Source organism: Oncorhynchus keta, chromosome 25 (assembly GCF_023373465.1).
Source record: "Oncorhynchus keta strain PuntledgeMale-10-30-2019 chromosome 25, Oket_V2, whole genome shotgun sequence".
Taxonomy (NCBI): Eukaryota; Metazoa; Chordata; class Actinopteri; order Salmoniformes; family Salmonidae; genus Oncorhynchus; species Oncorhynchus keta.
Genome location: NC_068445.1, coordinates 33,722,813 through 33,865,691, shown reverse-complemented (window position 1 = coordinate 33,865,691; position 142,879 = coordinate 33,722,813). Strand labels below are relative to the sequence as shown.

The window sequence follows — 142,879 nt, the reverse complement described above, 5'->3', positions numbered from 1 at the left end:
TGAGAAAAGAAATCCAGAAAATCACATTGTAGATTATTATTATTTGCTAATTTTGGTGTAAAGTAAGTATTTGGTTACCTACAAACAAGCAAGATTTCTGGCTCTCACATACCTGTAACTTATTCTTTAAGAGGCTCCTCTGTCCTCCACTCGTTACCTGTATTAATGGCACCTGTTTGAACTTGTTAACAGTATAAAAAAACACCTGTCTACAACCTCAAACAGTCACACTCCAAACTTCACCTTGGCCAAGACCAAAGAGCTGTCAAAGGACACCAGAAACAAAATTGTAGACCTGCACCAGGCTGGGAAGACTGAATCTGCAATAGGTAAGCAGCTTGGGTTGAAGAAATCAACTGTGGGAGCAATTATTAGGAAATGGAAGACATACAAGACCACTGATAATCTCCCTCGATCTGGGGCTCCATGCAAGATCTCACCCAGTGGGGTCAAAATGATCACAAGAATGGTGAGCAAAAATCCCAGAACCACACGGGGAGACCTAGTGAATGACCTGCAGAGAGCTGGGACCCAAGTAACAAAGCCTACCATCAGTAACACACTACGCTGACAGGTACTCAAGTCCTGCAGTGCCAGACGTATCCCCTGCTTAAGTCAGTACATGTCCAGGCCTGTCTGAAGTTTGCTAGAGAGCATTTGGATGATCCAGAAGAAGATTGGGAGAATGTCATATGGTCAGATGAAACCAAAATATAACTTTTTGGGAAAAACTCAACTCGTCGTATTTGGAGGACAAAGAATGCTGAGTTGCATCCAAAGAACACCATACCTACTGTGAAGCATGGGGGTGGAAACATCATGCTTTGGGGCTGTTTTTCTGCAAAGGGACCAGGACGACTGATCCGTGTAAAGGAAAGAATGAATTGGGCCATGTATCGTGAGATTTTGAGTGAAAACCTCCTTCCATCAGCAAGGGCATTGAAGATGAAACGTGGCTGGGTCTTTCAGCATGACAATGATCCCAAACACACCACCCAGGCAACGAAGGAGTGGCTTCGTAAGAAGCATTTCAAGGTCCTGGAGTGGCCTAGCCAGTCTCCAGATCTCAACCCCATAGAAAATCTTTGCAGGGAGTTGAAAGTCCGTGTTGCCCAGCAACAGCCTCAAAACATCACTGCTCTAGAGGAGATCTGCATGGAGGAATGGGCCAAAATACCAGCAACAGTGTGTGAAAACCTTGTGAAGACTTACAGAAAACGTTTGACCTCTGTCATTGCCAACAAAGGGTATTTAAATAACAAAGTATTGAGATAAACTTTTGTTATTGACCAAATATTATTTTCCACCATAATTTGCAAATAACTTCATTAAAAATCCTACAATGTGATTTTCTGGATTCTTTTGTCTCATTTGGTCTGTCATAGTTGAAGTGTACCTATGATGAAAATTACAGGCCTCTCTCATCTTATTAAGTGGGAGAACTTGCACAATTGGTGGCTGACTAAATACTTTTTTGCCCCACTGTATATTGGTTCCTGACTTCCCTGAAAAGTTGCATATCATGGGGACTATTCGATGCTAATGCAATACGCCACAGGATGTTTTTGTGCTGGTCAAGGGAAGTCAAGTCTGGAGTCAACCAAGGGCTATATCTGTTCTTAGTTCTACATTTTTTTGAATGTGGCGTGCTAATTTAAGATGGTGAGGAAAGCACTTTTTTAATGAACAACCAGGCATCCTCTACTGACGGGATGAGGTCAATATCCTTCCAGGATAACCGGGCCAGATCGATTAGAAAGGCCTGCTCGCAGAAGTGTTTTAGGGTGCATTTGACAGTGATGAGGGGTGGTCGTTTGACCATGGACCTATAGCGGATGCAGGCAATGATGAACAGTAGAGGTGTATTTAGAGGGCAAGTTGGTCAAGATGATATCTATGAGGGTGCCCATGTTTACAGATTTGGGGTTGTACTTTTTAGGTTCCTTGATAATTTGTGTGAGATTGATGGCATCTATTTTAGATTGTAGGACGGCTCGGGTGTTAAGCATATCCCCTTTAGGTCATCTAACAGTACGAACTCTGACAATAGATGGGGGGCAATCAATTCACATATGGTATCCAGGGCACAGCTGGGAGCCGAGAGGGCTCTATAACAAGCAGCAACAGTGAGGGACTTATTTCTGGAGAGATGGATTTTTTAAAGTAGAAGCTTGAACTGTTTGGGCACAGACCTGGATAGTATGACAGGCTATCTCTACAGTAGATTGCAACTCTGCCCACTTTAGCAGTTCTATCTTGACAGAAAATGTTGTAATTGGGGATGGACATTTCTGAATTTTTGGTGGCCATCCTAAGCCAGGATTCAGACACGGATAGGATATCAGGGTTGGCAGAGTGTGCTAAAGCAGTGAATAAAGCAAACTTAGGGAGGAGGCTTCTGATGCTAACGTCACATATTCACGTCACATATGTGCAGACAGTAAACTGAGGGCCTCGTATCCCATTTTCTATCCATGTCCATTGTGAAAATAAGCAACTGATCTGTGCTTTACTCAAAGTTGGTCCCTCCCTCACTCATACACTATATAAAATAGGATAACTGTAATAGGATAATGTGCTTTAATGCCTGTCTTTTCTTCTAGTCTCCTAGGCAACAAAATTGAGAATCTTCTCCCTAACCACCTATTTTCTGAAACCCCCACCTCAAAAGTTTCCTGAATGGAAATAATCATCGTCACGGAAATATATATTTAGAACGCAGTCATGATTGTTGCCATTTGGGTGCATTAAGTCCTGTGTGAAAAGTGGAGAGAGATGGAAGCAGTGTTCTCTTGTCTACATGGTGTTATCAGACTGGGCTGAATGGAGGAAGAGTGAGGGCTTTGCTGTGGCACAGCCGCCCCTTTCATCCAACAGGCTGCTCTAAACAGGATGTACCTCCCTGCTTCTCCCTCTACTCAGCCACACACCCACCCAGTCAGCTGGCTGTTTTTGGGATGTGGATGTTTCTGATTATTTGTTGATTAAGTTAAACCAAACGAACACAAAATACTACCATATTTGCATTCAAAATAATCTAGAACATTTTACTAATCGCCCACTCAGTCTTTTCAATCGTTTCAGGTCATCTCCAATTATATATTTACAACCTCTGTAGGAGGTTGATTTCACACTTGCAAACTCATTAGTGATCCCTGATGTGAAAGTGCGTGTGTGCCAACTCCTCCTGCGTGTGTGTTCCTTCTGGCGTGGGAACCTACCATCAGAGCAGGTATGCAGGGAATAACAATGACAAATCCCTTCCATGTATTACTGTCTGCCACGGCCCAGTAGGAGAGGGACGCCTGCTCTGCCTCTACCCACAGAGAGGGAACTGTAGATGGGGTGGGGCTGCATGGGGGATTTTTGCTGAAACTAGGGCTGGGCCTGTAGCAGCGTGAGACTGTACACTTGGGGGGTAGGGCTGGTTCAAGTGTCATGTTCTGGAGGGGGGATGGGTTCCAGATCATCTTATTCTGGTGTCCTTCCCAGTGGAAAAGTGCCTCAAGGATGTGTGACGTCTTGTGGAAGAGGTGTAGAGAGAATAGATTAGTGTCTGTGTGTGTGTGAGAGTGTATACATGAGTGTGCTGATATGCTGATTCATTGATTTATTATGTTTCTCTCCAGGGTTTGGTTTGTGTGGCATCCCAGAGAACCTTGTCAACTGTTTATTAAAGACTGGTGTGATGAGCCTCACAACCGTCAGCAACAATACATGAATTGTCCCTTCAAACAGACAACATGCTGAAGAAGGAGCAACAGCGCCTCTTCAACCTCAGGAGGATAAAGACATTTGTCTTGGCCCCTAAGACCCTCACAAACCTCTACAGATGCACCATTGAGAGCATCCTGTCGGGCTGTATCACAGCCTGGCACGGCAATTGTACCGTCCACAACCGCAGGTCTCTCCATTGTGTGGTGCAGTCAGCCCAACGCATCACCGGGGGCACACTGCCTGCCCTCCAGGATATCTACAGCACCCGGTGTCACAGGAATGTCAAGAAGCTCATCAAGGACCTCAGCCACCCGAGACATGGCCTGTTCACCCTGCTACATCTGAAGGTGTAGACAGTACAAGTGCATCACATCTGGGACCAAGAGACTATGAAACAGCTTCTATCTCCAGGCCATTAGACTGTTAAACTGTTACCACTAGCTGGCCTCCACCCAGTACCCTGTTACAAGGCAGCTACCACCTGGTACTCTACCCTGCACCAGAGAGACTGATGCCCCTATGTATCAGAGTCATTGAACACTGGTCACTTTAATCATGTTTACGTACTGTTTTACCTACTTTGTATGTATATACTGTGTTCTAGTCATGGCTGATCCTATATAACCGCGTTTTTAATTTTTCTGGATCGTGTGTGTATTTGTCTTATTTTTATTGCTGGGTGTTACTGCACTGTTGTAGCTATAAACACAAGCATTTTGATGCACCGGCAATAACATCTGAAAATCTGTGTACTTGACCAATAAACTTTGATTTGATTTTACTTGAGTTGAAGTTCCGTGCTAGGCCGGAATCACCGGGTGGGACATTTGGGCTGTATTTGGAGGTGACACAATCTGGGCAGTGTTGCACAGCTTAAACAAACACAGCCAGGGATCCCTCAGTCAGTTCCAGGAGAGTGGGATGAGTAAAATACAGAAACAAGTGTGAATGAAAGGGAGGGAACAGGGACCGTGAAAGAGCAAAGGACAATGAAGGAAAGGATGGAGAGACAGAAAGATGCCATTGAGACAGAAGGATGCCATTGAGACAGAAGGATGCCATTGAGACAGAAAAATGACATTGAGACAGAAAGATGCCGTTGAGACAAAGATGCCATTGAGACAGAAAGATGACATGGAGACAGAAAGATGCCATTGAGACAGAAAGATGCCATTGAGACAGAAAGATGCCATTGAGACAGAAAGGTGCCATTGAGACAGAAAGATGCCATTGAGACAGAAAAATGACATTGAGACAGAAAGATGCCATTGAGACAGAAAGGTGCCATTGAGACAGAAAGATGACATGGAGACAGAAAGATGCCATTGAGACAGAAAGATGCCATTGAGACAGAAAGATGCCAATTGAGACAGAAAGATGACATGGAGACAGAAAGATGCAATTGAGACAGAAAGATGCCAATTGAGACAGAAAGATGCCATGGAGACAGAAAGATGCCATTGAGACAGAAAGATGCCATTGGGACAGAAAGGTGCCATTGAGACAGAAAGATGCCATTTAAAGATGCCATTGAGACAGAAAGATGCTATTGAGACAGAAAGATGACATTGAGACAGAAAGATGACATTGAAAGGTGCCATTGAAACAGAAAGATGACATTGAGACAGAAAGATGAGATTGAGACAGAAAGATGACATTGAAACAGAAAGATGCTATTGAGACAGAAAGATGACATTGAGACAGAAAGATGACATTGAGACAGAAAGATGACATTGAGACAGAAGGAGGCCATTTAAAGATGCCATTGAGACAGAAAGATGCTATTGAGACAGAAAGATGACATTGAAAGGTGCCATTGAAACAGAAAGATGACATTGAGACAGAAAGATGACATTGAGACAGAAAGATGAGATTGAGACAGAAAGATGCCATTGAGACAGAAAGATGCCATTGAGACAGAAAGATGCCATTGAAAGATGCCACTGAAAGATGATATTTAGACAGAAAGATGCCATTGAAAGATGATATTGAGAGACTATACAGTATAAGACGTTAACCACTCTTGCCTCGTCTCTCTGTCTCTTTTCCCTGAGTCAATGGGACCAGACGAGGTGTGTTATGTCAAGTAGGAAGTGTATTGGACAGTGAAGTATTTCCTGTACATTCTCAATAGTCATATTGGACCCCTTGTCTATTTTAGCTGGCTTCCTCTGAGTATGTTTTCTCAATGTTGAATGAAGATACTGTAGTACATAATGAAATGTTAACAATGGTTTGATGATAGTTTGTTTAAAATAAAATGGAATAAATATAAATATAAGTACAAGTCAAACATTAGTGGTTTAAAATACAAAATTGGCAAAACACAGCATTTGAAGCTCAAGGTTGCGTTTGGCATGAGCTGCTTTTTAAATAAAAGTGTCTTTCACCTTGGCTAACACTCATACATACACAACTCATACATGCACATTCAGACACACACTCACGCACGCATGCGCACACACACATTTCCCAAAGGCACTTGTCTAAGCCTCTAGAGTAAGGCTCACTTTTCAACAGCTGACAAACAGAATAAATCATTCTAACCGTGGAAAATGTTTGAATATGTTGTTTGTTGTTGCGTCACTATTTATCCCACACAGACGGCAGACATAGTTTCATTGATTTTATTGAATCCAAAGGTAAAACATATTTACCTTACAAATAAGCACATTGAAAGTAGGAAATGCACTCCACAATTTAACATGATTATTATAATTGTTATTAAAATGTGATATGCACGTTGTCCAGTTTTGATTTAAAAGCACCAAAGTTTTCTTTTATACTATACATCTATTTTCTGATTTGACAGATCTAAAAACCACAATATGTGAAAAACATAAACAAATGCCCAATCTTCCCTCCCTCTTTCTCCCTTCCACATGCATTCAGTTCCCTCCAAATCCCATCTCTGCATCGATGACATGAAAACAGGCAGATTATGTCAAACTCTATTCAAGATTATAAACTGGATGGTTCAAGCCCTGAATGCTGATTGGCTGAAAGCCGAGGTATATCAGACCGTATACCACGGGTATGACAAAACATTTATTTTGACTCCTCTAATTACATTGGTAACCAGTTTATAATAGCAATAAGGCACCTCAGTGTGTGTAGTATATTGTCAATATCCAGGCACTTCACATTGTGTCGTGCAAACGAACAGCCCTTAGCCATGGTATATTGCCCCTACACCACACCCCCTCGAGCCTTATTGCTTAATAATAACAACGATGATGGTTATTCATGTAGTGATAGAATAGTATGAGTAACAAGAAAGTAAATGCAATTAGATTTTGTTTTCAGAATGTTTCACTCTTGAACCTGTTGACGTAGATTGTGGAGTTGCTCCTTCTTTGTTCTGTCTTTTTCTTTCTCTCTTTCTATCTGAGTGGGTTCCTTCCTACACTAACTTTCCACCCCATCCCCCCTCCCTCTTTTCATCAGTGTTAAGTCCCTGATTTGTATTCTGAGTATTAAGACACAAGCAGCCTCTTATAAAACAACATTTGCATGATGCATTCAGTGATTAGGGTGGGCGTCATTTTTAATTGTCTTGTTTTGCCCCTGACTGGGGCTCTCACGCTGCTTCTCTGTGGACCTTTCTCATCCAATCACAAGTAGCACCCATTCACTCCAATTTCCCCCTCCATCCCTCCAACGTCTGTTTTTTATGTGTTTGACTAGGTAAGGAGTCATGATGCTTTGAATGGTGCTTTGCGTAAATGAAGGGTGAGAGCCAGCGTCAGAACGGTGTGAGGCTATTAGTGGTTATCAGATATAGACATGTGTTCTCAGATCTTCTCTGTCCCAGTTGAGTAAATTAGATCACATTGACTTGTGTATAGGGGTCACTTCTTTATGATTTACTTCATTTCTAAAACCTATACAGTCAGTGCCCATTTTATTAGGTACACCACCCCGTTCACGAAAATGGTTCGCTCCTACAGATAGTGAGCCAACTTGTTTGCTATATAAAGCAGACAGAAAGGCAACTAAGCATTCAGTTACTGTTCGATTGAATGTTAGAATGGGCTAAATGAGTGACCTAAACAACTTTGAGCGTGGTATGATCCCTGGCGCCGGTTTCAGTATCTCGGAAACAGACTGCCTCCTGGGTTTTTCATTGCACAACAGTGTCTAGGGTTTACAGAGAATGATGTGACAAACAAAAAACATCCAGTCCACCTGTGGGCAAAAATAGCTAGTTGATGAGTGATCGAAGGAGAATGGCAAGAATCGTGCAAGCTACCAGGGGGGCCACAAACAGACAGGCAACGGCACAGTAGAACAGTGGTGTGCAGAACGGCATCTTGGAGCGCTCAACTCGTCGGTCCTTGTCACGGATGGGCTATTGCAGCAGATGACCACACCAGGTTCCACTCCTATCAGCTAAAAACTAGAAGAAGTGGCTCAAGGGGGCACACAATCACCAACACTGGACAATTGAGGAGTGGAAAAACACTACCACGTTTCTTATTGCATCATGCTGATGGCAGAGACAGGATTTGGTGTAAGCAGCATGAGTGTATCTGCTTGGTGCCAACGGTACAATGCAAATAGTCTGAGTAGCCATTTGATTATATGTTCAGGAGTCTTATGGCTTTAGGGTAGAAGCTGTTTAGAAGCCTATTGGATCTAGACTTGGCGCTCCAGTACCGCTTGCCATATGGTAGCAGAGAGAACAGTCTATGACTAGGTCTGCTGGAGTCTTTGACAATTTTTAGGGCCTTCCTCTGACACCGCCGTTCATAGAGGTCCAAGATGGCAGGAAGCTTGGCCCTAGTGATGTGCTGGGCCGATCGCACAATCCTCTTTAGTGCCTTGCGGTTGGAGGCCAAGCAGTTGTCATACCAGGAAGTGATGCAACCAGTCAGGATGCTCTCGAAGGTGCAGCTATAGAACCTTTTGAGGATCTGAGGACCCATGCCAAATCTTTTCAGTGTGCTATCACGACTGTCACTATCAGGTGTGCTTGGACCATGTTAGTTTGTTGGTGATGTGGACACCAAGGAGCTTGAAGTTCTCAACCTGCTCCACTACAGCCCAGTCAATGAGAATGGGGGCGTGCTCGGTCCTCTTTTTCCTGTAGTTCTTGATCTTGATCACGTAGAGGGAGAGGTTGTTTTCCTGGCACCATTTGACCAGTTCTCTGACCTCATCCCTATAGGCTGTCTCGTCATTGATCAGGCCTGTTGATCAGGCCTGTCATCGGAAAACTTAATGATGATGTTGGAGTCATACCTGGCCGTGCAGTCATGAGTGAACAGGGAATACAGGAGGGGACTGAGCACTCACCCCTGAGGGCCCCCTGTGTTGAGGATCAGCATGGTGGATGTGTTGTTACCTACCTTTACCACCTGGGGCAGCCCGTCAGGAAGTCCAGGATTCAGTTGCAGAGGGAGGTGTTTAGTCCCAGGGTCCTATGGTGTTGAATGCTGAGCTGTAGTCAATGAATAGCATTCTCACATAGCATTCTCACATTTCTCCAGGTGGGAAAAGGCAGTGTGGAGTGCAATAGAGATTGCATCATCTGTGGATCTGTTAGGGAAGTATGTAAATTAGAGTGGATCTAGGGTTTCTGGGATAATGTTGTTGATGTGAGCCATGACCAGCCTTTCAAAGCACTTCATGGCTACAGACGTGAGTGCTACTGGTCAGTAGTCATTGAGGCAGGTCACCTTAGTGTTATTGGGCACAGGGACTATGGGGGTCTGCTTAAAACATGTTGGTATTACAGACTCGGGCAGGGAGAGGTTGAAAATGTCAGTGAAGACACTTGCTAGTTGGTCAGCGCATGCTGGCAGTACACGTCCTCGTAATCTATCTGACCCTGCGTCCTTGTGAATGTTGACCTGTTTAAAGGTCTTTCTCACATCGGCTGCAGAGAGCGTGATCACACAGTCTTCTGGAACAGCTGGTGCTCTCATGGATGTTTCAGTGTTATTTGCCTCGGAGCGAGCCTAGAAGTAGTTTAGCTCGTCTAGTATGCTAGTGTCACAGAGCAGCTCTCGGCTGTGCATCCCTTTGTAGTCTGTAATGGTTTGCAAGCCCTGCCACATCCGTCAAGCGTCAGAGCTGGTGTAGTACGATTTGATCTTAGTCCTGTTTTGAAGCTTTGCCTGTTTGGCTGTTCGATTTTTTTATAAGCTTCTGGGTTAGAGTCCCGTTCCATGAAAGCGGCAGCTCTAGCCTTTAGCTCAATGTAGATGTTGCCTGTAATCCATGGCTTCTGGTTGGCGTATGTACATATGGTCACTGTGGGGATGACGTCATCGATGTATTTATTGCATTTATTGATGTGGTGTACTCCTCAATGCCATCGGAGGAACATATTCCAGTCTGTGCTAGCAAAACAGTCCTGTAGCTTAGCATCTGCTTCATCTGACCACTTTTTTATTGATTAAGTCACAGGTGCGTACTGCTTTCATTTTTGCTTGTAAGCAGGAATCAGGAGGATAGTATTATGGTCAGATTTGCCAAATGGAGGGCATGGGAGAACTTTGTATGTGTGTCTGTGTGTGGCATAAAGGTGGTCTAGAGTTCTTTTTCCCTCTGGTTGCACATTTAACATGCTGATAGAAATCTGGTAAAACGGATTTAAGTATCCCTAGATTAAAGTCCCTGGCCACCAGGCGGAATACAGCTCATTGAGTGCGGTCTTAGTGCCAGCATTAGTCTGTGGTGGTATGTAGACAGCTACAAAATATACAGATGAAAACTCTCTAGGTAGATAGTGGGGTCTACAGTTTATCATGAGATACTCTAACTCAGGTGATCAAAACCTTGAGACTTCCTTAGATATCGTGCACCAGCTGTTATTTACTAAAATGCATAGTCTGCGACCCATTGTCTTACCAGACGCCGCTGTTCTATCCTGCCGATACAGCATATAACCAGCCAGCTGTATGTTGATAATGTCATCGTTCAGCCACAACTCTGTGAAGCATAAGATATTACAGTTTTGAATGTCCCGTTGGTAGTTTAATCTACTGCGTAGGTCATCGATTTTATTTTCCAAAGATTGCTCGTTTGCTAGCAGAATGGAAGGAAGTGGGGGTTTATTCGGTCACCTACGAATTCTCAGAAGGCAGCCCGCCCTCCGGACCCTTTTTTCCCGCCTTCTCTTCACGCAAATGACGGGGATCTGGGCCTGTTCCCGGGAAAGCAGTATGTCATTCATGTCAGGCTCGTCGGACTTGTTAAAAGGGAAAAAAGGACTAGGCCAGTTCGTGGTGAGTAATCGCATTTCTGATGTCCAGAAGTTTTTTTTCGGTCATAAGAGACGGTAGCAGCAACATTACTTATAAAATAAGTTACAAACAACACAATTGGTGAGGAATACGTAAAACGTCAACCTTCTTCTCTGGCGCCATCTTGTACTTACGAACCAGTACGAGATGAACTGGCCACTGAGTGTATATGATTTGTTATGCTTTGATTATTGTCATTCTCAATCACACACACACACGCACACGCACACACACACACACACACACACACACACACACACACACACACACACACACACACACACACACACACACACACACACACACACACACACACACACACACACACACACACACACACACACACACACACACACCAATGAAGCCATTAATGCCACTATCTTCTGGCAGTAGTGTGAGTTTGTGCCCACCTGCATACGTGTGTGAAGCCTGCGGTGCTCTCAGCTCCTGCCATCCTAATTCAATAGAGTGCAATCTGTTGACAGCGTTGGTGAATGGCCACACTCTCCATGTGAACCTTTACTAAATGCATTATGGGTGACAAGGCAGGGGACATTGCAAAGGCCCCTGCCTTGAGGAACAACATCCTTTGAACTAAATTAACTAAATTAAACATGGCCTTTGAGGTACATCCATTTCAGTAGGAGGAGATAGTGGCAGAAAATATCCCATTTGACATGAGTATCGCCACAAAGCCTTCAGTTACAAATGTATCTTATTCTATATCATTCTTAGACATCATGCAATGTTGTGGGAAGTCAATCAAACAGAATTATTAGCACAGATACATCACTGAGAGAAGACAAGGAATAGATTGACCGCATCAAAGAATCCTAGGCATTCTAAACCACCAGGCTGTGATCCAGTTGATCTTCTGATGGTAAAGAAGTGCCGCTTGGTTCAACCTCCCCACATAAATAGATATTGTATATGGCTCTGGTGATGATTAGTAAACGCTCTTCTGTGTCTCCGCTGTCCAAGCCTTCATTAGATATGTGTACCCAGAGGCTTCACAATCAATAGTCCCTGGCTGCTCTGGGAGGACAGCAACAGCACCTCAACACTCAGCCTTTTGGACATTCATCTTCTGGACAGCTTTTTGCCATAGCAATACAGACAGGCATTTTTTATTTGTCTTATTTTTGCTTAATTGACCATGATATCAGTGATTGATTAATTACAATTGGATAAGATTTTATGATTATTGTAGAAAAATGTTTTGAATTTACAGTAATCCGTAGACTTGATCAACTTCAGGTTATGTAGTGATAGATGGCACCAGAGACAGGTAGGTTCAAGTATTTGTATTTGTATTTGTATTTATTAAGGATCCCCAAGGCAGCAGCTACTCTTCCTGGAGACCAGCAACATTAAGGCAGTTGTATACAATTTTAAATATTACCTGACATTATATTTCACAACAATTTTCACAGCACATGAAGTGTTTGCCCTCAGGCCACTACTCTACTACCAAATATCTACAATATAAAATCTGTGTGTACTTGTGTGTAGAGTGCATGTCTTATTATGTGTAAGTGTGTGTCTGTGCCAGTGTGTGCGTCTCTTCACAGTCCCCGCTGTTCCATAAGGTGTATTTTTTATCCGTTTTTTAAATCTGATTCCACTGCTTGCATCAGTTACCTGATGTGGAATAGAGTTCCATGTAGTCATGGCTCTATGTAGCACTGTGCGCCTCCCATAGTCTGTTCTGGACTTTGGGATTGTGAAGAGACCTCTGGTGGAATGTCTTGTGGGGTATATTGTGGTTCATCATCACATGAAGTAGGTCTATGCACTAGTTAGTTGATGGTTGTACTATGATAAAAACTGATTGAAACGTTCGTCGTCCTCGTCTGAGGAGGTGTAGGAGAGATCGGACCAATATGCAGCGTGGTACGTGTCCATGTTAATTTATTCCCCAGAACACTAAACAACGGAGAATGAAACTAAACCGTTCTGAAAGTTGACATACACTAAACAGAAAACATTCACCCACAAAACACAGGTGGGAAAAGGCAACCTAAGTATGATTCTCAATCAGAGACAACGAACGACACCTGCCTCTGATTAAGAACCATACCAGGCCAAACACATAAACACAACCTAGAATGTGCTTGGCCTGGTATGGTTCTTAATCAGAGGCAGGTGTCGTTCGTTGTCTCTGATTAAGAACCATACCAGGCCAAACACATAAACACAACCTAGAAAAACGAACATAGACTGCCCACCCCAACTCACGCCCTGACCATACTAACACAAAGACAAAATAAAGGAACCAAGGTCAGAACGTGACACTGATTAAAAATATTTTTTGTTGTTGTATGTATCTCTGTGCTATATTTGGTTGCCCACTGTAGCATATGAGATATCCAACAAGGCCAACAACAGTTGTTGTGTTGTTGCGTAATATTATTACGTTTTTCACAGTCATGTTAATTACCAACACCAAAAAAGTTGGCCAAACATCCCATAAATGATTGTAGCAGGGTTCAGAGGACAGCCTGGCTCCAGACTGGCTCTTCAGAAGGAGAGCAATATGGTTGTATTGTTCTCATGTCATATCCAATTTACATGATCATTTAGAGAGGAACCAGAAGGGAACAAAATAACAAACGAATGTGTCCTTTCTTCTTTTTTACTCCCTTATTAAGTGGAGAAAATGGAGAGGGTCTCCACCCAGACAAAGCTCTGTTTTACTGTGTGTTTGCCAAATAACCAATCAGTGGTGTAGTGGGTGGAGGCCCTCTTTTTCCCCTTGGTGGAAAAAATCTATTGAACGATTAGGAAGTGTAAGGTTCATTGAAACTGGGACCAGGCTACCAATCTCTGATCTCAAAGAACAATTGAGAGTGAATACTCCATATACAGCTCATTTTGAATCACAAACAGAAATATGCATCTCTCTAAAACACATTTATAGTTGAGCTGGGGAGTCCTTCCCCTTTAAATCTCATCCCTCCAGACCTGAGTTATAGTTTGTTTACAACAGGATCCATCCCGCTTGTCTGCACAGCGTTTTTTTCACGGTGCAGAGAGAGGAGCAGGGAAAGCCGTAACTTCTGAGTCCTATAAATGGACAAGGTAAGGGGGTATAAATACAGGAGTCGGTAACTCAACACAGACAGGGCAATTCCATCTATCCTTCTGCAGCACGATTTATATCAGCAGAGCATTCTGGAGGCGAGCATAGAAGTGGCACATGGCCAGAAACACTGAGCTGCTGCCCTCGGCTGCTGAGCCCCTTGGATAGTACAGAAACACTGAGCTGCTGCCCTCGGCTGCTGAGCACCTTGGATAGTACAGAAACACTGACCTGCTGCCCTCGGCTGCTGAGCACCTTGGATAGTACAGAAACACTGAGCTGCTGCCCTCGGCTGCTGAGCACCTTGGATAGTACAGAAACACTGAGCTGCTGCCCTCGGCTGCTGAGCACCTTGGATAGTACAGAAACACTGACCTGCTGCCCTCGGCTGCTGAGCACCTTGGATAGTACAGAAACACTGAGCTGCTGCCCTCGGCTGCTGAGCACCTTGGATTGTACAGAAACACTGAGCTGCTGCCCTCGGCTGCTGAGCACCTTGGATAGTACAGAAACACTGACCTGCTGCCCTCGGCTGCTGAGCACCTTGGATTGTACAGAAACACTGAGCTGCTGCCCTCGGCTGCTGAGCACCTTGGATAGTACAGAAACACTGACCTGCTGCCCTCGGCTGCTGAGCACCTTGGATAGTACAGAAACACTGAGCTGCTGCCCTCGGCTGCTGAGCACCTTGGATAGTACAGAAACACTGAGCTGCTGCCCTCGGCTGCTGAGCACCTTGGATAGTACAGAAACACTGACCTGCTGCCCTCGGCTGCTGAGCACCTTGGATAGTACAGAAACACTGAGCTGCTGCCCTCGGCTGCTGAGCACCTTGGATAGTACAGAAACACTGAGCTGCTGCCCTCAGCTGCTGAGCACCTTGGATTGTACAGAAACACTGAGCTGCTGCCCTCAGCTGCTGAGCACCTTGGATAGTACAGAAACACTGAGCTGCTGCCCTCGGCTGCTGAGCACCTTGGATAGTACAGAAACACTGAGCTGCTGCCCTCGGCTGCTGAGCACCTTGGACAGTACAGAAACACTGAGCTGCTGCCCTCGGCTGCTGAGCCCCTTGGATAGTACAGAAACACTGACCTGCTGCCCTCGGCTGCTGAGCACCTTGGATTGTACAGAAACACTGAGCTGCTGCCCTCGGCTGCTGAGCACCTTGGATAGTACAGAAACACTGACCTGCTGCCCTCGGCTGCTGAGCACCTTGGATAGTACAGAAACACTGAGCTGCTGCCCTCGGCTGCTGAGCACCTTGGATAGTACAGAAACACTGACCTGCTGCCCTCGGCTGCTGAGCACCTTGGATAGAACAGAAACACTGAGCTGCTGCCCTCGGCTGCTGAGCACCTTGGACAGTACAGAAACACTGAGCTGCTGCCCTCGGCTGCTGAGCACCTTGGACAGTACAGAAACACTGAGCTGCTGCCCTCGGCTGCTGAGCACCTTGGACAGTACAGAAACACTGAGCTGCTGCCCTCGGCTGCTGAGCACCTTGGACAGTACAGAAACACTGAGCTGCTGCCCTCGGCTGCTGAGCCCCTTGGATAGTACAGAAACACTGACCTGCTGCCCTCGGCTGCTGAGCACCTTGGATAGTACAGAAACACTGAGCTGCTGCCCTCGGCTGCTGAGCACCTTGGATAGTACAGAAACACTGACCTGCTGCCCTCGGCTGCTGAGCACATTGGATAGTACAGAAACACTGAGCTGCTGCCCTCGGCTGCTGAGCCCCTTGGATAGTACAGAAACACTGACCTGCTGCCCTCGGCTGCTGAGCCCCTTGGATAGTACAGAAACACTGACCTGCTGTCCTCGGCTGCTGAGCACCTTGGATAGTAGAGAAACACTGAGCTGCTGCCCTCGGCTGCTGAGCACCTTGGACAGTACAGAAACACTGAGCTGCTGCCCTCGGCTGCTGAGCCCCTTGGATAGTACAGAAACACTGAGCTGCTGCCCTCGGCTGCTGAGCACATTGGACAGTACAGAAACACTGAGCTGCTGCCCTCGGCTGCTGAGCCCCTTGGATAGTACAGAAACACTGACCTGCTGCCCTCGGCTGCTGAGCACCTTGGATAGTACAGAAACACTGAGCTGCTTCCCTCGGCTGCTGAGCACCTTGGATAGTACAGAAACACTGACCTGCTGCCCTCGGCTGCTGAGCACCTTGGATTGTACAGAAACACTGAGCTGCTGCCCTCAGCTGCTGAGCACCTTGGATAGTACAGAAACACTGAGCTGCTGCCCTCGGCTGCTGAGCACCTTGGATAGTACAGAAACACTGAGCTGCTGCCCTCTGCTGCTGAGCACCTTGGACAGTACAGAAACACTGAGCTGCTGCCCTCGGCTGCTGAGCACCTTGGATTGAACAGAAACACTGAGCTGCTGCCTTCGGCTGCTGAGCACCTTGGACAGTACAGAAACACTGAGCTGCTGCCCTCGGCTGCTGAGCACCTTGGACAGTACAGAAACACTGAGCTGCTGCCCTCGGCTGCTGAGCACCTTGGACAGTACAGAAACACTGAGCTGCTGCCCTCGGCTGCTGAGCACCTTGGATAGTACAGAAACACTGACCTGCTGCCCTCGGCTGCTGAGCACCTTGGATAGTACAGAAACACTGAGCTGCTGCCCTCGGCTGCTGAGCACCTTGGATAGTACAGAAACACTGACCTGCTGCCCTCGGCTGCTGAGCACCTTGGATAGTACAGAAACACTGAGCTGCTGCCCTCGGCTGCTGAGCACCTTGGACAGTACAGAAACACTGAGCTGCTACCCTCGGCTGCTGAGCACATTGGACAGTACAGAAACACTGAGCTGCTACCCTCGGCTGCTGAGCCCCTTGGATAGTACAGAAACACTGACCTGCTGCCCTCGGCTGCTGAGCACCTTGGATAGTACAGAAACACTGAGCTGCTGCCCTCGGCTGCTGAGCACCTTGGATAGTACAGAAACACTGACCTGCTGCCCTCGGCTGCTGAGCCCCTTGGATAGTACAGAAACACTGACCTGCTGTCCTCGGCTGCTGAGCACCTTGGATAGTACAGAAACACTGAGCTGCTGCCCTCGGCTGCTGAGCACCTTGGACAGTACAGAAACACTGAGCTGCTGCCCTCGGCTGCTGAGCCCCTTGGATAGTACAGAAACACTGACCTGCTGCCCTCGGCTGCTGAGCACCTTGGATAGTACAGAAACACTGAGCTGCTGCCCTCGGCTGCTGAGCACCTTGGATAGTACAGAAACACTGACCTGCTGCCCTCGGCTGCTGAGCACCTTGGATAGTACAGAAACACTGACCTGCTTCCCTCGGCTGCTGAGCCCCTTGGATAGTACAGAAACACTGACCTGCTGCCCTCGGCTGCTGAGCCCCTTGGATAGTACAGAAACACTGACCTGCTGCCCTCGGCAGCTGAGCCCCTTGGATAGTACAGAAACACTGAGCTGCTGCCCTCGGCTGCTGAGCACCTTGGATAGTACAGAAACACTGAGCTTCTGCCCTCGGCTGCTGAGCACCTTGGATAGTACAGAAACACTGAGCTGCTGCCCTCGGCTGCTGAGCACCTTGGATAGTACAGAAACACTGAGCTGCTGCCCTCGGCTGCTGAGCACCTTGGACAGTACAGAAACACTGAGCTGCTGCCCTCGGCTGCTGAGCCCCTTGGATAGTACAGAAACACTGACCTGCTGCCCTCGGCTGCTGAGCCCCTTGGATAGTACAGAAACACTGACCTGCTGTCCTCGGCTGCTGAGCACCTTGGATAGTACAGAAACACTGAGCTGCTGCCCTCGGCTGCTGAGCACCTTGGACAGTACAGAAACACTGAGCTGCTGCCCTCGGCTGCTGAGCCCCTTGGATAGTACAGAAACACTGACCTGCTGCCCTCGGCTGCTGAGCACCTTGGATAGTACAGAAACACTGACCTGCTGCCCTCGGCTGCTGAGCCCCTTGGATAGTACAGAAACACTGACCTGCTGCCCTCGGCTGCTGAGCACCTTGGATAGTACAGAAACACTGACCTGCTGCCCTCGGCTGCTGAGCACCTTGGACAGTACAGAAACACTGAGCTGCTGCCCTCGGCTGCTGAGCCCCTTGGATAGTACAGAAACACTGACCTGCTGCGCTCGGCTGCTGAGCACCTTGGATTGTACAGAAACACTGAGCTGCTGCCCTCGGCTGCTGAGCACCTTGGATAGTACAGAAACACTGACCTGCTGCCCTCGGCTGCTGAGCACCTTGGATTGTACAGAAACACTGAGCTGCTGCCCTCGGCTGCTGAGCACCTTGGATAGTACAGAAACACTGAGCTGCTGCCCTCGGCTGCTGAGCACCTTGGATAGTACAGAAACACTGAGCTGCTGCCCTCGGCTGCTGAGCACCTTGGACAGTACAGAAACACTGAGCTGCTACCCTCGGCTGCTGAGCCCCTTGGATAGTACAGAAACACTGACCTGCTGCCCTCGGCTGCTGAGCACCTTGGATAGTACAGAAACACTGAGCTGCTGCCCTCGGCTGCTGAGCACCTTGGATAGTACAGAAACACTGACCTGCTGCCCTCGGCTGCTGAGCACCTTGGATAGTACAGAAACACTGAGCTGCTGCCCTCGGCTGCTGAGCCCCTTGGATAGTACAGAAACACTGAGCTGCTGCCCTCGGCTGCTGAGCCCCTTGGATAGTACAGAAACACTGACATGCTGCCCTCGGCTGCTGAGCACCTTGGATAGTACAGAAATACTGAGCTGCTGCCCTCGGCTGCTGAGCACCTTGGATAGTACAGAAACACTGACCTGCTGCCCTCGGCTGCTGAGCACCTTGGATAGTACAGAAACACTGAGCTGCTGCCCTCGGCTGCTGAGCACCTTGGATAGTACAGAAACACTGACCTGCTGCCCTCGGCTGCTGAGCACCTTGGATAGTACAGAAACACTGAGCTGCTGCCCTCGGCTGCTGAGCACCTTGGACAGTACAGAAACACTGAGCTGCTACCCTCGGCTGCTGAGCACATTGGACAGTACAGAAACACTGAGCTGCTACCCTCGGCTGCTGAGCCCCTTGGATAGTACAGAAACACTGACCTGCTGCCCTCGGCTGCTGAGCACCTGAGCTGCCTTGGCTGCTGAGCACCTAGTACAGAAACACTGAGCTGCTGCCCTCGGCTGCTGAGCCCCTTGGATAGTACAGAAACACTGAGCTGCTGCCCTCGGCTGCTGAGCACCTTGGATAGTACAGAAACACTGAGCTGCTGCCCTCGGCTGCTGAGCACCTTGGATTGTACAGAAACTGGTGACCAGACAGATGAATGCATGCAAAATACAACAAGGCAGAATCAACCAGACAACCAAATGCCTAGATTGTTAAATTAATAGGGAAAATGTATTTGAAATCATTGCTACATGAGAATCAAATGGGGGCGTTCCAATAAAGAATGCAGTATAATTTGTAGTTTCCATAAGGTTTAACTATATGACTGAATTGGCACATTTCACTGTTTTTGCCTGGTATAGATACAGTACATACCATTCCACCTATTCCCCTCCAGTCATTACCACATCCCATTAAGGTGACACCAATCTACTGTGATGTGCAGGGTTAAAAAACAATCAGTTCTTCAATGGGGTCTATGTGCAAAGAAGTGAAGAGGTGTGGCGTATGCACATGGGACCCCGCGTCACCTTCACCTTCACTGACAGCTGAAATTCAGGGACCACAAACAGCTCCACATCCCTCCTGTGGGACCTCCACATGAGCCTGAACAACCGTTTTGACAACTTTTAAATCAATTCTGCAATCGTACAGATCAGGTTACAAATCAGACAACATTTTTTATTTCAACCACACCTGAAACAAAAATACAAATCATCATAGGCGATCTATGTCATCATTCATCTGCAATTTCGAGATGATCTATGATTTTTACCTCATCATTTAGTTCAGCAGATATCTTTCTGAAGGATAATTTCTACCAAGAGAACATGCAAAGATGACATACACCAAAGCATTACATTCCTGCAGTATTTGGTGGTAAGATTTAGGCAAATTGGAGATTGATTCATGGTTTAGACTCAGAAGTAAGAAATTAAAACTGCCTAGTTACTAAACATGTCCCACACACTATTGCAAATAACAATCACCTAAAAGAGGCAATCTGTTGTTCAACCAACAACAAAGCGGGCCACCCCTCCGCTGTTTTGGTAAACAGCTGAGGGATGGAGCTGGAGAAATGTAACCAATCTCAAACTCATAGACAGAGATTGAAAATGACCGTTTTAACCGTATTTTGAGGCGGTACAGTGTTTGTTGTTTGCTTTTACATTGTTTACAAACAATGGAGTAAAACAAGCTTATTGCCCATTTTATTAGGCCTATCATGACAGACAGCCTCCATCATACCCTCCTGAGTGGCGCAGCGTCTAAGGCACTGCATCTCAGTACTAGAGGGGTCACTACAGACTCTGATTCGATTCCAGGCTGCATCACAACTGGCTGTGATTGGGAGTGATTGGGAGTCCCATAGGGTGGCACACAATCGGGCCTGCGTCATCTGGGTTAGGGTTTGGCCGGGGTAGGCCGTCATTGTAATTTGTTCTTAATAAATCTTCTACAGGATCGGTGGGTCCCCTACGGGACGGTTGAGCTAACGAAGGCTAATGTGATTAGCATGAGGTAGTAAGTAACAAGAACATTTCCCAGGACATAGACATACTGGTAGAAAGCTTAAATTATTGTTAATCTAACTGCACTGTCCAATTTACAATAGCATTACAGTGAGAGAATACCATGCTATTGTTTGTGGAGACTGCACAGTTATGAACTTGAAAATGTATCAATAAACCAATTAGGCACATTTGGGCAGTCTGATACAACATTTTGAACAGAAATGCAACGGTTAATTGGATCAGTCTAAAACTTTGCACACACACTGCTGCCATCTAGTGGCCAAAATCTAAATTGTGCCTGGGCTGGCATAATATATTATGGCCTTTCTCTTGCATGTTTTTTCTTTGTATTATCTTTTACCATATCTAATGTGTTATATTCTCCTACATTAATTTAACATTTTCACAAACTTCAAAGTGTTTCCTTCAAATAGTATCAAGAATATGCATATCCTTGCTTCAGGTCCTGAGCTCCAGGTAGTTAGATTTGGGTATGTCATTTTAGGCGAAAATTGAAAGAAAGGGTTGGATCCTTAAGTTTACTGACTTGCCTAGTGAAATAAAGGTTCAATAAAAAAATCAGTTAATTGCGAATAACCTAATCAGATCGAGGCAAATAGAAGCTTGCACTAAAAATGTAAAAGAAATGTTCTCTCGACTCTTCCACAGCAGCTTGAATTGAGTTCTGATGACAGGAATTTAGGATGCAATTGAAAGGCTAACATTCAATTCATAGGCATTAACATAACATTTCACATTTACAAAACAACCTGCTTGTTAATCACTTCCATATGAATTTATTTTATTGAACCTTTATTTAACTGGGCAAGTCAGTTAAGAACAATTTATTATTCACAATGACGGCCTACCCCGGCCAAACCCGGACGACGATGGGCCAATTGTGCGCCACCCTATGGGACTCCCAATCACGACCGTTTCCACTTCATTTCAATTAAATAACAATTAAGCTACTAAAATTGAAGCTACTAAAAGACGTTGAATTGACGTCTGTGCCCAGTGGGAAATGTATTTCACCCTCTTGATTTCAGTAAGGAGTTTGGTAAATATTTTCCGGACGGGGGCGCGTATTTATGTGCTTGACTGACGCAAGAGCCCGGAGCAGTGAAAGGGACACTGTCCCTTTCCGAATCCCTCTGTCGCACTTGATCCCAGTCGAAATAATCTAACGATAGGGACGGGTCAACTTGGTCAAATAGAGGAATCAATCAAAAATAATCGCTGTTAGTAGTGCTTACTCATAGCTTGAAGTATGGTAAAGTGAACATTGGGATATTCTTGGATTTTTTTTTCTTTACATCGACCGTTGAGGGGGTAGGCTACTCGTGGAGTTAAAAGGCGGACCACTTGTGTTTTCCCTGGTTCTGTCAGATGAACAAGTCGTAAGAAGTCGATACCACTCGCGCATTTTTCCAGCTGACATCTTTGTGTTAGGTGAGTGTGTTTTATAGAATAAAATGATTCATTCAATTCTCTGCCTATTATAAACATGTATTTGATTTCATTTGAGATGTCCTCTCAATGCTTTTGGGGGATGCAACTCGCACACTGAAACTGGCAAAAAGTTTTGACAAATCGCTATTCAACATAATTACCATCGTGTTGCTACATTTGTCGGTGTTCAATTCTATTATATTATGTTTCAATATTAGCCTATTGATAAAAGCTGTTTTTTTTATTTTTGAGGAAACCCTCAAGGGAACTAGTTATTTTATTATTTTTGAATGATCTGCTATCTGAAGTGATTTATTACGTGCAGTGCACATTTCTGCGATGTTAATATTTGGTCGTTTTTGGCGTGGCAGATGTCTTCTGATGGAGGTGGTTAAGGTGTTTCGGTTTCCAAAGGAGTTCAGAAGTTGTAAGAAGTTCACACCTCTGGAATTCCCTTTTCAAACACTATTTAGTGCATCATTATATCGGTATACTATGCATGCTTGAATAGTTAAAGATTCTCAGGACAGACGTCAATGCTTCATAGCTCCATTCGTTCCCTATTGATTTCGCAGGGCTGCTACTCCTGTTGACAGTGTGTGAATGAATGATAGCCTAGCCCTAGTGTAAACCTGCAATGACTCAAAACTCCAATCTGAAGTATGGCACTAAGCTAGAACTGCATTACCATTCGAAATGCATGGAGTGACCTATTGCATGCAATACATACTGAAATCCATGTCATAATTGTAATTTTGAACCCTAATTTGCCTATGTATTGGTCACTCAAAGGATTTTTTAAATGAGAAATTGGATGACGGTACAATAGGCCACTAAATCCATTTCAGTCAAAAATTGTTAGGATTTTACATTAAACAGGCTACAGGCTGTTCAATGGTTGTTATGAATGAATACAATATTCCCTGGCCTTTATTTATACACCTTTTGGGTGCAAAAACCCACTGTTGTGGGCGCATCTACAACAGGAAAGTGATCAATGGTCTATTGTCTGATCTAGGGGTGACCACATTTAGTCGACTGGTCAATTGTTTGGTTGATAGGCTATTGGTCATCAATATTGTTTTTAGTCGAGCAGCGGAAAGCACAGTTGAAGCTGTAAGTTTACATACACCTTAGCCAAATACATTTAAACTCAGTTTTTCACAATTCTTGACATTTAATCAGAGTAAAAATTCCCTGTCTTAGGTCAGTTAGGATCACCACTTTATTTGAAGAATGTGAAATGTCAGAATAATAGTAGAGAATGATTTGTTTCAGCTTTTATTTCTTTCATCACATTCCCAGTGGGTCAGAAGTTTACATACACCAATTAGTATTTGGTAGCATTGCCTTTAAATTGTTTAACTTGGGTGAAACGTTCTGGGTAGCCTTCCACACTCTTCCCACCATAAGTTGGGTGAATTTTGGCCCATTCCTCCTGACAGAGCTGGTGAAACTGAGTCAGGTTTGTTGGTCTCCTTGCTCGCACACGCTTTTTCAGTTCTGCCCACACATTGTATATAGGATTGAGGTCAGGGCTTTGTGATGGATACTCCAGTACCTTGACTTTGTTGTCCTTAAGCCATTTTGCCACAACTTTGGAAGTATGCTTGGGGTCATTGTCCATTTGGAAGACCCATTTGCGACCAAGCTTTAACTGATGTCTTGAGATGTTGCTTCAATATATCCACATCATTTTCCTTCCTCATGAGACCATCTATTTTGTGACGTGCACCAGTCCCTCCTGCAGCAATGCACCCTCACAACATGATGCTGCCACCCCATTGCTTCACGGTTGGGATGATGTTCTTCGGCTTGCAAGCCTCCACCTTTTTCTTCCAAACATATCAATGGTCATTATGGTCAACCAGTTCTATTTTTGTTTCATCAGACCAGAGGATTTTCATCAGAATCTTTGTCCACACGTGCAGTTGCAAACCGCAGTCTGGCTTTTTTATGGCGGTTTTGGAGCAGTGGCTTCTTCCTTGCTGAGCGGCCTTTCAGGTTATGTCTATAACAGTTTCAACTGTTCTGCCTGCGGCTATGGAATCCTGACCTGTTCACCGGAGGTGCTACCTGTCCCAGACCTGCTGTTTTCAACTCTCGAGGGACAGCAGGAGTGGTAGAGATACTCTTAATGATCGGTTATGAAAAGCCAACTGACATTTACTCCTGAGGTGCTGACTTGCTGCACCCTCGACAACTACTGTGATTATTATTATTTGACCATGCTGGTCATTTATGAACATTTGAACATCTTGGCCATGTTCTGTTATAATCTCCACCCGTCAAAGCCAGAAGAGGACTGGCCACCCCCCATAGCCTGGTTCCTCTCTAGGTTTCTTCCTAGGTTTTGGCCTTTCCTAGGGAGTTTTCCCTAGCCACCGTGCTTCTACACCTGCATTGCTTGCTGTTTGGGGTTTTAGGCTTGATTTCTGTACAGCACTTTGAAATATCAGCTGATGTACGAAGAATAACATAAATCAATTTGATTTGAGTTATATAGAACTCGTTTTACTGTGGATATAGATACTTTTGTACCTGTTTCCTCCAGCATCTTCACAAGGTCCTTTGCTGTTGTTCTGGGATTGATTTGCACTTTTCACACCAAAGTACGTTCATCTCTAGGAGACAGAACACGTCGCCTTCCTGAGCGGTATGACGGCTGTGTGGTCCCATGGTGTTTATGCTTGCGTACTATTGTTTGTACAGATGAGCGTGGTACCTTCAGGCGTTTGGAAATTGCTCCCAAGGATGAACCAGACTTGTGGAGGTCTAAAATTTTTGTCTGATTTCTTTAGATTTTCCCATGATGTCAAGCAAAGAGGCACTGTTTGAAAGTAGGCCTTAAAATACATCCACATGTACACCTCCATCTGTCTCAAATTATGTCAATTAGCCTATCAGAAGCTTCTAAAGCCATGTCATCATTTTCTGGAATTTTCCAAGCTGTTTAAAGGCACAGTCAACTTAGTGTACGTGAACGTCTGACCCACTAGAATTGTGATGCAGTGAATTATAAGTGAAATAATCTGTCTGGAAACAGTTGTCGGAAAAATTACTTGCGTCATGCACAAAGTAGATGTCCTAACCGACTTGCCAAAACTATAGTTTGTTAACCTGTCAGGTTAATCAGTTGGGAGGCTGCAGGGATGGCACACCATTTACCGTTAATTCCCATAATTGCTAATCTACAATGTTTGTGTGGTTATGCTCATTTCTGTTAATGCATTCCAAATGTTATTATTACAGTTTCACCGTTGTCATAGTAGGAGAGGACAAGTGGTTTGCAAAGCACACAGCCTTGTGAGAAACAAGTTTTGCTTTATTTTATTCCATTTACGAGTTCTCAATTGAGTCATCGTCTTTTGTTTGGAGCGCTCCAGTCAATGTTGAGTAAGGACACGCACTTGATTACGCATATTGAAGTTGGACTGGTCTACCTGACCTGCGTGCAAATGTAGGCCTCTGAATGTCCCCATTTGGGGATCTGATACTATTTCTGATTGTCTTCATTCACCATCACTGTGGCGCTTCTCAAAGTCATTAGTTCTTTGCCTTTAAACACCCAGGCTAATACAATAGTTGATACAAAGTTTCAAGTCCCTTGCAGACAGGCCATGAGTAGCCAATGTGATTTATAGGATTTTTTTTTTTAAAGCATCAGACAAGCTCAACATATAGTTGATTTTATTCAAACAGGTTGTGTCTATATATGGAAAAATACACGTTTTAATTGTCAACCAATCGATTGGTTGAAAGAACACACGACTCTTGGTTGACTCAGATTATTTTTAGTCGGTGACATCCCTAGTCTGATCTATTCCTAATGGTTGGGAATGGAATGGTGATGTAACATCATCTCAATCCTCCTCATTCCTGTCTTGTTGCCCTATTATGGGCTGGGCGATATGGACAAAATATCATGTCACAGTATTTTTCAATGTTTTTGACAGTAGGTTGCTATAGAGGTATTTGACGGTATTTCATGTATCTGAATGATAAAAGTCTAAATATGCTTTATGAGTAGTGCATGACCCTAGGATGGCAGTAAATTAATTATAAGTTGTTTTCATGTCTTTCTCTATTCTGATTGTTTCATACTCAACCAAATTGGGACAAAACTGACAGTGTATTTCAACATAACACTTTGGGGAGCCATAAAACAAATGGAGACCCATTCATTTTCAATGGAAGGAAGTGAAGTAGGCAGTTGGGCAATAGCATGGGCGAGGGTCATGGCAAGAAGGGATCCAGCTTTTGTCAAAAATAACATTAAAGTGTTGTTTTTTGCATTTTAGCAAACCCTAACCCTTTTCCTAACCTTAACCTAATTATCCTAACCTGCTACATTAATTATCCAAACCTGCTGTGTAAGGTCTCCTAACCTGCTACAAAAAGTCAAATCTTGACAAAAGCTGGATGACTTCTAGCCATGACCATGGGTGAGGGAGCATGAAGAGGGCGGGACCAAAGGTGGGGAAAGCTGAACTTTGTGCAAATACTCCCACGATATCACAATGCTATTGATCAATCAAAGCTCACTTTAGCGTCAAGCCCCTACTGGATTGGCAGTTGATACCTAAGCGCTACTTAGCCTGCTTGCAAGTTTGCTAGCACCCACATAGCCAATTTATTTATATTTTATTTAGCGCTGTTTCAAAATGTTATAGACTGTGTGTGTACACCGTTATATTATTCCCCATGCTGATTCAAGGTACGAAAAATTGACATGACTAAAAAAAGTGTGACCAGACCACTGGCTGAGAGATACTGTGCATCAGATGTTTTAAATGGGTTGTTGGGAGAGCCCAGAATCGAGCAACTTCCGTTATCTCTGTTATTCTATGGAGTGTAGGTCTAGTACATGGTGATACACTATTCTAAATCAGGTACAGAGTGAGCAGAGATGAGCTGAAGAGAATGTCGTTTTACAGACATCATACTTTGTTTCCCCCTGTATATTATACTTCATCAACATGTCTGTGCTTAGTGCAGCGGGCAGTGATAGGGACCCTTTATAAATAAGTATGGTGAACAGCATTGGACTTTAGAAGCTGCCTCTGTAATGCAGGCTGGTTGGCATACGGTATGTGATGTACCTTATGTTGCTGAAAACAAGAGTATTATAGACGAGGACAGAAGTGGGCCGTTAAATCTACCTTCAACAAGTCAAGCTCTATATAACCCTTTAATACACACACGCGCAGACACACGCGCTCAGACACGCACGCTCAAATCTCAGGCTGCAGTGATGGGCCAATCACTCCCAGTGTGGTGTGGGAACAGCAGTAAGAATTGAGAGGAGAGTGGTCCTCAGGATACAGAGTGGGTTGAAAAGGGCTATTCATTTATTATAATCTAGTGGTATCCAACATGCGAGGGGATCCAATCCGGAACGTGTGGTTTGGGTGACTAATAAAAAATAGATATTACATTTTTAGGTGGGGAGTGGGGATGAATTCAATATACTTAAATGACTAAAACCAAATTGAAACAGTGTATAAATTGGAATGGACCTACAGTCACAGTTTCTTGACCGTGTCCAGCTTGCTAATAATCACAAAATGAAAGATTCAGTCAGGAAGCCACAAAACAAAATAATACTTTTTTTTTTTTTTTAATTCAAATTTTTACTGTGAGGAAATATATATGTGTGTATGTGTGTATGTGTGTATGTGTGTGTGTATATATATATATATTTTTTGTATTTATTTTAATTTTAATTCACCTTTATTTAACCAGGTTGGCCAGTTAAGAACAAGTTCTCATTTGCAACTGCGACCTGGCCAAGATAAAGCATAGCAATTCGACACATACAACCACACAGAGTTACACATGGAATAAACTAAATATATCGTCAATAACAGTAGAACAAAAGAAAACAAAAAGTCTATGTACAGTGAGTGCAAATGAGGTAAGATAAGGGAGTTAAGGCAAGGTGGTCCTTCTGTGGCTCAGTTGGTAGAGCATGGCGCTTGTAACGCCAGGGTAGTGGGTTCGATTCCCGGGACCACCCATACGTAGAATGTATGCACACATGACTGTAAGTCGCTTTGGATAAAAGCGTCAGCTAAATGGCATATATTATTATTATATTATTATTATATTATTATTATTATATTATAAATAGGCCACGGTGGTGAAGTAATTACAATATAGCAATTAAACACTGGAATGGTAGATGTGCAGAAGATGAATGTGCAAGTAGAGATACTGGGGTGCAAAGGAGCAAGATAAATAAATAAATAAATACAGTATGGGGATGAGGTAGGTAGGTAGATAGATCGGCTGTTTACAGATGGGCTATGTACAGGTGCAGTGATCTGTGAGCTGCTCTGACAGCTGGTGCTTAAAGCTAGTGAGGGAGATATGAGTCTCCAGCTTCAGATTTTTTCAGTTCGTTCCAGTCATTGGCAGCAGAGAACTGGAAGGAAAGACGACCAAAGGAGGAATTGGCTTTGGGGGTGACCAGTGAGATATACCTGCTGGAGCGCGTGCTACGAGTGGATGCTGGTATGGTGACCAGTGAGCTGAGATAAGGAGTGGCTTTACCTAGCAGAGACTTGTAGATAACCTGTAGCCAGTGGGTTTGGCGACGAGTATGAAGCGAGGGCCAACCAACGAGAGCGTACAGGTCGCAATGGTGACTAGTGTATGGGGCTTTGGTGACAAAACGGATGGCACTGTGATAGACTGCGTCCAGTTTGTTGAGTAGAGTGTTGGATGTTATTTTATAGATGACATCACCGAAGTCGCCGATCGGTAGGATGGTCAGTTTTACGAGGGTATATTTGGCAGCATGAGTGAAGGATGCTTTGTTGCATTATAGGAAGCCAATTCTAAATTGAATGTTGGATTGGGGATGCTTAATGTGAGTCTGGAAGGAGAGTTTACAGTCTAACCAGACACCTAGGTATTTGTAGTTGTAAGGAATATTCAGTGCAGGCCTCCGGACCTCATTGAAGATCGAATGCGGCCCCTGGGGAATATTTGTTTGACACTGTTATAAACACTTTAAATGTGGCTTGGTTGGATCTCTAACCTAACAATGCCATTTAGAGAGGTTTGAAGAGGTGAAAAAAAACAAGTTTAAAGTCACATTTTATGTAGGTGGTGGGTGTTGTATTTTATTTAATTTAATCTTTATGTTGCTAGGTAAGTAACTTAAGAACAAATTCTTATTTTACATTGACTGCCTACCCCAGCCAAACCCTCCCCTAACCTGGACCACGCTGGGCCAATTGTGCGCCGCTCTAAGGGACTCCCAATCACAGCCAGTTGTGATACAGCCCGGGATCGAACCAGGGTCTGTAGTGACACATCTCACACTGAAATGCAGTGCCTTACACCGCTGTGCCACTCGCACTCATGTCTGATTTGATTGTATTGTAATACACACAGCACACATGACAGAAATATTAAGCACAGGGCCCTCATACTGGAACCGGGCCTGTCTTACTTTCACCAAAATGAGTTAGACCCAGCCTACTATGTGATGTAACATCCACACATTTTTTTCAGTAATCTGCTGCCTTGGCTAGGGTTTCTAGAACACAATGCGAAGATCGGTGAGACATTATAAAGATGTGTTTCAGGTAGAATAATGAACATAGCAGCTATTCACACACAAAACTAAGGACGGAATTCTACGCAGCAGACATTTTCCATGCCGCGGCTCATTTCAAAGATGTGCAGAGATTCGGTATCAAATTGATTACGCTCTATTCTCACTCTCACACAAATGAAAACTGAAAACATACACAAGCGCCATATTCTACCAGTTGCTGTCTGTCACACTCACACATACACACATACATCCACTTGCCTTCCCATAGAAAGGCTTGGAGATGTTTGTACTGATCCCCTTCCAGACTCACTGTGCTGACTGGGAGATTTCCAATCCTCTGAAATAAGAGCAGGAGACATGAGCACCATCCAAAGAGCAGGCCTGCATGCCTTTACGCGCACACATGCACACACATGCACACCCTCAGGCCTTGCCTACTGGCACAAAAGAGAGACTAGTATATAATCCAAGCACCACCATCTGATTTGAAAGTGAATATATTTGTATACACCACTGGAAAGCAGGAGGACACCATATAGTCAAACTATCCCTGCCCTGGTCTGAAGTAGGGATGTGACAAATGGACAATTTTGCTTAACGTTTAAACGGTTTGTTTTTTAAAATCAATCTGTTAAAACAGTAAGAAAAAACCCATACAATTCCACCTCAATTCAGAATGCAGAATAATGGTCCTATTAGATATCTATGACCTCTAGGGCTGGGCAATGAAGCTCTATCTACCACAACCTTTTACAGACAGAACACAGCTACAGTAACACGTCGACCGCAACAATTGATAACTTTTCAGACAATTAGAAGCGTCTGTACCTTATCAGACAGTAGAATTCCCCTCCGGTATAGACTGTTCTTTATAGAGGGCTTGCAGTTACGTCACAAATCACCTAGCAACCGCACCAGGCGCCATGTTGGATGACCAAACTCAGTCTGTTGGAAGTCCTCTAATCGTCCACATGGCTGGCTGCCTTTTGCAACCAATGGAAACTTCATTTTTCTCAGAACCTAGAAAATGGAGGCAGTGGGAGAACCTTCTCAAGTAAGTAAGAAACCTAGTGTGCAGGCTTACTCAAATAAGCTGCTAATGTAATGTTCACCAGTTAGCCAACTTTAAATCAAATCAAATCAAATTTTATTTGTCACATACACATGGTTAGCAGATGTTAATGCGAGTGTAGCGAAATGCTTGTGCTTCTAGTTCCGACAATGCAGTGATAACCAACAAGTAATCTAACTAACAATTCCAAAACTACTGTCTTATATACAGTGTAAGGGGATAAGGAATATGTACATAAGGATATATGAATGAGTGATGGTACAGAGCAGCATACAGTAGATGGTATCGAGTACAGTATATACATATGAGATGAGTATGTAGACAAAGTAAACAAAGTGGCATAGTTAAAGTGGCTAGTGATACATGTATTACATAAGGATGCAGTCGATGATGTAGAGTACAGTATATACATATGCATATGAGATGAATAATGTAGGGTAAGTAACATTATATAAAGTAGCATTGTTTAAAGTGGCTAGTGATATATTTACATAATTTCCCATCAATTCCCATTATTAAAGTGGCTGGAGTTGGGTCAGTGTCAATGACAGTGTGTTGGCAGCAGCCACTCAATGTTAGTGGTGGCTGTTTAACAGTCTGATGGCCTTGAGATAGAAGCTGTTTTTCAGTCTCTCGGTCCCAGCTTTGATGCACCTGTACTGACCTCGCCTTCTGGATGATAGCGGGGTGAACAGGCAGTGGTTCGGGTGGTTGATGTCCTTGATGATCTTTATGGCCTTCCTGTAACATCGGGTGGTGTAGGTGTCCTGGAGGGCAGGTAGTTTGCCCCCGGTGATGCGTTGTGCAGACCTCACTACCCTCTGGAGAGCCTTACGGTTGAGGGCGGAGCAGTTGCCGTACCAGGCGGTGATACAGCCCGCCAGGATGCTCTCGATTGTGCATCTGTAGAAGTTTGTGTGCTTTTGGTGACAAGCCGAATTTCTTCAGCCTCCTGAGGTTGAAGAGGCGCTGCTGCGCCTTCTTCACGACGCTGTCAGTGTGAGTGGACCAATTCAGTTGTCTGTGATGTGTATGCCGAGGAACTTAAAACTTGCTACCCTCTCCACTACTGTTCCATCGATGTGGATAGGGGGGTGTTCCCTCTGCTGTTTCCTGAAGTCCACAATCATCTCCTTAGTTTTGTTGACGTTGAGTGTGAGGTTATTTTCCTGACACCACACTCCGAGGGCCCTCACCTCCTCCCTGTAGGCCGTCTCGCGGTAAGCAAATTGGAGTGGGTCTAGGGTGTCAGGTAGGGTGGAGGTGATATGGTCCTTGACTAGTCTCTCAAAGCACTTCATGATGACGGAAGTGAGTGCTACGGGGCGGTAGTCGTTTAGCTCAGTTACCTTAGCTTTCTTGGGAACAGGAACAATGGTGGCCCTCTTGAAGCATGTGGGAACAGCAGACTGGTATAGGGATTGATTGAATATGTCCGTAAACACACCGGCCAGCTGGTCTGCGCATGCTCTGAGGGCGCGGCTGGGGATGCCGTCTGGGCCTGCAGCCTTGCGAGGGTTAACACGTTTAAATGTCTTACTTTACATACTGTAGCTAGCTAAGTGAATTAAATATAACCAGCTTGCTAACTTCCTACTGTAATTAGCTAGTTAGGTACCTATCTTGATGTATTTATCGTTGTACTGTAGCACTAAATGAACTTGTAGCTTGGTAGCTAGTTAACAGCCATGGAAGAGGATGAAAGGATTAGCCAGATGTTCCAGCTGTCCGAGAAGGCAGAGTCGACTACTCTGGATAGGGCACGTGCATTACCTTTGTGGGAGGACATTATGAACCTATTCTCCTGTTCCAGCTGTCCGAGAAGGCAGAGTAGGCTACTCTGGATAGGGCACGTGCATTACCTTTGTGGGAGGACATTATGAACCTATTCTCCTGTTCCAGCTGTCCGAGAAGGCAGAGTAGGCTACTCTGGATAGGGCACGTGCATTACCTTTGTGGGAGGACATTATGAGCCTATTCTCCTGTTCCAGCTGTCCGAGAAGGCAGAGTAGACTACTCTGGATAGGGCACGTGCATTACCTTTGTGGGAGGACATTTATGAACCTATTCTCCTGTTCCAGCTGTCCGAGAAGGCAGAGTAGACTACTCTGGATAGGGCATGTGCATTACCTTTGTGGGAGGACATTTATGAACCTATTCTCCTGTTCCAGCTGTCCGAGAAGGCAGAGTAGACTACTCTGGATAGGGCACGTGCATTACCTTTGTGGGAGGACATTATGAACCTATTCTCCTGTTCCAGCTGTCCGAGAAGGCAGAGTAGGCTACTCTGGATAGGGCACGTGCATTACCTTTGTGGGAGGACATTTATGAACCTATTCTCCTGTTCCAGCTGTCCGAGAAGGCAGAGTAGGCTACTCTGGATAGGGCACGTGCATTACCTTTGTGGGAGGACATTATGAACCTATTCTCCTGTTCCAGCTGTCCGAGAAGGCAGAGTAGGCTACTCTGGATAGGGCACGTGCATTACCTTTGTGGGAGGACATTATGAACCTATTCTCCTGTTCCAGCTGTCCGAGAAGGCAGAGTAGACTACTCTGGATAGGGCACGTGCATTACCTTTGTGGGAGGACATTATGAACCTATTCTCCTGTTCCAGCTGTCCGAGAAGGCAGAGTAGACTACTCTGGATAGGGCACGTGCATTACCTTTGTGGGAGGACATTTATGAACCTATTCTCCTGTTCCAGCTGTCCGAGAAGGCAGAGTAGGCTACTCTGGATAGGGCACGTGCATTACCTTTGTGGGAGGACATTATGAACCTATTCTCCTGTTCCAGCTGTCCGAGAAGGCAGAGTAGACTACTCTGGATAGGGCACGTGCATTACCTTTGTGGGAGGACATTTATGAACCTATTCTCCTGTTCCAGCTGTCCGAGAAGGCAGAGTAGACTACTCTGGATAGGGCACGTGCATTACCTTTGTGGGAGGACATTATGAGCCTATTCTCCTGTTCCAGCTGTCCGAGAAGGCAGAGTAGACTACTCTGGATAGGGCACGTGCATTACCTTTGTGGGAGGACATTTATGAGCCTATTCTCCTGTTCCAGCTGTCCGAGAAGGCAGAGTAGGCTACTCTGGATAGGGCACGTGCATTACCTTTGTGGGAGGACATTTATGAACCTATTCTCCTGTTCCAGCTGTCCGAGAAGGCAGAGTAGACTACTCTGGATAGGGCACGTGCATTACCTTTGTGGGAGGACATTTATGAACCTATTCTCCTGTTCCAGCTGTCCGAGAAGGCAGAGTAGGCTACTCTGGATAGGGCACGTGCATTACCTTTGTGGGAGGACATTATGAACCTATTCTCCTGTTCCAGCTGTCCGAGAAGGCAGAGTAGACTACTCTGGATAGGGCACGTGCATTACCTTTGTGGGAGGACATTTATGAACCTATTCTCCTGTTCCAGCTGTCCGAGAAGGCAGAGTAGACTACTCTGGATAGGGCACGTGCATTACCTTTGTGGGAGGACATTTATGAACCTATTCTCCTGTTCCAGCTGTCCGAGAAGGCAGAGTAGGCTACTCTGGATAGGGCACGTGCATTACCTTTGTGGGAGGACATTATGAACCTATTCTCCTGTTCCAGCTGTCCGAGAAGGCAGAGTAGACTACTCTGGATAGGGCACGTGCATTACCTTTGTGGGAGGACATTTATGAACCTATTCTCCTGTTCCAGCTGTCCGAGAAGGCAGAGTAGACTACTCTGGATAGGGCACGTGCATTACCTTTGTGGGAGGACATTATGAGCCTATTCTCCTGTTCCAGCTGTCCGAGAAGGCAGAGTAGACTACTCTGGATAGGGCACGTGCATTACCTTTGTGGGAGGACATTTATGAGCCTATTCTCCTGTTCCAGCTGTCCGAGAAGGCAGAGTAGGCTACTCTGGATAGGGCACGTGCATTACCTTTGTGGGAGGACATTTATGAACCTATTCTCCTGTTCCAGCTGTCCGAGAAGGCAGAGTAGACTACTCTGGATAGGGCACGTGCATTACCTTTGTGGGGAGGACATTTATGAACCTATTCTCCTGTTCCAGCTGTCCGAGAAGGCAGAGTAGGCTACTCTGGATAGGGCACGTGCATTACCTTTGTGGGAGGACATTATGAACCTATTCTCCTGTTCCAGCTGTCCGAGAAGGCAGAGTAGACTACTCTGGATAGGGCACGTGCATTACCTTTGTGGGAGGACATTATGAACCTATTCTCCTGTTCCAGCTGTCCGAGAAGGCAGAGTAGACTACTCTGGATAGGGCACGTGCATTACCTTTGTGGGAGGACATTTATGAACCTATTCTCCTGTTCCAGCTGTCCGAGAAGGCAGAGTAGGCTACTCTGGATAGGGCACGTGCATTACCTTTGTGGGAGGACATTATGAACCTATTCTCCTGTTCCAGCTGTCCGAGAAGGCAGAGTAGACTACTCTGGATAGGGCACGTGCATTACCTTTGTGGGAGGACATTTATGAACCTATTCTCCTGTTCCAGCTGTCCGAGAAGGCAGAGTAGACTACTCTGGATAGGGCACGTGCATTACCTTTGTGGGAGGACATTATGAGCCTATTCTCCTGTTCCAGCTGTCCGAGAAGGCAGAGTAGACTACTCTGGATAGGGCACGTGCATTACCTTTGTGGGAGGACATTTATGAGCCTATTCTCCTGTTCCAGCTGTCCGAGAAGGCAGAGTAGGCTACTCTGGATAGGGCACGTGCATTACCTTTGTGGGAGGACATTTATGAACCTATTCTCCTGTTACAGCTGTCCGAGAAGGCAGAGTAGACTACTCTGGATAGGGCACGTGCATTACCTTTGTGGGAGGACATTATGAACCTATTCTCCTGTTCCAGCTGTCCGAGAAGGCAGAGTAGGCTACTCTGGATAGGGCACGTGCATTACCTTTGTGGGAGGACATTATGAACCTATTCTCCTGTTCCAGCTGTCCGAGAAGGCAGAGTAGGCTACTCTGGATAGGGCACGTGCATTACCTTTGTGGGAGGACATTATGAACCTATTCTCCTGTTCCAGCTGTCCGAGAAGGCAGAGTAGACTACTCTGGATAGGGCACGTGCATTACCTTTGTGGGAGGACATTATGAACCTATTCTCCTGTTCCAGCTGTCCGAGAAGGCAGAGTAGGCTACTCTGGATAGGGCACGTGCATTACCTTTGTGGGAGGACATTATGAACCTATTCTCCTGTTCCAGCTGTCCGAGAAGGCAGAGTAGACTACTCTGGATAGGGCACGTGCATTACCTTTGTGGGAGGACATTATGAACCTATTCTCCTGTTCCAGCTGTCCGAGAAGGCAGAGTAGACTACTCTGGATAGGGCACGTGCATTACCTTTGTGGGAGGACATTATGAACCTATTCTCCTGTTCCAGCTGTCCGAGAAGGCAGAGTAGACTACTCTGGATAGGGCACGTGCATTACCTTTGTGGGAGGACATTTATGAACCTATTCTCCTGTTCCAGTCCCTAGCAAGGAAAAACTGAGGACAGAGAGATACTGTATAGCAACATAATATTCAGTGCTGTCTAATTTGAGTATAATGAAGCCTGTTTCTTTGATGTTTTCTGTTCTCAGATACAGAGCCATAAAACCCTGTCTGCAGATGAAGAGGTCCCAATGAATGTCACAAGAAAATAAGGGTACATCCTTGTATACCATGGATTCTGTGTACCTATGATAGCACATTTTGTGAACAAAAAAAATACAGTTTAAAAGTTACACACATTGTATAGTCCTATTCCAACTGGAGCAGGCCAACCCTGCTGGGTGTGCAGGCGTCTGTTCCAGCCCTGCACTAACACACCTGAAGGTGCTCTCTAAATGGCACAACAGAATCATTCAGATTGTCACAGCCTATGACAAACATCTCGTATGAGAGGAGACATCCCTCAGTTATATCTGGAAAAGGACACAGTAGAAACAGATGCTGCTTCAGCATTGCTCATCTTCACAGTGGGAATCCAGTCAACATGGGTGTCTTGATAGAGGTCAGCTGGTTGAACCTACAGTAGTACATAACAAATGAAAAGCCCACCTGATGTTAGAATCACTTTCTCAGGTCAGCTATACCATCAGGTCTCTTCAGTGTTGTTTGGCTGTGTTTAATTCATTCAGGTGATTCAGTGTCATATAAAGAACAACCAATAGTCAACACAGCAGGTTGTCCTACCCCATTGAAGCCTTTATTCTATGTCCATACATTTTCCCTCTTATGAATGAAGTTCTCAACAGATTATCATTGGGTTATTATATGAATACATGTTAACCGCTGTTTTTCTTTGACAATAATGTCCTCCAGGATATATGGACGTCATATCGTACAACTTGCTTCTCACTTTTTCATGGTCATGGAAGGGATCCAGCTTTGGTCAAATTAACTTAATATTTGACATTTCATAGCAAGTTTGTAGAATTTACGCAGCAGGTTACGAGAATGAATATAGCAGGTTAGGATCATTAGATTAAGGTTAGGAATAGGGTTAAGGGTAAGCTAAAGTGCAAAAAATTACTTTGACGTTAATTTGACAGAAGTTGGATCCCGTTTAGCCAGGATGCCTTTTTGGCCTAGGTTACATGGTTACATGGTTATTGAACAATCATGGTGAAAAAATTGCTTCCCCAAACTTTAAAACTCATGTGACACATGCTAAGACTGCAAGCTATCTAGCTAGCTAATTTTGGCTAACTTACTGTAGTGTTGTTGTTAACACCTTGTTAGCATAACATCTAAATGAATCTCAGGTTCAGGTTTTAACGTGCAAAAAGGTTTATTCACTTTTTTGACCGTTCTTGAGTCTTAGCTCATTGGTGTCACCAATGGCGTTTCATGATTGAGTGGGAATCTGTATACATTGTTTTCCTGTTGTCTTTCCTGCCTTGTTAGAGCAGCCAAATGATCTACACAAAATGCCCGTGGTGATGAATAAACGAGTTTTAGGCACTGCAGTTTGGGTTAGCCTGTCGGCTGTTGTTAACGGAATAATTCATGTGGTCGTCTTTCAACATGGCCCCCAGGAGGCATCGTACGTTAACTGGAAGCCTGGAATTGTTTCCCTGACAACAATAAACATTGCTGATAGATGTGCTGATGTATTTTTTTTCTGCCGTTTTATACTGAACAAAAATATAAACGCAACATTTATAAACGCAGGTTACACGTGGTCTACGGTTGTTAGGCTGGTTGGACGTACTGACAAATTCTCTAAAATGAGGTTGGAGGTGGTTTATGGTAGATAAATTAACATTGAATTCTCTGGCAACAGCTCTGGTGAACATTCCTGCAGTCACCATGTCAAATGCACGCTCCCTCAGAACTTGAGACATCTGTGGCATGGTGTTTTTTTTTTTTTTACAAAACTGCACATTCTAGAGTGCCGTTTTATTGTCGCCAGCACAAGGTGCACCTGTGTAATGATCATGCTGTTTAGGTGGATGGGTTATCTTGACAGGCTAAAATTCTCACAAACTGAGATGTAAACAAATTTGAGAGAAATTAGCTTTTTGTGCATGTGGTTCATTTCGGGGATATTTTATTTCAGCTCATGAAACATGGGTCCTTCTGTAGCTCAGTTGGTAGAGAGAGCATGGCGCTTGTAACGCCAGGGTAGTGGGTTCGATTCCCGGGACCACCCATACGTAGAATGTATGCACACATGACTGTAAGTCGCTTTGGATAAAAGCGTCTGCTAAATGGCATATATTATTATATTATATTATGGGTCCAACACTTTACATGTTGTGTTTTATATTTTTGTTCAGTGTAAATGTCTTGGTAAGTCCCGGTATTTAACAAACTTTAAAGTACTTTTTTAGGAGAAGGTTGGTCTGTGCACAGGTAGGCAGGCTGCACGCAGCAGCTCAAGATGATTTGATTGACAGTTCTGGTTGCCTAGTGATGGAACTTCAGAAGCGTCATTCCTTTACAGACAAGTAAAATGTTTCGTATCTCCAGAGAAGGTTTCGTGTTGGCGTTTTAAAAAATACGTAGTGTAGCCTACCCTAACAGACAAGTAAACATGTCGTAGCCGAGATGCTTTCAAGGGGCCACATTTCATTTCAAGTAGACTACTGTAATTTTAATATTGATACAAAAAAAGAACCACTCACTCAGCAATAAAGAGTAAGTACCCTGTGCTTGCAAGACTGGCCCGAAGATACCTCTGTATCCCAGCAACATCAGTAACCCGGTGAAAGGGGAGAATCAAGAATTCCGCAGTGACCTGTTGCCACTAGGAAAAAGCAACCAGTGGAGCGCAAACAACATTGTAAATACAACCTGTATATATCTGATTATTTATTTCCCCTTGCCATTCATACTACAATTATTCACACACGGTTACAACACTGTACATCGCTAATAACATAACATTTGAGATGTCTTTATCCTTTTGAAACCTTTGTGTGTGTGTGTGTGTAGTGTTTACTGTTCATTTCTGATTGCTTATTTCACTTTTGTTTTTCACTTGCCTTGGCAATGTTAACATGTGTTTCCCATGCCAATAAAAGCCCCTTAAATTGATTTGAGAGGAGGGTCAGGCCGGCCAGCACGAGGAAGGGAGGGAGGGAGAGGAGGGGCAGGCAGGACAGCCTGAGCGAGGGAGGGAGGGAGAGGAGGGGCAGGCAGGACAGCCTGAGCGAGGGAGGGAGAGGAGGGGCAGGACAGCCTGAGGGAGGGAGGGAGAGGAGGGGCAGGCAGGACAGCCTGAAGGAGGGAAGGAGTGGAGGGGCAGGCAGGACAGCCTGAGCGAGGGAGGGAGAGGAGGGGCAGGCAGGACAGCCTGAGCGAAGGAGGGAGAGGAGGGGCAGGCAGGACAGCCTGAGCGAGGGAGGGAGAGGAGGGGCAGGACAGCCTGAGCGAGGGAGGGAGAGGAGGAGGGGCAGGCCAGCCAGCGGGAGGGAGAGAGGGAGGGAGGGAGAGGAGGGGCAGGCAGGACAGCCTGAGCGAGGGAGGGAGAGGAGGGGCAGGCCGGCCAGCGGGAGGGAGAGGAGGAGGGGCAGGCCGGACAGCCTGAGGGAGGGAGAGGAGGGGCAGGCAGGACAACCTGAGGGAGGGAGGGAGGGAAGGGGCAGGCCGGACAGCCTGAGGGAGGGAGGGAGGGAGGGAGGGGAGGGGCAGGCAGGACCGTGCGCCAATGTCTTGGTAATATGCATCTTGCAATGTCTTGTTTTGCATGCCTCTTCCTCTCTGGTGTTATTTAAATTACACAACTTTCCCCAGGCCTTTATAGCCTATCGTCTAGAAAATGTTAAGGATCCCAACTTTGTTTAAACGTTCACACCCCTAGACTGAAGAGAACATTCCTGCCTATGTGGTACACACACACACACACACACACACACACACACACACCAATGTGTTCTAACCATTGCCACATCTGTAGGACATGCACACTCATGTTGTAGGCGGTGTGGTGTTTGCTCGTTTTTAACTTACTGATGAAAAAAAACTATTTGCAAACTTTTGCAATTGGTGGGGGAAATGGCGAACCTTATACTTTGCATCTTGGTTCAAGAGCTTCTGGATTGACTGTCAGAATTTTAGCCGCATCACAATCCAAAGAGGCTCCATGCCTATTGGCCAAACCTTTTTTGGTTTCTACATGGTTCCATATGTTTTATTTCATAGTTTTGATGTCTCACTATTATTCTACAATGTAGAAAATAATCAAATAAAGAAAAACCTTGAATGAGTAGGTGTGTCAACTTTTGACTGGTACTGTGCGTACGTACATATGTCACGGCTGTTGAAGGAAGTGGACCAAGGTGCAGCGTGTTGAGCGTACATTTTCTTTTATTATAAAAAATGACGCAGAGAAAACAACTGTGAAGCTACAGGCTATGTGCCATAAACAAAAGTCAACCTCCCACAAAGACAGGTGGGAAAAGGGCTACCTAAGTGTGGTTCTCAATCTGAGACAACGATAGACAGCTGTCCCTGATTGAGAACCCTACCTGGCCAAAACATAGAAATACAAATAATAGAACATAGAATACCCACCCCAAATCACACCCTGACCAAACCAAATAGAGACATAAAAAGGATCTCTAAGGTCAGGGCGTGACAACATACACACATACACATGTACATGCATACATACACACACAGTGTTTCCTGTGTGTGTGTGAATATAATATATATAAATATATATACGTATACACACACACACGGGGAACAGTATGTGTGTTTTATATTTATATATATATATACTACCATTCAAAAAACACTAATGTACTTGACCTCTTGCTCAGTTGTTTACCAGGGCCTCTCACTCTTTCTATTCTGGTTAGAGCCAGAATGTGCTGTTCTGTGAAGGGAGTAGTACACAGCGTTGTACGAGATCTTCTTGACAATTTCTCACATGGAATAGCTTTCATTTCTCAGAAGAAGAATAGACTGAAGAGTTTCCATTTTGAGCCTGTAATCAAAAAGTTATAGCACTGCTTCAATCTAGAACCAAGGGCTTCATTTGGCAACGTGAAGAAAAAAATGCTGTATTACTTTAATTTCAAAAGCTCTCTCTTTATGATGTCTTGAAGTTGGTGGTGAGAATTTATGCCGGTTGGATGCAGATTATAGGTAGCACACAAATGTAGGTGAGAATGAGATCACCCTCATACACTCTTGGAGGGATGTCTCCATGTTGTGATGATTGAGTGGACTCTTGACACTTGATGATGTGTCAACATCATTCTACAGAGGAAGAACCAGCAGGCCACACACACACACGCGTGCGTGCGTGCGTGCGCGCACACACACACACACACACACTACACTACACTACACTACACTACACTACACTACACTACACTACACTACACTAAGATAGGAGAGACGAGCTGGAGAGCCAAGTGATCCATGTCAGAAACCTTGCACTCGCACTCGCACGCAAACACACGCACACAGTTCAGCGCATTCCTCTGAGTGTTTTCCTCAGTGGCTCAATAAGAGGGTTCAAGTGAACTGAGAGGGGGGGGAGAGAGGAGAGGGGGTAGGGGTGGCGAGAGATGAGAGGGGGTGTGAGGAAGAAGGAGAGAGGGGGAACGAGAGAGTAGGAAGAGGGGTGTGAGAGAGGAGGAAGGGGTGTGAGAGAGGAGGAAGGGGTGTGAGAGAGGAGGAAGGGGGGTGAGGGAGGAAGGGGGTGAGGGAGGAGGAGAGGGGGAGCGCGAGGAGGGGAGCTCGGAGAGGGGGAGGCGCGAGAGAAGGGGGAGGGCGTGAGAGAAGGGGAGGTTGCGAGAGAAGGGGAGGTTGCGAGAGAAGGGGAGATGCGAGAGAAGGGGAGGTTGCGAGAGAAGGGGGGAGGGCGTGAGAGAAGGGGGGAGGTTGCGAGAGAAGGGGGAGGTTGCGAGAGAAGGGGGGAGGTTGCGAGAGAAGGGGGAGGTTGCGAGAGAAGGGGGAGGTTGCGCGAGAGAAGGGGGAGGTTGCGCGAGAGAAGGGGGAGGTTGCGAGAGAGGGGGAGGTTGCGAGAGAGGGGGAGGGTGCGAGCGAAGGGGGAGGGTGCGAGCGAAGGGGGAGAGGGCGCGAGCAAAGAGGGAGAGGGCGCGAGCAAAGAGGGAGAGGGCGCGAGAGAAGGGGGAGAGGGTGTGAGGAGAGAGAGGGCGCTAGTGAGAAGGGGGAGGGCACGAGAGAAGGGGAGAGCGCGCGAGGAGAGGTGGCGAGGAGAGGTTGGGGGGAGAGGAGAGAACAAGATGGGGCGAGGAGAGAATGAGAGCGAGGGGGTAGAGGCGAAAACGAGAGCGAGTGGGTAGAGGAGAAAATGAGAGCGAGGGGGAGAGGGGAGAACAAGAGGGGGGAACGAGAGAGATGAGGGGAGGGGGAGAGAACAAGAGGTGGGGGGAGGGAGAGAACAAGAGGTGGGGGAGGGAGAGGACGAGAGAGGTGGGGGAGGGAGAGGACGAGAGAGGTGGGGGAGGGAGAGAACAAGAGGTGGGGGGAGGGAGAGAACAAGAGGTGGGGGGAGGGAGAGAACAAGAGGTGGGGGAGGGAGAGAACAAGAGGTGGGGGGAGGGAGAGGACGAGAGAGGTGGGAAGGGAGAGGACGAGAGAGGTGGGGTGGGAGAGAACGAGAGAGTGGGGCTGGGAGAGAACGAGAGAGTGGGGCTGGGAGAGAACGAGAGAGTGGGGCTGGGAGAGAACACGAGGTGGGGCTGGGAGAGAACGAGAGAGTTGGGCTGGGAGAGAACGAGAGAGTGGGGCTGGGAGAGAACGAGAGAGTGGGGCTGGGAGAGAACGAGAGAGTGGGGCTGGGAGAGAACACGAGGTGAGGTGGGGTGGGAGAGAACAAGAGAGTGGGGCTGGGAGAGAACGAGAGAGTGGGGAGGTGGAGAGAACAAGAGAGGTGGGGACTAGAGGTGGGAAGGAGAGAAGGAGAGAGGTGGATAGGAGAGAACGAAAGAGGAGGGTGAGAGAGAACGAGAGAGATGGGGGTGGGGGAGAACGAGAGAGGGGGTGAAGGAGAACGAGAGAGGTGGGGGTTGAGGGAGAATGAGAGAGGGGGTGAGAACGAGAGTGAGAGAGGCGGGGGTGAGTGAGAATGAGAGAGAGTGAGACAGGGGGTGAGGGAGAACGAGAGGGGGGTGAGGGAACAAGAGGGGGGCAAGGGAGAACAAGAGAGAGAGGGGGGCAAGGGAGAACAAGAGACAGATGGGGGAGGGAGAACGAGAGGGAGGTGGGAGAGAGCGAGGGGGAGTGCGAAAATGAGAGGGGGGTGAGGAAGAACAAGCGGGGGGAGAGAACGAGAGGGGGGATGGGAGAGAATGATGGGGTGAGAGAACGAGAGAGTTGGTGAGGAGATAGGTGGCGAGTAGAATGAGAGTGGGGGGTGGGAGAGAACAAGAGAAAGGGGGTGGGAGAGAATGAGAGAGAAGGGGTGAAAGAGAATGAGAGAGAGGTGGGGTGGAAGAGAACGAGAGAGGTGGCGTGGAGAGAACAAGAGGGGGGAAGAAGAACGAGAGAGAGAGGGAGGAGAGAGATCGAGAGAGGAGAGAGAGAAGGAGAGGGGGAGGAGAGAACAAGAGAGAGGTAGGGACGAGAGAGTTTTGGAGGAGAGAACTAGAGAGAGGGGGGTGTTGGAGAACGAGAGAGAGGTTGGGGTGAGTGAGAACGAGAGAGGGGGGTGAGAGAACAAGAGGGGGGGGGGGGACGAGAGAGAGGGGGGAGGGGAGAGAACGAGAGAGGGGGGTGGAGGAGAGGGAACGAGATAGGAATTAGATCAAGGCTAGTCTGATGAGTGTTAGCTGCCGAACCCTGTTACCCCTGGTAAGAATAACAACACTTCAATGAGGGCCTCCATAGAACAAGAACCTGAGCAGGACAGAACAAAGATAGACAGGAGATTAGAGAGGCCTCAGATCCATAGACTTACAACCCTCTAATTCTACACGTTCTGCTCACAACACTAAAGACATTGCAACAAAGGCAAAACATGAAAACAATTCTCCACTTAGACTAACTGACTGGATGAAAGCCCCAATCAATAAATGGAAAGAACTTCCATTGGGATTTCAGTTCAGGTAGGGCCTTTAGGTAATTCTACCTTTCGGCCTGATTTGATGTTGGCTAACCATCCATACCCCTTTGCCTATGTTATGGACAACAAAGTATGATGCTGTTTGGTTGATTCGATTATGGTGTTAATAAAGTTATAGATTTAGATCCTAATAGGTTGTACATTATGACATCATTGCCTCCTAGGTGACTATAAGTAACTTTGTTGAATGATTGCTGCGCAGTACAATACCGAGGCTACCCAAAGCATTTAGTCAGGAAGGTGTAGTCATGTATCTCTGGCAGGAGTTTGGTTGGTTCTTAGTGAGAGTTAGGGGTTGATCCTCAGAACAGTAGCAGTGTGTTTTAGATGGATTCAGAGTGTGCCTGCAGTCCCGTAGGTTCTCCTATGTGGACTAGAGGTCGACAGATTATGATTTTTCAACGCCGATACCGATACCAATTATTGGAGGACCAAAAAAGCCGATACTAATCTGACTTTTTAAAAAACATTTTTAAATTTGTAATAATGACAATTACAACAATACTGTATGAACACTTATTTTAACTTAATATAATACAACAATAAAATCAATTTAGCCTCAAATAAATAATGAAACATGTTCAATTTGGTTTAAATAATGCAAAAACTAAGTGTTGGAGAAGAAAGTAATATGTGCCAATATGCAATATGTGCCATATATAGGGTAAAAATGTGTGCCATGTAAAATATGTGCCTTGTAAAAAAGCTAATGTTTAACTTCCTTGCTCAGAACATGAGAACATATGAAAGTTGGTGGTTTCTTTTAACACGATACTTCAATATTCCAAGGTAAGAGGTTATTTCTCTCTCTACCATTTGTATTTCATATACCTTTGACTATTGGATGTTCTTATTGGCACTATAGTATTGCCAGTGTAACAGTATAGCTTCCGTCCGTCTCCTCTCCCCTACCTGGGCTCGAACCAGGAACACATCGACAACAGCCACACTGGAAGAAGCGTTACTCATCGCTCCACAAAAGCCACGGCCCTTGGAGCGCAAGGGGAATAACTACTCCAAATCTAAAAGTGGGTGACGTTTGAAACGGTATTAGCGCACACCCAGCTAACTAGCTAGCCATTTCACATTGGAAATTAGTTCGCAAAGTGCCAGGCGGCCCAAACTGCTGCATATACCCTGACTCTGCATGCAATGAACGCAAGAGAAATGACACAATTTCACCTGGTTAATATTGCCTGCTAAACTGGATTAGTAGTTATGACTAGTGATTATGATTGATTGCTTTTTTATCAGATAAGTTTAATGCTAGCTAGCAATTTACCTTGGCTTCTACTGCATTCGCGTAACAGGCAGGCTCCTCGTGGAGTGGTTAGAACGTTGGACGGTTGCAAGATTGAATCCCCTGAGCTGACAAGGTGAAAATCTGTCGTTCTGCCCCTGAACAAGGCAGTTAACCCACCGTTCCTAGGCCGTCATTGAAAATAAGAAAGTGTTCTTAACTGACTTGCCTAGTTAAATAAAGGTATTAAAACATTTTAAAAAATAGGAAATCGGCGCCCAAAAATACCGACTTCCGATTGTTATGAAAACTTGAAATCGGCCCTAATCAATCGGCCATTCCGATTAATCGGTCGACCTCTAATGGGGACAGACTTTTTTCTAAAAGCGCGGAGCAGAAACTCAAAGATTATGGAGTAGAGTAAGCTGTCTGGTCTTGTTTGGTAGAGAATTGAGCGAGAGGTTAAACAGCAGAATCTAGAGGAAAGGGAAAGAAGTGAAGATTGATGGTCAATTAGAATGGGGCTACATGCTGGAGTAGGGGGGTTGGATCGAGAGAGGAGGGAGAATTTTCAGCACATTAATGTTTCCTATAAAAAGAAGCAGTGATGCAGTCAGTCTCTCCTCAAATCTTAGCCAAGAGACTGGCATGCATAGTATTTATATTATCCTTCTGATTACAATGAAGAGTAAGACGTGCCGCTCTGTCCAAGGCCAGCTGCAGCTTAACTACAGTTGAAGTCTGAAGTTTACATACACTTAGGTTGGAGTCATTAAAACTTGTTGTTCAACCACTCCACAAATTCCTTGTTAACAAACTATAGCTTTGTCAAGTTGGTTAGAACATTTACTTTGTGCATGACTCAAGTAATTTTTCCAACAATTGTTTGCAGACAGATTATTTCACTTATAATTCACTGTATCACAATTCCAGTGGGTCAGAAGTTTACATACACTAAGTTGACTGTGCCTTTAAAATAGCTTGGAAAATTCCAGAAAATTATGTCATGGCTTTAGAAGCTTCTGATAGGCTAATTGACATAATTTGAGTCAATTGGAGATGTATCTGTGGATGTATTTCAAGGCCTACCTAAAAACTCAGTACCTCTTTGCTTGACATCATGGGAAAATCAAAATAAATCAGCTAAGACCTCAGAAAAAAATTGTAGACCTCCACAAGTCTGGTTCATCCTTGGGAGCAGTTTCCAAATGCCTGAAGGTACCACATTCATCTGTACAAAGAATAGTACGCAAGTATTAACACCATGGGACTACGCAGCCGTCATAGCACTCAGGAAGGAGATGCGTTCTGTCTCCTAGAGTTGAACGTACTTTGGTGCGAAAAGTGCAAATCCCAGAACAACAGCAAAGGACCTTGTGAAGATGCTGGAGGAAACAGGTACAAAAGTATCTATATCCACAGTAAAACGAGTCCTATATCGACATAACCTGAAAGGCCGCTCAGCAAGGAAGAAGCCACTGCTCCAAAACCTCCATAAAAAAGCCAGAATACGGTTTGCAACTGCACATGGGGACAAAGATTGTACTTTTTGGAGAAATGTCCTCTGGTCTGATGAAACAAAAATAGAATTGTTTGGCCATAATAACCATTGTTATGTTTGGAGGAAAAAGAGGGAGGCTTGCAAGCCGAAGAACACCATCCCAACCGTGAAGCACGGCAGTGGCAGCATCATGTTGTGGGGGTGCATTGCTGCAGGAGGGACTGGTGCACTTCACAAAATAGATGGCATCATTGGTGATGAAAATTATGTGGCTATATTAAAGCAACATCTAAGACATCAGTCAGGAAGTTAAAGCTTGGTTGCAAATGGGTCTTCCAAATGGACAATGACCCCAAGCATACTTCCAAAGTTGTGGCAAAATGGCTTAAGGACAACAAAGTCAAGGTATTGGAGTTGCCGTCACAATGCCCTGACCTCCATACTATAGACATTTTGTGGGCAGAACTGAAAAAGTGTGTGAGAGCAAGGAGGCCTACAAACCTGACTCAGTTACACCAGCTCTGTCAGGAGTAATGGGTCAAAATTGACCCAATTTCTTGTGGGAAGCTTGTGGAAGGCTACCTGGAACGTTTGACCCAAGTTAAAAAAATTCAAGGCAATGCTACCAAATACTAATTGAGTGTATGTAAACTTCTGACCCACTGGGAATGTGATGAAAGAAATAAAAGCTGAAAGAAATAATTATCTTAAGCTACGATCATTCTGACATTTCACATTCTTAAAATAAGTGGTGATCCTAACTGACCTAAGACAGGGAATTTCTATTAGGATTAAATATCAGGAATTGTGAAAAACTGAGTTTAAATGTATTAGAGGTCGACTGATTAATTTAAATAGAGGTCGACCGATTAATCGCCATGGCCGATTAATTAGGGCCGATTTCATGTTTTCATAACAATTGGTAATCTGCATTTTTGGACGCCGATTATGGCCGATTACATTGCACTCCATGAGGAGACAGCGTGGCAGGCTGACTACCTGTTATGCGAGTGCAGCAAGGAGCCAAGGTAAGTTGCTAGCTAGCATTAAACATATCTTATAAAAAACAATCAATCTGAACATAATCACTAGTTAACTACACATGGTTGATGATATTACTAGTTTAACTAGCTTGTCCTGCGTTGCAAATAATAATGTTAATTTATCCTTGAATCACACCTACTTCGCCAAACGGGTGAGGATTTAACAAGCACATTTGCGAATAAAGCACTGTCATTGCACCAAGGTACCTAACCATGAACATCAATGCCTTTCTTAAAATCAATACACAAGTATATTGTTTTAAACCTACATATTTAGTTAAAATAAATTCATGTTAGCAGGCAATATTAACTAGGGAAATTGTGTCACTTCTCTTGCGTTCTGTGCAAGTAGAGTCAGGGTATATGCAGCAGTTTGGGCCACCTGGGTCGTTGCGAACTGTGTGAAGACCATTTCTTCCTAACAAAGACTGTAATTAATTTGACAGAATTGTACATAATTATGACATAACATTGAAGGTTTGGCAATGGAACAGCAATATTTAGACTTATGGATGCCACCCGTTCTATAAAATACGTAACGGTTCTGTATTTCACTGAAAGAATAAACGTTTTGTTTTCGAAATGATAGTGGGGGGAGGGAGAGGACGAGAGAGGTGGGGGGAGGGAGAGGACGAGAGAGGTGGGGAGGGAGAGGACGAGAGAGGTCCTCTCTGAGTTATATTAGATGATGAAAAGCTTTTCAAAAGTTTGGGGTCACTTAGAAATGTCCTTGTTTTTGAAAGAAAAGCTATTGTTTTTGTCCATTTTTAAAATAACATCAAATTGATCAGAAATACAGTGTAGACGTTGTTAATGTTGTAAATTACTTTTGTTGCTGGAAACGGCTGATTTTTTCCCCCCTTCCAACAACAGGACAATGACCCAAATCACATCTCCAAACTATGCAATAACTATTTAGGGAAGAAGCAGTCAGCCTGTATTCTGTCTATAATGGAGTGGCCTGCACAGTCACCAGATCTCAATCCTATTGAGCTGTTGTGGGAGCATCTTGACAATATGGTACATAAGAAGTGCCCATCAAGCCAATCCAACTTGTGGGAGGTGCTTCAGGAAGCATGGGGTGAAATCTCTTCAGATGACCTCAACAAATTGACAATTAGAATGCCAAAGGTCTGCAAGGCTGCAAATGGAGGATTCTTTGACGAAAGCAAAATTTGAAGGACACTATTATTTCAATTAAAAATAATGATTTATAACCATGTCAACATCTTGACTATATTTCCTATTCATTTTTCGACTAATTTCATGTATTTTTCATGGCAAACAAGGACATTTCTAAGTGACCCCAAACTTTTGAACGGTAGTGTGCAATATCTCAACAACAGGTCACGGGCAATAATACCAAAGGCTGCACTAAATCTATCAGTACAGCTCCCACATTCTTCTTATTATCACTTTCTTTCAACCAATCATCAGTCATTTGTGTCAGTGCAGTACATGTTGAGTGCCCTTCCCAACAGTTTGCTAAGAGATGGCAACAAGCTGATTGGTCTGCTGTTAGAACCAGTAAAGGCTGCTTTACCACTCTTGGGTAGCGGAATGACTTTGGCTTTCCCTCCAGGCCTGAGGACAAACACCTTCATCGAGACTCAGATTAAATATATGACATAGTCACGATTGTTCGTTGTTGGCTTTTCCTACCTAAGCTTGTCCACTGTGCCAATGAATGAATCATAAAAATAATTGGCAACATCATGGTTTTGTGATGAATAAGCCATCTGATTTGATGAAAGATGGAGTTGAATATGTCTTTCTGTCCATAATTTAATTTAAAGTACTTCCATCATTCTTTGTATCGTTGATCTTGGCTTCATAATACAGGTTATTCTTCCTTTTTGTTGAGTTAAGTCACATAATTTCTCAATTTGCAGTAAGTCAGCCAGTCGGATGTGCAGCCAGACTTATTAGCCAGTCCTTTAGTTCCATCTCTTTCATCCATACAGCTTTTCAATTCCTCATCAATCCATGGAACCGTAACTGTTCAAACAGTCAGTTTCTTAACACGTGCATGTTTATCAATAATTGGAAGAAGCAAATGCGTACATTCATAAAGTGCAGCATTTGTATGCTCCTTATTTATCACCTCAGACCAATAAATATTTTTAACATTATCCAAATAAGAGTCACAGAAAAATATTTTGGATGATCTCTTATATACTATTTTAGGCCCAGCTTTTGGAACTCCACTATTTTGATCACTGCATCCAATGGGTATGGATACAGCTTTAGGACAAAGTTCTACAATATGAGTACAAATTTGATCAATACGTGTGGATGATCTTTTTCCTCTTGTAAATTCCCTGATAGGTTGATTTAGTTCCCCGAATCAGGCCTTCCGAGTAGTGCAGTGGTCTAAGGCACACATTGCAGTGCTAACTGTGCCACGAGTGATCCTGGTTCATGTCCAGGCTCTGTCGCAGCCAGCCACGCCCGGGAGACCCATGGGGAGGAACACAATTGGCCCAGCGTTGTCTGGGTAAGGGGAGTGTTTGGCCGGCAGGGATGTCCTTGTCCAATCTTGCTCTAGCGACTTCTGTGGCGGTTTGGCTGACACGGTCACCAGGTGTACAGTGTTTCCTCCATCACATTGGTGTGGCTGACTTCCGGTTTAAGCGGGCATTGTGTCAAGAAGCAGTACGGCTTGGTTGGGTTGTGTTTCGGAGGACACACAGCTCTCGACCTCTGAAGTCGGAAGTTTACATACACCTTAGCCAAATACATTTAAACTTAATTTTCCCAATTCCTGACATTTAATGCTAGTAAAAGATCTCTGTTTTATGTCAGTTAGGATCACCGCTTTATTTTAAGAATATAAAATGTCAGAATAATAGTAGAGAGAATAATTTATTTCAGCTTTTATTTCTTTCATCACATTCCCATTGGGTCAGAAGTTTACATACAGTGTCAGTGTCAGTGTGTTGGCAGCAGCCACTCAATGTTAGTGGTGGCTGTTTAACAGTCTGATGGCCTTGAGATAGAAGCTGTTTTTCAGTCTCTCGGTCCCAGCTTTGATGCACCTGTACTGACCTCGCCTTCTGGATGATAGCGGGATTAATTTAAGGGGGCTGAATAATTTTGCACGCCCAATTTTTCAGTTTTTGATTTGTTAAAAAAGTTTGAAATATCCAATAAATGTCGTTCCACTTCATGATTGTGTCCCACTTGTTGTTGATTCTTCACAAAAAAATACAGTTTTATATCTTTGTTTGAAGCCTGAAATGTGGCAAAAGGTCGCAAAATTCAAGGGGGCCGAATACTTTCGCAAGGCACTGTATATATCTGTGTATGTATGTGTGTGTATATATATATATATATCTGTGTATATATATACTGTGTATATACTGTGTGTGTCACGCCCTGACCATAGAGAGCCTTTTTATTCTCTATTTTGGTTTGGTCGGGGTGTGACTAGGGTGGGTAATCTAGGTTGTTTATTTCTATGTTGGCCTGGTATGGTTCCCAATCAGATGCAGCTGTTTAGCGTTGTCTCTGATTGGAGATCATATTTAGGCAGCCATTTCCCCACTGTGTTTTGTGGGATCTTGTTTATGTTTAGTTGCCTGTGAGCACTCCAAAGCTTCATGTGTTGTTTGCTCTTTATTGTTTTTTGTGCTTTTCACAAATTATAATATGTGGAACCCATATCACGCTGCGCTTTGGTACGAATGTTCTTAAGACGACCGTGACAGAAGATCCCACCACACCAGGAACAAGCAGCGTGCTCAGTAGGAGAAGGTATCCTGGGCTTGGGAGGAGATCAAGGACGAGAAGAATATTAATAATAATATATGCCATTTAGCTGACTTGGGTCAGGAAATAATGGGAATCGGACACAAGCGCCATGCTCTACCAACTGAGCCACAGAAGGACCACCTTCTGGATATCCTGGACTTGGGAGGAAATAATGGGAGGACACGAAAGCCTTCCTTGGAAAGCAGACGCAAGGAGAGAAGAGAGGACAGCGACGATGACGGTGTTCACGGCCACAGAGAAAGCCCAAAAGACAGCCCCGATTTTGTTTTAGGGGGGAGCACACGGGGTGGTCGGCGGGGCCGAGAAGTGAACCAGAGCCAATCTGGGAGAAGATGGAGAAATTGGAGGAGAGAGAAATGAGAGAGTTGTGTTGGTGTCTGAGGCACGACATTCGCCCTAATGAGCGTGTTATCAGTCTGATGCCACCTGAGTCAGCTGGGAATTTGCCCCCGCCCAGACAACGGGTCCAACCATGGAGCAGGACTGGACGCCGTGCCTGGACTGGGCATCGGCGCAGAGGAAGGCTCCGGCCTTGGAGCGGGACTGGACACCATGCCTGGACTGGGCATCGTCGCAGGAGGTTCTGGACCGTGGACCGTCGCAGGAGGTTCCGGACCGTGGACTGTCATGGGAGGTTGGAAGCGCTGGACTTGGGACCGTCGCCGGAAGCTCTGGACTGGGGACCTGAATTCGTTTCTAGTCATCTCTCCTCCTTCCTTCGGGTTTCTTCTTATTTTGGACTTTATATGGCGGTTGGCAACTAACTTTAGGTGGATTACCACCACCGACTGGAATGTGGACCTCAGTTAGTCTTTCAATCACCCACCTGGGTATATGCTCCTAAAAACTGTTAGCAGTTGTTGTTATTCTTCAATAACACTGACCCCAAAGCAAATCAGGGGGAGAAAAATAGGTTTATTCAAAGAGAACAAATCATAGTTGTTATGCTGAGAAGTAGATGGTAGATGTTCATTCTTCCCTGTCCTCAATGATTCTCCACAGAACAAAAGACATGATGTAATTTTTAACCACCAACCCTAGCCTGTGGTTGACCAATTAGAATTTCTGGCAATAAAATTGGCCAATGGCCAAATAACAAGTATCCATAGTCAGGCTCAATGTATAGACTTTTCAGACCAATGAGATCTTGCCACATGAAGCTATGAGTTGTGGACTGAAATTCCTCCCATGTCTCTGAACCATTAATCCTTAAAAACAACTATTTCCATTGATCATAATTCCCTATTACAGAAAAAACACTTTCTATTGATCGTTAATTCCCTCTTGACCTTTAGTCCTCTGTGTTGTGTATTTATTCTTCGAGGAGATGGCACGTGGGTATCTGCTCCTAAAAAACAACGAGGAGATGGCACATGGGTATCTGCTCCTAAAAAACAACGATGGCACATGGGTAAAAACAACGAGGAGATCTGCTCCTAAAAAAACAATGAGGAGATGGCACATGGGTATCTGCTCCACATAAAACATGGTATCTGCTCCTAAAAACAATGAGGAGATGGCACATGGGTATCTGCTCCTAAAAACAATGAGGAGATGGCAGATGGCACATGGGTATCTGCTCCTAAAAACAATGAGGAGATGGCACATGGGTATCTGCTCCTAAAAAACAATGAGGAGATGGCACATGGGTATCTGCTCCTAAAAAAATGAGGAGATGGCAATGAGTATCTGAAAACAATGAGGAGATGGCACATGGGTATCTGCTCCTAAAAACAATGAGGAGATGGCACATGGGTATCTGCTCCTAAAAACAATGAGGAGATGGCACATGAGGAGATGGCACATGGGTATCTGCTCCTAAAAAACAATGAGGAGATGGCACATGGGTATCTGCTCCTAAAAAACAATGAGGAGATGGCACATGGGTATCTGCTCCTAAAAAACAATGAGGAGATGGCACATGGGTATCTGCTCCTAAAAAACAATGAGGAGATGGCACATGGGTATCTGCTCCTAAAAAACAATGAGGAGATGGCACATGGGTATCTGCTCCTAAAAAACAATGAGGAGATGGCACATGGGTATCTGCTCCTAAAAAACAATGAGGATATGGGAGAGGCTGTTCTTGCAGCGCGTTGAGCGCCACAAATAGAATCCAGTACTATATTAGCGCCTGGCCACGCAGATGCGCGTGTGCAGTGTGGGTGCAATGATTGAATAAAATGTATGTGTACATTTATTTTGCAACACTCTCACACGCGAGCGATGTGGTCAGCATGTAAGAATACATATATTAAAATGGGCTATTTTCATCCCTTTCCTGGGTAACTTCTCAGAGATAGACATACTATGGAAAATAACAAACAAATCAGTTGATGTGTGTGTGGAGGGGGGGGGGGGTTGAAACTATAAACCCATAGGCTTGGCTGTCTCCTCTCTTCCAGGATTTTGAGAGGGAGGGTGGACAATGAGCCTGTCATAGCAAATGTAAGCAATGTCCCCACGCGCTCTGGCTGCTTTCATGGCCGGGATAAGTTATTTTCTCTTCTGGCGCACAGCTTCAGGATAGTCCTGAAACAGCAACAGGGATCTAGACAGTCATAAAACCGGGACAATCTGCATTCCAAGCCACAAGAGCTAACTGGCTACTTTCAAACCCTCAAGAAAACCCAGCTGGCTTGATAGGCAGCTAACAGTGGTAGCTAGGCTCGCTGCTACACCAAGCAGCACATCAGACCCTTGATCGGCAGGATCCCTGGACAGATGGCAGAGTGTGGCCAACCCTGTCGCGGGATCCAAACTCAGAAGGTAGCTAGCTAGTAGCCAAACTTTTTCAGTAGAAAACTTTTTCAGAGACTGCGAGGAGTGCGTTCCCCGAGGTGTGTGAGGTGCGAGAAGAAGGAATAGCGGGTGAGAAAGAGGGAGCACAACTAAGTGGAAGGAAAGGAGTAATTGATTTTGGACTGAACCATTTTCTATGGCCAAACAAGTATCCCTTTTGCCAGATTCCTTACTTTTGAATCCCTGCCTTGTATATGTTGGCCTCCTGGCCTGTAAACACACACGCAACAGATGGGCTTTGAGTCTCAGGAAGTGGTTTGTTTATATTACAGATATGAGTGAGCTTCCATGCCCCGACAAAATTGAGACTGTCCTGAGGGCAAAAGGGGGTGCAACTCAATATTAGGACCACACTGTTCCTAATGTTTTGTACACTCAGTGTATATATGATTGAGCTCCTAATGCTTCTCAATGGACAGATCATATGTAGGATAACATTTGATACTTGTCACAAATGCCATACAATACATAAAAACATTTCAAAACCAAATGTAGCATATATGTAACCCATTCTCAACCTACTTTGCCTTGAAGCTGATACTTCAGGTCTTTTTCAGTTCAATAGGTTTGAATTTCTAGTCCTTCCTGTTCTGCCGGTCTCTGCATTGTTGTCATAGGTGGCTTTGTCATAAAACACATCTTGGCCAGGTTGTTTTTCTAACATGGCCAGGTCGTTTTTCTAACATGGCCAGGTCGTTTTTCTAACGTTATTAGATACTGTCATGAATACCCCACTTGGATAAATAGAGATTTTAGTATCGGTAGGAATATTAGTCTCTAGTGTCTCCCCTAAGGCTTCTTGACCAGCCAGTCAGTCAGTCCCTTCTGGGTGGTAGCTTCGGACAAGGTTGTGGCAAGAAACACCTGTTATATCCACTTAGGGGTTACCAGAAGGTTCTGAAGACTTCTAGTTGACCCCAATCCAGTCAGATTTGGGAAGCAGTGCTCTAAATAGATGTTTGAAAGAGAGAGAGAGAGTGATAGAGACAGGGAAACAGAAAGAGAGGGGGGAGAGGGGGAGACAGACGGAGACAAAGGGAGAGAGACAGAGGTTGGCCTATATATAGGGTCTGGACTTGCCACATGTAGAATCTGTTCCCCTTGGTGAACCACAACCGTTTTGTCAGTGTTGCTGTGTCACTACCACCCTGCCTTCATGAGAACTGCTATTTTAGTTTTAGGAGGATGGCACCGCACGGGACCACCTGGAACTGTAAAGGTTACAGTCAACAACTACTGTAGTCATATCGAATGGATGTTTGCAAAGTCACTAAGGATAGGCCATTGAAGGTCAGCTTAATTATACATTGGAGTGCGTTTGAAATACAAAATGTATTGCATTTACATTTTTGCTTGTCGCTGTAGCAGGCATAAAATGAAATATGCCTCTTATATTATGGACACGCACGCACACACACTACAAACACATTGGGCAACATACAGTACCTTGTGCACAGTAGTGTGGAGCGTCTCTGTAGCTGCTTGGATGTTAATTATGTGCTGTCCGGGGTTAGGTTTCACATAGGCCAGCTGAAAATAAATGTCAGTCACAGTTTGTGCTTGCAGGGCAGATAAGAGTGGAGAGGGGGGGTGGTAGGGAAAGGAAGAGAGTGCAGGGTAAAGAAGATATTGGCTCAGTATTTCACACAGGGATGTCAGTGGGTAACATCGCTGACAATTGTCTGTTTCTCTCTCTCTCCAGCAAAGGAAAGCTCCCCCTGTCATGGCTGCTCCATCCTTCCTCCTCCTCTTCCCCCTGGGTTTGCTGTCTGCTGTGAGATCAGTCTCGCTGATGGACCCTGGCTCTATGACGTCATCAGGTAGACCCCGTACCTTTTCACACACCCGTTTGTCTCGTCATGTGATTGACAGCACTGTAGAGAGAATGTGATGTGTTGATATGTATGACACTCCTACTGTATCTAATTCCACCTACGGTAACTGTCATTTATCTCTGACAACAATCATCTATCTTATAACACAATATTCCTTTTTTTCTAAATCGGATCTATTGCTCTTTTTACTATCAAATCTTTAGCATGTGAACCGATGCCCTTTCTTGTTCGATCCAATATTGCACAGTCCAGGGCATTTACACGTATCAAATCTTATATCAGACAACAGTTGCAGAGTCCTGTGTTTGCGCACATGGGAAAAGGTTGTTGGTTGAGCAAACGGCAGCCTTTCATTTTTCAGCCAGTCCGACTGCACCAGATCAATAGTGAAGGTAAATAGATTGAACTGGGCTGTGACAAAGTCCAGGGACAGGCAGACAGGATGGGTTACATGTTGACCTAACACAGCTCCCTCCATACAGCCAAGGAAAACATGCATTTTATATACTGCACGTTTAGTAACCACTACTACAAAGGACAAATAATATGTCAAATGTAATAAGCTATAGATATCATGCGTAAAGAAAATGTGGAAGGGAGCCCTAATTGTTTTTCTCCAGTAACCATGTAAATGGTGTCTCTCCTGAGTGGTGCAATCTAAGGGAACAAAATTCAGGAATGTCATATTCATGGCCATATTCTGTTGCCACATCATTTGTGAAACTATGCTCAGAGTCTCTGAGTTCAGAACATGGCGTTATAGAGAGAGATAGCTGGACTCGGAGTTGAGCGATGTCCTTGCAATGCACTGGCTGCTGCTCAAATGGACTCTGTCCATTGTAAGTGGGTTAAAGTGAACAGCTCTGGGCCAACCTCTATTGTAGAAAGTGTTCCCTCACATGATGTTTGGTCAATCTGTATGGAGTGATCTAGAATGTTTTGTCACTTACCATGAGCCTGTCTCCACTACTCTGGAATGTTTTTTAATTTGGTCTGGAGGACTCCAGTACATAATGTATCTCTCTGTGACCCTGTCTAAAAGCACTCTCCATGGGGAGTCCTCAATCCTCTCCTCATCCTCTCTTCCTCGCCTCCTCCTCTACCCAGAGCTCAGTGGTCCATAGATTATAAGGGCATAAACCTGGAGCACTCCCTTATGGATTAAACTGTAAAAGTAATGGGTCGCTGTTGGCCTGCTGGTGAAGATTTAATGTTGGAACACGTCTTTGGCAGGAGTTGAGAACTCTCCCGTGAGTCATCACACAGGGATCTCTCTCCCCTCTCTCACATAAATAGCTGGGTGGTGAGGCTTCGCTCCTCTCTCACATGAATACCTGGGTGGTGTGGCCTCGCTCCTCTCTCACATGAATACCTGGGTGGTGTGGCCTCACCCCTCTCTCACATTAACACCTGGGTGGTGTGGCCTCACCCCTCTCTCACATTAACACCTGGGTGGTGTGGCCTCACCCCTCTCTCACATTAACATCTGGGTGGTGTGGCCTCACCCCTCTCTCACATTAACACCTGGGTGGTGTGGCCTCACCCCTCTCTCACATTAACACCTGGGTGGTGTGGCCTCACCCCCTCTCACATTAACATCTGGGTGGTGTGGCCTCACCCCTCTCTCACATTAACATCTGGGTGGTGTGGCCTCACCCCTCTCTCACATTAACACCTGGGTGGTGTGGCCTCACCCCTCTCTCACATTAACATCTGGGTGGTGTGGCCTCACCCCTCTCTCACATTAACACCTGGGTGGTGTGGCCTCACCCCTCTCTCACATTAACACCTGGGTGGTGTGGCCTCACCCCTCTCTCACATTAACATCTGGGTGGTGTGGCCTCACCCCCCTCTCACATTAACATCTGGGTGGTGTGGCCTTGCTCCTCTCACATTAACACCTGGGTGGTGTGGCCTCACCCCTCTCTCACATTAACATCTGGGTGGTGTGGCCTCACCCCTCTCTCACATTAACATCTGGGTGGTGTGGTCTCACCCCTCTCTCACATTAACATCTGGGTGGTGTGGCCTTGCTCCTCTCACATTAACACCTGGGTGGTGTGGCCTCACCCCTCTCTCACATTAACATCTGGGTGGTGTGGTCTCACCCCTCTCTCACATTAACATCTGGGTGGTGTGGCCTTGCTCCTCTCACATTAACACCTGGGTGTTGTGGCCTCACCCCTCTCTCACATTAACATCTGGGTGGTGTGGTCTCACCCCTCTCTCACATTAACATCTGGGTGGTGTGGCCTCGCTCCTCTCTCACATTAACATCTGGGTGGTGTGGCCTCACCCCTCTCTCACATTAACATCTGGGTGGTGTGGCCTCGCTCCTCTCACATTAACATCTGGGTGGTGTGGCCTCGCTCCTCTCACATTAACACCTGGGTGGTGTGGCCTCACCCCTCTCTCACATTAACATCTGGGTGGTGTGGCCTCGCTCCTCTCACATTAACATCTGGGTGGTGTGGCCTCACCCCTCTCTCACATTAACATCTGGGTGGTGTGGCCTCGCTCCTCTCACATTAACATCTGGGTGGTGTGGCCTCGCTCCTCTCACATTAACACCTGGGTGGTGTGGCCTCACCCCTCTCTCACATTAACATCTGGGTGGTGTGGCCTCGCTCCTCTCACATTAACACCTGGGTGGTGTGGCCTCACCCCTCTCTCACATTAACACCTGGGTGGTGTGGCCTCACCCCTCTCTCACATTAACATCTGGGTGGTGTGGCCTCACCCCTCTCTCACATTAACATCTGGGTGGTGTGGCCTCGCTCCTCTCTCACATTAACATCTGGGTGGTGTGGCCTCACCCCTCTCTCACATTAACATCTGGGTGGTGTGGCCTCGCTCCTCTCACATTAACACCTGGGTGGTGTGGCCTCACCCCTCTCTCACATTAACACCTGGGTGGTGTGGCCTCACCCCTCTCTCACATTAACATCTGGGTGGTGTGGCCTCACCCCTCTCTCACATTAACATCTGGGTGGTGTGGCCTCACCCCCCTCTCACATTAACATCTGGGTGGTGTGGCCTCACCCCCCTCTCACATTAACATCTGGGTGGTGTGGCCTCGCTCCTCTCACATTAACATCTGGGTGGTGTGGCCTCACCCCTCTCTCACATTAACATCTGGGTGGTGTGGCCTCACCCCTCTCTCACATTAACACCTGGGTGGTGTGGCCTCGCTCCTCTCACATTAACATCTGGGTGGTGTGGCCTCACCCCTCTCTCACATTAACATCTGGGTGTTGTGGCCTTGCTCCTCTCACATTAACATCTGGGTGGTGTGGCCTCGCTCCTCTCACATTAACATCTGGGTGGTGTGGCCTCGCTCCTCTCACATTAACACCTGGGTGGTGTGGCCTCACCCTCTCTCACATTAACATCTGGGTGGTGTGGCCTCGCTCCTCTCTCACATTAACATCTGGGTGGTGTGGCCTTGCTCCTCTCACATTAACATCTGGGTGGTGTGGCCTCACCCTCTCTCACATTAACATCTGGGTGGTGTGGCCTCGCTCCTCTCACATTAACATCTGGGTGGTGTAGCCTTGCCCCTCTCTCATTAACATAAGGGTGGTGTGGCCTCGCTCCTCTCACATTAACATCTGGGTGGTGTGGCCTCACCCCTCTCTCACATTAACATCTGGGTGGTGTGGCCTCACCCCTCTCTCACATTAACATCTGGGTGGTGTGGCCTCGCTCCTCTCACATTAACATCTGGGTGGTGTGGCCTCACCCCTCTCTCACATTAACATCTGGGTGGTGTGGCCTCGCTCCTCTCACATTAACATCTGGGTGGTGTGGCCTCACCCCTCTCTCACATTAACATCTGGGTGGTGTGGCCTCGCTCCTCTCACATTAACATCTGGGTGGTGTGGCCTCACCCCTCTCACATTAACATCTGGATGGTGTGGCCTCACCCCTCTCTCACATTAACATCTGGGTGGTGTGGCCTCTCCTCTCTGAAACTAAGCCTCACTTTGTTCCTGGACTTCTAGAAGGTCAGAGTGGGTATCAATAAGGTTCATACAGGTGACAAAAGCATGTAGAACATATCATTTTAATAATTTCAAAAGTTGGCTAAATAAAAAAGCAATGACAATAATAATGCCTACTAAAGTAGTTTTTATTAGTGAGCTTTCTCTGGTTTTGTGTTTGTGATATGTGTTACTGAATTGTGGGTAGCTAAAATGATACACAAATAGTTTGATTCTAGTGTCTGTCTTTCCCCGGGGGTCTTTAGTTCACCTGGCAATAGGCTGTTCCCAAAAACTGCTGCAAACACTTATCGCTTCCAGTTTACACAAACTTCTGATAACTATTTAGATAACGACTGGCCATCATTATGTGTCCAAAATTCCACCTTATTCCCTATGAAGTGCACTACTTTTGAACAGAGCCCTATGGGGAATAGGGTGTCATTTGGGATGTAGTCAGACGCTGAGCAGTCTCCGGGAACCACAGAGTTCCGTGTTCATTTGATTGGTTGTCAATGAAGGCAGTGCTAAGGAGATGATTGTGGACTTCAGGAAACAGCAGAGAGAGCACCCCCCCATCCACATCTAAGGGACAGCAGTGGAGAAGGTGGAAAGTTTTAAGTTCCTCGGCGTACACATCACAGACAAACTGAAATGGTCCACCCACACAGACAGTGTGGTGAAGAAGGTGCAACAGCGCCTCTTCAACCTCAGGAGGCTGAAGAAATTTGGCTTGTCACTCAAAACCCTGACAAACTTTTACAGATGCACAGTCAAGACGATCCTGTCGGGCTGTATCACAGCCTGGTACGGCAACTGTACCGACCTTAACCACAACGCTCTCCAGAGGGTGGTGAGGTCTGCACAACGCATCACCGGGTGCAAACTACCTGCCCTCCAGGACACCTACAGCACTCAACGTCACAGGAAGGCCAAAAAGATAATCAAGGACAGCAAACACCCAAGCAACTTTCTGTTCATACCACAAACATCCAGAAGGCGAGGTCAGTACAGGTGCATCAAAGCTGGGACCGAGAGACTGAAAAACAGCTTCTACCTCAAGGCCATCAGACTGTTAAAACAGCCATCACTAACATAGAGAGGCTGCTGCCTGCATTGAGAACAAATCACTGGCCACTTTAATAAATGGATCACTAGTCACTTTAAATAACGCCACTTTAATAATCTTTACATATCTTACATTACTCATATCATATGTATATACTGTATTTTATACCATCTATTGCATCTTGCCTATGCCGCTCGGCCATCGCTCATCCATATATTCATATGCACATATTCTCATTCAGCCCTTTAGATTTGTGTGTATTAGGTAGTTGTTAGGGAATTGTTAGATTACTTTTAGATATTACTGTACTGTCGGAAGTAGAAGCACAAGCATTTCGCTACACTCGCATTAACATCTGCTAACCATGTGTATGTGATTTGGAACTGGCCCAGTCTTCCTCCACAACAGTGAAACATCTTCCTCCTTTCTCTGCCTCTCTCTGCCTCTCTCATTCTCTCTCCTCTCTTATTCACTCCACTATTTCCTCTACCTCTTCTATCTAAACGCCCTTGAAACTCTCAGCGTGTCTCTAGTTCCGTCATAGTTTCTACCCCAACCTGTTTTAGTATTTCTACGCTTTACATATATTTACCAGATGTGCCTCTGAAATGCAAGTTCTGTTGGGCGTTCCTAGAAATCTTTAGGTACATGTTTTTTCACCAGTGGGCAGACCGCATAACAAGTAGAAAATATGCTTTTGGAGACGCTCCCTGTGTTTAGGGCCAGACCAGGGTGATTAGTGTGTGAGTGTGTGCCTATGTGCGTGCGTCTGACTGTCTGGACCCTGCGTACCTATTGATCCTGTTGTGCTGATTTTGAGGCTCTTGCTATTTAGCCATGCAGGCAGAAACAAGCAGTGACTGCACATCGTTTGGTACGCCTTGCCCCCCCCACACACACACACACACACACACACACACACACACACACACACACACACACACACACACACACACACATACACACATGCACTACAATTTCAGAGCCCTCAGTCTGAGCCCTACAAAGAGCAGTACTGGGTTGTGTTTACGGTTTGTAGCAGGGCTTGGCCAAGTTAAGTAGAGACAGGGCCCAACGATACAGCCAAGTTAAGTAGAGGCAGGGCCCAACTATACAGCCAAGTTAAGGAGAGAAAAGGGCGCAACTATACAGCAGAGTTAAGGAGAGAAAAGGGCCCAACGATACAGCCAAGTTAAGGAGAGGCAGGGCCCAACTATACAGCCAAGTTAAGGAGAGAAAAGGGCGCAACTATACAGCCAAGTTAAGGAGAGAAAAGGGCCCAACTATACAGCCAAGTTAAGGAGAGAAAAGGGCGCAACGATACAGCCAAGTTAAGGAGAGAAAAGGGCGCAACTATACAGCCAAGTTAAGGAGAGAAAAGGGCGCAACTATACAGCCAAGTTAAGGAGAGAAAAGGGCGCAACTATACAGCCAAGTTAAGGAGAGAAAAGGGCACAACGATACAGCCAAGTTAAGTAGAGAAAAGGGCCCAACGATACAGCCAAGTTAAGTAGAGGCAGGGCCCAACGATACATCCAAGTTAAGTAGAGGCAGGGCCCAACGATACAGCCAAGTTAAGGAGAGAAAAGGACCCAACGATACAGCCAAGTTAAGTAGAGAAAAGGGCCCAACGATACAGCCAAGTTAAGTAGAGGCAGGGCCCAACTATACAGCCAAGTTAAGGAGAGAAAAGGGCGCAACTATACAGCAGAGTTAAGGAGAGAAAAGGGCCCAACGATACAGCAGAGTTAAGGAGAGAAAAGGGCCCAACGATACATCCAAGTTAAGGAGAGGCAGGGCCCAACTATACAGCCAAGTTAAGGAGAGAAAAGGGCGCAACTATACAGCAGAGTTAAGGAGAGAAAAGGGCCCAATGATACAGCCAAGTTAAGTAGAGAAAAGGGCGCAACTATACAGCAGAGTTAAGGAGAGAAAAGGGCCCAATGATACAGCCAAGTTAAGTAGAGAAAAGGGCCCAACTATACAGCCAAGGTAAGGAGAGACAGGGCCCAACAATACAGCCAAGTTAAGAAGAGAAAAGGGCGCAACGATACAGCCAAGTTAAGTAGAGAAAAGGGCCCAACTATACAGCCAAGTTAAGGAGAGAAAAGGGCACAACTATACAGCCAAGTTAAGTAGAGAAAAGGGCCCAACTATACAGCCAAGTTAAGGAGAGAAAAGGGCACAACTATACAGCCAAGTTAAGGAGAGGCAGGGCCCAACGATACAGCTAAGTTAAGGAGAGAAAAGGGCGCAACTATACAGCCAACTTAAGTAGACACAGGGCCCAATGGTACAGCCAAGTTAAGGAGAGAAAAGGGCCCAACGATACAGCCAAGTTAAGGAGAGAAAAGGGCCCAACGATACAGCCAAGTTAAGTAGAGGCAGGGCCCAACGATACAGCCAAGTTAAGGAGAGAAAAGGGCCCAACGATACATCCAAGTTAAGTAGAGAAAAGGGCCCAACGATACAGCCAAGTTAAGTAGAGGCAGGGCCCAACGATACAGCCAAGTTAAGTAGAGAAAAGGGCCCAACGATACAGCCAAGTTAAGTAGAGAAAAGGGCCCAACGATACAGCCAAGTTAAGGAGAGAAAAGGACCCAACGATACATCCAAGTTAAGTAGAGGGAGGGCCCAATGATACAGCCAAGTTAAGGAGAGAAAAGGACCCAACGACACAGCCAAGTTAAGTAGAGACAGGGCCCAATGATACATCCAAGTTAAGGAGAGGCAGGGCCCAATGATACATCCAAGTTAAGGAGAGAAAAGGGCTTAACGATACAGCAGAGTTAAGTAGAGAAAACGGCGCAACGATACAGCCGAGTTAAGTAGAGAAAAGGGCCCAATGATACAGCCAAGTTAAGGAGAGAAAAGGACCCAATGATACAGCCAAGATAAGGACATCCGCCAGGACAGCGGAGTCAATCACCACCTTCCGGAGACACCTGAAACCCCACCTCTTCAAGGAATACCTAGGATAGGGTAAGTAATCCTTCTCACCCCCCTAAAAAGATTTAGATGCACTATTGTAAGTGGCTGTTCCACTGGATGTCATAAGGTGTATGCACCAATTTGTAAGTCGCTCTGGATAAGAGCGTCTGCTAAATGACTTAAATGTAAATGTAAATGTAAGTAGAGGCAGGGCCCAACTATACAGCCAAGTTAAGGAGAGAAAAGGGCGCAACTATACAGCCAAGTTAAGGAGAGGCAGGGCCCAACGATACAGCCAAGTTAAGGAGAGAAAAGGGCCCAACGATACAGCCAAGTTAAGTAGAGGCAGGGCCCAACTATACAGCCAAGTTAAGGAGAGAAAAGGGCCCAACTATACAGCCAAGTTAAGGAGAGAAAAGGGCCCAACTATACAGCCAAGTTAAGGAGAGAAAAGGGCCCAACGATACAGCAGAGTTTAGGAGAGAAACGGGCCCAACGATACATCCAAGTTAAGTAGAGGCAGAGCACAACGATACAGCCAAGTTAAGGAGAGGCAGGGCCCAACTATACAGCCAAAGGTAAGGAGAGGCAGGGCCCAAGGATACAGCCAAGTTAAGGAGAGAAAAGGGCCCAACGATACAGCAGAGTTAAGGAGAGAAAAGGGCCTGACGATACAGCAGAGTTAAGGAGAGAAAAGGGCCCAACGATACGGGAGAGTTAAGGAGAGAAAAGGGCCCAACGTTACAGCCAAGTTAAGGAGAGAAAAGGGCCCAACGATACAGCCAAGTTAAGTTGAGAAAATGGCCCAACGATACAGGAGAGTTAAGGAGAGAAAAGGGCGCAACGTTACAGCCAAGTTAAGGAGAGAAAAGGGCCCAACGATACAGCCAAGTTAAGTAGAGAAAATGGCCCAACAATACAGCCAAGTTAAGTAGAGGAAGGGCCCAACTATACAGCCAAGTTAAGTAGAGGCAGGGCCCAACGATACATCCAAGTTAAGTAGAGGCAGGGCCCAACGATACATCCAAGTTAAGTAGAGGCAGGGCCCAACGATACAGCCAAGTTAAGTAGAGGCAGGGCCCAACGATACAGCCAAGTTAAGTAGAGGCAGGGCCCAACGATACAGCCAAGTTAAAGAGAGAAAAGGGCCCAACGATACAGCCAAGTTAAGTAGAGGCAGGGCCCAACGATACAGCCAAGTTAAGTAGAGAAAAGGGCCCAACGATACAGCCAAGTTAAGTAGAGGCAGGGCCCAACGATACATCCAAGTTAAGTAGAGAAAAGGGCCCAACGATACAGCCAGGTTAAGTAGAGAAAAGGGCCCAACGATACAGCCAAGTTAAGTAGAGACAGGGCCCAACTATACAGCCAAGTTAAGGAGAGAAAAGGGCGCAACGATACAGCCAAGTTAAGTAGAGAAAAGGGCCCAACTATACAGCCAAGTTAAGGAGAGAAAAGGGCGCAACGATACAGCCAAGTTAAGTAGAGTCAGGGCCCAACGATACATCCAAGTTAAGTAGAGGCAGGGCCCAACGATACAGCCAAGTTAAGGAGAGAAAAGGGCCCAACGATACAGCCAAGTTAAGTAGAGAAAAGGGCCCAACGATACAGCCAAGTTAAGTAGAGACAGGGCCCAACTATACAGCCAAGTTAAGGAGAGAAAAGGGCCCAACGATACAGCCAAGTTAAGTAGAGACAGGGCCCAACTATACAGCCAAGTTAAGGAGAGAAAAGGGCGCAACGATATGGACAAGTTAATGAGAGACAGGGCCCAACGATATAGACAAGTTAATGAGAGACAGGGCCCAATGATAAAGACAAGGATTTATGGGAAAGAATGGAAGGAGAACCAGGGAAGAACTTTCAAGGGGTAAGGGATGGAGGGTATGAGGGATGTTCAGATGATACATTTCCAATTTGTGCATCCACCATGGCTCTCCACCTCACTCTCTTCTGTATGAGGGCTTTGGCCTCTTGCCAGGAGATCCCAGCTTTGTTCAGTTCTCGTAGTGTTCTTGGCACACCATTCAAACATCTGGCAGATATTAGCCTGGAGAAACCATACAATGCTCAGGCCTTATTCCATGTTCCAGGTAGAAACATACTCTATAAGGAGGCCAGTAACAGAACAAAATGATGTGAGAATATTTTATGTTGGCTCATGACAACTAAAAACTCCCAGTGAAAACTAGGCTAGAACCACCTCAGACAGTCCGTGTGAGAGACCAGCGACTAATCTTAACAAAGCAATCCAATGCCAAAGCAGTGTGCGCGTGTCTGTTGAGAAGGGTAACTGTAACCCGACCGACTCATCTATATTTACTCTCAGCCATTCTTAATATGACATAACCAAGCTAATGCTGTGGTTGGGAGGTTATTACAGGAGATTAACATTATCTTGGGCTAATAAATGACTGGATCCTGGCTAATCTGTCTGGGACTGTGAGTGGACCCCGGCAAACTATGGTTATCACACTTCAAAGTAGAATGGGGATGATGGTCTTAAGGCTCAACTCAATCTAACCCACATAGAACTATTGTTGGTATTTTCTTTAACTCTTATTTTACAAGGTAAATTAACTGAGAACACATTCTCATTTGCAGCAATGATCTGGGGGATAGTTACAGGGGAGAGGAGGGGGGGTGAATGAATCAATTGGAAGCTATTAACTGAGTAGTTATTTTTCCTATGGCCATATACATTCACTAAATGGTTTAATGTACTTTAAAAACGAACAACTCCTGCTACTTTCATTTCACAGGTTTGCTTCCGGTCTGTTTTCAGAATAATACGTTTTGGTGTGCAGACAGTAGTTTGTGAATATGGACTAGCACGGTGTAAACATTGACAGGTTGAATAGGTTTTCAACCTTAGATAGAGCTCCGGTTAACTTTTATAGGAGATTCTCTTTGTTTCTTAGAGGTGTGTTGAAGTTGTCTTTGTAGATCTGAACACAGGGGGTTTGGTTTGTTATGGACGTGTGTGTGTGTGTGTGTGTGTGTGTGTGTGTGTGTGTGTGTGTGTGTGTGTGTGTGTGTGTGTGTGTGTGTGTGTGTGTGTGTGTGTGTGTGTGTGTGTGTGTGTGTGTGTGTGTGTGTGTGTGTGTGTGTGTGTGTGTGTGTGTGTGTGTGTGTACACATTTTACTGTACTTGTGAGTACCAGAAGTCCTAACTAGAATACTAAACCAACTCAAATTCAGAGGTGAGGACATTTTGCCAGTCCTTGCTTGTAAAAAGGCTATTAGGATTTTTTTCCCTTTTTTTTCTACTTTTAGGATGAAGGGTTTGGCTTACCGGTTAGGGAAAATAGGACTTTGAATGATAATCAATTGTTGATCCCCAAAAAGTCCTCACAAGTATAGAAAGACATAGGTGAGTGTGCGTGTTGCAGTTATTTTTAACACCTGTTTACAATCCCTTGTGTGAATCTGGTGTTCAGTGTGTCTGTCCCGTCCGTCTGTGTCTCTCTGTGCTTAGTTTCTGTCCATGAAAACAGGGTGTAGTCTAACACGGCCCCTCAGCCTGTCCACCTTATGGTTAGTCGACCTTTAACTTGATGATGTGCAGTATAGGGGCATAATTCACTGAAGCTTCCTTTAATATAATAATATACACGTGTAAATGTTACATACACAACCAATACCTCATCCTCATCTGTTCACTTCAAAACCAGGATGATGCCTCAGCATGAACCTCTAAAGCAGGGGTGTAAAAACTTTACAAGACTCCAAACGGTGAAGCTCAGTTGTACTGTAAAAAGCATATTTCCCCCTTAAAAACAGGTAAAAAGCATTTAAAGCAGGGTTGTCAAACTCATTCCACTTAGGGCCGAGTGTCTGCAGGTTTTATTTTTTTACTTTCAATTAAGACCTAGACAACTAGGTGAGGGGAGTTCAGTGACCTTAATCAGTGACCTTAATTCATCAATCAAGTACAAGGGAGAAGCGAAAAGCTGCAACCGCTCGGCCCTCCGTGGAAGGAGTTTGACACGTGCTTTAAAGTGTCTTTTTAACCGCTTACGGTGTAAATATGTTTTTTACCCAGCTGAGCTCAACGTTTGTAGTCTTGTGGAAATTAGGCTATTCAGGCCTACAGCTTAAGATATGACCCAATATGCACTACCGTTCAAACGTTTGGGGTCACTTAGAAATGTCCTTGTTTTCCATGAAAACATACATGAAATGAGTTGGAAAATGAATAGAAAATATAGTCAAGACGTTGACAAGGTTATAAATATTGATTTTTAATTGAAATAATAGTGTCCTTCAAAAACGTTGTTTTTGTCAAATAATCCTCCATTTGCAGCCTTGCAGACCTTTGGCATTCTAATTGTCAATTTGTTGAGGTCATCTGAAGAGATTTCATCCCATGCTTCCTGAAGCACCTCCCACAAGTTGGATTGGCTTGATGGGCACTTCTTATGTACCATATTGTCAAGATGCTCCCACAACAGCTCAATAGGATTGAGATCTGGTGACTGTGCTGGCCACTCCATTATAGACAGAATACAGGCTGACTGCTTCTTCCCTAAATAGTTATTGCATAGTTTGGAGCTCTGATTTTGGTCATTGTCCTGTTGTAGGAGGAAATTGGCTCCAATTAAGTGCCATCTGCAGGGTATGGCATGGCGTTGCAAAATGGAGTGATCGCCTTCCTTCTTCAAGATCCCTTTTACCCCACCATGCTTGACAGATGCCGTCAAGCACTCCTCCAGCCTCTTTTTATTTTTTCTGCGTCTCACAAATGTTTTTCTTTGTGATCCGAACACCTCAAACTTAGATTTGTCTGTCCATAACACATCTTCCTTTGTCCAGTGTCTGTGTTCTTTTGCCCATCTTAATATTTTATTTTTATTGACCAGTCAGAGATATGGCTTTTTCTTTACAACTCTGCCTAGAAGGCCAGCATCCAGAAGCTGCCTCTTCACTGTTGACATTGAGACTGGTGTTTTGCGGGTACTATTTAATGAAGCTGCCAGTTGAGGAATTGTGAGGCGTCTGTTTCTCAAACTAGACACTAATGTACTTGTCCTCTTGGATAGGTTGTGCACCGGGGCCTCCCACTCCTCTTTCTATACTGGTTAGAGCCAGTTTGCTCTGTTCTGTGAAGGGAGTAGTAGACAGCGTTGTATGAGATCTTCAGTTTCTTGGCAATTTCTCGCATGGAATAGCCTTCATTTCTCAGAACAAGAATAGCCTGATGAGTTTCAGATGAAAGTTCTTTGTTTCTGGCCATTTTGAGCTTGTAATCGAACCCACAAATGCTGATGCTCCAGATACTCAACTAGTCTAAAGAAGGCCAGTTTTATTGCTTCTTTCATCAGAAAAACAGTTTGCAGCTGTGCTAACATAATTGCAAAAGGGTTTTCTAATGATCAATTCACCTTTTAAAATGATCAACTTGGATTAGCTAACAACATGCCATTGGAACACAGGAGTGATGGTTGCTGATAATGGGCCTATGTACGCCTATGTAGATATTCCTTAACAAATCCAGCTACAATTGTTTCCAGCTTCAATTGTCATTTACAATATTAACAATGTCTACATTGTATTTCTGATCAATTTGATGTTATTTTAATGGACAAAAAAATAGTATTTCTTTCAAAAACAAGGACATTTCTAAATGACCCCAAACTTTTGAAAAGGTAGTGTACTTTATTAACATGTCTTTGTCATTCAGGCTTATTTTTCATATTCTGAAAAACACATGTTTAGATTTGAGAAAAGTTTTATTGGAGCACTTCCTACATCGATGATTTGAAATCTCAACCACTTCCTGAATGGAATTGTGCGTGTGTGTCAGGTTGGTGCCAGGAAGACATATGGGCCAGCAGGTTATGGTGACACAGCAGAACCGTAGATATACATAGTTTGCCAAAACGCTGCTTAAGAATTAGCATCTTAATGTCCTGCCACTCCATTTGGTTTCTAGGGGAAGGTTTTCAAATCTGTACTCAACCCCCCTCCAACCCTCCCCTTTTGAAAAGTACACCCATGTTTACCATCCAGGCTGCACTGAATGACAACATGGAGGTAATTTTGCAGGTAAGCAGTGGCTACTAGAGAACTTTTGGGTTAAAATCCAGGTCTCCAATTCAAGCACCAGCTCAGGATAATAAGGATAATCAGGATAATTAATCATGCTAATCCAAGGCACCGGGACATCGCCATCGGTCACGAGATCCTTTTCACGTATCATGATGGAGAAGACGATTTCAACAACCAGCCTTGGTGTGAATAGTCCCTTCCTTTATTCCTTTCTTGAGATTTATCTAATATAAAGACCGTATGCGACCGTCCGGCTCAAATCGGTCTTACGTAGCAAAATATTTAATTGTGTTTTTTACATTGGATAAAAGTAAAGACTCAGAGCTACAAAACTACAGTTGAGGAACAGTGGGAAAGTAATTTTGCTTTGAATGTTGATAAACTTGTAAACTAACTTTTGCGAGAATGTCCTTTGAATGTTTTGGTACACCTCCTGGAGAGCCCTTCTTTGTCTACACCCATTCAGCATCGTTCACAACCTCTTAAGCTTTAGCCCCACTCATCTCTTCAAGGGTTGAACAGAATGTACTAACAGCAGTCAAGCACACAACCTAAGTTGCTAGCCACTTCCAGACATCTAAGTGTGCGAGAACAGCAACAACAACATTACTTTCCCTAGCAGAGTGTTGTTATCCAGAGCGTTGGTGACTGCAACTGTGCTGTCAGATTGCCCGTTCGTAAATTCAGAGCACTTCGCGTTCAGAGCGCACAGCAGACACTCTGGCTGATGAGTTTACTGACACCGGCCATATTCAACGGGTGTTGAGCATTTGTAAATTTGTAAAGTCTCGCACACTCAGACGAGAGTGCTCTGAAACCAGTGTAGATGGCCAGACTGAATTTACGAATGCACTATAAATGGTTACTTGCATAGTAGAGTCTTTTCATGTAGTTAGCTAACTAGTTAGGTAAACAATGAACCCTAATGAACCATAATCACATAATGATGTTACTATCCTGCATGAATCTACAAGTGAACCTGGTTGGTAATCTAATGTTAGCTAGCTAACATTAGGCTATAGCTAGCTAACATTAGGCTATAGCTAGCTAAGCAAATGGCTCTGAGATACAAATAATAAGCTCATACACGTAATGCTAGCCAGCCGGCCAGCTAGAGGATTTCAAATCTGTACTCAAAACCCCTCCTCTCTAGCTATTTAGTTTGGTAAACAATGAACCATAATCACAACTCATGACATTAGTACCCTGCATGAATCTGCAGGTAGCTAACCAACCAGGTTGAACATTAGCTAGCTAACTTTAGGCTACAACTAGCCAAGCAAATGGCTCTTTCTGTCAATTAGAAATGTGTAATATCTGAAAATGTAGCTAGCTAGACTATTCATGGTTGGACGTGTCTCCTGTCAGATGCCATGGTTACCCTTAGTTTGAAGATGTAATCCGGAGACAGGTGTTTTCTCCATCTCCTTAGCTATCACACTCAAATTCCACTGATTTCAAAACTCAGTCCTCCAGAAAGTGGAGAACAACACTTATGCAGTTGTAATACATGCTAAAAAACAGAATTACCTAGACATACTGTCCAGCTCAAATAGACAGAAGCGTGCTATATGGCAGACCAATACAAACTCCTCTCTCGGCATGTCCAGCCCACTCATTATCTCAGCCAATCATGGCGAGTGGGAAGGTTAATGTCTTCTTTGGCTAAACTAACTAGGCTCGTAATATATCAATTGTATTCGTATTTACAGATGGCATACAATTTTGTTATTAAGGCACATAAAAGTTCACATGTTCGAGAAGGCATGTCTGCCAAAAAAATGCATTTTGATAAAAATAAAAAAAACTTTACGTTCAAATGGCTCTCCTGTGAAGTAGTGACCCGCGAAATACGCATAGTTTCCTGAGATGGGTCACATATTGCCCTCACCTATTGGATAACTTTGAAATGAGGATAGAACATTAGCCAGTATCTCGTTTTCTTCTTGCTCAAAGACAAAAGGTCCCACCTGCTGCGTGTGCGTGTGCGTGTGCGTGTGCGTGTGTGTGTGTGTGTGTGTGTGTGTGTGTGTGTGTGTGTGTGTGTGTGTGTGTGTGTGTGTGTGTGTGGGGTTATGTTGGTGTGTGAGTGTCTCAATCTATTCCATATTGTAAGACATACCCAGCCTTGTGGATTGGGTTTTGTCCCACGTCTCTCTTATCAGTGTGGTGACAAACTATACTGTGTTCCATCATTTGCTAATTAGTCAGATGAGTGAATGATGGATATGGTTAATGTCATAGAGATCCTATTGGTATTATAATCCTAATTCTATGGTTACTAATGTAATAATGCTGCATGAACACCCCAGTCAGTGGAGACCTTCCCCGTCAACACACATTTACTGTAGCAGTTATTATTAGCTATTATCATCCTACTTAATTGAATTAGTGTTCAGTAAACACAGTTTTTATAACACTCACTCTGTCTGTCTTGCTCATCTGTTTGGCTTTAATGGATCAGTCCTGCAGACGTGTATACACAGTGCGTTGGCCTTGAGTAGCATTTCATTTGGTTTGTACCGGTGATAGAAAGCTAAGAGCAAAGAATTGCCAGCGTACCTCAGAGACTAGTAAGAAACAACAGCTTCCTCTGTTCTGTGTATTTAGTCTGTGTGTACAGTGTTTTTGTGTGTGTTTGTGTGCACGTTAATGTGTGTGTAAAAAGCTGTGGCCTTTCTCATGTCATGCTCTGAATGGATATAGCCAAACTCAATTTGCACGGAAATCACATTTAATCCCACTGATTTGGACACTTAAGTGGAGAGAGCAACATGGTTGGTGAAAGGACATGCTTTTAAAATGACAGAATGTCCTGTAAAGCAGAGGGATATTACATGGGGATGGATATAGGGCACTTACTAGCTAATCACATCTGTATTCAGAGCTACAGGTTTAAGCACAGTAGTTACAAGGGAGCAATGGATCTAATGATGGGAAACATTTAAGGCAAGGATCTAATGATGGGAACATTTAAGGCAAGGATCTAATGATGGGAACATTTAAGGATCTAATGATGGGAAACATTTAAGGCAAGGATCTAATGATGGGAAACATTTAAGGCAAGGATCTAATGATGGGAAACATTTAAGGCAAGGATCTAATGATGGGAAACATTTAAGGCAAGGATCTAATGATGGGAAACATTTAAGGCAAGGATCTAATGATGGGAACATTTAAGGCAAGGATCTAATGATGGATCTAATGATGGGAAACATTTAAGGATCTAATGATGGGAAACATTTAAGGATCTAATGATGGGAAACATTTAAGGATCTAATGATGGGAAACATTTAAGGATCTAATGATGGGAAACATTTAAGGATCTAATGATGGGAACATTTAAGGCAAGGATATAATGATGGGAAACATTTAAGGCAAGGATCTAATGATGGATCTAATGATGGGAAACATTTAAGGATCTAATGATGGGAAACATTTAAGGCAAGGATCTAATGATGGGAAACATTTAAGGCAAGGATCTAATGATGGGAACATTTAAGGCAAGGATCTAATGATGGGGAACATTTAAGGCAAGGATCTAATGATGGGAAACATTTAAGGCAAGGATCTAATGATGGGAAACATTTAAGGCAAGGATCTAATGATGGGGAACATTTAAGGCAAGGATCTAATGATGGGGAACATTTAAGGCAAGGATCTAATGATGGGAACATTTAAGGCAAGGATCTAATGATGGGGAACATTTAAGGCAAGGATCTAATGATGGGAAACATTTAAGGCAAGGATCTAATGATGGGAAACATTTAAGGCAAGGATCTAATGATGGGAAACATTTAAGGCAAGGATCTAATGATGGGAAACATTTAAGGCAAGGATCTAATGATGGGGAACATTTAAGGCAAGGATCTAATGATGGGAAACATTTAAGGCAAGGATCTAATGATGGGAAACATTTAAGGCAAGGATCTAATGATGGGAAACATTTAAGGCAAGGATCTAATGATGGATCTAATGATGGGAAACATTTAAGGATCTAATGATGGGAAACATTTAAGGCAAGGATCTAATGATGGGAAACATTTAAGGCAAGGATCTAATGATGGGAACATTTAAGGCGAGGATCTAATGATGGGAAACATTTAAGGCAAGGATCTAATGATGGATCTAATGATGGGAAACATTTAAGGATCTAATGATGGGAAACATTTAAGGCAAGGATCTAATGATGGGAACATTTAAGGCAAGGATCTAATGATGGGGAACATTTAAGGCAAGGATCTAATGATGGGAAACATTTAAGGCAAGGATCTAATGATGGGAACATTTAAGGATCTAATGATGGGAAACATTTAAGGCAAGGATCTAATGATGGGAAACATTTAAGGATCTAATGATGGGAAACATTTAAGGCAAGGATCTAATGATGGGAAACATTTAAGGCAAGGATCTAATGATGGATCTAATGATGGGAAACATTTAAGGATCTAATGATGGGAAACATTTAAGGCAAGGATCTAATGATGGGAAACATTTAAGGCAAGGATCTAATGATGGGAAACATTTAAGGCAAGGATCTAATGATGGGGAACATTTAAGGATCTAATGATGGGAAACATTTAAGGATCTAATGATGGGAAACATTTAAGGCAAGGATCTAATGATGGGAAACATTTAAGGCAATGATCTAATGATGGATCTAATGATGGGAAACATTTAAGGATCTAATGATGGGAAACATTTAAGGCAAGGATCTAATGATGGGAAACATTTAAGGCAAGGATCTAATGATGGGAACATTTAAGGCGAGGATCTAATGATAGGAAACATTTAAGGCAAGGATCTAATGATGGATCTAATGATGGGAAACATTTAAGGATCTAATGATGGGAAACATTTAAGGATCTAATGATGGGAAACATTTAAGGCAAGGATCTAATGATGGGAAACATTTAAGGCAAGGATCTAATGATGGGAACATTTAAGGCGAGGATCTAATGATGGGAAACATTTAAGGATCTAATGATGGGAAACATTTAAGGCAAGGATCTAATGATGGGAAACATTTAAGGCAAGGATCTAATGATGGGAAACATTTAAGGCAAGGATCTAATGATGGGAAACATTTAAGGCAAGGATCTAATGATGGGGAACATTTAAGGCAAGGATCTAATGATGGGAAACATTTAAGGCAAGGATCTAATGATGGGAAACATTTAAGGCAAGGATCTAATGATGGGGAACATTTAAGGCAAGGATCTAATGATGGGAAACATTTAAGGCAAGGATCTAATGATGGGAAACATTTAAGGCAAGGATCTAATGATGGGAAACATTTAAGGCAAGGATCTAATGATGGATCTAATGATGGGAAACATTTAAGGATCTAATGATGGGAAACATTTAAGGCAAGGATCTAATGATGGGAAACATTTAAGGCAAGGATCTAATGATGGGAACATTTAAGGCAAGGATCTAATGATGGGGAACATTTAAGGCAAGGATCTAATGATGGGAAACATTTAAGGCAAGGATCTAATGATGGGGAACATTTAAGGCAAGGATCTAATGATGGGGAACATTTAAGGCAAGGATCTAATGATGGGAACATTTAAGGCAAGGATCTAATGATGGGGAACATTTAAGGCAAGGATCTAATGATGGGAAACATTTAAGGCAAGGATCTAATGATGGGAAACATTTAAGGCAAGGATCTAATGATGGGAAACATTTAAGGCAAGGATCTAATGATGGGAAACATTTAAGGCAAGGATCTAATGATGGGAAACATTTAAGGCAAGGATCTAATGATGGGGAACATTTAAGGCAAGGATCTAATGATGGGAAACATTTAAGGCAAGGATCTAATGATGGGAAACATTTAAGGCAAGGATCTAATGATGGGAAACATTTAAGGCAAGGATCTAATGATGGATCTAATGATGGGAAACATTTAAGGATCTAATGATGGGAAACATTTAAGGCAAGGATCTAATGATGGGAAACATTTAAGGCAAGGATCTAATGATGGGAACATTTAAGGCGAGGATCTAATGATGGGAAACATTTAAGGCAAGGATCTAATGATGGATCTAATGATGGGAAACATTTAAGGATCTAATGATGGGAAACATTTAAGGCAAGGATCTAATGATGGGAACATTTAAGGCAAGGATCTAATGATGGGGAACATTTAAGGCAAGGATCTAATGATGGGAAACATTTAAGGCAAGGATCTAATGATGGGAACATTTAAGGATCTAATGATGGGAAACATTTAAGGCAAGGATCTAATGATGGGAAACATTTAAGGATCTAATGATGGGAAACATTTAAGGCAAGGATCTAATGATGGGAAACATTTAAGGCAAGGATCTAATGATGGATCTAATGATGGGAAACATTTAAGGATCTAATGATGGGAAACGTTTAAGGCAAGGATCTAATGATGGGAAACATTTAAGGCAAGGATCTAATGATGGGAAACATTTAAGGCAAGGATCTAATGATGGGAAACATTTAAGGCAAGGATCTAATGATGGATCTAATGATGGGAAACATTTAAGGATCTAATGATGGGAAACATTTAAGGATCTAATGATGGGAAACATTTAAGGCAAGGATCTAATGATGGGAAACATTTAAGGCAAGGATCTAATGATGGATCTAATGATGGGAAACATTTAAGGATCTAATGATGGGAAACATTTAAGGCAAGGATCTAATGATGGGAAACATTTAAGGCAAGGATCTAATGATGGGAACATTTAAGGCGAGGATCTAATGATGGGAAACATTTAAGGCAAGGATCTAATGATGGATCTAATGATGGGAAACATTTAAGGATCTAATGATGGGAAACATTTAAGGATCTAATGATGGGAAACATTTAAGGCAAGGATCTAATGATGGGAAACATTTAAGGCAAGGATCTAATGATGGGAACATTTAAGGCGAGGATCTAATGATGGGAAACATTTAAGGCAAGGATCTAATGATGGATCTAATGATGGGAAACATTTAAGGCAAGGATCTAATGATGGGAAACATTTAAGGATCTAATGATGGGAAACATTTAAGGCAAGGATCTAATGATGGGAAACATTTAAGGCAAGGATCTAATTTCCAATGGCATCATCATTGTGCATCATGTCATTTTAACCAATAATGAGTAGGCACTGCCTACTAATGGATGGGTTGGCTTACAACGTCACAAAATGATGTGCGTGCTTCCATGGGGCAGAAGTCAGTCTGTTGTAGTTCTGGATGGACAGATTGCTAGCAAGAATGACAAGAAACTCCTATGTGGGGAATTGTAAGTGGCTCGTTTCATCTTGTTATTGATACCATGTCTTAACTGATTTCATGTCAAGGCTAATATTTTTTTTATTTAACTAGGCAAGTCAGTTAAGAACAAATTCTTATTTACAATGATGGCCCCTAACAGTGGGTTAACTGCCTTGTTCAGGGGCAGAATTACAGATGTTCATCTTGTCAGCTCTGGGTTTTGATCTAGCAACCTGTCTGTTACTGGTCCAAAGCTCTAACCACTAAGCTACCTGCCACCCCATAATATGCCCCCCCCATGTTGTCAACAGTCTAAGCCAACCTCATCTGTTTTGCCCCATGGTTGCGCACACACATCATTTTTGTTGCTAAAACAACCAACCCGTCTCGTCAACATCAACTCATTTGTTGATGATGCCATATCTATTTTACTACTAAACATAGAAACGTGCCATTTTCACATACATGTGTGTTGATGTTGGGGTGGTGCTGGAGATGATGAATATGAGTTGAAACATGTTAACATTTCCCTTTTAAGGGATGAGTTGTAAATGAGTCAGCGTTAGCCTCTTCGGGGTAATTAACTTACCGTTTAGCAATATACCCACTGATTCATCCCTATCATGCCTTTTGCTCTTTTCAAACCAGGGTTTATCACTAGTCACCAGGCAGCTTTGGTACTCCCATAAAGTGATTTATTTTGACTGGTGAGGGTCTGTATGATTGATGCATGATGACCAAAGCTGACATCTGGGCAGTGAGTCTGGCTCTTGTTTCCTAGCTACGCTGTATGGAGGAAGAAATGCAGGCAAACACTGTTTGAGAGAGAGAGAGAGAGTGAGAGAGAGAGAGAATGATTTATTTGTCCTTTTTTGCTCATCTTTATCAAGTGTGCCAATAATTTTGTACCTGGCGGTAGATGACATCACAAAAAGCTACTGACAATGGTCTCTGGACCTTTAGATGTCAAAAATGTACACATCAAAGGTTTGAATGAGCATGCAGGAGACCGTTTCACCTTGGACCTTTCACATCTGACTCACTTTAGGCTGGGAGGCTGGATAGATGTGTCCCGTTGGTGATAAATTAGTGGAGAATTGCCTCATTATATGGTCATTTAGCAGACACTTATATAAAACCACTTACAACTTTACAACTTCAGCATTAATTCATCACAATCCTTTCACTTTCTTAGCCTAGTACACAAGCTACGATGGAGTACACTTACTTAGCCTAGTACACAAGCTACGATGGAGTACACTTACTTAGCCTAGTACACAAGCTACGATGGAGTACACTTACTTAGCCTAGTACACAAGCTACGATGGAGTACACTTACTTAGCCTAGTACACAAGCTACGATGGAGTACACTTACTTAGCCTAGTACACAAGCTACGATGGAGTACACTTACTTAGCCTAGTACACAAGCTACGATGGAGTACACTTACTTAGCCTAGTACACAAGCTACGATGGAGTACACTTACTTAGCCTAGTACACAAAGCTACGATGGAGAACACAAGCTACGATGGAGTACACTTACTTAGCCTAGTACACAAGCTACGATGGAGTACACTTACTTAGCCTAGTACACAAGCTACGATGGAGTACACTTACTTAGCCTAGTACACAAGCTACGATGGAGTACACTTACTTAGCCTAGTACACAAAGCTACGATGGAGTACACTTACTTAGCCTAGTACACAAGCTACGATGGAGTACACTTACTTAGCCTAGTACACAAGCTACGATGGAGTACACTTACTTAGCCTAGTACACAAGCTACGATGGAGTACACTTACTTAGCCTAGTACACAAGCTACGATGGAGTACACTTACTTAGCCTAGTACACAAGCTACGATGGAGTACACTTACTTAGCCTAGTACACAAAGCTACGATGGAGAACACAAGCTACGATGGAGTACACTTACTTAGCCTAGTACACAAAGCTACGATGGAGAACACAAGCTACGATGGAGTACACTTACTTAGCCTAGTACACAAAGCTACGATGGAGTACACTTACTTAGCCTAGTACACAAAGCTACGATGGAGTACACTTACTTAGCCTAGTACACAAGCTACGATGGAGTACACTTACTTAGCCTAGTACACAAGCTACGATGGAGTACACTTACTTAGCCTAGTACACAAGCTACGATGGAGTACACTTACTTAGCCTAGTACACAAGCTACGATGGAGTACACTTTCCTTTGACGGGGCCTTATTATTACTATTATTATTATTATTATTGTATCATGACTCAGATTTATTTGATCTTAGTCAGTTTTGATACATTTTGAGAGAAAAAGTAATGATTTGACATTGGTAAATAATTTACAGTTCAGACGTCTACCCGTATGTTTCTTTAATCTGTTTGGGAAGGTTCTTTAATGTAATATTTCCATTTATGCTTCGCCTATTAGTTTAGCTTTACAGTAATTGCCTTGGCAAGTTGTTTTAAGATGCAGATGGAGGATCTTAATTTGATCACTCTTTTGTTGCTGAGAATTATCCTGCAAAGCAGGACATATACAAAACGTGTATTTGAGTTTTAAAAAGGCTTCTGAAGTTTGTAATTTCCACATAGAAATGTCAGACTTGATTTGCCCTAAGGAAAAATGTATCAACCCCTACAAAAATGTCCATACATTTTTAATACACATAATAATTCACATTTCCTGTTGCGGCAGGATTATATTCTTGTTGTAGAAAACTGTATCAAATTAAGATCCTACATCTGTACGTATTTTCTTCGATGAATCTCTACCATAAATCAAATCTTTCAGTTGGCAGGGGTTCGATTTTAATTTTTTTTATATTGTACTCCGAGTATCTTAAAGCTTCAATATGTAACTTTTCACATAGATATGTAAGTTATAGATTTGTCATTGAAAGTAAATCTAAGAAGCGGTAGATATTCTATTTCTATGCTTCCCGTTCCACAATTGACTTTTTGCTTCTTTTACTTTCAGTTTTGTACACCAGCTTCAAACAGGAAAATATATGTCACAACGGTTTAGATGGTACGGTCATTATCTACATAATGACTGCTGACCACCTGCACACCAACAGTCTCCTTGCAGACTCTCAGCACATATATGCCCAAACATACAAACACACAAAAACGAACATTGTTTAATTGCCTCACTGTATTTATATTCTGTATTATATTTAGTTTATTACAACTATTCCCTCTTGTTATGCACCCTGTCGAGAGTGAACCTGCAAGTAAGCATTTTACTTTACTGTGTTGTGCCATGTGATTACGGAATGACAAATAAACTTTGAGTTGACTTGACTTGTAGGCCATTCTCCTTGCTATAGGTTGTGGCCTCATGGCTTACCAGGTCTGCGGTAACTCTGATTGTGGCAGCTGGAATTCGAGTGGTGGGAGTTAGGGAGGGTTGAAATAACAGAGTGCAGGGAGCAACAGATCGACCTTGGTGTGAGAGAGAGAGAAAGAGAGGAAGAGACGGCGAGAGAGAGGAATGCACTGAAATAGGAGATGTAGGCCCATATTCACATAAAACCTGAATGCAGTATGTACATGTATTTAACACCACAAAGAAACTGAGAAATACACTATATACACACAAGTATCCAAATACACCATTTCAAATGAGTGGATTTGGCTATTTCAGCCACGCCTGTTGCTGACAGGTGTATAAAATCGAGCACACAGCCATGCAATCTCCATAGACAAACATTGGCAGTAGAATGGCCTTACTGGAGAGCTCAGTGACTTTCAATGTTGCACCGTCATAGGATGCCACCTTTCAACAGGTCAGTTTGTCAAATTTCTGCCCTCTAGAGCTGCCCAGGTCAACTGTAAGTGCTGGTATTGTGAAGTGGAAACGTCTAGGAGCAACAACGGCTCAGAAGTGGTAGGCCGCACAAGCTCACAGAACAGGACTGCCGAGTGCTGACTAATCTGGAGTGATGAGTCACGCTGAACCATCTGGCAGTCCCGACAGACAAGTCTGGGTTTGGCGGATGCCAAGAGAATGCTACCTGCCCGAAATACATATCTGACAACTGTAACAAGGAATAATGGCCTGGGGCTGTTTTAATGTTACGGGACTAGGCTCCTTAGTGCCAGTGAAGGGAAATCTTAACGCTACAGCATACGATGACATTCTAGATAATCCTGTGATTCCAACTTTGTGGCAAAAGTTTGGGGAAGGACCTTTCCTGTTTCAGTATGACTATGCACTCGTGCACAAAGTGAGGTCCATGCAAAAATGGTTTGTCAAGATCGGTGTGGAAGAACTTGACTGGCCTGCACGGAGCCCTGAACTCAACCCCATCGAACACCTTTGGGTTGGATTGGAACACCAACTGCGAGCCAGTTCTAATTGCCCAACATCAGTACCCAACCTTACTAATGCTCTTGTGGCTGAATGGAAGAAATTCCCTGCAGCAATGTTCCAACATCTAGTGGAAAGCCTTCCCAGAAGAGTGGAGGTAGCAAAGGGGGGACCAACTCCATATTAATGCCCATGATTTTGGAATGAGATGTTCAAACATGTGTCCACATACTTTTGGTCATGTAGTGTATGTTCCATGTTGATAATGGTTGTGATGGTGATGATATTGCCACTTGTACAAGTACATTTTCATTGAAATGGCTAGTATTTGAAGATTTTAGTAGACATATTTATGAGAGTAGATAACTTTGTGTTGGTTCTGGGTTCTGTGCTGCATTCAGTAGGGGAGAGCAGAAATCAATGGCACCTTCAGACCCTTATTTATGGTTGTGCCAAACCCAGAGCCTCACAACTGGATGACAAACTCGCTGGAAGGGAGGATGGGGGTGTGGCGGGGGTGAAAGAAGGGAGAATGGGCAGGTGGGGTTGTGGAGGGGTTAGAAGAAGGGAGGATGGGCCGGTGGGGGTGTGGAGGGGTGTGGAGGGGTTAGAGGAAGGGAGAATGGGCCAGTGGGGGTGTGGAGGGGCTTGAGGAAGGGAGAATGGGCCAGTGGGGGTGTGGAGGGGCTTGAGGAAGGGAGAATGGGCCAGTGGGGGTGTGGAGGGGCTTGAGGAAGGAGAATGGGCCAGTGGGGGTGTGGAGGGGCTTGAGGAAGGAGAATGGGCCAGTGTGGAGGGGTTAGAGGAAGGAGAATGGGCCAGTGGGGGGGGTGGGAGGGGTTAGAGGAAGGAGAATGGGCCAGTGTGGAGGGGGTAGAGGAAGGGAGGATGGGCCAGTGGGGGTGTGGAGGGGCTTGAGGAAGGGAGAATGGGCCAGTGTGGAGGGGTTAGAGGAAGGGAGGATGGGCCAGTGGGGGTGTGGAGGGGCTTGAGGAAGGGAGAATGGGCCAGTGGGGGTGTGGAGGGGCTTGAGGAAGGGAGAATGGGCCAGTGGGGGTGTGGAGGGGCTTGAGGAAGGGAGAATGGGCCAGTGTGGAGGGGTTAGAGGAAGGGGAATGGGCCAGTGGGGGTGTGGAGGGATGTGGAGGGGTTAGAGGAAGGGAGAATGGGCCAGTGGGGGTGTGGAGGGGCTTGAGGAAGGGAGAATGGGGCAGTGTGGAGGGTTAGAGGAAGGAGGATGGGCCAGTGTGGAGGGGTAGAGGAAGAGAGGATGGGCCAGTGTGGAGGGGTTAGAGGAAGGGAGGATGGGCCAGTGTGGAGGGGTTAGAGGAAGGGGGAATGGGCCAGTGGGGGTGTGGAGGGATGTGGAGGGGTTAGAGGAAGGGAGAATGGGCCAGTGGGGGTGTGGAGGGGCTTGGGGAAGGGAGAATGGGCCAGTGTGGAGGGGTTAGAGGAAGGGAGGATGGGCCAGTGGGGGTGTGGAGGGGTTAGAGGAAGGGAGGATGGACCAGTGTGGAGGGGGTAGAGGAAGGGAGGATGGGCCAGTGTGGAGGGGTTAGAGGAAGGGAGGATGGGCCAGTGGGGGTGTGGAGGGGTTAGAGGAAGGGAGAATGGACCAGTGTGGAGGGGTTAGAGGAAGGGAGGATGGGCCAGTGGGGGTGTGGAGGGGTTAGAGGAAGGGAGGATGGACCAGTGTGGAGGGGTAGAGGAAGGGAGGATGGGCCAGTGGGGGTGTGGAGGGGGTAGAGGAAGGGAGAATGGACCAGTGTGGAGGGGTTAGAGGAAGGAAGGATGGGCCAGTGGGGGTGTGGAGGGTTAGAGGAAGGGAGGATGGACCAGTGTGGAGGGGGTAGAGGAAGGGAGCATGGGCCAGTGGGGGTGTGGAGGGGTTAGAGGAAGGGAGAATGGACCAGTGTGGAGGGGGTAGAGGAAGGGAGGATGGGCCAGTGGGGGTGTGGAGGGGTTAGAGGAAGGGAGGATGGACCAGTGTGGAGGGGGTAGAGGAAGGAGGATGGGCCAGTGTGGAGGGGATAGAGGAAGGGAGGATGGGCCAGTGGGGGTGTGGAGGGGTTAGAGGAAGGAGGATGGACCAGTGTGGAGGGGGTAGAGGAAGGAGGATGGGCCAGTGGGGGGGTGGAGGGGGGTAGAGGAAGGAGAATGGACCAGTGTGGAGGGGTTAGAGGAAGGGAGGATGGGCCAGTGGGGGTGTGGAGGGGTAAGAGGAAGGGAGGATGGACCAGTGTGGAGGGGTAGAGGAAGGGAGGATGGGCCAGTGGGGGTGTGGAGGGGTTAGAGGAAGGGAGAATGGACCAGTGTGGAGGGATAGAGGAAGGGAGGATGGGCCAGTGGGGGGGTGGAGGGGGTAGAGGAAGGGAGGATGGACCAGTGTGGAGGGGGTAGAGGAAGGGAGGATGGGCCAGTGTGGAGGGGTAGAGGAAGGGAGGATGGGCCAGTGGGGGTGTGGAGGGGTTAGAGGAAGGAGGATGGACCAGTGTGGAGGGGGTAGAGGAAGGAGATGGGCCAGTGTGGAGGGGTTAGAGGAAGGAGGATGGGCCAGTGGGGGTGTGGAGGGTTAGAGGAAGGAGGATGGACCAGTGTGGAGGGGGTAGAGAAGGAGGAGATGGGCCAGTGGGGTGTGGAGGGGTTAGAGGAAGGAGGATGGACCAGTGTGGAGGGGGTAGAAAGGAGGATGGACCAGTGTGGATGGGTTAGAGGAAGGGAGGATGGACCAGTGTGGGGGGTTAGAGGAAGGAGGATGGGCCAGTGGGGGTGTGGAGGGGCTTGAGGAAGGGAGAATGGGCCAGTGTGGAGGGTTAGAGGGAAGGGAGGATGGGCCAGTGTGGAGGGGTAGAGGAAGGAGGATGGGCCAGTGTGGAGGGGGTAGAGGAAGGGAGGATGGACCAGTGGGGGTGTGGAGGGGCTTGAGGAAGGAGGATGGACCAGTGTGGAGGGGGTCGAGGAAGGGAGAATGGGGCAGTGTGGAGGGGTTAGAGGAAGGGAGGATGGACCAGTGTGGAGGGGGTAGAGGAAGGGAGGATGGGCCAGTGGGGGTGTGGAGGGGCTTGAGGAAGGGAGAATGGGCCAGTGGGGGTGTGGAGGGGCTTGAGGAAGGGAGAATGGGCCAGTGTGGAGGGGTTAGAGGAAGGGAGAATGGGCCAGTGGGGGTGTGGAGGGGCTTGAAGAAGGGAGAATGGGCCAGTGTGGAGGGGTTAGAGGAAGGAGGATGGGCCAGTGGGGGTGGGAGGGGCTTGAGGAAGGAGAATGGGCCAGTGGGGTGTGGAGGGGTTGAGGAAGGAGAATGGGCCAGTGGGGGTGTGGAGGGGACTTAGAGGAAGGGAGGATGGGCCAGTGTGGAGGGGTTAGAGGAAGGAGAATGGGCCAGTGTGGAGGGTGTGGAAGGAGGATGGGCCAGTGGGGGGTGGAGGGGTTAGAGGAAGGAGAATGGGCCAGTGGGGTGTGGAGGGGTTAGAGGAAGGAGAATGGGCCAGTGTGGAGGGGTTAGAGGAAGGAGAGGGGGTGTGGAGGGGCCAGGAAGGGAGAATGGTGTGGAGGGGTTAGAGGAAGGGAGGATGGACCAGTGTGGAGGGGGTAGAGGAAGGGAGGATGGACCAGTGGGGGTGTGGAGGGGGTAGAGGAAGGGAGAATGGACCAGTGTGGAGGGGGTTAGAGGAAGGAGGATGGGCCAGTGGGGGGGGTGGAGGATGGACCAGGTTAGAGGAAGGAGGATGGACCAGTGGAGGGGGTAGGAGGAAGGAGGATGGGCCAGTGGGGGTGTGGAGGGGTTAGAGGAAGGAGGATGGACCAGTGTGGAGGGGTTAGAGGAAGGGAGGATGGGCCAGTGGGGGTGTGGAGGGGTTAGAGGAAGGAGAATGGACCAGTGTGGAGGGGGTAGAGGAAGGAGGATGGGCCAGTGGGGGTGTGGAGGGGTTAGAGGAAGGAGGATGGACCAGTGTGGAGGGGGTAGAGGAAGGGAGGATGGGCCAGTGGGGGTGTGGAGGGGTTAGAGGAAGGAGGATGGACCAGTGTGGAGGGGGTTAGGAAGGAGGATGGGCCAGTGGGGGTGTGGAGGGGTAGAGGAAGGAGAATGGACCAGTGTGGAGGGGTTAGAGGAAGGAGGATGGGCCAGTGGGGGTGTGGAGGGGTTAGAGGAAGGGAGGATGGACCAGTGTGGAGGGGGGTAGAGGAAGGAGAGATGGGCCAGTGGGGGTGTGGAGGGGTTAGAGAAAGGAGAATGGACCAGTGTGGAGGGGATAGAGGAAGGAGGATGGGCCAGTGGGGGTGTGGAGGGGTTAGAGGAAGGAGGATGGACCAGTGTGGAGGGGGTAGAGGAAGGAGGATGGGCCAGTGTGGAGGGGGTAGGGAGAGGAGGATGGGCCAGTGGGGGTGTGGAGGGGTTAGAGGAAGGAGGATGGACCAGTGTGGAGGGGGTAGAGGAAGGAGGATGGGCCAGTGTGGAGGGGTTAGAGGAAGGAGGATGGGCCAGTGGGGGTGTGGAGGGGTTAGAGGAAGGAGGATGGACCAGTGTGGAGGGGGTAGAGGAAGGAGGAGGGCCAGTGGGGGTGTGGAGGGTTAGAGGAAGGGAGGATGGACCAGTGTGGAGGGGGTAGAGGAAGGAGGATGGACCAGTGTGGATGGGTTAGAGGAAGGAGGATGGACCAGTGTGGGGGGTTAGAGGAAGGGAGGATGGGCCAGTGGGGGTGGGAGGGGCTTGAGGAAGGGAGAATGGGCCAGTGTGGAGGGGGTTAGAGGAAGGGAGGATGGGCCAGTGTGGAGGGGTAGAGGAAGGAGGATGGGCCAGTGTGGAGGGGGTAGAGGAAGGAGGATGGACCAGTGGGGGTGTGGAGGGGCTTGAGGAAGGAGGATGGACCAGTGTGGAGGGGTCGAGGAAGGAGAATGGGCCAGTGTGGAGGGGTTAGAGGAAGGAGGATGGACCAGTGTGGAGGGGGTAGAGGAAGGAGAATGGGCCAGTGGGGGTGTGGAGGGGGTAGAGGAAGGGAGAATGGACCAGTGTGGAGGGGTTAGAGGAAGGAGGATGGGCCAGTGGGGGTGTGGAGGGGTTAGAGGAAGGAGGATGGACCAGTGTGGAGGGGTTAGAGGAAGGAGGATGGGCCAGTGGGGGTGTGGAGGGGTTAGAGGAAGGAGGATGGACCAGTGTGGAGGGGGTAGAGGAAGGAGGATGGGCCAGTGGGGGTGTGGAGGGGGTAGAGGAAGGGAGAATGGACCAGTGTGGAGGGGTTAGAGGAAGGGAGGATGGGCCAGTGGGGGTGTGGAGGGGTTAGAGGAAGGGAGGATGGACCAGTGTGGAGGGGGTAGAGGAAGGGAGGATGGGCCAGTGGGGGTGTGGAGGGGTTAGAGAAAGGAGAATGGACCAGTGTGGAGGGATAGAGGAAGGAGGATGGGCCAGTGGGGGTGTGGAGGGGTTAGAGGAAGGAGGATGGACCAGTGTGGAGGGGTAGAGGAAGGAGGATGGGCCAGTGTGGAGGGGGTAGAGGAAGGGAGGATGGGCCAGTGGGGGTGTGGAGGGGTTAGAGGAAGGAGGATGGACCAGTGTGGAGGGGTAGAGGAAGGAGGATGGGCCAGTGTGGAGGGGTTAGAGGAAGGGAGGATGGGCCAGTGGGGGTGTGGAGGGGTTAGAGGAAGGAGGATGGACCAGTGTGGAGGGGGTAGAGGAAGGAGGATGGGCCAGTGGGGGTGTGGAGGGGTTAGAGGAAGGAGGATGGACCAGTGTGGAGGGGTAGAGGAAGGAGGATGGACCAGTGTGGATGGGTTAGAGGAAGGGAGGATGGACCAGTGTGGGGGGTTAGAGGAAGGAGGATGGGCCAGTGGGGGTGTGGAGGGGCTTGAGGAAGGGAGAATGGGCCAGTGTGGAGGGGTTAGAGGAAGGGAGGATGGGCCAGTGTGGAGGGGGTAGAGGAAGGGAGGATGGGCCAGTGTGGAGGGGGTAGAGGAAGGGAGGATGGACCAGTGGGGGTGTGGAGGGGCTTGAGGAAGGGAGGATGGACCAGTGTGGAGGGGGTCGAGGAAGGGAGAATGGGCCAGTGTGGAGGGGTTAGAGGAAGGAGGATGGACCAGTGTGGAGGGGGTAGAGGAAGGAGAATGGGCCAGTGGGGGTGTGGAGGGTTAGAGGAAGGAGGATGGGCCAGTGGGGGTGTGGAGGGGTTAGAGGAAGGAGGATGGACCAGTGTGGAGGGGGGTAGAGGAAGGGAGGATGGGCCAGTGTGGAGGGGTTAGAGGAAGGAGGATGGGCCAGTGGGGGTGTGGAGGGGTTAGAGGAAGGAGGATGGACCAGTGTGGAGGGGGTAGCGGAAGGGAGGATGGGCCAGTGGGGGTGTGGAGGGGTTAGAGGAAGGAGAATGGACCAGTGTGGAGGGGTTAGAGGAAGGAGGATGGACCAGTGTGGAGGGGGTAGAGGAAGGGAGGATGGGCCAGTGTGGAGGGGGTAGAGGAAGGGAGGATGGGCCAGTGTGGAGGGGGTAGAGGAAGGGAGGATGGGCCAGTGGGGGTGTGGAGGGGTTAGAGGAAGGGAGGATGGACCAGTGTGGAGGGGGTAGAGGAAGGAGGATGGACCAGTGTGGAGGGGGTAGAGGAAGGAGGATGGGCCAGTGTGGAGGGGGTAGAGGAAGGGAGGATGGGCCAGTGGGGGTGTGGAGGGGTTAGAGGAAGGGAGGATGGACCAGTGTGGAGGGGGTAGCGGAAGGGAGGATGGGCCAGTGGGGGTGTGGAGGGGTTAGAGGAAGGGAGAATGGACCAGTGTGGAGGGGTTAGAGGAAGGAGGATGGACCAGTGTGGAGGGGTAGAGGAAGGGAGGATGGGCCAGTGTGGAGGGGGGTAGAGGAAGGAGGATGGATGCCAGTGTGGAGGGGGTAGAGGAAGGAGGATGGGCCAGTGGGGGGTGTGGAGGGGTTAGAGGAAGGAGGATGGACCAGTGTGGAGGGGTAGAGGAAGGAGGATGGGCCAGTGTGGAGGGGTTAGAGGAAGGAGGATGGGCCAGTGGGGGTGTGGAGGGGTTAGAGGAAGGAGGATGGACCAGTGTGGAGGGGGTAGCGGAAGGGAGGATGGGCCAGTGGGGGTGTGGAGGGGTTAGAGGAAGGAGAATGGACCAGTGTGGAGGGGTTAGAGGAAGGAGGATGGACCAGTGTGGAGGGGGTAGAGGAAGGGAGGATGGGCCAGTGTGGAGGGGGTAGAGGAAGGGAGGATGGGCCAGTGTGGAGGGGGTAGAGGAAGGGAGGATGGGCCAGTGGGGGTGTGGAGGGGTTAGAGGAAGGGTGGATGGACCAGTGTGGAGGGGTTAGAGGAAGGGAGGATGGACCAGTGTGGAGGGGGTAGAGGAAGGGAGGATGGGCCAGTGTGGAGGGGTTAGAGGAAGGGAGGATGGGCCAGTGGGGGTGTGGAGGGGTTAGAGGAAGGGAGGATGGACCAGTGTGGAGGGGGTAGCGGAAGGGAGGATGGGCCAGTGGGGGTGTGGAGGGGTTAGAGGAAGGGAGAATGGACCAGTGTGGAGGGGTTAGAGGAAGGGAGGATGGACCAGTGTGGAGGGGGTAGAGGAAGGGAGGATGGGCCAGTGGGGGTGTGGAGGGGTTAGAGGAAGGGAGGATGGACCAGTGTGGAGGGGGTAGAGGAAGGAGGATGGGCCAGTGTGGAGGGGTTAGAGGAAGGAGGATGGGCCAGTGGGGGTGTGGAGGGGTTAGAGGAATGGAGGATGGACCAGTGTGGAGGGGGTAGAGGAAGGGAGGATGGACCAGTGGGGGTGTGGAGGGGTTAGAGGAAGGGAGGATGGACCAGTGTGGAGGGGGTAGAGGAAGGGAGGATGGGCCAGTGTGGAGGGGGTAGAGGAAGGGAGGATGGGCCAGTGGGGGTGTGGAGGGGTTAGAGGAAGGGAGGATGGACCAGTGTGGAGGGGGTAGAGGAAGGGAGGATGGGCCAGTGTGGAGGGGTTAGAGGAAGGGAGGATGGGCCAGTGGGGGTGTGGAGGGGTTAGAGGAAGGGAGGATGGACCAGTGTGGAGGGGGTAGAGGAAGGGAGGATGGGCCAGTGGGGGTGTGGAGGGGTTAGAGGAAGGGAGGATGGACCAGTGTGGAGGGGGTAGAGGAAGGGAGGATGGACCAGTGTGGAGGGGTTAGAGGAAGGGAGGATGGACCAGTGTGGAGGGGTTAGAGGAAGGGAGGATGGGGCCAGTGGGGGTGTGGAGGGGCTTGAGGAAGGGAGAATGGGCCAGTGTGGAGGGGTTAGAGGAAGGGAGGATGGGCCAGTGTGGAGGGGGTAGAGGAAGGGAGGATGGGCAAGTGTGGAGGGGGTAGAGGAAGGGAGGATGGACCAGTGGGGGTGTGGAGGGGCTTGAGGAAGGGAGGATGGGCCAGTGTGGAGGGGTTAGAGGAAGGGAGGATGGACCAGTGTGGAGGGGGTAGAGGAAGGGAGAATGGGCCAGTGTGGAGGGGTTAGAGGAAGGGAGGATGGACCAGTGTGGAGGGGGTAGAGGAAGGGAGAATGGGCCAGTGGGGGTGTGGAGGGGTTAGAGGAAGGGAGGATGGACCAGTGTGGAGGGGGTAGAGGAAGGGAGGATGGGCCAGTGGGGGTGTGGAGGGGTTAGAGGAAGGGAGGATGGACCAGTGTGGAGGGGGTAGCGGAAGGGAGGATGGGCCAGTGGGGGTGTGGAGGGGTTAGAGGAAGGGAGAATGGACCAGTGTGGAGGGGTTAGAGGAAGGGAGGATGGACCAGTGTGGAGGGGGTAGAGGAAGGGAGGATGGGCCAGTGTGGAGGGGGTAGAGGAAGGGAGGATGGGCCAGTGTGGAGGGGGTAGAGGAAGGGAGGATGGGCCAGTGGGGGTGTGGAGGGGTTAGAGGAAGGGAGGATGGACCAGTGTGGAGGGGGTAGAGGAAGGGAGGATGGACCAGTGGGGGTGTGGAGGGGTTAGAGGAAGGGAGGATGGACCAGTGTGGAGGGGGTAGAGGAAGGGAGGATGGGCCAGTGTGGAGGGGTTAGAGGAAGGGAGGATGGACCAGTGTGGAGGGGGTAGAGGAAGGGAGAATGGGCCAGTGTGGAGGGGTTAGAGGAAGGGAGGATGGACCAGTGTGGAGGGGGTAGAGGAAGGGAGAATGGGCCAGTGGGGGTGTGGAGGGGTGTGGAGGGGTTAGAGGAAGGGAGGATGGGCCAGTGGGGGTGTGGAGGGGTTAGAGGAAGGGAGGATGGACCAGTGTGGAGGGGGTAGAGGAAGGGAGGATGGGCCAGTGGGGGTGTGGAGGGGTTAGAGGAAGGAGGATGGACCAGTGTGGAGGGGGTAGAGGAAGGGAGGATGGGCCAGTGGGGGTGTGGAGGGGTTAGAGGAAGGGAGAATGGACCAGTGTGGAGGGGTTAGAGGAAGGGAGGATGGACCAGTGCGGAGGGGGTAGAGGAAGGGAGGATGGGCCAGTGTGGAGGGGTTAGAGGAAGGAGGATGGACCAGTGTGGAGGGGGTAGAGGAAGGGAGGATGGGTCAGTGGGGGTGTGGAGGGGTTAGAGGAAGGGAGGATGGACCAGTGTGGAGGGGGTAGAGGAAGGAGGATGGACCAGTGTGGAGGGGTTAGAGGAAGGGAGGATGGACCAGTGTGGAGGGGGTAGAGGAAGGAGGATGGACCAGTGTGGAGGGGTTAGAGGAAGGAGGATGGACCAGTGTGGAGGGGTTAGAGGAAGGAGGATGGACCAGTGTGGAGGGGTAGAGGAAGAGAGGATGGGCCAGTGTGGAGGGGTTAGAGGAAGAGAGGATGCACCAGTGGGGGTGTGGAGGGGCTTGAGGAAGAGAGGATGGACCAGTGTGGAGGGGTTAGAGGAAGGGAGGATGGGCCAGTGTGGAGGGGGTAGAGGAAGAGAGGATGGGCCAGTGTGGAGGGGTTAGAGGAAGGAGGATGGGCCAGTGTGGAGGGGTTAGAGGAAGGAGGATGGACCAGTGTGGAGGGGTTAGAGGAAGGAGGATGGACCAGTGTGGAGGGGTTAGAGGAAGAGAGGATGGACCAGTGTGGAGGGGTTAGAGGAAGGGAGGATGGGCCAGTGAGAAGGGGTTGGAGGAAGGGAGGATGGGCCAGTGTGGAGGGGTTAGAGGAAGAGAGGATGGGCCAGTGTGGAGGGGGTAGAGGAAGAGAGGATGGGCCGGTGGGGGTGTGTGTGTGTGTGTGTGTGTGTGTGTGTGTGTGTGTGTGTGTGTGTGTGTGTGTGTGTGTGTGTGTGTGTGTGTGTGTGTGTGTGTGTGTGTGTGTGGCGGAATAGGGCCGGTTTGGAGGGGGTAGAGGAAGAGAGGATGGGCCGGTGGGGTGTGTGTGGCGGAATAGGGCCGGTTTGGAGGGGTAGAGGAAGGAGGATGGACCAGTGGGGGTGTGGAGGGGTTAGAGGAAGGAGGATGGACCAGTGTGGAGGGGTTAGAGGAAGGGAGGATGGACCAGTGTGGAGGGGGTAGAGGAAGGGAGGATGGGCCAGTGTGGAGGGGGTAGAGGAAGGGAGGATGGGCCAGTGTGGAGGGGGTAGAGGAAGGAGGATGGGCCAGTGGGGGTGTGGAGGGGTTAGAGGAAGGAGGATGGACCAGTGTGGAGGGGGTAGAGGAAGGAGGATGGACCAGTGGGGGTGTGGAGGGGTTAGAGGAAGGGAGGATGGACCAGTGTGGAGGGGGTAGAGGAAGGGAGGATGGGCCAGTGTGGAGGGGTTAGAGGAAGGAGGATGGACCAGTGTGGAGGGGTAGAGGAAGGGAGAATGGGCCAGTGTGGAGGGGTTAGAGGAAGGAGGATGGACCAGTGTGGAGGGGGTAGAGGAAGGGAGAATGGGCCAGTGGGGGTGTGGAGGGGTGTGGAGGGGTTAGAGGAAGGGAGGATGGGCCAGTGGGGGTGTGGAGGGGTTAGAGGAAGGGAGGATGGACCAGTGTGGAGGGGGTAGAGGAAGGGAGGATGGGCCAGTGGGGGTGTGGAGGGGTTAGAGGAAGGGAGGATGGACCAGTGTGGAGGGGGTAGCGGAAGGGAGGATGGGCCAGTGGGGGGGTGGAGGGGTTAGAGGAAGGGAGAATGGACCAGTGTGGAGGGGTTAGAGGAAGGGAGGATGGACCAGTGCGGAGGGGGTAGAGGAAGGGAGGATGGGCCAGTGTGGAGGGGTTAGAGGAAGGGAGGATGGACCAGTGTGGAGGGGGTAGAGGAAGGGAGGATGGGTCAGTGGGGGTGTGGAGGGGTTAGAGGAAGGGAGGATGGACCAGTGTGGAGGGGGTAGAGGAAGGGAGGATGGACCAGTGTGGAGGGGTTAGAGGAAGGGAGGATGGACCAGTGTGGAGGGGGTAGAGGAAGGGAGGATGGACCAGTGTGGAGGGGTTAGAGGAAGGGAGGATGGACCAGTGTGGAGGGGTTAGAGGAAGGGAGGATGGACCAGTGTGGAGGGGGTAGAGGAAGAGAGGATGGGCCAGTGTGGAGGGGTTAGAGGAAGAGAGGATGCACCAGTGGGGGTGTGGAGGGGCTTGAGGAAGAGAGGATGGACCAGTGTGGAGGGGTTAGAGGAAGGGAGGATGGGCCAGTGTGGAGGGGGTAGAGGAAGAGAGGATGGGCCAGTGTGGAGGGGTTAGAGGAAGGGAGGATGGGCCAGTGTGGAGGGGTTAGAGGAAGGGAGGATGGACCAGTGTGGAGGGGTTAGAGGAAGGGAGGATGGACCAGTGTGGAGGGGTTAGAGGAAGAGAGGATGGACCAGTGTGGAGGGGTTAGAGGAAGGGAGGATGGGCCAGTGAGAAGGGGTTGGAGGAAGGGAGGATGGGCCAGTGTGGAGGGGTTAGAGGAAGAGAGGATGGGCCAGTGTGGAGGGGGTAGAGGAAGAGAGGATGGGCCGGTGGGGGTGTGTGTGTGTGTGTGTGTGTGTGTGTGTGTGTGTGTGTGTGTGTGTGTGTGTGTGTGTGTGTGTGTGTGTGTGTGTGTGTGTGTGTGTGTGTGTGTGCGGGAATAGGGCCTGTTTGGAGGGGTAGAGGAAGAGAGGATGGGCCGGTGGGGTGTGTGTGGCGGGAATAGGGCCGGTTTGGAGGGGTAGAGGAAGGAGGATAGGCCAGTGGGGGTGTGTGTGGAGGGGGTAGAGGAAGGGAGGATAGGCCAGTGGGGGTGTGTGTGGAGGGGGTAGAGGAAGGGAGGATAGTCCAGTGGGGGTGTGTGTGGAGGGGGTAGAGGTGGGCTGGTGGGGGTATGTGTGTGTGGAGGAAGGGAGGATAGGCCGGTGGGGGGGGGCAGAGGTAGGGAAGATGATTCCAAATGGGGGACCAACTCCATAATAATGACAATGATATTTGAATGAGATGATCGTACAGGTGTCCACATACTTTTGGTCATGTAGTGTATGATAATGGTTGTGATGGTGATGATATTGCCACTTATCAAATGCTAAGCATTTCCACAAACAAAAAATGTACAAGTACATTTTCATTGAAATGGCTAGGAAGGGAGGATGGGTCGGTGGGGGTGTGGAGGGGGTAGAGGATGGGCCGGTGGGGGTGTGGAGGGGGTAGAGGATGGGCCGGTGGGGGTGTGGAGGGGGTAGAGGAAGATAAGTGGCAATGGAAAAACAGAGTAGGAAACTGTATATTCAGGTTACACTCAGGTGCCCCGCTTCCAAGATTTGATGACTCAAAATGTCACTGTTTTCTACAGTAGTAATGCTCTGTCTGATTGAAATGCACAGAGCACAGCTAGCAGGGGTTGCTCTGTCCGATTGAAATGCACAGAGCACAGCTAGCAGGGGTTGCTCTGTCCGATTGAAATGCACAGAGCACAGCTAGCAGGGGTTGCTCTGTCCGATTGAAATGCACAGAGCACAGCTAGCAGGGGTTGCTCTGTCCGATTGAAATGCACAGAGCACAGCTAGCAGGGGTTGCTCTGTCCGATTGAAATGCACAGAGCACAGCTAGCAGGGGTTGCTCTGTCCGATTGAAATGCACAGAGCACAGCTAGCAGGGGTTGCTCTGTCTGATTTAAATGCACAGAGCACAGCTAGCAGGGGTTTGGAATGTATATGTATGAACAGCCATTGATTAACTGTTTTGACTGTATGAATGTGTATGTATGTATTAACTGTATGAAATGCTTTGCTTCTCCCTGTCTCAACCCAGAGGAAAGCACAAACTCAATTACACTCAGTTCCACCCCATATCAAAGTTTGTTCCAAGTCCACACCCCAGAGGCCTGCATATTTCTCCTAATGAAAGATTTGATCCACACCACAGATGGAGTCACATACTGTGTCTTGTCTTATGCAGTAGCCCATGTTATTTTGTTAGTTTGCTTCTCTGTGATCATTGAAGTCTCTCTCTCTCTCTCTCTCTCTCTCTCTCTCTCTCTCTCTCTCTCTCTCTCTCTCTCTCTCTCTCTCTCTCTCTCTCTCTCTCTCTCTCTCTCTCTCAGAATTAAAGATTGTGCTGAAATCAAACTACTGGGCAAATAAAGGTATTTTTCAATATAAAAATCTCTCTCTCAGATCCCTCCGTCCAGGCTCCTCATTTGACTGGGTGTAAGTCCAGGGAACAGGAGACGTTTAGGTGTTGGTGGAGTCCCGGAAGCTTCCAGAATCTCACGGAACCCGGAGCACTGCAAATCCAGTACTGGAAGAAGTGAGCAGAGAGAGATAGCTGTTTATTGTTTAAGTTTTATTCTCTCTTTGTCAATGACCGATGCGGACTTGAGAGTAGGGGTGTGCCGATCTCATTATACAATATTTAAAAAACAGGAAGTGTTATTTAAATGCGATTTACTTACTTGGACGTGTTTTTTTTTTCTGATCACGGATAATAATAAATAGTACTTTGCGTCATAATCGTATTCTGAAAATTCTCCATATCCGTTCCGATACTCGTTTTGTCCGGGTACTCGGCACAGCCCTACTTGAGAGTATGCCTACATATACCTCTAAAATGTATATTTGCATAATAGACCTCTAAAATACCTCTCTCTCCCTTAGGAATGACTTGACGAAGGAATGGAAGGAGTGCCCTGACTACTCCTCCTCTGTGAAGAACGAGTGCTTCTTTAATAAGAACAACACGGTTATCTGGATCAAATACTGTGTGCGGCTCCACTCTGAACGCCAGAACAAAACCTACGATACCTTGTGCTTCGAATTGCAGGACATTGGTGAGGGCACAACAGAGACATGCTAATATGGACTGTTGTACTTAACAACACTTAGTTGATAGCACCTAGACACTTCTTTATGCCCAGATGCAGAACTGAGGAATCTGAATGGGCCTGACTGGCTTACCTACTGGGTGGGGTTCTCAATGAAATCCCTGTTCATTTTCTGGAAGCCACTGATGTCTTTTAAAAATCCAGAACTTGACTGTTTGAAATACACAATTGTCATCAAGTCTCAGTCTTGACATCATCAGTGGCAGTTGACTTTAACACTTTGTTGCATCCATCTACCTGATTGGTTGAGAGGCCATCCAAACATGTCGTGGGTCGAGGGGTTGATTACTGTTTCGTTAAATCATGTTGACAGAAGTAATTGGGTTGAAATGAAAACCTGTAAGCACACTGGGTTCCCAGGAGGACCAGGAGCAGTAAGGCCGAGAGGGCCAACACGTTATCAGAAATACAAGGACAACAGCATTGTCCTGTTGCATGTTGGTCAATGTCAGACCATGTCAGACCATAAAACATTTTATTGTTGGACAGAAAATACATCAGGAACAAAATCAGCAGGAAATCAGCTCAAAGTGATGTAGGAAATCTGTTCCCAAGACTTCCCATAGAGACACATGTGAACGTATCCCAATGTAATCAAGGTTTGAAATGATTATATTTAGTCAAATACTGTATCTGTTTGGGCTTATTGCGGTCCATTTGCAGTGTACAAGTTATTTATGTTTTGGCCCCTCGACCCTCCGCTCAAGAAACAATCTGCCGGCGGCTGAATGTAGTTGGGGACCCCTGGTCTATAGACGAGCAGCGAAACGTGAGATTTTGGTTCTGGGAGCCACAAGGGGTACAGGCTTTGTCCCAGTCCAGCTCAAAAACACATGATTAAACCAATTGAGGTTTATGTTGAAGACAATTCTAAATTGGTTGACTTGTCTCATCAGTACATAATGCATATGGAGAAGGAAACCACTTTACACTATTGGTCATTTATTGGCCAGTCATTCATATACTGACCTATGCCCTTTCGTCCCTGCCAGTGCACCCTGACCCGCCAGTGGCTCTGAATTGGACGCTGCTGAACATCAGCCGGTCGGGCCTGAACTATGACATCATGGCGAGCTGGGAACCCCCGCCCTCGGCCGACGTATCCGTTGGATGGTTGACACTGGTGTATGAAGTCCAGTACAGGAGGAGGAACAGCTCACACTGGAAAGTGGTGAGTCACAGGGACACACACACACACACCCTGATGGCCTATTACCCAACTGCCTCTGTAGCTTTGATGGGGCCGTAGCGGAAGCCAGAGCTAGGCCTTCTGGGAAAACAGGGTATGGTTGAGGGGCAGGGGTCAGAGGAGTTAGAGGGCAAGGCCAGGGAAGGTCACTGACAGATCAACCTCTCATAGACACAAACAAGTGGAGAGATTCTGTTGTTGACTGCCTCAATCGGCGAAGTTTGTTTGTGGCACAGAAGACTGTATATAGAAACACATTTACTCTGAGACATAATAACTTTTTATTTGGACATTTCATAGCTTTACATCATATTCCTCTCTTACGAATGTTTTTTCCCATTTCTCCCTCTTCCCCGTCTCTCTCTCAGTTGGAGCATGAGTTTGGCACCAAGCAGTCTATCTACGGCCTTCAGACAGGAGAGGCGTACGAGGTGCGTGTGCACTGTGCAATGAGGGCCTTCAATAACTTTGGGGAGTTCAGTGATGTCATCTTTGTCCACGTGCCAGAGATTCCCAATAAAGGTGAGAGGTTGGGGTCAGGTGGGTTCGGGCAGGGCAGGTTGGGGACAGGCAGGGCGTGGTAGAGGGAAGAGGAGGGGTGGTGTTGTTTACACTATTAAATGTAGTTTTACAGAGACAGTGCACATTAATCAACATTACTGTAAAAGTGCCCATTTCAGACAGATTTTTCAACTGCCGTCCCTGGGAACAAACCTGGCAGCCATCTTGTGCAAGGATAAGATAGTATCACTGCATAATGACAATGGTTAAATAAGTGTTCTTCATTATAAGATATGTTGGTGGTGATGATGATAATGATGGTCCATGATGATGATGATGGCCGTGATGAAGACAATGATGATGATTAAGTTGATGATGATGATCCTGTTCTAGAGTCAACGTTCCCTGTGACTCTGGTCCTGATCTTCGGGGCTGTGGGCGTGGCCATTCTCCTCATGCTCATCATCTTCTCTCAGCAGCAGAGGTGAGGACACACACACAGGCATGCGCACACACACACACACACACACACAGGCATGCGCGCACACACACACACACACACACACACACACACACACACACACACACACACACAGGCATGCACACACACACACACACACACACACACACACACACACACACACACACACACACACACACACACACACACACACACACACACACACACACACACAGTCATCTTCATCTCATCTCTTCCTCTTCCTCTCAGATTGATGGTGATTCTGCTGCCTCCTGTCCCTGCACCCAAAATCAAAGGGATAGATCCAGCACTGCTTAAGGTAAGACAACAAACATTGCGTGCGTGCTATCAACTATTTAGGATGTAAAAACAAGTGTGAATTGTTATGGCTCAGAGTGCATTACAGATTATTATACTCAACAAAAATATAAATGCAGGCAACAATTTCTAAGATTTTACCTAGTTAGAGTTCATTTAAGGAAATCAGTCAATTTAAATACATTTTTGGCCCTAATCTATGGATTTCAAATGACTGGGAATACAGATATGCATCTGTTGGTCACAGATACCTATAAAAAGGTAGGGGTGTGGATTAGAAAACCAGTTAGTATCTGGTGTGATCCACCATTTGCCTCATGCAGTGCGACACATCTCCTTCACATAGAGTTGATCAGGCTGTTGATTGTGGCCTGTGGAATGTTGTCCCACTCCTCTTCAATGGATGTGCGAAGTTGCTAATATTGGCGGGAACTGGAACATGCTGTCGTACACGTCGATCCAGAGCATCCCAAACGTTCTCAATGGGTGACATGTCTGGTGATTATGCAGGCCATGGAAGAACTGGTACATTTTCAGCTTCCAAGAATTGTGTTCAGATCCTTGCGAAATGGGGCCGTGGCTTATCATGCTGAAACATGAGGTGATGGCAGCGGATGAATGGCACAACAATGGGCCTCAGGATCTTGTCACAGTATCTCTCTGGATTTAAATTGCCATCAATTAAGTGTAATTGTGTTTGTTTCCATAGTTTATGCCTGCCCATACCATAACCCCACCACTATCCCGCAGGTTAAAAACCCAGATGTGGGGGTCCTGGTCTGGCGTGATTACACGTGGACTGTTTGGTGGAGGAGGCTGTTTTTAATGATTCAGGCTAGGTCCTTTAGTTCCAGTGAAGGGAAACATTTACTCTACAGCATACAATGACATTCTAGACGATTCTGTGCTTCCAACTTTGTGGCAACAGTTTGGGGAAGGCCCTTTCCTGTTTCAGCATGACAATGCCCCCGTGCAAAGCAAGATCCATACAGAAATGGTTTGTCGTTCGTTGTGGAAGAACTTGACTGGCTTCCACAGAGCCCTGACCACAACCCCATCAAACACCTTTGGGGTGAATTGGAATGCCGAATATGAACCAAGCCTAATTGCCCAACATCAGTGCCCGACCTCACTAATGCTCTTGTGGCTAAAAGCAAGCAAGTCCCCGCAGCAATGTTTCAACATTTAGTGGAAAGCCTTCCCAGACGAGTGGAGGCTATAACAGGAAAGGGGGGACCAACTCCATATTATTGCCCATGATTTTGGAATGAGATTTTCGAAGAGCAGGTGTCCACATAATTTTGGTCATGTAGCGTATCATAAGCCATATGTGCAAGTACATATGATGAAAACACATAATCCACATTCAAAACATGGTTTGAGTAGGAAGTTGAACAATGACATACTATAAGAGATTACTTGGAGTGTTTTTATTATTACTTTTATATTAGTTCTCTATTTTCTCTCTCTCTCAATTGTTGGGAAGGGCCCGTAAATAAGCATTTCACTGTTAGTCTACACCTGTTCTTTACGAAGCATGTGACCAGGAAGATTTGATTTTATATGCTCTAGAGATACGAGCTAAGGGGAGGAGGATGTGTGGTTGTGACCAGGTGTGACCAGGTGTCATTGTGTTGGTGTGCTGATGAAATGGGATGTGGGCTGCTGTTGATGAGGAACATGTACTTTTCAAACAACCCCACCACTTGTACAGTAGCTCAAGTAAACCACTCAGTGTCCCTATGAACAGGAAACCACGCAGTGTCCATATAAAGTGGAAACCACTCAGTGTCCCTATGAAGAGGAAACCACTCAGTGTCCCTATGAAGAGGAAACCACTCAGTGTCCCTATGAAGAGGAAACCACTGTGTCCCTATGAAGAGGAAACCACTCTGTGTCCCTATGAAGAGGAAACCACTCTGTGTCCCTATGAAGAGGAAACCACTCAGTGACCCTATGAAGAGGAAACCACTCTGTGTCCCTATGAAGAGGAAACCACTCTGTGTCCCTATGAAGAGGAAACCACTCTGTGTCCCTATGAAGAGGAAACCACTCTGTGTCCCTATGAAGAGGAAACCACTCTGTGTCCCTATGAAGAGGAACCCACTCTGTGTCCCTATGAAGAGGAAACCACTCTGTGTCCCTATGAAGAGGAAACCACTCAGTGACCCTATGAAGAGGAAATAAAACACAGTAATATGATAGGCCTGGAAATGACCAGGGCACGCACATAGAAATAGAATCTAAATGATTGATATTATTATAATAATAGGCTTTGTGGGTACACATGAGGGCTTGGCAATGAAACGCAAAGACCATCAATTTTGACCTTGGAAATGCATGGAGTTTTTTTATAGCCAATTTATAAACTCTCTCTGCTCCACTATACTTTTCAGTGGTCAGAGTTCAAGATGCTCTTATACTATTTTAAGGACTGGATCTTAGGACAACAGCATATACGGTACAACATATTGTATACTTTAAAATTTAGAGAAAATTGATAAGATGGAGGGTAGGGTTGCACATTTTGGGGAATATTCAGGTGGAAACTTTCCGTAGGAATTAATGGAAATATATGTAATATTAATATTAATACTATTTAAATGTAGATGGTTTTTGCATTGGATATATTTACCATATCATATGGAGACAGAAACATAAACATTTTACCTTATCATAAGTAGACATAATTGTAAATGATTAAATCCTTCCAATAGAAACATACATATATTTAGTTACAAATTGAACTTTAATTAAATGAGTTGACTCTAAACATGGGATGATTTCACTGAACAACAAAAGAAAGGGAATATTGAATGATCCCCAATGATCCATCGCATCTCCCAAAAACATTTTCAACATACATCTTTAAAATTATAGTCTAGAAACAATCTTTGGTTGTCTTCCTCTCAGGCTTCCATGTCTTCTCCCTGGACCTCCTCAATGTCCACCTCTTGAACATCAGACTCTAAGGCCTCATCTTCACTGTCACTTTCCAACCTTGTTGAGGATGGCTCGTTGTCAGGCTCAAAAAGGCAAAAATTTGCCCGGACGGCCACCAAATTTTCAAACCTTGTATTGGTCAGCCTGTTGCGTGTGTGCTCCCAAACAAGGACCAGTTGCACTCCGAGGCGGCTGATGTTGGTGGGATTTGGAGGATGATAGAGACAACAGGGGAAAGAGCCTCAGATCCACAAAGTCCCTACCAGGTGGCTGATGAGATATGTTGGCATGACTGCCATATTGCATCTCCATCCCAAAGCCCTTGCTTGGAAGTGTACTTTGCCAGACTGCCAAGAACCTTGCCCTCATCCAGGACAAGGTGGCGAGACATGGTAGTGATGACACCATTGGCCTTGTTGATCTCTGCACCAGACAGGATGCTTTCCTCTGCTTGGAGCAACAGTGAGGTGGGCAGGGCAGTACATATTTATTCTCTTACATCTGCAAGCAGAGTCTGAACATCAGACCAGACAGGATGGCATTGTCTCCCTCAATCCGTGCAATGACAACTGCTACCGGTTTCAGGAGTTTCAGGCTGCTTACCACTCTCTCCCAAAATACATCATCCAGGGGGATCCTCTTGATGGGGCTGTCCATATCGTCAGACTGTGATATGGCCATTTCTTGGAGAGACTCCTTCCCTTCCAGGAGACTGTCAAACATGACGACACCACCCCAATGGGTGTTGCTGAGCAGCTTCAATGTGGTGCTCTTATTCTTCTCACTTGGTGCTCACCAGCACCAAGTGAATCTGCTACCTCACCAGGTTGCTGGTGAGGTAGGTTGCTGCTATAACTTGATGACCCTTCACATACCTAACCATTTCCTTGGCTCTCTTGTAGAGTATATCCATTCTTTTCAGTGCCATGATGTCCATGAGGAGCAGATTCAATGCATGGGCAGCACAGCCAATGGGTGTGATGTGAGGGTAGAACAAGCAGCCTTGTTTGGTCTACCCATGTTTGCAGCATTGTCTGTCACCAGTGCAAAAACCTCCTGTGGTACAAGGTCATTAATGACTGCCTTCAGCTCATTTGCAATGTAGAGACCGTTATGTCTGTGGTTCCTTGTGTCTGTGCTCTTGTAGAATACTGGTTGAGGGGTGGAGATGATGTAGTTAATTATTCCTTGCCCACAAACATTCAACCACCCATCAGAGATGATTGCAATACAGTCTGCTTTCTCTATGATATGCTTGACCTTCACTTAAGAAGCTGCGAATTTTCGCAGCTTTTTGTTAAAAATCGCGCAACATTTCAGCGCCCTGCTACTCATGCCAGGAATATAGTATATGCATATGATTAGTATGTGTGGATAGAAAACACTCAGACGTTTCTAAAACTGGTTAAATCACGGCTGTGACTATAACAGAACGTGCGTTTCATCGAAAAGTGCAGGAAAATCTGATCACTGAAAATGGAAAAATATATCCATGCGCAACTTCAACCAATTGTTAAAAGTGACCCCCATTAAATGGAGCCGAAGTTGCAATACCTACAGCTTCCACACGATGTCAACAGTCTTGTCATTTGCCTACTATTTTTTTCTTGGTCAAACAGACACAGGGCAGAGCAGTTCTTCCGGTCTCCGACCGGATATTTTGGTTGAGATTTACCCGGACATTATTTCCAGACGCACAGCTATAGAATATAATTTACCTCGTGATCAATTTGATCGCTTATTAACGTTTACTAATACCTAAAGTTGCATTAAAAAAGTATTTCGAAGTGTTTTGTGAAAGTTTATCGTCAACTTTTTTAATTTTAAAAAATGACGTTACGTTAAAAAACTATATATTTTTTGTTGATCACACACTCTTCATAGATCGATATCTAGGCTATATATGGACCGATTTAATCGAGAGAAAAAAAGACCCAATAGTGATTATGGGACATCTAGGAGTGCCAACAAAGAAGATGGTCAAAGGTAATGAATGTTTTATATTTTATTTGTGCGGTTTGTGTAGCGCCGACTATGCTAATTATTTTGTTTACGTCCCCTGCGGGTCTTTTGGGGTGTTACATGCTATCAGATAATAGCTTCTCATGCTTTCGCCGAAAAGCATTTTACAAATCTGACTTGGTGGATAGATTCACAACGAGTGTAGCTTTAATTCACTACCTTGAATGTGTATTTTAATGAAAGTTTAATGACAGTTTGAGTTTTATCAAAAACTATAGGTGGCGCTCTGAAACTCCGCTGAGTGATGTTCCTGCCAGGGAACTGTATTCTGCTACATCCTTAAGAAGTTGATCTTCATCCAGCAAATGAGTAGATAAAGCATGTCTGGTTGGAGGGGTGCGTGCTGGGTGAAGAACATTCAGAAATCTCTCCCAATACACATTGCCTGTGAGCATCAGAGGTGAACCAGTTGCATACACAGCTTGAGCAATACATTCATCAGCATTTCTCTGGCTATGTTCCTCCATTGAGTCAAAACAAATTCGGATTCCAGGAGGACCATGAGCTGTTGCTATCGATAAGGTGTCTGATTAATAATTTTCACCTCGAATAGAAGTAGAGGGACTTTTGTCAAAGGTTGCTTATTGTGAGCACTGAGGGAACTTTATGCACTTGGCCAGATGATTCTGCATCTGTGTTGCATTCTTCACATATGATTTGGCACAAGATTTGCAAATATACACAGCTTTTCCTTCTACATTTTCTGCAGTTTAATGTCTCCACACATCAGATAGTGCCTGTGGCATTTTCGTATAAAGATGTTTTTTAAAGATTTTTTTTTAAACCCAATACAATTCCATGTTCAGGTAAATAGTTAAGCAGTTAGATTAAACAACTGCTTTGTAAGATACATATTTTAAAATGAAACATGTATGGAAACAGGTGAATTACACTCCTCGGTTAGCAGGCTCAAGCAAGCTAAAACCCACATGGTAGCAAAAAATAACCAGCAGAAATTGTTAACAAGTTAGAAATTATTTAAACACACTGCTGTAGGCTACTATTTACTAGTTAACAAATAATAATGTATGTCATAAAATATATTCACCCACCCTGTATTGTAATCAAAACTTACCAGAAAGCATGTAGTCCTTGGCTCAGACAGTGTAGTAGTGTGGGCTCAATAGCATCTCATTAGTGTGCAAGATCTTGAGAATCAGCTGTACATGTGATGGAAGAGTGCACTGTGCATGCAGAGGGTTGCAATTCCATTGAATTGGGGATAGTTTAACCAAAATATGCAAAAATACCTACATTTGACTTATGTGTATCCCACTAAAAAAGGTAAACTGTTATAAGCTATTTTTTTTTGATGAATTTAAAGCAAAATTCCCAGGCTTATCTTCCCATGGAAAATTTCCTGAAATTTCCTGGAAAGTTTCTGACCCTTTGCTACCCTAATGGAGAGTGATAATGCCAGCATAGGAGGAAGTTGAATGTTTCAGAGGGGAAAATTGTCTTCAATACACAGTACTGCTGTATACAAAATATAAATGGGTCCTTACACACTCAACATGTTGCACATTATCCCTGTCATACACGTTACACTTCTCATAGCCACATACATTTACATACGTCATTATGTATTTATTTGACTTGTTTTACCTAGAGCCAGAATTGCAATTGAAACATTACTTAAAATACGTATTCTCTTCTTTTTTATATACCTGCTTAAAACACAAATACACAGTTGAAGTCGGAAGTTTACATACACTTAGGTTGGAGTCATTAAAATATGTGTTTATTTTTTATGTTTCTGCTGCTAATGAGGGTACAGAGCATATTGTTGTTTTTGATCAAATAAAGGAAACCTTAAGATAGTGGGACCAAGAGGGGTGTATGGTTTTAGGGGGGGGACTGGAACTGTACAGTGGATTTTACTGTTGATCGCACCGCTGAAGAACCTCACCTGCGGTCAGCCACTTGCCTGTCTGGTCTATTAACTGAGTTTGAGCTTTCTGATGTGTGGAGAGTAAGGAATGCAAAAGTTAGGCAGTACACATGGCTAAAAGTTCATGAAGGTTGTGTCAGTGCAGCAAGGTTAGACAGGTTGTATGTATCTGATCACTACTGTAGTAGGGTTGGAAGGTTAGACAGGTTGTATGTATCTGATCACTACTGTAGTAGGGTTGGAAGGATAGACAGGTTGTATGTATCTGATCACTACTGTAGTAGGGTTGGAAGGTTAGACAGGTTGTATGTATCTGATCACTACTGTAGTAGGGTTGGAAGGTTAGACAGGTTGTATGTATCTGATCACTACTGTAGTAGGGTTGGAAGGTTAGACAGGTTGTATGTATCTGATCACTACTGTAGTAGGGTTGGAAGGTTAGACAGGTTGTATGTATCTGATCACTACTGTAGTAGGGTTGGTAGGTTAGACAGGTTGTATGTATCTGATCTCTACTGTAGTAGGGTTGGAAGGTTAGACAGGTTGTATGTATCTGATCACTACTCTAGTAGGGTTGGAAGGATAGACAGGTTGTATGTATCTGATCACTACTGTAGTAGGGTTGGAAGGTTAGACAGGTTGTATGTATCTGATCACTACTGTAGTAGGGTTGGAAGGTTAGACAGGTTGTATGTATCTGATCACTACTGTAGTAGGGTTGGAAGGTTAGACAGGTTGTATGTATCTGATCACTACTGTAGTAGGGTTGGTAGGTTAGACAGGTTGTATGTATCTGATCTCTACTGTAGTAGGGTTGGAAGGTTAGACAGGTTGTATGTATCTGATCACTACTCTAGTAGGGTTGGAAGGATAGACAGGTTGTATGTATCTGATCACTACTGTAGTAGGGTTGGAAGGTTAGACAGGTTGTATGTATCTGATCACTACTCTAGTAGGGTTGGAAGGATAGACAGGTTGTATGTATCTGATCACTACTGTAGTAGGGTTGGTAGGTTAGACAGGTTGTATATATCTGAGCAATACTGTAGTAGGGTTGGAAGGTTAGACAGGTTGTATGTATCTGATCACTGCTGTAGTAGGGTTGGTAGGTTAGACAGGTTGTATATATCTGAGCAATACTGTAGTAGGGTTGGAAGGTTAGACAGGTTGTATGTATCTGATCACTACTCTAGTAGGGTTGGAAGGTGTGACATTACGCCTGTGGGTTTCTCTGATCATCATATTGTTACTGTTGATATTCACTTGTCCTGTCCACGAAGGTCATCACCTTACTGGTATTTTAATGTTAAATTGTTACATGATGTCATGTTTTGTGACAGGTTTTTGTTGTTTTGGGGGAAATGGAGGGTTACAAAAGGGAATTTTGAGTCCTTGAAGCAATGGTGGGAGGTTGGGAAGGCCCAAATACGATTATTTTGTCAACAGTATACTGCTCTGTCTCAAACTGAAGTTAAAGATACTATCAAGGCCCTTGAACAGGACATCAAATCTATTGAATTGAAGCTGCTCACTCAGAACGACCCTGGACTAGTCATGAACTTTATTTTATTTATTTTTTTATTTCACCTTTATTTAACCAGGTAGGCTAGTTGAGAACAAGTTCTCATTTGCAACTGCGACCTGGCCAAGATAAAGCATAGCAGTGTGAACAGACAACAGAGTTACACATGGAGTAAACAATTAGCAAGTCAATAACACAGTAGAAAAAAAAAAAATGGGCAGTCTATATACAATGTGTGCAAAAGGCATGAGGAGGTAGGCGAATAATACAATTTTGCAGATTAACACTGGAGTGATAAATGATCAGATGGGCATGTACAGGTAGAGATATTGGTGTGCAAAAGAGCAGAAAAGTAAATAAATAAAAACAGTATAAAAACAGTATGGGAATGAGGTAGGTGAAAAGGGTGAGCTATTTACCTATAGACTATGTACAGCTGCAGCGATCGGTTAGCTGCTCGGATAGCTGATGTTTGAAGTTGGTGAGGAGATAAAAGTCTCCAACTTCAGCGATTTTTGCAATTCGTTCCAGTCACAGGCAGCAGAGTACTGGAACGAAAGGCGGCCAAATGAGTGTTGGCTTTAGGGATGATCAGTGAGATACACCTGCTGGAGCGCGTGCTACGGATGGGTGTTGCCATCGTGACCAGTGAACTGAGATAAGGCGGAGCTTTACCTAGCATGGACTTGTAAATGACCTGGAGCCAGTGGGTCTGGCGACGAATATGTAGTGAGGGCCAGCCGACTAGAGCATACAAGTCGCAGTGGTGGGTGGTATAAGGTGCTTTAGTGACAAAACGGATGGCACTGTGATAGACTGCATCCAGTTTGCTGAGTAGAGTGTTGGAAGCCATTTTGTAGATGACATCGCCGAAGTCGAGGATCGGTAGGATAGTCAGTTTTACTAGGGTAAGCTTGGCAGCGTGAGTGAAGGAGGCTTTGTTGCGGAATAGAAAGCCGACTCTGGATTTGATTTTTGATTGGAGATGTTTGATGTGAGTCTGGAAGGAGAGTTTGCAGTCTAGCCAGACACCTAGGTACTTATAGATGTCCACATATTCAAGGTTGGAACCATCCAGGGTGGTGATGCTAGTCGGGCATGCGGGTGCAGGCAGCGATCGGTTGAAAAGCATGCATTTGGTTTTACTCGCGTTTAAGAGCAGTTGGAGGCCACGGAAGGAGTGCTGTATGGCATTGAAGCTCGTTTGGAGGTTTGATAGCACAGTGTCCAATGACGGGCCGAAAGTATATAGAATGGTGTCGTCTGCGTAGAGGTGGATCAGGGAATCGCCCGCAGCAAGAGCAACATCATTGATATATACAGAGAAAGAGTCGGCCCGAGAATTGAACCCTGTGGCACCCCCATAGAGACTGCCAGAGGACCGGACAGCATGCCCTCTGATTTGACACACTGAACTCTGTCTGCAAAGTAATTGGTGAACCAGGCAAGGCAGTCATCCGAAAAACCGAGGCTGTTGAGTCTGCCGATAAGAATTTGGTGATTGACAGAGTCGAAAGCCTTGGCGAGGTCGATGAAGACGGCTGCACAGTACTGTCTTTTATCGATGGCGGTTATGATATCATTTAGTACCTTGAGTGTGGCTGAGGTGCACCCGTGACCGGCTCGGAAACCAGATTGCACAGCGGAGAAGGTACGGTGGGATTCGAGATGGTCAGTGACCTGTTTGTTGACTTGGCTTTCGAAGACCTTAGATAGGCAGGGCAGGATGGATATAGGTCTATAGCAGTTTGGGTCCAGGGTGTCTCCTCCTTTGAAGAGGGGGATGACTGCGGCAGCTTTCCAATCCTTGGGGATCTCAGACGATATGAAAGAGAGGTTGAACAGGCTGGTAATAGGGGTTGCGACAATGGCGGCAGATAGTTTCAGAAATAGCGGGTCCAGATTGTCAAGCCCAGCTGATTTGTACGGGTCCAGGTTTTGCAGCTCTTTCAGAACATCTGCTATCTGGATTTGGGTAAAGGAGAACCTGGAGAGGCTTGGGTGAGGAACTACGGGGGCGGAGCTGTTGGCCGAGGTTGGAGTAGCCAGGCGGAAGGCATGGCCAGCCGTTGAGAAGTGCTTATTGAAGTTTTCGATAATCATGGATTTATCGGTGGAGACCGTGTTTCCTAGCCTCAGTGCAGTGGGCAGCTGGGAGGAGGTGCTCTTGTTCTCCATGGACTTCACAGTGTCCCAGAACTTTTTGGAGTTGGAGCTACAGGATGCAAACTTTTGCCTGAAGAAGCTGGCCTTAGCTTTCCTGACTGACTGCGTGTATTGGTTCCTGACTTCCTGAACAGTTGCATATCACGGGGGCTATTCGATGCTATTGCAGTCCGCCACAGGATGTTTTTGTGCTGGTCGAGGGCAGTCAGGTCTGGAGTGAACCAAGGGCTGTATCTGTTCTTGGTTCTGCATTTTTTGAACGGAGCATGCTTATCCAAAATGGTGAGGAAGTTACTTTTAAAGAATGACCAGGCATCCTCAACTGACGGGATGAGGTCAATGTCCTTCCAGGATACACGGGCCAGGTCGATTAGAAAGGCCTGCTCACAGAAGTGTTTTAGGGAGCGTTTGACAGTGATGAGGGTGGTCGTTTGACTGCGGCTCCGTGGCGGATACAGGCGATGAGGCAGTGATCGCTGAGATCCTGGTTGAAGACAGCGGAGGTATATTTGGAGGGCCAGTTGGTCAGGATGACGTCTATGAGGGTGCCCTTGTTTACAGAGTTAGGGTTGTACCTGGTGGGTTCCTTGATGATTTGCGTGAGATTGAGGGCATCTAGCTTAGATTGTAGGACTGCCGGGGTGTTAAGCATATCCCAGTTTAGGTCACCTAACAGGACAAACTCTGAAGCTAGATGGGGGCGATCAATTCACAAATGGTGTCCAGGGCACAGCTGGGAGCTGACGGGGGTCGGTAGCAGGCGGCAACAGTGAGAGACTTGTTTCTGGAGAGAGTAATTTTCAAAATTAGTAGTTCAAACTGTTTGGGTATGGACCTGGAAAGTATGACATTACTTTGCAGGCTATCTCTGCAGTAGACTGCGACTCCGCCCCCTTTGGCAGTTCTATCTTGACGGAAGATGTTATAGTTGGGTATGGAAATCTCTGAATTTTGGTGGCCTTCCTGAGCCAGGATTCAGACACGGCAAGGACATCAGGGTTAGCAGAGTGTGCTAAAGCAGTGAGTAAAACAAACTTAGGGAGGAGGCTTCTGATGTTGACATGCATAAAACCAAGACTTTTCGATCACAGAAGTCAACAAATGAGGGTACCTGGGGACATGCAGGGCCTGGGTTTACCTCCACATCACCCGCGGAACAGAGAAGGAGTAGTATGAGGGTGCGGCTAAAGGCTATCAAAACTGGTCGCCTAGAGCGTTGGGGGCAGAGGATAAGAGGAGCAGGTTTCTGGGCATGGTAGAATATATTCAGGGCATAATGCGCAGACAGGGGTATGGTGGGGTGCGGGTACAGCGGAGGTAAGCCCAGGCACTGGGTGATGATGAGAGAGGTTGTATCTCTGGACATGCTGGTTGTAATGGGTGAGGTCACCGCATGTGTGGGGGTGGGACAAAGGAGGTAACAGGGGTATGCAGAGTGGATCTAGGGGCTCCATTGTGAACTAAAACAATGATAACTAACCTGAACAACAGTATACAAGGCATATTGACATTTGGGAGAGACATACAGCGAGGCATACAGTAATCACAGGTGTTGAATTGGGAAAGCTAGCTAAAAACAGTAGGCGAGGCTAATCAGCTAGCACAACAAACAGCAGGTAAAATGGCGTTGACTAGGCAACTGGGTCGACAGATAAAACAAACAAGCAGAATGGAGTACCGTGATTAATGGACAGTCCAGCGTGCGTCAGCTATGTAGCCAAGAGATCAGTGTCCAGGGGCAGCGGTGGATGGGCAGGGAAGCTGGGCTGGCGAGTGTTATCCAGGTTTAAAAAAAAAAAAAAAAAAAAAAAAAAAAAACTAACAATGACTAAATAGCTTGTAGCTAGTTAGCTGGTTAGCGTCTGGAGGTTCTTGAGTGTGTCATAAAAATAAAATAAAAATTAAAGGTGATAGCGATTCCGTATCACAGTGGGTGAGGCAGGTTTCCGGAAGGTATAAACAAAATAAAAATCAAAGAGAGATAGAAAGTAAATGGGTTCAGAGTGTTTAGAACGCAGTGAGCCAGATGGTTAGCAGGCCTGTGCTAACAAGCTAACAGTTCGTAGGCCCGGGCTAGACAAGCTAACCGTTAGCAGGCCGAATTAGCAAGCAGGGAGATAGCGAGGGCTAGAGAGCTAACCTTTGGGGGACGTCGCGATGGGGTGAGTCTGTTTATTCCTCTTCTTGCGGTGACATCGACAGACCGGTCGTGGGCCCGGGTAATTGTAGCCCAGGATTATGCTACAGGAGCTCTAGTGCGCTGGGTGAGCTGGAGACACAGCGTTTCAGAAAGCTCGCGGGCCTTGGCCAGCAGATGGATCTTTGGCGATGTCGCAACGAAAAAGCCTGTTGAAACCACCTCGGACGATTATGTCGGCGGACCAGTCGTGATGGATCGGCGGGGCTCCGTGTCGGCAGTAAAGGGTCCAGGCCAATTGGCAAAAGAGGTATTGTTGGGCCTCTTCGGCTAGTCGGGAGATGGGCTTAGCTCAAGGCTAACTGTAGCTTGTTTTGGGACAGAGACGTTAGCCAGGAGTAGCCACTCGGATTGCAGCTAGCTAGTTGCGATGATCCGGTGTAAAGGTTCAGAGCTTGCGGTAGGAATCCGGAGATGTGGTAGAGAAAGAGCAGTCTGATATGCTCTGGGTTGATGTCGCTGGTGTCCTAGTTAGCTTTGAAGACCGCTAGCAATGGCTAACTGAGTAGTAGCTAGTTAGCTGGCTAGCTTCTGACGGTTCTAAAGTAAAGTATAGAAAAAGCAGATCCGTACCACATTGGGTGATGCGGGTTGCAGGAGAGTATATTCAGCTCTAGTTTGAAAGTGAGATTAAAATATGTACGAAATATATACAGAAAAAAAACGAAGAAAACTATATTTACACTAGACAGGACGGGACAAGACAAAACACACGTCCGATTGCTACGCCATCTTGGAAGACTTACGGGACAAGAGACATGAACTGAGGTCCTTTCTGCATGAAAGAGTGAAGGGTGCCTTGATTAGGTCTCGTTTCGCTTCCCTCAAGGATATGGATGCTCCTAGCACCTTTTTTTTAAACCTTGGACAGTCGACATTGAAACAGATGGTCTACCTTCGTCTCTCTGATGGGAAGGTGACCACGGATGACATTTCAACGTAAACAGATGGTCTACCTTCGTCTCTCTGATGGGAAGGTGACCACGGATGACATTGCAACGTAAACAGATGGTCTACCTTCGTCTCTCTGATGGGAAGGTGACCACGGATGACATTGCAACGTAAACAGATGGTCTACCTTCGTCTCTCTGATGGGAAGGTGACCACGGATGACATTTCAACGTAAACAGATGGTCTACCTTCGTCTCTCTGATGGGAAGGTGACCACGGATGACATTTCAACGTAAACAGATGGTCTGCCTTCGTCTCTCTGATGGGAAGGTGACCACGGATGACATTTCAACGTAAACAGATGGTCTGCCTTCGTCTCTCTGATGGGAAGGTGACCACGGATGACATTTCAACGTAAACAGATGGTCTACCTTCGTCTCTCTGATGGGAAGGTGACCACGGATGACATTTCAACGTAAACAGATGGTCTGCCTTCGTCTCTCTGATGGGAAGGTGACCACGGATGACATTGCAACGTAAATAGATGGTCTACCTTCGTCTCTCTGATGGGAAGGTGACCACGGATGACATTGCAACGTAAACAGATGGTCTACCTTCGTCTCTCTGATGGGAAGGTGACCACGGATGACATTTCAACGTAAACAGATGGTCTACCTTCGTCTCTCTGATGGGAAGGTGACCACGGATGACATTTCAACGTAAACAGATGGTCTACCTTCGTCTCTCTGATGGGAAGGTGACCACGGATGACATTTCAACGTAAACAGATGGTCTACCTTCGTCTCTCTGATGGGAAGGTGACCACGGATGACATTTCAACGTAAACAGATGGTCTACCTTCGTCTCTCTGATGGGAAGGTGACCACGGATGACATTTCAACGTAAACAGATGGTCTGCCTTCGTCTCTCTGATGGGAAGGTGACCACGGATGACATTGCAACGTAAATAGATGGTCTACCTTCGTCTCTGATGGGAAGGTGACCACGGATGACATTTCAACGTAAACAGATGGTCTGCCTTCGTCTCTGATGGGAAGGTGACCACGGATGACATTGCAACGTAAATAGATGGTCTACCTTCGTCTCTGATGGGAAGGTGACCACGGATGACATTGCAACGTAAACAGATGGTCTACCTTCGTCTCTCTGATGGGAAGGTGACCACGGATGACATTGCAACGTAAACAGATGGTCTACCTTCGTCTCTCTGATGGGAAGGTGACCACGGATGACATTGCAACGTAAACAGATGGTCTACCTTCGTCTCTCTGATGGGAAGGTGACCACGGATGACATTGCAACGTAAACAGATGGTCTACCTTCGTCTCTCTGATGGGAAGGTGACCACGGATGACATTTCAACGTAAACAGATGGTCTGCCTTCGTCTCTCTGATGGGAAGGTGACCACGGATGACATTTCAACGTAAACAGATGGTCTACCTTCGTCTCTCTGATGGGAAGGTGACCACGGATGACATTTCAACGTAAACAGATGGTCTACCTTCGTCTCTCTGATGGGAAGGTGACCACGGATGACATTGCAACGTAAATAGATGGTCTACCTTCGTCTCTCTGATGGGAAGGTGACCACGGATGACATTGCAACGTAAACAGATGGTCTACCTTCGTCTCTCTGATGGGAAGGTGACCACGGATGACATTGCAACGTAAACAGATGGTCTACCTTCGTCTCTCTGATGGGAAGGTGACCACGGATGACATTGCAACGTAAATAGATGGTCTACCTTCGTCTCTCTGATGGGAAGGTGACCACGGATGACATTGCAACGTAAATAGATGGTCTACCTTCGTCTCTCTGATGGGAAGTTGAAGAAATTGTTTCTAAATGTCTCTCAAACAGGTTGAAAGAGTATCTGGGATTGTTGGTCCACAAGGACCAGTCCTACTGTGTACCTGATCGCTCTATTGTTGACAACTTGTTTATGATAAGAGATGTTTTAGAAATTTGTAAACTGTCTGATGTAAATGTGGGTTTACTTTCTTTGGATCCGGAGAAGGCTTTTGATCGTGTGGACCATCAGTATTTGTTTAAAACAATGAAAGCCTTTGGGTTTGGGGATGTTTTTCTGTCATGGGTGAATTTACTGTATGCTGGAGCCTCGTGTATGGTGAAGGTGGGGGGTGGTTTGAGTTGCCCCATCCCTGTCCAAAGGGGCATCAGGTAGGGATGCCCAATTTCAGGGCAGTTATATGGTGATTGAACCAATGCTTTGTTTTTTTAAGAGCGAAGCTTACTGGTTTCTCTGTGCCAGGTGTAATGAAGGGTCCCACGACAGCACTATCTGCATATGCAGATGACGTGACAGTTTTTATTACAGGGGGTGAGGATGTTACGGTTCTCTCAAACGCTCTAAAGGTGTATGAGGGGGCCTCCTCAGCTAGAGTCAATTGGGGAAAGAGTGAAGCGCTATGGGCAGGTCAGCTTCAGTTGGGGTATGCTCCACGATTACCAGGGGGGCAGAGATGGGATGAAGACTTTGATTTTTTTCTAGGCTCTGATGTCTTTCAGAAAAAGAACTGGGAGGGTCTATTGGAGAAAGTGTGTGCCAGACTGTCAAGGTGGAAATAGGTGCTGCCCCAGCTGTCTTATAGGGGACGGGTCCTGGTAGCTAATAATCTTGCTGCCTCTCCCCTGTAGCACAGACTAATGATTTTACAGCCACCAAAGGGTCTGATACAAGAGCTTCAGAGGACCCTTGTCAATTTGTTCTGGTCTGAACAACACTGGATTAAAGCTGCAGCCCTGTACCTGCCACTGCATGAGGGTGAGCAAGGCCTGGTGGACATTTCCTCTAGGATCATGGCTTTCCCACTTCAAGCAGCCAGAGACGGTTCTAGCTGGGTCAAAACAGCCTACATATTGATGAGGAGAGCGGGCTGTTTGGGCTTAGATAAGCACCTTTTCCTCTTAAAGCTGGAGGGGAGTGTGTTATGCAGGCTTGGAGGGTTCTTGTCAAGTCCCGTAACGCCGGCACGCCACCAGGGATGTGTTTTTGTAGAGCCTCTTTTTCACAACACTGCCATCCAGTCCTGTGTTCTGGGTTCAGCCAGCCTACGTTGATGCCTGTTAGGCGTGGGGTGTACCAAGCTGGGTCATCTGATGGGGTGCAGGATCAGATCGTTGGAGGAGCTGGGAGAAAGAGCGGGGATCCGATCATCTCGCCTACTGAGGAAGGTCGTCGCTGAGGTCTATGACTCCTTGCCAGTGCTTCATCTGCAGTATGTGACTGACACTTCCAATTCTGATCGGTGGAAGGAGGGTCTGGATTGTGTTTCCTGCACTGATTGCTAGTGCTGCGGCGAGGGCATTTGAGGAGGACGTGGGGATGCTGCTTTCCTTCGATACCCCGGAGCTGGGGGAGTTCAAGGAGGTGGGAAAGAAGGCCATGTACAGAATATGTGTAAATGTGCCCCATGCCTCTTCCCTGGAAGGGGTGAAATTGACGAGGTGGGCGGGTGTGCTTGGTCCAAGTGCCTCCCCAAAAGGCTGTTGGCGATCATTATATAAACTGCTTATTGATAACCTCCAATGGAGGATAATACATGGAGCCATAGCCACCAATATACATCTGGTACACCTGGATGCTACTGTTGGGGAGGGGTGTCCATTCTGTGCTGAGTCTGAAACTCTGGCACATCTGTCCCAGTTTGGTCGGGATGATTGACCTGATCACTAATTGGTTCTCAACGTTGGGAGAGGTTCTCTTCCCAACTGTATATATTTGGGCCAAAGTACAGGTTCAGTCAAAAGGGTGTAGTTGTGTTGCTTAATTTTGTGTTAGGGGCAGCAAAATTTGCCTATTATAAACTTGTCAACAATATTGATCTGTTTTTGAGTATATGGGGTATTCAGAGGCTGTTGTGTTTAGTTACTGTGGAGAAGGAATTGGACTTGTGTTATTAATGGATGTGTAACTGGTTTTGTATGAGTATTTATTGTGTGGTGGGCTCTCTCTCTCTCTCTCTTTTCCACTCATTCAAGGGCTTTATTGGCATGGGGAACTTATGTTAACATTGCCATAGCAAGACGAGCTTCAATGCCATACAACACTCCTTCCGTGGCCTCCAACTGCTCTTAAACGCTAGTAAAACCAAATGCATGCTTTTCAACCGTTCGCTGCCTGCACCCGCCCACCCGACTAGCATCACCACCCTGGTGTAACGGCGTTCTTCGTTTGTAGAAAGAGAGTCAGACCGAAATGCAGCATGGTGGTTACTCATGTCTTTAATGAAGAAAAACGGAACGATACATGAAATAACTGATAAATACAAAAACAACAAACGGAACGTAAAACCTATTACAGCCTATCTGGTGAACACTACACAGAGACAGGAACAATCACCCATGAAATACACAGTGAAACCCGGCTACGTAAATACTGTACCCAATCAGAGACAACGAGAATCACCTGACTCTGATTGAGAACCGCCTCAGGCAGCCAAACCTATGCAACACCCCTACTCAGCCGCAATCCCAATAACTACAAAACCCCAATACGAAATACAATAAACCCATGTCACACCCTGGCCTGAACAAATAATTAAAGAAAACACAAAATACTAAGACCAAGGCGTGACACCTGGATGGTTCCGACATAGAATATGTGGACATCTATAAGTACCTAGGTGTCTGGCTAGACTGTAAACACTCCTTCCAGACTCATATCAAACATCTCCAATCTAAAATCAAATCTAGAGTCGGCTTTCTATTCCGCAACAAAGCCTCATTCACTCACGCCGCCAAACTTACCCAAGTAAAACTGACTATCCTACCGATCCTCGACTTCGGCGATGTCATCTACAAAATAGCTTCAAATACTCTACTCAGCAAACTGGATGCAGTTTATCACAGTGCCATCCGTTTTGTTACTAAAGCACCTTATACCACCCACCACTGCGACCTGTATGCTCTAGTCGGCTGGCCCTCGCTACATATTCGTCGCCAGACCCACTGGCTCCAGGTCATCTACAAGTCCATGCTAGGTAAAGCTCCACCTTATCTCAGTTCACTGGTCACGATGGCAACACCCACCCGTAGCACGCGCTCCAGCAGGTGTATCTCACTGATCATCCCTAAAGCCAACACCTCATTTGGCCGCCTTTCCTTTAGTTCTCTGCTGCCTGTGACTGGAACGAATTGCAAAAATCGCTGAAGTTGGAGACTTTTATCTCCCTCACCAACTTCAAACATCTGCTATCTGAGCAGCTAACGGATCGCTGCAGCTGTACATAGTCCATCGGTAAATAGCCCACCCATTTTACCTACCTCATCCCCATACTGTTTTTATTTATTTACTTTTCTGCTCTTTTGCACACCAGTATCTCTACCTGCACATGACCATCTGATCATTTATCACTCCAGTGTTAATCTGCTAAATTGTAATTATTCGCCTACCTCCTCATGCTTTTGCACACAATGTATATAGACTCTTTTTTTCTGTGTTATTGACTTGTTTATTGTTTACTCCATGTGTAACTCTGTGTTGTTGTCTGTTCACACTGCTATGCTTTATCTTGGCCAGGTCGCAGTTGTAAATGAGAACTTGTTCTCAACTAGACTACCTGGTTAAATAAAGGTGAAATAAAAAAGACAGTAGATAATAAAAATGTACAGTAAACATTACACATACAGAAATTCCAAAAGAATAATAACATTTCAAATGTCATGTCTGTCCCTCTGTCACACCCCATCCAGAAGGGAAAGCTGGACGAGCTGAACTTCATCCTGAGTGGAGCTGGTATGGGGGCTCTCCACTCCTACCCCCCGGACCTGTACCAGGACGTGCCCTGGGTGGAGTTCATCGAGCTGGACGCAGACGAGCCTGAGCCTGGGGAGAAGGACAACCAGAGCTCAGACTCACAGAGACTGCTGGGTCACAACAACCACCACACAAACCATGGCTGCTTTCATGGCCCCAGGTATAGGATGGAGCAGGCTTTGTTCAGTGAAACAATTCTGAAATTATACTAGGAAAGTGTCAGTCTACAGGAGCCTCTTTGCATGAAGCAGCGTTAAAGTAGATGAGATCTGGAATGGTACCTCCAGGTAACTCTCTCTCCCCTTCCACCCCTTCCGCCCTCTCTCTCTTTCCTCCTCTTTCTCTCTTTCCTCCTCCCTCTGTCCCTGTCTCCCTCCCTCTGTCCCCTCTTTCTCTTTCCTCCTCGTTCTCTCTCTCCCCCTCCCTCTGTCCCTCTCTCTCTCTCTCTCTCTCTCTCTCTCTCTCTCTCTCTCTTTCCTCCTCTTTCTCTCTTTCCTCATCCCTCTGTCCCTCTCTCCCTCCCTCTGTCCCCCTCTCTCTTTCTCTCTCCCTCCCTCTCTCAGTATCCCTGATGATGACTCTGGCCGGGCCAGCTCCTATGATCCAGAGCTGCCTGACCAGGAGACCCTGATGTTAATGGCTGCCCTCCTGTCCTGCCAACCCAACAAAGTTGAGCCATGCTTGCGGAACTGTAGCCACTCAAGCACCCCATCCCTAGATGTGCTGGAGGTCCCATGCCCCGGGCTCCAGGCTCCAGACTTACCTCCAGAGGGAGGGGAGAGGCACCTGGTCCAGACCCAGCTGGGAGGCCCTCGGAGCTGGGTTAACATGGACTTCTATGCCCAGGTCAGCGATGTGACGCCCACCGGAGGGGTGGTGCTCTCGCCAGGCCAGCAGGTCGGAGCCCCGGAGAACACTCCAACAACAGAGAAGGATAAGAAGGGAAAAATGGAGGGAGGAGAGGAGGAGAGTGAGGAAGAGGGGGAGAGGAGAACAAACAAGCTGAAGTTTCAGCTGCTGGTGGTTGCTCCTGAGGCAGGGGGCTACACGACAGAGAGCAGTGGCCGGCAGATGAGCACCCCTGACCCCTCCTCACCTGGGGAGGTCTACCACACCTTCCCCCCACCTTCTGCTGAGAGCAAGCCCCACCAGGAGGCCTATCTTCCTGCTACCACCCTCCTAGGGGACTACCAGTCCCCCTACATCCTTCCTGACTCCCCCCCTGCTCAGTTCCTCCCCCCTGTTTCGGACTACACTGTGGTTCAGGACGTTGATTTCCAGCACAGCCTTCTCCTCAACCCCCCTTCCCCCCAGAGGTCCCCTACCTGTTCCCCACAACCTCCCTCCAAGCCCCTGCCCGTCATGCCCATAGGGTACCTCACCCCAGACCTGTTGGGCAACCTCTCGCCTTAAGAAAACTACACCGCCCAGGAGGACTTGGGGCGTAGAGGTTGGAGGCCACTTGTCATGAAGTCAATAATCATCACAGACAGCCTTGTTCTACTTGATCAATGCTGGAAGCCAAATATCTCACGGGACAGACTCGACAACAAGCATGGTTGTTTGTTTGAGAGTTTGCTTGAAGGGAAGCTGAGGAAGAGAAATGTTTAGTTGTTGTGTTTGGCTTTTATGAGTGACTGGAACTTGAGGAAAGAGCTTCTGTAAAATTGGCCTTTCTGGTTTGACAGAGCTTAAAGTAATACGTGAACAGATCTTACTGTGTTTCTTTCTAAGACTGAGACACCGAAAAACCCACAGTCTGAAACCTTGAAATGCACGGTTCTCTAATATACACACAGATACACTTATGCACCATACATACACAGACAGACAAGCTCAGACATGGTTCTAGTTCTATGTTACCTGATACTTCAATATATCTGTTGTTTGACTGATGAGGTGCAATGTAAACATTTGCCTTGCAGACACACCTAGTCCCACCTTAATGTATAAATATCTACGTTTAACATATACATATTTAATATTCTAGCTTATTGGTTTAAGTCTTAATTTGACTGTAGATGGATCCAATAACAACATGTCTGGGAGAATAACAAGCACATCTACTTGCCATTTATACAAACACACCAACTTTAACATCATCGTTATGGCCCCATTAATTGACAGAACACTTGAGTGTGCTGTTTGTCAAACTTAGCGCTACAGCGAGCAGTGACTATTAGTAACTACGGTCATTCATTTTGCGCTCATTATTTTGCTTAATGGCATATTTTCATGCTTATATTTCTCTTGCATCCTTTTTGCGGCAGAGTCATCTAATTATTACCAGACTGAGGTCAGTTTTTAACACGGCCATTAGACGACCTGCCTGCACTCACTGTGACAACTCAGACACCGGTCACTATAATAAACAGAGAACAAGAAAACCCGTAACACCAAGCAGATTTCACTTACAGCGTAGACTTAATTCTCACAATATAGGAAAGACTGCTTTTATATGTTCTACTTTCTGACTTTGCATTAATTGTAAATGCAGGGACAATAGAGCTCCACAGTGGAGGTGTCGTCATAACCATAAAACCTAGTGGTCAAACAGGGAAATAGTTCCAATCATTCATTTTCCACCATAGGGGATTTTTAGAAACACTTAAAATAAGGGTTGTGTTTCGTGTAGGCTTTCCCTGGCGTGGCGTTTTGATAACCTTGTAAATCTCACGGACAAGGTGACTTTATCAATATATTCAGATCTATTCACGCTCAGAATCGAAAAATGCTAATTTATGTCAAAGCAGACATGCAAAACTACAAATCCCTGCAGGCTCCTGCACGTCGTCTCCAGCTGACACCTTTGCTAACAGATATTGTGTCAATTTAAAATTTGCACAAGACAGTTCATAGAATTCTCTGTTTAAAGAAATGTTGCCAATATATTCATTACTACATTTGGCTAACAATGGTTCATCCAGAGATTCTCACCTTTGCCTAGATTTGGCAGTCTTGTCCAGATCATCATGGCATTTGTAGTTCTTTATGATAGTGACATAAGCATGAATTAGCATTTCATTTTTGTGCAGGTAAATACAGTTAAATATATTGATAAGACACCTTGTCCTTGAGAGATTTATATGGTTCTCAAAACGTCATGCCAGGATAAACCTACACGAAACACAGCCCTTAGTTGACCTATTTCTAAAATCCCCTAAGGGAAAGATTTATGGTGGGAAAAGGATTGGAATCATTTCCCTGTTTGACCACTAGGTGTTATGGGTATTATGACTCATACTGTGGTACTACTCTATGACTGGAAATGTGAAAAGGGGTAGTTATAATATTTGTCTGTTTCTAAATGTAATGTGCTCTCGCTTGCACTTTATAATGATAGTAAAATGAGCTCCTTTTGATGTTGTGAAATATGTACTTAGAAGCTCAGAGCTTTCTATACGCCCACAACCTTACAAACATACCCAGGCACGCACACACACAGAAGGGGAAAGGATAGTATCCACTCTTCTTTTGAGCTGACATACACACACACTGTCGTAAAGGACAACAACTGGCTGTGAACAGGAAATGTAACATTAAAACAAAGAACACATTATCATATTTGATTCATCTGCATTAGTAATTACAGGGGAATGCTATGATCCCTTAATGATGTCACTTGTTACATCCACTTCAATCGGTGTAGACGAAAGGGAGTTAACAGGTTAAATAAGGATCTGTAAGCCTTGAGACAATTCAGACATGGATTGTGTATGTGTGCCATTCAGAGGGTGAATGGGCAAGACAACAGATTTAGGTGCCTTTGAACGGGGTACGGTAGTAGGTGCCAGGGCCATTGGTTTGTGTCGAGCTGCAACGCTGCTGGGTTTTTCACCCTCAACAGTTTCCCGTGTGTATCCAGAATGGTCCACCACCCAAAGGATATCCAGCCAACTTAACACAACTGTGAGAAGCATTGACGTCAACATGGGCCAGCAACCCCGTGGAATGCTTTTGACACCCTGTAGAGTCCATACCCCGACAAATTGAGGCTGTTCTAAGGGTAAATGGAGATGGGGGGGTGCAACTCAATGTTATGAAGGTGTTCCTAATGTTTGGTAAACTCAGTGTACATGTATCATCACTCAATTTGCTTAAAGTCTGTATTTTGCATTAGTAAGAAATGTTTCCATGTATTGTGATTGTTGTTTATACATCATGCTGTTTTTTGTTGTCTTGTTTTAGTTTTCTACCTTATGCGCATTGAGCGTGGAAAATACACACTACAAATGAAATATTATTATCATCATCAGAAAGATGATCTTGATCCACAAGAGAACCATCAGCTCCAGAGGATATGTGTCGTCCCACTGAACCAAAACTGGCTGAATCAACATTGTTTCCACGTCATTTCAACAAACAAATTCAATGTGATTACTTTGAGTCAGTGTGGAAAACTGATTGGATTTGCGAAGTTTATTTGTATAACTGGGATCCATTCAGCCTGTACAAACTGCATCATAAGGACTAAAAGCCTCTCTGTAAGTGCAGGAAATCTGTGATTATTTTGTGTTCACTACAGGAACTCTTGAACTTGACGATTCGCATGGCTTTATCACAAATACAACAGCATAGAATAAGCTATTTTAGATTGAAGCTGTGACACAGCCCTTGCCAATCAAACCTTAAGACCAGGTTTCTGAGGTAAATATGAAACATATATTATGCCGGCACAGCAAGAATGTTCACTTGTGGATTCATCTATTTAACAATTAATGAATGATAGCATGTGTCTAAAAACAGTTATCGTTCACAACCTGTGCAAATGTGCCTCTCTCTTTTTCTCTCTCTGCTACCAGCATGTAAACATTGAAAAATAAATGTCTTAATATATCTCTACTAGTGCTGTAACAACTACTGTATTATGTATGTTGTATTTTGTCTTGTTACTAGTCAGAAATATTGCTGCTCGGCACATTTCCTGTCTGCATTCAGCCTTGCCACGGGCTTATTCAGGCGGATGTAACTTCATAGAAGGTTGAAATAGAAATGCATTATCATGGAACAGACATTGTTCTATGTTGTGTAGTAGAATATGAAAGCATTGGAATCAGCTCTATTCGTTGCATTTCTATATGCAACATTCTAAAACTTTGCAATTAACTGAATAAGCCAGAGGTGCCTATGTGTATGTACACTATAAGGAAAGCTCTATCAGATTATTTAGACAAGTACTGCTAAGGTTTAGTCTGTTGGACGTTGGTAAATGTTTGTATAGTGGAATGTGCAATGCGACATGGACGTGGTTTGTAGCATCCAAGGTTGCTATACCCAAGGTGTAACACTTTACCTTACACCCAGAGTCATAACACATTATGGCACAGTCATAACCTGTCATAACATGCTCATATCACTGTCATGACCCATAGATTTACACCTGTTGTGACATATTATGCATTATTTTGTGGCTGGTTCTGACACCTACATAAGTGTCAAAACACACATTTATTCAAATGAGTTTTTTCCATGCCAAATAGTTTCCTTTTTTTGAAAGTTTTGAATTTTAAATTATGTTTTGTTGTTGCAATGAATTCTTTACAGTAATGTTTTTTTATTATCAGATTTTAATTAACTTGAAGAAAATACACTTTATGACACTGTCATGAAGCATTATGACCATCCTGTGTCATTTTACTTGGATTAAGAAAATACACTTTATGACACTGTCATGAAGCATTATGACCATCCTGTGTCATTTTACTTGGACTAAGAAAATACACTTTATGACACTGTCATGAAGCATTATGACCATCCTGTGTCATTTTACTTGGATTAAGAAAATACACTTTATGACACTGTCATGAAGCATTATGACCATCATAATCATATAAGCCTCGTACATGTCCTAATGTCAGATACCAGTCAAAAAGAGAGTGTCTTGTCCGCCTCCTGCGTTGGAGGTAGGTAATACTGTGGACCCGTAGGCTGTGGTGTAATGGAATGTTTTGCCTTGTGTGGTACATTAGGTTTTGTGGGATTTGACATTCTTATGTAGGTGTCATAACCAGCCATAAAATAACGCAATATATGTCACAATGGGTCTAAATATATGTGTCATGACAGCGTTATGACCATATAACATGTTATGACGCTGGGTGTCAAGTAAAGTGTTACCATTCAAGGTTACCAGACATTTGTTTACCATTTGTGTCAGTAATTTTGCCAATGTACCTTATGTTAAATTGAATACTAAGGTGTCAATATTAGCTCAATTATTTGTGCTTTGGAATATTAGACACTGTATGAATTAGGCTGTTATATATCCATATTTTGTATTTCAGACGAAGTCAAGTCTGTGAATTAGTCTGTGAATTATCTATCATGAATGCATAGCAAAGTCTGTTTTAAAATTGTATAAGAATTGAAGATGGAGACACCTATTGCCTTGATATTCACTACAAAGATAAGATATTGTGTGTTTTGATCCATCAGCCAATAAGAAGCTTTCCTACAGAGTATTTTGTATATGGTGATACAGTATAGATATTGTAGCACAAGTATTATTTCAAGATATAAGCCAATATCTTAGTCTGATCGTGCTGTAACTAAACTCTATATTGTTTTTGATTTTTGTACAATCCCATGTCATGGTTGTCGTAAGTGTTTCATACGTTGACAATTAAAGAGCCAGATGAGCAGGAGGGAACTACAGATATGAGTTATAGTTGTTTTTAAATCGACACCAAGCGTCTGCATCAGCAGACCAGAGCATCGACGCTACAGGCTCAGGTTATGTTTGTTTGTTTGTTATTTTTAGGCTGAAAGTGTTGAGTTCTGGGATTTATTTTGGAGTTGATTGGCTATACCTGATGAAATTTGACAGGTTCGAGGTGCTTCTGAAGTTCTGCTGCATTTTTTTCTTTCCTGTTGTTTTCTGTTCAATATCTTTCAAAAAGATTCACAATAAATATATATCTTTGTCGGTTAGGTGTTTGTACATTATTGTTGATTTCTCACACTACTTAAAAAGGTCATGCCTGAGTGTAGATACTCTGATTTAAAGGCCAGAATGCATGGGCCATTAAACCTTCTGATGCAGAATGAAATAGGAGCGTGATATTCCACATTTTAGGTCACTCAGGATGAGTTCACAATGTGCCCTGAAAGTGGAGGGTGTTGATTCAGTAAATGCTCTACACAGCAAGGAATAAATAGTGTGTGCGTGCTCGCGCGTTTGTCCATGCATCTGTGTGGGTCTCTCCGGCGCTAAGTGGATCAGGAAGCATCCTGGAAGCAGCCCTGTGTTGAGAGGACAACAGATTGGCCAATTAGACCGAGCCTGTGTACTCAGCTGCTCAGTGTGGGGCTGATTGGATCAGAGAGCCAGCCACTCACAGCTCTGCGTCCCAGGACATTGCAGGTAATTACCCATAAGTCACTGCTCCCCCTGTATTGGATCTTCAGGCCAATTACGCCCACGCTATCTGCCCACACAGCACTCGTTTATTGCCTCTGCTTGCTTGTTGACCTTCTTAGAGGAGCAGTCTCAATGGTTATTCAGCTCCATTACAGTGAGGAGTTGCTGTCTGGAGACGCTTCTGGAATATGCTTTTTAAAGGTGGAAGAGGATGCCTTGACCCCATTACATAAACTCCTAAGTACACTGAGTGTACAAACACCTGCTCTTTCAATGACAGACTGACCAGGTGAAATCTATGATCCCTTATTGATGTCACCTGTTAAATCCACTTCAATCAGTGTAGATGAAGGGGAGGAGACAGGTTAAAGAAGGATTTTTAAGCCTTTAGACAATTGAAACATTGATTGAGTGTGTGTGCCATTCAGATGGTGGTTGGTGCCAGGCGCACCGTTTTGAGTGTGTCAGGAACTGCAACACTGCTCATTTTTTCACGCTCAACAGTTTCCCATGTGTATCAAGAATGGTCCACCACATAAAGGTCATCCTGGCAATGGCATGCCAGTGGTCGAAAATGTGTCATTGATGAAAGAGGACAAAAGAGACTGACATGAATTGTGCAGAGCAACAGACGGGCCACAGTTAGTCAACTGACAGTCCAGGGCAACATTGGTGCCCAAGGACGCAAACAGGAATAAACAACTCGTCGTACCTTGATACGAATGGGGTATGACAGCCGACGACGGAGTTCCGCTTCTTTCTGACAAAGAAACACGACACTGGGGTTACAGTGGGCAAAGGAACGAAAACACTGGATAATTGGAAAAACATTGCCTGGTCTGATGAATCCAAGTTCTTGCTGTTTCATGCTGATGGGAGGACTAGGGTATGGAGAACGATACGAGGACATGCATCCATCATGCCGGGTGTCAACATTGCAGACTGATGGTGTGGAGCGTGTTTTCATGGCACACATTGGGCCCATTGATAAAAGTAGAGCAACGTTTGAATGCCACATGATGTCTGAACATCATTGCCAATCCTGGCAGCGGTGTATCCATCTCCACATTTCAGCAGAATAATGCCCCATGCCACAAGGCTAGGATTGTCCAGGAATGGTTCCACAAACGTGACAGTGAATTCAGTTTACTGCAGTGGCCTGCCCAGTCACCAGAGCTCAATCCAATTGAGCATCTGTGGGATGAGATGGAATAAGCTATTCAGAGTAGAAATCCACTACCAGCCAACTTGACAGAACTGTCAGAAGCTTTGGAGTCAACACGTTGTAGAGTCAATGCTCAGATGAATTGAGGGTGTTCTGAGGGCAAAAGGGGGTGCAAGTCAATATTAGGAAGGTGTTCCTGATGTTTTATACACTCTGTGCATATGTGCTGTGTAGAATCCCAGTTTAGGCCTCAGAGGTAAGGCATTATAATACATGCTGCCGTGTTAACTTGAGGAAAGAAAGAGAAAGAATCATGTTTGCAGTTGGTCACACTGGTCACACGAAGGTAACCTACTGGTCACACGAAGGGAACCTCCTGGTCACACTGGTCACACGAAGGTAACCTACTGGTCACACGAAGGGAACCTCCTGGTCACAGTTGAAAAGTCTGTTTTGATTGATGTGTGGTTTGTTAACTATGAGAATTCAGTGGTCTTGTGGTCCTTCTGTGGCTCAGTTGGTAGAGCATGGCGCTTGTAACGCCAGGGTAGTGGGTTCGATTCCCGGGACCACCCATACGTAGAATGTATGCACACATGACTGTAAGTCGCTTTGGATAAAAGCGTCAGCTAAATGGCATATATTATTATTATTATATTTATAACATTGAAGGGCCAAATGTCTTACATGAGGAAAGCTCAGCTCAGCAAAAATATTTGAAACGTGGGTTTCTTTATACAAAGAATTAGAGTAGGAACATCACTTTTATTGATTAAACAAAAATTTGCCTACTGCAGCAGTATTATGTCTAGGCCTGTACTATGTAGAGCCAGAGAGGGAGTTGACTCACTTTGAAAGCAATGTTCCTCCCAGGAATGTAATTTGTGAACCCAGTCGTCTGTGCAAAGGAAAAGGGACACTGCCCAGTTTTCTGGTATAACTAGTCTACAGGCTGCTTACACAAAGAGACACGCTCTGGCAATGAGCAGGATGGCCTGTGCAAGAGAGAGCTCTGGGACCTTTAACGTATCTCCTTTGCCATCTGGTGTTAATGGTTCTGAATTACAGGCAAAAAAAAGTGTTTCTGGGAGTGCTTTACTGTTTACTATTTTGTTTGAATAGTTGTTAAAAGTTGTACATGATTATTACCGTGATACAAGTTTGTAGTAATATGACTTCCACTACTTGACTAACATGTGAGTCATGTGTTAAAGAACTAGACACGTGTACAGAAGTCGACATGCCAAATTCCTTTGACAGTCAAACCACTCTGAAGGGCTTCTCAAATTACTTCCCAGCACATTTGGTTTATTAGAAGTAGAATAATGTCGAAGACATCAAAACTATGAAATAACAAACACGGAATCATGTAGCAACCAAAAAAGTGTTAAACAAATCAAAATCTATTTAATATTTTAGATTCTTCAAAGTAGCCACCCTTTTACCTTGATGACAGCTTTGCACACTCTTGGCATTCTCTCAACCTGCTTCACAATGTAGAAAATAGTAGAACAAAAAAGAAAAACCCTTGAATGAGTAGGTGTGTCCAAACGTTTGATAGGTACTGTATGTCTTTGGTTTCACATTGGTTGTGGGAACGAAGCCATACGTTTCCTGACCGGTAAAACAACATGTTTTTTAAACATTCTGAGAACAGAAGGGAACATTTCACCTTTTCTGGGCATGTTGATTTTCAGGTTGTAGGGAGGTTCTGAGAATGTTTTACTCTTAAAACGTTTTCATGGGAGGTTTTATTAACGCTTTAAGAATGGAAGTTACAGGTTATTTGGAGGTTTTTCAATAACTTACTTAACTTTCACTGAATGTTTTAATGCAACTTTTAATAACACTGCTAGCTTATTTTGGGTTAAACTTTTGAAACTCCAAGCACTGTTAGGACACATGGAAACAAATTTCCTTAGGCGTTAATCATACAAATACATTTATTTTTTATTGTGACACAGCATCATGATGACAAGCAAAAACAGGTTTTTAGAATTGTTTGCAAAATTATACAAATACTATTTTTTACATAAGTATTCAGACCCTTCACTCAGTACTTTGTTGAAGCATCTTTGGCAGTGTTTACAGCCTCAAGTCTTCTTGGGTATGAAGCTACACGCTTGGCACACCTGTATTTGAGGAGTTACTCCTATTCTTCTCTGCAGATCCTCTCAAGCTCTGTCAGGTTGGATGGGGAGCGTCACTGCAGAGCTAATATCAAGTCTCTCCAGAGATTCTGATCTGGTTCAAGTCCAGGCTCTAGCTGGGCCACTCAAGGACATTCAGAGACGTCCCAAAGCCACTCCACTTGGCTGTGTGCTTAGGGTCATTGTCCTGTTGAAAAGTGAACCTTTGCCCCAGTCTGAGGTCTTGAGCACTCTGGAGCAGGTTTTCATCAAGGATCGCTCTGTACTTTGCTCCATTCATCTTTCTCATGATTCTGACTAGTCTCCCAGTCCTTGCCACTGAAAACATCCCCACAGCATGATGATGCTGCCATGACCATGTTTAACCGTAGGGATGGTATTGGCCAGGTGATGAGCGGTGCCTGGTTTCCTCTAAACATGATCGTTGGCATTCAGGCTTAAGAGTTCAATCTTGGTTTCCATGGTCTGAGAATCCTTTAGGTGCCATTTGGCAAACTCCAAGCTGGCTGTCATGTGCCTTTTACTAAGGAATGGCTTCCGTCTGGTCACTCTACCATAAAGGCCTGATTGGTAGAGTGCTGCAGAGATGGTTGTCCTTCCGGGAAGGTTCTCCCATCTGCACAGAGGAACTCTGGAGCTCTGAGTGAACATTGGGTTCTTGGTCACCTCCCTGACCAAGGCCCTTCTCCCCAGATTGCTCATTTTGGCCAGGCGACCAGCTCTAGGAAGAGTCTTGGTGGTTCCAAACAAATTCCATTTTAGAATGATGGAGGTCACTGTGTTCTTGGGGACCTTATTTATTTGCATTTTTTATTTAACTGGGTAAGTCAGTTAAGAACACATTCTTATTTACAATGATGGCCTACACCGGCCAAACCCAGACGACGCTGGGACAATTGTGCGCCACCCTATGGGACTCCCAATCACGGCCGGTTGTGATACAGCCTGGATTTGAACCAGGGTCTGGTGACACTTCAAGCACTGAGCTGCAGTGCCTTAGACCGCTGCGCCACTCGGCAGCCCAATGCTGCAAAAATGTTTTGGTACACTTCCTGAATTCTGTGGCTAGACACAGTCCTTCCTCTGAGCTCTAAGGACAATTTCTTCGACCTCATGGCTTGTTTTTTGCTCTGATATGCACTGTCAACTGTAGGTTCTTTATATAGACAGGTGTGTGCCGTTCCAAATCATGGCCAATCAATGGAATTTACCACAGGAGGACTCCAAGTTGTAAAACATCTCACGGATGATCAAAGAAACCAGATGCACCTGAGCTCAATTTCGAGTTTCATAGCAACGGGTCTGAATACTTATGAAAATAAGGTATTTCATTTAAAAAATATATACATTTTCAAAAATGTCTTAACTTAATATGGGGTATTGTGTGTAGATTTGTGAGGGGGAAAAATATTTGCAATTTTAGAATAAGGCTATAACGTAAGTGTGGAAAAAGCGCACTGTATAGCTGTCAAACTACAGAAATACAGTCGGTGTCACGCCCTGACTGTAACGGTTTTCTAGGTGTGAAGGAGAGTCGGACCAAAATGCAGCGTGTAGATTGCGATCCATGTTTTAATAAACAAACGTAACACGAATCTAAATACAAACACTACAAAAAACAATAAACGCAACGAAAACCGAAACAGCCTATACTTGTGTACACTAACACATAGACAGGAACAAGGACACTAAGGACAATCACCCACGACAAACTCAAAGAATATGGCTGCCTAAATATGGTTCCCAATCAGAGACAACAATAAACATCTGCCACTGATTGAGAACCACTCCAGACAGCCATAGACTTTGCAAGATCACCCCACTAGCTACAATCCCAATATATACACACCACATACAAAAACCCATGCCACACCCTGGCCTGACCCAATACATGAAGATAAACACAAAATACTTCGACCAGGGCGTGACACTGACCATAGTTTGCTTTGTATGTTTATATGTTTTGTTTGGTCAGGGTGTGATCTGAGTGGGCATTCTATGTTGTATGTCTAGTTTGTCTGTATCTGTGTTTGGCCTGTATCTGTGTTTGGCCTGTTTAGTTTTTCCATTAAAATGACGAACACTTACCACGCCGCATCTTGGTCTGATCCTTACTCTTCTTCAGACGAAGAGGGGGAAATCTGCCGTGACAGTCGGTATAATGTATTTTGCATCATGATGTTTTCACACACTGTTGCTGGTATTTTGGCCCATTCCTCCATGCAGATCTCCTCTAGAGCAGTGATGTTTTGGGGCTGTTGCTGGGCAACACGGACTTTCAAATCCCTCCAAAGATTTTCTATGGGGTTGAGATCTGGAGACTGGCTAGGCCACTCCAGGACCTTGAAATGCTTCTTACGAAGCCACTCCTTCCATCCTTGCTGATGGAAGGAGGTTTTCACTCAATATCTCACAATACATGGCCCCATTCATACTTTCCTGTACACAGATCAGTTGTCCTGGTCCCTTTGCAGAAAAACAGCCCCAAAGCATGATGTTTCCACCCCCATGCTTCACAGTAAGTATTGTGTTCTTTGGATGCAACTCAGCATTCTTTGTCCTCCAAACACGACAAATTGAGTTTTTACCAAAAAGTAATATTTTGGTTTAATCTGACCATATGACATTCTCCCAATCTTCTTCTGGATCATCCAAGTACTCTCTAACTTCAGACTGGCCTGAACATGTACTGGCTTAAGCAGGGGGACACGTCTGGCACTGCAGGATTTGAGTCCCTGGCGGCGTAGTGTGTTACTGATGGTAGGCTTTGTTACTTTGGTCCCAGCTCTGCAGGTTATTCACTAGGTCCCCTTGTGTGGTTCTGGGATTTTTGCTCACCGTTCTTGTGATCATTTTGACCCCACGGGGTGAGATCTTGCATGGAGCCTCAGATCGAGGGAGATTATCAGTGGTCTTGTATGTCTTCCATTTCCTAATAATTGATCCCGCAGTTGATTTCTTCAAACCAAGCTGCTTATCTATTGCAGATTCAGTCTTCCCAGCCTGGTGCAGGTCTACAATTTTGTTTCTGGTGTCCTTTGACAGCTCTTTGGTCTTGGCCATAGTGGAGTTTGGAGTGTGACTGTTTGAGGTTGTGGACAGGTGTTTTTTATACTGATAACAAGTTCAAACAGGTGCCATTAATACAGGTAACGAGTGGAGGACAGAGGAGCCTCTTAAATAAGAAGTTACAGGTCTGTGAGAGCCAGAAATCTTGCTTGTTTGTAGGTGACCAAATACTTATTTTCCACCATAATTTGCAAATAAATTCATTAAAAATCCTACGATGTGATTTTCTGGAATTGTTTTATTTATTCTGTCTGTCATAGTTGGATTGTACCTATGATTACAGGCCTCTCTCGTCTTTTTAAGTGGGAGAACTTACACAATTGGTGGCTGACTAAATACTTTTTTGCCCCACAGTATATACACTGCTCAAAAAAATACAAGGGTACACTAAAGTAACACATCCTAGATTTGAATGAATGAAATATTCTTATTAAATACTTTTTTCTTTACATAGTTGAATATGCTGACAAATTGTCAATGGAAATCAAATTGATCAACCCATGGAGGTCTGGATTTGGAATCACACTCAAAATTAAATTGGAAAACCACACTACAGGCTGATCCAACTTTGATGTAATGTCCTTAAAACAAGTCAAAATTAGGCTCAGTAGTGTGTGTGGCCTCCACGTGTCTGTATGACCTCCCTACAACGCCTGGGCATTCTTCTGATGAGGTTTGGGATGGTCTCCTGAGGGATCTCCTCCCAGACCTGGACTAAAGCATCCGTCAACTCCTGGACCGTCTGTGGTGCAACGTGGAGTTGGTGGATGGAGCGAGACATTATGTCCCAGATGTGCTCAATTGGATTCAGGTCTGGGGAATGGGCGGGCCAGTCCATAGCATCAATGCCTTCCTCTTGCAAGAACTGCTGACACACTCCAGTCACATGAGGTCTAGCATTGTCTTGCATTAGGAAGAGCCCAGGGCCAACCGCACCAGCATATGGTTTCACAAGGGGTCTGAGGATCTCATCTCGGTACCTAATGGCAGTCAGGCTACCTCTGGCGAGCACATGGAGGGCTGTGCGGCCCCCCAAAGAAATGCCACCCCACACCATGACTGACCCACCGCCAAACCGGTCATGCTGGAGGATGTTGCAGGCAGTAGAACATTCTCCACGGCGTCTCCAGACTCTGTCATGTCTGTCATGTGCTCAGTGTGAACCTGCTTTCATCTGTGAAGAGCACAGGGCGCCAGAGGCGAATTTGCCAATCTTGGTGTTCTCTGGCAAATGCCAAACGTCCTGAACGGTGTTGGGCTGTAAGCACAACCCCCACCTGTGGACGTCGGGCCCTCATACCACCCTCATGGAGTCTGTTTCTGACAATTTGAGCGGACACATGCACATTTGTGGCTTGCTGGGGGTCATTTTGCAGGGCTCTGGCAGTGCTCCTCCTACTCCCTCTTGCACAAAGGCGGAGGTAGCGGTCCTGCAGCTGGGTTGTTGCCCTCCTACGGCCTCCTCCACGTCTCCTGATGTAAAGGCCTGTCTCCTGGTAGCGCCTCCATGCTCTGGACACTATGCTGACAGACACAGCAAACCTTCTTGCCACAGCTCGCATTGATGTGTCATCCTGGATGAGCTGCACTACCTGAGCCACTTGTGTGGATTATAGACTCCGTCTCATGCTATCACTAGAGTGAAAGCACCAGCAGCATCCAAAAGTGACCAAAACATCAGCCAGGAAGCATAGGAACTGAGAAGTGGTCTGTGTTCACCACCTGCAGAACCACTCCTTTATTGGGGGTGTCTTGCTAATTGCCTATAATTTCCACCTGTTGTCTATTCCATTTGCACAACAGCATGCTATATTTATTGTAAATCAGTGTTGCTTCCTAAGTGGACAGTTTGATTTCACAGAAGTGTGATTGACTTGGAGTTACATTGTATTGTTAAAGTGTTCCCTTTATTTTTTGAGCAGTGTATATATATATATATATAGAGAGAGAGAGAGACCACATAGCGCAATATGAGTGCATCAACCACCTTTGTTGATATTTTCTTACATGTTCCACCACCTACATACACTCCACAGTCAGAAAGAATTTGTTCTGTACAAAGCATAGGGTGTTCTAGGTGACCGTAGTCTTCCCCAGAGACCTTCATTAAGTACAGTATATTCAATATTTCTCTTTACCCACCTTCATTCCAGCTGTTTTTTTTGTTAGTTGAAAAGCGGTCACTTTGTTTTGTTAGTTCATGAACAGTGCATTATAGATATGTGTGTAATATTGCCAACAGCAGTAACAGTGACAGAAACATGGAAAACTAAACACACATTATCACAGCTGTACGCTATGAATATTGAATTTTGTCTACAAAACACACTACTGCTTTAATAAACACAGCGTTAATTCAAAGGTACAAATAAATGTTGTTGCTTGAAAGGGGTGACATTAGATTTTTAGTTGAAGAAAAAGTTGAAAAGGTTGATGGGGTCATAATAGAAAAATCTTACTATATTAATAATGTATTTTATTCAAATTTGTTTTGTTAACACTGAATATAACAATGTCTAACTAACCCTGAATATAACAATGTCTAACTAACCCTGAATATAACAATGTCTAACTAACCCTGAATATAACAATGTCTAACTAACCCTGAATATAACAATGTCTAACTAACCCTGAATATAACAATGTCTAACTTTGGTTCAAATCTTGCATTTCTGGCCATGATTTCAGTTTATTTCAACATTGGCCGCTACTCCTTCATACTCCTTCTAAAGCTCTCAATATTGTGAACTTTGAATTAAGGGGGTGGTCATATTGTATGGCCCTCACCCTCCCCTCCCCCCAGCCGGACATCAGACAGACACCACTACAGCGTAGTTTCTGTGCCTACCTTCATTTTGGATGGAGGGAGCAAAACGGAGGGGGAGAAACATCAACATAGTCACCCCATACACTCCCGGGAGGGTGACACCAATGCACCGACAGAGAGAGAGAGGGTGGAGGCTACCTTCCTTGATATCATACTATCCCTTTGGGTACATCTCAAACACCATCCTATTCCCCATATCGTAATAGGTTTAGGCTTAGCATTCTTCTACCAGACCCAATGTATATTCCTCCATCCCTCTCTATCAAGTGTGGCTTTACAGTACCGGAGCAATACTAGTTGGTAAGATGGTATGAGCGCTTTGCCCCGGTGTTGGTCTCACAGATGTTAATATGAGGCCTATAAGCAAGATAACTTTCACAGAGCCATGGCCCTGCTTACAGCTGCTCTCAGCTTCAGGTTTCAACACCCGGGGATCAGGCTGACATCACTGGCAGAGGCTGCTGTCAGTCAGCGGGGGGCAAGCGTCACTGTCAGGTCTCCCTGATGTGATTGTTGGAGTCGCCCATCAGTCCCTGTCACTGTCAGGAGGCGGGCAGCGCCTCATCACAGTGTCAGAGCCCGATTGGCTCGTTGCGTACCCCATTGCCAAACAGCCCCCGTCAGTGTCAGCATCAGCTGACCTTGGAGGAGGGACTTATATCAGACCCCTCCTTCAAATGTCAGCTGAGCTCTGCCTTTCACCTGGCCCTCCCCTTCACTCAGGGCTTCTGCATAATATGCCCTTCCTGCGCCTCCTTGGGCTGCTGACCCATATGCTCCTGACCAACGTGCAATTGGCCATGGGCCTGGCCATGGTGGAGCCCCTCAGCGCCATTTTGGTGCTGCTGCTGCTCCACCCCATGGCCACGACCGTGTTCGCGCCCCACGTCACTCTCGCCATGGTGACCGTGACCATGGCTTTTGCCATGGTGACCGTGCCCATTGCCATGGTGATTATGACCGCGTCCACCGTGAGGTGTATCCCCTCCAGTGACTGGCTTCTCTTCTCCCTCAGGCTTTACCTCTACCATCCTGTTGCACTCTGCTGGGATCTCTGTGTTCTGTGTGTGAGAGAGGAGGATGGGTGTTGGATGGTTTGTCATAGAACTAATTCCCACATACAAACACATACATACCGAGTGTGTGTGTGTGTGTGTGTGTGTGTGTGTGTGTGTGTGTGTGTGTGTGTGTGTGTGTGTGTGTGTGTGTGTGTGTGTGTGTGTGTGTGTGTGTGTGTGTGTGTGTGTGTGTGTGTGTGTGTGTGTGTGTGTGTGTGTGTGAGTGTGTACCTCATACGTGCAGTCCCCACAGATGCTTTGGCAGTAGGTCTCCTTAATGGCGTTCTCTACGTAGGGAGTACCCAGGATGGAAAAGGGGAGGAAGATATGGTGGGTCAGACGACCACACCTGAGAGAGAGAGAGAGAGAGAGAGAGAGAGAGAGAGAGAGAGAGAGAGAGAGAGAGAGAGAGAGAGAGAGAGAGAGAGAGAGAGAGAGAGAGAGAGAGAGAGAGAGAGAGAGAGAGAACATTTACATCATAAATTACACATCTTAGTATCAGCTATTAAAGACTAGCAGAACACACTGGATTCTTCAATTACATTAAATGAACTACAGGACAAAATACAAAACCTCCAATCCAAAAAGGTCTGTGGTGTTTATGGTATCCTAAATAAAATGATAAAATATGCAGACCACAAATTCTTAGTGGCTATACTTAAACTTTTTAACATGATCCTCAGCTCTGGCATCTTCTCCAATATTTGGAACCAACTAATGATCACCCCAATCCACAAAAGTGGAGACAAATTTGACCCCAATAACTACCGTGGCATATGCCGATGCCCTAGAGCACATAACAAACTATACATTCATCAGCACCACAGGTAACTTCCACAAAGCTGTGAACGATTTGAAAGACAAGGCAAGAAGGGCATTCTATGACATCATTTAATGGCTGTGATAGGAGAAACCTGAGGATGGATCAACAACATTGTAGTTACTCCACAATACTAATCTAATACATAGCTGAGTACCACTCGTCATATTTTCAAGCACAGTGGTGGCTGCATCATGTTATGGGTATTATTGTAATTGTTAAGAACTGGGCAATTTTTCAGGATAAAAAATAAATGGAATGGAGCTAAGCACAGGCAAAATCCTAGAGGAAAACCTGGTTTAGTCTGCATTCCAAAGAACACTAGGAGATACATTTACATTTCCCAGAAAGACACAGCTGTAATCACTGCCAAAGGTGCTTCTACAAAGTATTGACTCAAGGTTGAGAATTTTATATTTCATTTTTAATAAATTTGCAAACATTTCTAAAAACATGTTTTCAATTTGTCCTTATGAGGTATTGTGTGTAGATGGGTGAGAGAAAACAATGAATTTAATGCATTTAGAATGTCGAATAGCACAACAACATGTGGAATAAATCAAGTGGTATGAATATTTTCTGAAGGCACTGTATTTCACTTGCTTTGGCAATGTAAACATACAGTTTCCCATGCATATAAAGCCCTTTGAATTTAATTGAGAGAGAGATACTTTAATGAATACACAGCAGCATGCTGTAGGAAAAAGAGATATGTATATGAGATATATGTTACTGTATAAGACAAGATACTGTGTGTGAAAGAGAGAGAGGAACAGACAGAATGCTGAACAGTGTTTTGTATTTCTGAGCAGACCGAGCGCAGGCAGGCAGGAAGACAGACAGACAAGGGACAGACAGAAAGACAAACAGACAAGAGACAGATGGGCGGACAGACAGACAAACAGAGAAAGAGACAGACAGACGAGACAGAAAGACAAACAGACAAGAGATAGACAGACAGACAGACAGACAGACAGACAGACAGACAGACAGACAGACAGACAGACAGACAGACAGACAGACAGACAGACAGACAGACAGACAGACAGACAGACAGACAGACCACAGTAAGGAGCTGACCTGTCATAGATGAGGACGTCATCCTTCTTTCCAGCCAGGGCCTGCCACACGTCATCCTGTTTGGGTACCTGTTTGTACAATATGATGTTCTCAGACAGTTTCTGGCTCAGCAAGGTGTGAAGGTGCTGGGCCTGCTCCCCCTGGTGGTTCACCACCATATAGGTCACATTGTCCAGACCCTGGCCCTCCAGCTTCAGGCGCAGCTCATCCAATCTGCTCAAAGGAACACAAGGAAGTGAAAAGTGGAGAGATGGCCAAAAATAAATCATGTTATAACAAAATAAAGAACGGGCATTCTATAAAGAGATGTGCTGCTGACAACCGGAAAAGTGTCAATTGTAAAGATTCTTTAAAAAAAACACACTCCATTAGGGGTAGGAAAGTGGCTAAGGGAATGGAACATAGCCCTATCTGGTCCACTTACAAGGATGCCTGCACCAAGCAGAACGATCAGCTGGCCTGGAGGAGGGCCACCACCGTGACCTGGCCCATAACCCCCTTCATTGGCTCCACCTCCCCAATGCTCCAACCAGGTGGTGGCTTACAGCGGGTCCCCTCCCCCTCACTCTCTGCTCCGCCCCCAGGGAGCAGGCAGAGAGCCAGGAGCAGGCTGAGCCCCGCCTTCATCACGGTGCCTTGCAGCAGGCTTGATCTGCTGAGTGTGTGTGAGTAGAAGAGAGAGACTGAGAGAGAGAGAGAAAGAAGCAGGACTCAGGTTAGAGTCAGCTCAGGTAACGAAGATTTGAACAGTGTCCCTTTCCTGTGTCAACACTAGAGAGAAAGCTCAAGCTGACAATCTCAGAGAATGAGGGGGATGTTCCCTATGTCCTAAGGAACTGATTTATTAGGTCTTTTCAATGGCAGGTAAAGGAGCAATCTGCAGTTGCTGCATCCATTTTTGGACTCATAAATTAATTATATGTACCCATTGATTCTTGAAGAATATATATATATTTTTTGTTGTTGTAATTTAGCAGATGCTCTTACCCAGAGCGACTTACATTAGTGAGTGCACAATATTTTGGTACTGGTCCTTACGAATGCCTTGTGAGCTTAGTTCAACTGTCGTAGCCCATCAGAACCCAAAATATAAGCTTGTTTTACACCAATGTTTGTAAATAAAGTAAATGTTAACAAACACTGTATAGCCACAAACATGGTTAAAACTATTTTCATATTATGGATGGTCAGTTCTTGCATCCATAGCTCTGTCTATGAATTTGAGAGTGGTTACATTTCTCCAGTCCCATCCCTCAGCTTATTACAGAAAAAGTGGCGATGAGATGCTCTGTTATTGTTTCAAAAGCGGATTGCCCCTTTAACGGAGACAAAGAACGGAAGACTTTGAAAAAATATATATTTATCTGCTGATATGAAATAAATGAGTGATTCTAATATAAGGTCATTCTTTCTGATGTTTTACACTCTAGCCTTTAATTAAAGGGATATCATGTTGTTGTTGTTATTTATTTTATTTTTTATTCTATTGCACAACCAAAGGCAAACTGATGAACAACAGAAAAAGAAAGATTCGGAGACGAGTGGGTAAATGCAGAAAGTTATCTCGCTTTCTCTGCATATTAATGCTATAGAAACACTTAATTGTAAACCAACTGGAAATTATTAAATACTTGCTGCACGGAGCATCAAAAAACATTTTTTTTTTTAAATAGCAAAACACTATCTCAATTTGTTCATATCGTGCATCACAGGTTATATACAGAAGGAAAACATATACAGATGTAGGCTGTTCTCTGTATTATCAGAATGCACAACAAGTTACAAAATAATTCTGCAGTCACTTACCCTGTTAAAATGTCCCTCCTTAGTCAGCTCAGCTCTGTCTAGCAGTAGCTTTTGGAACAACAACAACTCCCTCTGCTCCCCCCTTTTATACTCACACTGTTATTTTCCTGAAAGGAAGACAAAGTTCATGATGGGGTTCTGTGCAGATGCACTTCTGCACATCTGTGTGTGATAGAGAGAGAGAGTGAGTGAGTGAGTGAGTGAGTGAGTGAGTGAGTGAGTGAGTGAGTGAGTGAGTGAGTGAGTGAGTGAGTGAGTGAGTGAGTGAGTGAGTGAGTGAGTGAGTGAGTGAGTGAGAGAGAGAGAGAGAGAGAGAGAGAGAGGGGGGAGTACACATATCTTGAGAGTAACATGGAAGGTAACAGTGAACTTTTAACCATCACTATTGCTTGGTAATTGTTTGTCATGTCTGTGCACACGAGGCTTGCAAATCAAAATGACCCTATATCTATATCTGCATGCTCTGTCTCATTCCTTTGCCTGAAAAAGTGTAGCCTGCCACAGAATGGTTAAAGAACAGAACATTTTGACAGCCTGTTTTTCTCTGAAGGGGAGAAGTGAAAAAGGAGTAGTGAAGAAATTGGGTGAGGGGAGGGAGAGGAAGTGGGGGTTGGCCAGTGTCCAGCATGTTATGCAAGTCAGCACAAATACAGTATATCACCTGATCGCCTAACTGAACAATTGGACACAAAACAGATAAATCTAACAAAAAGGAGAGAGATCTTGCATGTATGGACTTGCAACCCATGAAGGATATACTGTGTTGTAAAGTTGAAAAGAAGAATCCCAACATTGTTCCATGTACTGTCTTGCAGCATGGTATGAAAATCCCAAAGTTGTTCCATGTACTGTCTTGCAGCATGGTATGAAAATCCCAAAGTTGTTCCATGTACTGTCTTGCAGCATGGTATGAAAATCCCAAACTTGTTCCATGTACTGTCTTGCAGCATGGTATGAAAATTCCAATCTTCTACAAAGAGGGTTTAACTGCCAATGGCTTATCTCTGGGGTTCCATTTCAAGGGCACAGAGAAATAAAAGTCAATGTTCCAAAGACATCATAAAAAAATACAAGGATGCAATGAACTCTTGGGAAACACAGAGCTCAAGTCCTTAAGCAGCAAATTGGTTCACATTCAGTATGGATCTAGGCCAGCTTATGAAACAGTGATCACTAAGGGGGCAGAAGTCAGCAAGCGAGAAGATAGGACCACAGCAAGTCAATGACATAAGACTTGGTTGAACTCTTCTACCTATTATGGCAGTAGGTACCATAGGACAAGGTTTATCCACAGGTAAGATTACAGTACAGGTGTAATTGGGTATAAGTTGAAAGACAATCAAGATTGTATAAAAAAAACTACCATTGGCCCATTTAGATGACACAATGACGGTATTTATTTTAATTGGTCCACACACAGATCTGTAGAACAGCCCACTGGGGAAAAAATTGTTGAATCAATATTTTTCCACGTCATTTCAACCACAAAAATCAATGTGATGAAGTTAAATCAATGCGGAAAACAAATTGGATTTGCAAAACCTCATCAACGTAAGAGCATTTTGTATTTTAACCTTAATCCAACAAAATGCTCAGTCAGTAATTTTCACTATTAGTTTACACTTGTTCTCTTATGAAGCATGTGACAATTAAAATGTCATTTGAATGGTATTTGTCAAGATTTCATTTAAAACTGAGGGGTGCACTTAATGCATTGTGAAATCTGTTGTAAAATGTATTTTAATGTTTAAAAGTGTTATTATAATATATATATATATATATTACTGCCTTATTTTTTGCTGGATCCCAGGAAGAGTATCTGCTGCATTGGCAGCAACTAATGGAGATCCAAAACAAATACAAGTAGGAAATAGGCCTACTACAAAGTAGGATGAATGGGTTAGTCAGCAAACTTTGATAAACAAACAGAAATAACTACAGGTTTTCTGATTCATTAGGAAAGCTTAACTAAGATATGTGTTTGGTTGTTGGGTCAATCAGTCCATGCCTATTCAAGCTTATCTTTTCAAAACAAATGCAAGTTATTTCAAAATATTTAGGCAAGTTAATTGGCTAAGTCACTGATCTTGTTTTGTAGAATACCCCTCTGATGCACCTTGATATTGTTATGCTGCACATGGCTAAAATCTCATGGTTTGTGGATAATTGCATTCTCAACCTCTTCAAGTTGCATTTCGCTACACCCGCAACAACATCTGCTAAATATGTGCATGTGACCAATAAAATAGTTTGGATGTCTTCACTATTAGAAAATTGTAGAAAATAGTAAAAATAAACAAAAACCCTTGAATGAGTAGGAAGTGAAGACATCAAAACTATGAAATAACACATATGGAATCATGAGATTCTTCAAAGTAGCCACCCTTTGCCTTGATGACAGCTTTGCACACTCTTGGCATTCTCTCAACCATCTTCATGAGGTAGTCACCTGGAATGCATTTCAATGTACAGGTATGCCTTGTTAAAAGTTAATTTGTAGAATTTCTTTCCTTCTTAATGCATTTGAGCTAATCAGTTGTGTTGTGAGGGGTGGTATACAGAAGATAGCCCTATTTGGTAAAAGACCAAGTCCATATTATGGCAAGAACAGCTCAAATAAGCAAAGAGAAATTACAGTCCATCATTACTTTAAGACATGAAGGTCAGTCAATCAAAATTTCAAGAACTTTGAATGTTTCTTCAAGTGCAGTGGCAAAAACCTTCAAGCGCTATAAAGAAACTGGCTCTCATGAGGACAGCCACAGGAAACGGAACCCCAAAGTTACCTCTGCTGCAGAGGATACGGTCATTAGAGTTACCAGCCTCAGAAATTGCAGCCCAAATAAATGCTTCACAGAGTTCAAGTAACAGACACATTTCAAAATCAACTGTTCAGAAGAGAATGCGTGAATGAGGCCTTCATGGTCGAATTGCTGCAAAGAAACCATTACTAAAGGAACCCAATAAGAAGACGAGACTTGCTTGGGCCAAGGAATAGGAGCAATGGACATTACACCAGTGGAAATCTGTCCTTTTGTCTGATGAGTCCAAATTTGAGATTTTTTATTCCAACAGCTGTGTCTTTATGAGACGCAGAGTAGGTGAACAGATGATCTCCACATGTGTGGTTCCCACCATGAAGCATGGAGGAGGAGGTGTGATGGTGTGGGGGTGCTTTTCTGGTGACACTGTCTGTGATTTATTTTGAATTCAAGGCAACTTAACCAGCATGGCTACCACAGCATTCTGCAGTGATAGACCATCCCATCTGGTTTGTGCTTAGTGGGACTATAATTTATTTTTCAACAGGACAATGACCAA

General features: G+C 45.6%; 1 protein-coding gene, 1 long non-coding RNA gene and 1 pseudogene across 9 annotated transcripts; 2 read left to right on the top strand and 1 right to left on the bottom strand.

Annotated features, from left to right (window-relative positions):
- The first annotated feature begins 21,832 nt into the window (after positions 1-21,832).
- Positions 21,833-125,153, top strand: LOC118358550 (growth hormone receptor-like). Of its 2 annotated transcripts, XM_052479130.1 has the most exons (11): positions 21,833-22,164; positions 36,401-36,465; positions 56,415-56,532; positions 95,594-95,726; positions 96,074-96,246; positions 97,293-97,471; positions 97,858-98,011; positions 98,384-98,474; positions 98,721-98,790; positions 118,160-118,383; positions 118,787-125,153. In XM_052479130.1, the coding sequence occupies exons 3-11, from the start codon at positions 56,436-56,438 to the stop codon at positions 119,634-119,636; spliced, it is 1,971 nt and encodes a 656-aa protein (XP_052335090.1). In that variant the 5' UTR covers positions 21,833-22,164; positions 36,401-36,465; positions 56,415-56,435; the 3' UTR covers positions 119,637-125,153. The 2 variants fall into 2 exon arrangements, with proteins under 2 accessions (XP_052335090.1, XP_052335089.1); XM_052479129.1 differs by lacking the exon at positions 36,401-36,465.
- Positions 112,038-116,581, top strand: LOC127911727 (uncharacterized). 5 transcript variants are annotated; one of them, XR_008079120.1, is made up of 3 exons: positions 112,038-112,568; positions 112,813-113,361; positions 113,783-116,581. It is a non-coding gene; the product is annotated as an uncharacterized LOC127911727 (long non-coding RNA). The 5 variants fall into 5 exon arrangements; XR_008079119.1 differs by having other exon boundaries at positions 112,038-112,751; positions 113,057-113,361; XR_008079121.1 differs by having other exon boundaries at positions 112,038-112,934; positions 113,179-113,361.
- Positions 125,154-134,272: 9,119 nt separating the features above from the next.
- On the bottom strand, positions 134,273-139,705 carry LOC118357962 (selenoprotein Pa-like; annotated as a pseudogene). 2 transcript variants are annotated; one of them, XR_008079115.1, is made up of 5 exons: positions 139,559-139,705; positions 138,177-138,435; positions 137,753-137,965; positions 136,084-136,201; positions 134,273-135,855 (listed from the first exon to the last, which is right to left on the bottom strand). The product of XR_008079115.1 is annotated as a selenoprotein Pa-like, transcript variant X1 (transcript). The 2 variants fall into 2 exon arrangements; XR_008079116.1 differs by having other exon boundaries at positions 135,208-135,855; positions 139,559-139,700.
- Positions 139,706-142,879: the final 3,174 nt, after the last annotated feature.

Coding starts and splice junctions, on each gene's coding strand:
- LOC118358550 (XM_052479129.1), top strand. CDS start 56,436: ATGGCTGCTCCATCCTTCCTCCTCCTCTTCCCCCTGGGTTTGCTGTCT. Junction 95,727..96,073: donor CAAATCCAGTACTGGAAGAA/GTGAGCAGAGAG, acceptor TCTCTCCCTTAG/GAATGACTTGACGAAGGAAT. Junction 118,384..118,786: donor GGCTGCTTTCATGGCCCCAG/GTATAGGATGGA, acceptor TCCCTCTCTCAG/TATCCCTGATGATGACTCTG.